Source organism: Eubalaena glacialis, chromosome 11 (genome assembly GCF_028564815.1).
Source record: "Eubalaena glacialis isolate mEubGla1 chromosome 11, mEubGla1.1.hap2.+ XY, whole genome shotgun sequence".
NCBI lineage: Eukaryota > Metazoa > Chordata > Mammalia > Artiodactyla > Balaenidae > Eubalaena > Eubalaena glacialis.
The window spans coordinates 25756924-25901102 of record NC_083726.1 but is presented as its reverse complement, the minus strand read 5'-3'; the positions used below and the strand labels follow the sequence as shown (position 1 = coordinate 25901102).

The following is a 144179-nucleotide window of genomic DNA, read 5'->3' as shown; positions in this document are numbered from 1 at the left end:
GATGAAGAGTGGCCCCCGCTCGCCGCAACTGGAGAAAGCCCTCGCACAGAAACGAAGATCCAACACAGCCAAAAATAAATATAAATAAATAAATAAATTTATAAAAAAATAAAAAATAACGACAGGTTTGCTTTAAAAAAAAAAAAAAGAATAGGCATAAATAATCCCTCCTCCCAAATTAAAGCGAGATAAGAAGGATAATCGAAATCTTGTGAGACAGAGTTTATCAGAGAGATGAGATAGAGAGAGGTGATGTTAGGACCAAACAGATGTAATCCCTGTTGTCACTGACCCTGTGGTCCTCTGGCCAGGGCTGGGTCTCTTAGAGCTGTGGTTTCCACATCTGAGCATCAGCTACAGCTGAGGCATTGACAGGTTCTAAGTCAGAATCTTTGCGGGGAGGGGACTTGAGATTCTATCTTTTAAAAAAGTTTTTCAACTCAGTCAGGTTAAGAGCTGTTGCCTTGAAGTTTTCTTTTTCTTTTTTTTTTTTTTTTAAACATCTTTATTGAAGTATAATTGCTTTACAATGGTGTGTTAGTTTCTGCTTTATAACAAAGTGAATCAGTTATACATATACATATGTTCCCATATCTCTTCCCTCTTGCATCTCCCTCCCTCCCACCCTCCCTATCCCACCCCTCTAGGTGGTCACAAAGCACAGAGCTGATCTCCCTGTGCTATGCGGCTGCTTCCCACTAGCTATCTATTTTACATTTGGTAGTGTATATATGTCCATGACACTCTCTCACCCTGTCACATCTCACCCCTCCCCCTCCCCATATCCTCAAGTCCATTCTCTAGTAGGTCTGTGTCTTTAGTCCCGTCTTGCCACTAGGTTCTTCATGACCTTTTTTTTTTTCCCCTTAGATTCCATATATATGTGTTAGCATACTGTATTTCTTTTTCTCTTTCTGACTTACTTCACTCTGTATGACAGACTCTAACTCCATCCACCTCATTACAAATACCTCCATTTCATTTCTTTTTATGGCTGAGTAATATTCCATTGTATATATGTGCCACATCTTCTTTATCCATTCATCCGATGATGGACACCTAGGTTGCTTCCATGTCCTGGCTATTGTAAACAGAGCTGCAATGAACATTTTGGTACATGACTCTTTCTGAATTATGGTTTTCTCAGGGTATATGCCCAGTAGTGGGATTGCTGGGTCGTATGGTAGTTCTATTTTTAGTTTTTTAAGGAACCTCCATACTGTTCTCCATAGTGGCTGTATCAATTTACATTCCCACCAACAGTGCAAGAGTGTTCCCTTTTCTCCACACCCTCTCCAGCATTTATTGTTTCTAGATTTTTTGATGATGGCCATTCTGACCGGTGTGAGATGATACCTCATTGTAGTTTTGATTTGCATTTCTCTAATGATTAATGATGTTGAGCATTCTTTCATGTGTCTGTTGGCAATCTGTATATCTTCTTTGGAGAAATGTCTATTTAGGTCTTCTGCCCATTTTTGGATTGGGTTGTTTGTTTTTTTGTTATTGAGCTGCATGAGCTGCTTGTAAATCTTGGAGATTAATCCTTTGTCAGTTGCTTCATTTGCAAATATTTTCTCCGATTCTGAGGGTTGTCTTTTGGTCTTGTTTATGGTTTCCTTTGCTGTGCAAAAGCTTTTAAGTTTCATTAGGTCCCATTTGTTTATTTGTGTTTTTATTTCCATTTCTCTAGGAGCTGGGTCAAAAAGGATCTTGCTGTGATTTATGTCATAGAGTGTTCTGCCTATGTTTTCCTCTAAGAGTTTGATAGTGTCTGGCCTTACACTTAGGTCTTTAATCCATTTTGAGTTTATTTTTGTGTATGGTGTCAGGGAATGTTCTAATTTCATACTTTAACATGTACCTGTCCAATTTTCCCAGCACCACTTATTGAAGAGGCTGTCTTTTCTCCACTGTATATGCTTGCCTCCTTTATCAATGCCTTGAAGCTTTATCGTTTTAAATTGTGATCATGGACTCTGGCCATCGACCTAGTGAGAGCTTCTTAAAATTATATAGTCTCCAAAGTAAGGATGTTGGAAAAAAATATTAGAAATATTTGTATATTTGTATTTTTAAAATCTCATTTAAAAGGTACATCTTTCATGCTTTATGAAATACATGATACATGAGTACCTGTTGTATGATATAATTTATAAATAAATATGCATAGAGTGGGACTAGTGCTCAAAATGTTTTACTGATAGGGTTGAGCAGTCAAAACAAAATTTGGGAACCACTGCCTTAAAAGGCTGGGAAAATTAAAACTTATCCTTAAGGGACAGGTATGTATTCAAAATGAACATTTGGCCTTCAGAAGCAGATATAATGGACACTACATTTCTAGAGTCACTGTATCATAGAGAATGACTGACCCAGACAGGACAAGGGTAAAATGCCAGGAAAAGGAGAAACCTGGGCAGGAATTGGGGTTCTGACCACTGATAGTTCAAGAGGCAACATGGTGTAGCAAACAGGTAATAGGTTTAGGAGTCAGCAGATCTGACCTAAACTTTGGGCTCTGCCACCTCACAGCTGTGTTACCCCATCTCTCAGTCTCAGTTTCCCCATCTGTAAAACAGGGATAGAAATACTTAACTTGCAGAGATGCTTTGAGGATTAAATGAGATAATGTATATTTTAACAGAGTTCAGCACATAGTAGGTACTCTATAAAATGAGAGCTGTTGTTATTAAGAGCTATTGTTAGTAATCGTACCATTTATAGAGGCAGTGTAAGGTAGTGGCTGATAGTATGGGGTCTGAAGTCAATTTGCCAGAGTTGGAATCCTGGCATTGCCACTCACTAACTGTTAAGTCGGACCAGGTGATGGTAATACTACTACTACTACTACTACTACTAACAGTAATACTACCTATCTCCTGGGGTTGTTATGAAGTTTTAAAGAGATTATTTAATGTAGAGCATTGTAGGATGATTTCTGCCTCAGATTAATATATGCTTGCTATTAACTGCTATCATTATCATTATCATCATTGTTGCATCAGTTTTTTTTAAGTGAGGAGGTAAATAGTAATTGAACAATTGTAACCATGTGGTTTCAATTCTGTAATTAATAACCAAGTAAAATGACCAGTAAATCTGCTGGTATCTTTCTCAAATGTTTGTGTACATTAAAATCATCTGTGGGGCTCATGAAGGAAAAAGCTAAGTCCCACTTCAAACTTCAGAATTTTTACAGTGGCGCCCAGGAAGCTGTATTTAACACAAGACACACAGGTGGTTCTGATACATTAGAAAGTTTGAGAACAAGAGATTATAGTGTCCTTCTCTTAATTTTTTAAATTCTCCACAATTCAGTTTTTCCCAAGCGCCAAGAAGGTCATTCAGATAGTGTTAAATTAGAAATACCTCTGTGATTCAATTGACCATCTGATTTGATTATTACTTGATGCCTAAATAAATTGTATTCTGGATTTAGACTATTAGGCCACTGGTTGGGAGTTTTGAAATGCTTACCTTTCATTTGGAGGTTACACTTTGCTTTTTATTTTCACTTACCACCATCTTACTATATACTGTTCAAGATAAATTAACGTATTCATAGTCAAGAGTGGAAGGGAATTTAGAGATGAACTAATTCAATGTCCAGATTTGATTAAGAGGCTATGTCTAGTTGAAATAGCCTGTGTTCCCCTGTGTTGAAATAATCAATATGCTAAAATACCGAATACCTATGCTGATGCTTTAAAGTACTTTAAAGTTTAAAGTATGTCACAGAAAACTTTTGACTTGCGTTTATCTACTTGGAGTAACTCTCATCTACAGTGGAAGACAAAGCTAACAAGGTATCAGTTGTCTTAAAGTTCTGTTGTTACTATCTTATATAATGTCTTTCCCCTTTATAAAATTATAAAATATAGTAAGCATACAAAAAAGATATATAAAATAATATGACAAATAATAAATGACCACTACCTAGCTTAAAAGAATCTTAGCATTTAACCACATTTCTTTCAGATCTTTTTGTTTCTTTTTTTGGGATAAGAGTACCAAAAAGTAATATATACTGGTTGAGATACGGTGTGTTCCCCTCCTCTGTCCTTCTCCTGTGATAACCACTATCCTGAAGTTGGTGTTTATCATCCCATGCCTGTTTTTGTTTTTGTCTTATTTTTGCCTGTTTTATACTCTTTTTATTTTGAGTTATGCATCCATAAACAATAGGTAGGGTTGTTTGCACGATTTTAAACTTTATATGAATGGTATACTGTACCTATAGTCTGCAAATTATTATTATTTTTTTGCTTAACATAATAGATTTATATGTGTTGACAGATGTTGCTCTCATACATTTATTTAAACTGCTGTACAGTGTGCCATTGTTTAACTATACCATAGTTTATTTACCTATTCTTCTTTTGGTGGATGTTTAGGTTTTTTACTTGATGTGTTTCCTTATGCACATGTGTGAGAGCTTTTCTGTGGTATAAACCAACAAGTGGGATGTACATTTAACTTAAATATTGCCAAATTGCTCTGTTATGCAAATTATAGTGCATTAGAGTTCCTATTTTTTCCACCCCTTCAATATCGCTGGGTATTATCAGACTTCTTAATTTATGTCAATCTGATGGCATCTCATTCATTGCTTACATTTACATTTCTCTGATTACTAGTGAGATTGAATATCTCTTTAGATGTTTACTGATCATTTTTCTAAATCCTATATATTTTTTCTAAACAGTGTCAAAGTTTTGTTTTTCATATTTAAATTTTTAAACTTCCTGGAGCTGATTTGTGTGTGTGTGTGTGTGTGTGTATAGTGTGAGTTATTTTTTCTACATATAAAACTATTTATTCATGTCTGAATGTTAAAACATAGATTTTTTTACAGTGCAAGTAGAGTTGTATCTTTCCAGGTTTTTTTTCCCTCTTTACATTTTAATGATTCTGAAATTCTCAACTGCCAACAGAGCTATGCATCAAAAGACATTTTACGTAGTTACCATTTTATAGGTACATGGAAACTTAGCCCTGTATAGAAATTTCTATCATCTGATTGTCACATTGGTTGTTATTTGCATAGTATCATAAATATTTAAATTTACGTCCCTCAGTGTCACTTAAAATAATTTCAAAAAGATTACACTTTAATGTAGCATTGTAAAGTTACTGTATATTCAAAAGGGCATGAAAAAAATTCTGTGGGATATAAATTTTTTTATGAGGGAACAAAAGTTTGTCATTCTAAGACTGGCTTGCTGTCTGTATTTTCTTGATTAGCAAAAGCCACATGCTTGGTTCCAAGAAGGGGAGCCGCACACAAATACTGTTTAATTTTCTTACTGTGACGTGTGTCACAGGCCTGACAATGCAGTTAAAGGCAGTGGAAATTGCCAAGTATAGGAGAGATTGGTTTGACTGATTCACACATGAAAGATTCAGGCACTAAATATAAGTCAAAATTTTCTAGATAATAGTCAAGGAAAGCTGTCTGATTTTTACAGTCATATGTAATTCAACTAAGAAAATAGAAATAAATGCAGAGTACAGAATATATCCTGGCATTCTTTATTTTTTTTTTAAATTTAATTTTATTTTTTTTTTATACAGCAGGTTCTTATTAGTTATCCGTTTTATATATATTAGTGTATATATGTCAATCCCAATCTCCCAATTCATCACACCCCCCCCCCCGCTGCTTTCCCCCCTTGGTGTCCATATGTTTGTTCTCTACGTCTATGTCTCAACTTCTGCCCTGCAAACCAGTTCATCTGTACCATTTTTCTAGGTTCCACATATATGCGTTAATGTACGATATTTTTCTCTTTCTGACTTACTTCACTCTGTATGATAGTCTCTAGATCCATCCACGTCTCTACAAATGACCCAATTTCCTTCCTTTTTATGGCTTGGATTGACATATATACACTAATATGTACAAAATAGATAACTAATAAGAACCTGCTGTATACAAAAATTAAAAAAAAAGAGTGGATTGGTTGTGTCAAGGTCACGTTCTTTTAGGGGATGGCACGCGTCTGTCAGGCAGATTACCTCACTTGTGTTGATTGGGTAGTTCCTGACTTACTGGCTTAAGATTCTATTTCTGTTACCGAACGCAAGTTCCTGTGACTGACGCACAGTAAGGCCAGACAAAGCGAAACATCGAAGTTTGGAGCAGAGAAAGGTTTGTTGCAGGGCCATGCAAGGAGAACAGGTGGCTTGTGCCCAAAAAAACCCCCTAACTCCTTGAAGGGTTTCAGCAAAACATTTTTAAAGTCCAGGTGAGGGGAGGGAAATCCCAGGGTATGTGCTCAGCTTTGGGTAGTATAGTCATTTTCACAATGTTGATTCTTCCCATCGAAGAACATGGTATATCTCTCCATCTGTTTGTATCATCTTTAATTTCTTTCATCAGTGTCTTATAGTTTTCTGCATACAGGTCTTTTGTCTCCTTAGGTAGGTTTATTCCTCGGTATTTTATTCTTTTTGTTGCAATGGTAAATGGGAGTGTTTCCTTAATTTCTCTTTCAGATTTTTCATCATTAGTGTATAGGAATGCAAGAGATTTCTGTGCATTAATTTTGTATCCTGCTACTTTACCAAATTCATTGATTAGTTCTAGTAGTTTTCTGGTAGCATCTTTAGGATTCTCTATGTATAATATCATGTCATCTGCAAACAGTGACAGCTTTACTTCTTCTTTTCCGATTTGGATTCCTTTTATTTCTTTTTCTCCTCTGATTGCTGTGGCTAAAACTTGCAAAACTATGTTGAATAATAGTGGTGAGAGGGGACAACCTTGTCTTGTTCCTGATCTTAGAGGAAATGGTTTCAGTTTTTCACCATTGAGAATGATGTTGGCTGTGGGTTTGTCATATACGGCCTTTATTATGCTGAGGTAAGTTCCCTCTATGCCTATTTTCTGGAGGGTTTTTATCATAAAATTGGTGTTGAATTTTGTCAAAAGCTTTTTCTTCATCTATTGAGATTATCATATGGTTTTTCTCCTTCAATTTGTTAATATGATTTATCACATTGATTGATTTGCATATATTGAAGAATCCTTGCATTCCTGGGATAAATCCCATTTGATCATGGTGTATGGTCCTTTTAATGTGTTGTTGGATTCTGTTTGCTAGTATTTTGTTGAGGATTTTTGCATCTATGTTCATCAGTGATATTGTCCTGTAGTTTTCTTTCTTTGTGACATCTTTGTCTGGTTTTGGTATCAGGGTGATGGTGGCCTCGTAGAATGAGTTTGGGAGTGTTCCTCCCTCTGCTATATTTTGGAAGAGTTTGAGAAGGATAGGTGTTAGCTCCTCTCTAAATGTTTGATAGAATTTGCCTGTGAAGCCGACTGGTCCTGGGCTTTTGTTTGTTGGAAGATTTTTCATCGCAGTCTCAATTTTACGGCTTGTGATTGGTCTGTTTATATTTTCTATTTCTTCCTGGTTCAGTCTTGGAAGGTTGTGCTTTTCTAAGAATTTGTCCATTTATTCCACATTGTCCATTTTATTGGCATAGAGTTGCTTGTAGTAATCTCTCATGATCCTTTGTATTTCTGCAGTCAGTTGTTACTTCTCCTTTTTCATTTCTAATTCTATTGATTTGAGTCTTCTCCCTTTTTTTCTTGATGAGTCTGGCTAATGGTTTATCAATTTTGTTTATCTTATCAAAGAACCAGCTTTTAGTTTTATTGATCTTTGCTATTGTTTTCTTTGTTTCTGTTACATTTATTTCTGCTCTGATCTTTATGATTTCTTTCCTTCTGCTAACTTTGGGTTTTGTTTGTTCTTCTTTCTCTAGTTCCTTTAGGTGTAAGGTTAGATTGTTTATTTGAGATTTTTCTTGTTTCTTGAGGTAAGCTTGTATTGCTATAAACCTCCCTCTTAGAACTGCTTTTGCTGCATCCCATAGGTTTTGGATCATCGTATTTTCATTGTCATTTGTCTCTAGGTATTTTTTTATTTCCTCTTTGATTTCTTCAGTGATCTCTTGGTTATTTAGTAACGTATTGCTTAGCCTCCATGTGTTTGTGTTTTTTACGTTTTTTTCCCTGTAATTGATTTCTAATCTCATAACATTGTGGTCAGAAAAGATGCTTGATATGATTTCAATTTCCTTAAATTTACTGAGGCTTGATTTGTGACCCAAGATGTGATCTATCCTGGAGAATGTTCCGTGCGCACTTGAGAAGAAAGTGTAATCTGCTGTTTTTGGATGGAATGTCCTATAAATATCAATTAAATCTATCTGGTCTATTGTGTCATTTAAAGCTGTGTTTCCTTATTAATTTTCTGTTTGGATGATCTGTCCATTGGTGTAAGTGAGGTGTTAAAGTCCCCCACTATTATTGTGTTACTGTCGATTTCCTCTTTTATAGCTGTTAGCAGTTGCCTTATGTATTGAGGTGCTCCTACGTTGGGTGCATATATATTTGTAATTGTTATATCTTCTTCTTGGATTGATCCCTTGATCGTTATGTAGTGTCCTTCCTTGTCTCTTGTAGCATTCTTTATTTTAAAGTCCATTTTATCTGATATGAGTATTGCTACTCCAGCTTTTTTGATTTCCATTTGCATGGAATATCCTTTTCCATCCCTTCACTTTCAGTCTGTATGTGTCCCTAGGTCTGAAGTGGGTCTCTTGTAGACAGCATATATATGGGTTTTGTTTTTGTATCCATTCATCAAGCCTGTGTCTTTTGGTTGGAGCATTTAATCCATTCATGTTTAAGGTAATTATCGATATGTATGTTCCTATTACCATTTTCTTAATTGTTTTGGGTTTGTTTTTGTAGGTCCTTTTCTTCTGTGTTTCCCACTTAGAGAAGTTCCTTTAGCATTTGTTGTAGGGCTGGTTTGGTGGTGCTGACTTCTCTTAGCTTTTGCTTGTCTGTAAAGCTTTTGATTTCTCCATCGAATCTGAATGAGATCCTTGCCGGGTAGCGTAATCTTGGTTGTAGGTTCTTCCCTTTCATGACTTTAAATATGTCATGCCACTCCCTTCTGGCTTGTAGAGTTTCTGCTGAGAAATCAGCCATTAACCTTATGGGAGTTCCCTTGTATGTTATTTGTCATTTTTCCCTTGCTGCTTTCAATAATTTTTCTTTGTCTTTAATTTTTTCCAATTTGATTACTATGTGTCTCGGCATGTTTCTCCTTGGGTTTATCCTGTATGGGACTCTCTGCGCTTCCTGGATTTGGGTGGCTATTTCCTTTCCCATGTTAGGGAAGTTTTTGACTATAATCTCTTCAAATACCGTCTCGGGTCCTTTCTCTCTCTCTCTTCTCCTTCTGGGACCCCTATAATGCGAATGTTGTTGCATTTAATGTTGTCCCAGAGGTCTCTTAGGCTGTCTTCATTTCTTTTCATTCTTTTTTTCTTTATTCTGTTCCGCAGCAGCGAATTCCACCATTCTGTCTTCCAGGTCACTTATCCGTTCTTCTGCCTCAGTTGTTCTGCTATTGATCCCTTCTAGTGTATTTTTCATTTCAGTTATTGTATTGTTCATTTCTATTTGTTTGTTCTTTAATTCTTCTAGGTCTTTGTTAAACGTTTCTTGCATCTTCTCGATCTTTGCCTGCGTTCTTTTTCCGAGGTCCTGGATCATCTTCACTATCATTATTCTGAATTCTTTTTCTGGAAGGTTGCCTATCTCCACTTCATTTAGTTGTTTTTCTGTGGTTTTATCTTGTTCCTTCATCTGGTACATAGCCCTCTGCCTTTTCTTCTTGTCTATCTTTCTGTGAATGTGGTTTTTGTTCCACAGGCTGCGGGATTGTAGTTCTTCTTGCTTCTGCTGTCTGCCCTCTCCATCCTGGCATTCTTTAATTACTATGCTTTGAAATTATCTTGTTAATCCTAAAAGTGGTAAAGGGAATCAGCAAGTGTTAGGCCAAATGGAGGTCAGTGTTTGATGTCACATATCATGCTGTCTATAAGAAGTGATTTGGAAGTTTATAAATTAAAAAAGTCTCAAACTATGTAATATTGTATAATAAAGTAGAATAATTATATGGATAAATATATACTATTTGTCAATGAGTAAAACATTTTTGTGTACTTTTAGTATACTGTTCTATTTTCATGCTCTTTTAAATACACAACTTTTCAATGCTACATTAAAGTGTAATCTTGAAATTATTTTAAGTGACATTGAGGGATCCAAATTTAAATTTAAATATTTATGATAGTATGCAAGTAACTGAAAAAAAACGGCATTATATTGATGTTCTGTCTGAGAATTGATGGCATTTTAGAATCAAAGAATTTGGAATGTCTCTTTTCCAGGTATGGATCAAGACTCCTCTGTGTGTTACCTCTTTTTCTTGGGAAGATCTGTTGTATTCTAGTTAAGCAAGATTAATCACATAGTCCAAGCCAGGACCAAGAGAACTATAGGGAGGGGATATAGGCACTATCTTTATCTTAGAAGAGAGGCGGGACTCTAAAAAGAACTGGATTGAAATTGGTGAAGTCAACTTGGACTGTTATGCCCGAGCTCTGGTGTTATTTGGGAAAGGAATGACCCAGGCTTTTGGAAGTGTATTGAAGTGATTATCCTTGAGATTCTCAGAGTAAGACCATACCTTTGTGGGTTTGGGGTGGTGGTTTCCATGATGCCAGTGGAAATTTGTCGTGTTGGAAACTCAGTCATCTTGAAAGAAACAGTTCCTGGGACTGGAAATAAAGCAGCACTTGGATGAGCCTTAGACAGGATGAGGGGAGAACTCTTCTCTCACTGGACCTCTTGGTGTTTTGACTGGGTTTTGCTGCATGGACATGCCAGCACACTACCAGTGGTGGGGGTGAGCCAATGTTTGCCACATGAATGCAGGTTAAAAACTAGGAGGCATGGATGTGCCTTGAGGTTTCCTCCTGTTGGCTGCTGGTCCTGTGGGCTCTGAAAGAAGCCACATCTTATAGCAGTCATAAATTACTTCCCATGGCAGTGATTCAAATATTGGTGTGCATATATATCTTCTGGGGAGCTTGTTATGAATGCAGGTATCTGAGAGCCACTTGCAGAAATTCTAATTAAGTGTGAAGTGGGGCCCTTAATCTTGTTTGTAACAAACACTTCAGATAATTCTAATGCATTTAGTTCAAAATTTAGCAGATAATCTTAGGGTCTCTTCCAGTTGGTTACTTTTGATTCTTTGTTGAAGTCTTCTTATAGGTGGTAGTCTGCTGTGATGAATTACTAGAAAGGCCTGTTGCATGCTTAAAAATGTACGGCCAGGAGGAGAATGATGCTGCATCCCCAAGGCCAGAGCAGTGGGAGCAGTGGTGGTGACGCAGCTGAAGAAAGCTATGCTTAATAGAGTAACTGTCTCATCAGGGGCATTGTGAGAGGCAGCAGCCTTAGTCAGGCCGCTGGGGAGGTGGCAATGTTGAAGTCTGCAAGGGTTTTCCAGGGGAAGAAATAAGAGGAAATAATTTGGAGTCAAGGATCTAGCTAATTTAGGATAAATTTAGGGCTCAAGATCACAGAGTGGTTTCCAAAAGAAGGGAAGACCACCTTTTCTCCCTCCCTATTCCACCCCCAGGTATATGTAGTCAGTAAAGACTGACTTCAGTTTCCCTCAAGGGTGACAAACAGGAAGAGAAGACAGAACCCGACACTGCTATTCTTGGGAACCATTCTCATCAGCTGGGCTTCCTTGGCAGCTCCCAATGGTACTGCTGCTCTTGGGGACTTTCTCCAGTCTCTGTGTTTGGTAACTACCCCCCGACCCCTTCCCACACATTCTCAAGCCACACAGTGACTGGAAACCTCAGTGTCGCCTCTAGATGGCGCCTGGGTCTCTATCAAAGCCCTCAGTGGTCTAGCTAGTTTGGGACTCCACTTCTAAGAAATTCCTTTTTTAAGGTTACACAAGAGAGGCAGCCCTGTGGGGTCTTAATCGATGTCCTGTGCTCTCTATCTTCTTCAGTGCCATGTGCAGGGCCAGGTTCCTTCTCTCTCCCCTGACTCAGGAAACATTTTTGAACTTTCCATTAGGTACCCTCTTCCTGGTGCTCCCCCTGCACTGCAGGGTGTTGATGGTAGAGTCTATCACTTTCTCCTGCCAGACCCATTCTCAGGAGTCTTGTGGTCTTGGCAAGAGCCCTAATTACCTCTTTCTGTGTTGCCCCAAGTAGAGTACAGGAGGACCACAGAGGCAGACTGGGAGCAGGTACTGCTGTAGAAATGGATCACAGAGAACCCTAAGGTAGATTTGCAAACTAAACCTTGAAAATCACCCCCAGGAAGCACCAATAATATCAATTTCCAGCCAAGAATAAGGGAAAAAAAGTTCTTCTCTGTCAACCCCAAAGAAAGGCCATTTTGACCTTTTGTCCTCAATAGCCTTTGCCTGAAATAAGAAATGTTCACATGGAATAGCTGCCATTAATATGGGTGACCTAAAGGTTAATATAGCCCAGGGAATGCTTTTCATTGTTCTGTATTGTTTGTTTCCCTTTTGTGAAATTCTGTGGCCAGGGAACTGCATAGTTCCAGTATGTGGTCCAGTAGCATATTACTAATTGCATTCTTCAAAATACAGATTTATGTTGGTTTGTTTGGCCATACCAGGAGAGAAACCAGTGTAGGGGGTTATAAAGCGTCAAGGTTATAAACTTCATGGGGCTTTCAGGCAAATGAGGAATTTTTATTAATTCTTTGAATGCAAATGTCCAGTAAAGTCTCCACTTGTCACACCCCCTGCAGCGCTCCAGTTAGGAAAGGATTGCAACCTGCTCAGTTGGGGGCCAAGTGGAGGGAAAAAAAATCTGATTATTCAGGGGCTCTGCGTTGTCAAAGTGTATAGCTGAATAAAAAAGACCCTCCTTCTCCCCTGGCTCCTCTCCTAAAAAACCATGTATCAAACACAGATACAAAACAGAGGAATCCCTCTCATTTGTAGCCCCTGGCAGGACACATTTTAGAATGAAATCAGAAAGTACCTTGGCAGACACCCAAGATATCAGGTAAATTGTTAACTATCTGACTGTTCTTTTACAACACCAAAATTGAGTGTGATGTTAAAGCAAAACCTCTTTATTTTAAACTAGTTGTTCATAGTCCTATTTTAGATGCCCCTAAATAATCCTTCATAAGAACTTTAAAAAAGTGTGCTTTTCTTTTTTAGCTTTCGTACTATAGCAACAAAAGTCCAAACTCAGAATAACAAATCAACATGTATCAATCACCTTCATATTCTTGTCAAGGGCATATTGGGTTACCATGAAAAAGATCCTAAATCTATCTTCTTGTGACGAAGTCAGCATGGGATGAACTTTTCACACTTTAACATATTACCTGTAGCCAAGTGTTATTCCTGACCTGTGTTTTCATTTATAATGCATACAGTAGAGATTTGATGGTTAAAGAAGGAGGAGATTGCTTTATACCAGTAGTTCTCAAACTGTGAGCTGAGGACTCCTGAGATACTGGGGAATTAGAGACAGGGTTCTCTAATCAGCACGTGAAACAGCACTGTCTGTGGATCAATAAATAACAAGTCTTGCATATATATGTGCTTTATGAAGTCAGGTGCCATATTGGTTTTTACTCACTCTTGTATCTTTAGTGCCTCACTTGGTGCCTGGGATATATTATGCATTCCATACATAAATAAACAAATAAAGGAAATAATGAACATGTTTTTCCTAACATATGTGTCATAAAAATACAAATTTATCTTAAAAGCATTACTAAATTCATATTTTGCCATCATGATTTTTTTTATTGTAGTAAACTATTCACAACATAAATTTACCACTTTAACCATTTTTAAGTGGATAGTTCTGTGGCATTAGTCATCATGGTTTCTTAATAGATACTAAGAGCACAAATACTAAACCTAAAAGGGGTCCTTATACCTACAAATGTTGGAAACCACTAGTATTCAATTTTCCTGATGGGAAGTCATCCCGTCTTGACTGTTTCCAGTGTCATAGATCTCACATCTTCAAGGGGAGGCATGTTTCATGATTGGGCTGATAAAAGTGTTAAAAAGTCCTTATGTGTATTGAGTTGAAATCTGTCTCCCCATATTTTCCCATTGGTCTTACTGATTCTAGTTGGAAGAAACAGAATCAATACATTATGCTTTCTTCCAAGGAAAAGCCCTTATTAGTTGACAGCTTTTCATTTTTTTCTTTTAGAGCAACTTATTATCAAGTCGATTAAATCTAACCAAAATTCCTCCCATTGAAATTTAAAATTAAAGACTTAAAAAAAAATTTCTGCTTTCTGTCAATTCTGAGCTTTAAGAGAGATGAATAGTAATATAAAAAGCATACATAGGTTGGATAGGCTGGTCATGTCTTCCCCATACCCCAGAGACCAAGCCCCGGTGGGGCAGTTCAGGCCTTTGCTTGCACAGGGGAGGCCTTACCCAAGACAGAGCCTCACTCATTCCTCTTTTTGTTAGTACTGATGAAGCACATACTAGGCTATGCTTGACCTCTCCTGCTCTTCCCCACATCCAGCCCAGCACAGAAGAGACTTGACATTTCCCCCCCATAATCCTAAGTGTGCCAACTTTTAAAAAATCTTTGTACCCAAAGTTATCACTGTAATTTCTTTTCCCACATTTTCCCCCCATATCTTCTATTTTCCTTTTCATCAGATATTTGGGGTATATTTTTAAAAAATGTTCTTTCTTTCTCCTGTCTATGTTCTTCTCCTGTCATTCTGTTTTCTCTCCACTATTCTACCTTGTGTCCTATAGACCAGGGGTCCCCAACCCCTGGGCCATGGACTGGTACCAGTCCATGGCCTGTTAGGAACCGGGCTGCACAGCAGGAAGTGAGTGGTGGGCGAGCGAGCGAGCAAAGCTTCATCTGTATTTACAGCCGCTCCCCATCGCTCGCATTACTGCCTGAGCTCTGCCTCCTGTCAGATCAGCAGTGGCATTAGATTCTCATAGGAGTGCAAATCCTACTGTGAACTGTGCACGCAAGGGATCTAGGTTGTGCGCTCCTTATGAGAATGTAATGCCTGATGATCTGAGGTGGAGCTGAGGCAGTGATGCTAGCGCTGGGGAGTGGCTGCAAATACAGATTATCATTAGCAGAGAGGTTTGACTGCACAGAGACCATAATAAAATCAATTGCCTGCAGACTCATATCAAAACCCCATCAGTGAGTGGCAAGTGAAAACAAGCTCAGGGCTCCCACTGAGCTCAGGGCTCCCATGGTGAGTTGTATAATTATTTCATTATATATTACAATGTAATAATAACAGAAATAAAGTGCACAGTAAATGTAATGCACTTGAATCATCCCAAAACCATCTCCCCCCTGCCACCCCAGTCCGTGGAAAAATTGTCTTCCATGAAACTGGCAGCCCTGGGGCCAAAAAGGTTGAGGACCACTGCTGTAGACCACTAATTTCCTTCTGTGATTTGTTTGCCAACAATAATCTCTTCCTGAATTATTCATCTTAATTAAGAGTGAGTGTCAGTGTTAAACCAGACTCCTGGCTTCATGTTTTGATGAAGAATTATTATACTCAGAACACAGTGGGCCTAGTGCTAGGTCATACTCCAGTGAATGCCGAAGGAAGGTTGACTATTGAGCGAAAGACAAAATAACAAAATAAGCTAGTCGGAGCTGCCAGTCCATACTTGGCTGCCTCTTGTGTTTCCCTGATTACCAGAGCCAGAATTAGCTATGAGTGGGAGACCATGCTTTCTTTTTCCAACTCCCACCCCATGTTGACTCACATGGACATTTCAAAGGATCCCCAAGTCCAAAATAATTTGCAATGAATACAAATACTTCATTTCTAATTCTGGCCTTTAATGGAGGTCTGTAAAGGAATTTTGTACTTGATGGTTAAATAAAGTGTACGGGAACCAATATCTAAATTTAAGTTTTTGACTTCCTTCCAGAAGTCAGTTCCTGGACAAGATCTTGACAGTTTAGCTCCTCAGTAGTTATTTCTACAAGTGAGCCTTTGGCAAAACTTATTCATAACATGATATGGAATCAATAGAGGCTACCTTTACCTGGTTTTCTTTCCTCCCATCTCAAAAAAATCACTTATGCTCAATCAGAATTTATCAGTAGCCCTTTAATTCTTTTGGGTCTTATTCTAAATAATTACCTGAAAGAACTAGTGAAACCCAACTAGCTCTAGCTATGACTTCAGAGTTGAATTTAGCTAAACCAACCCAATTGTGCCATCAGTTCTACGGGCAATCTAGGCCTTCCATAGTAATAACTGACCCATCCCCTTTTCACTAGGACAGGAAGTAATCTTGTCTTTTCCTACCAACAAGGAAAATTTCTGATTGCTCTTTAACATAAAACAGGAATTGTGTTGGTCATTATCCCATGGTGATCGTCTGAATACATATCTAATGATAGGTTTCAGAGGATTCTAGGACTGGAAGAAAGCCCTCAGGTAATATGGTCCATTTCCACAACAGTCCTTTATGTCCATGTTAAAGAGTCTAAGTCCACTCTTGGTCATTTCCTCACCATGTTAAGTGGCATTTTCTCTACAAGAGTTGCTAGTGTCAATCTCCTCTCTTAGAAAAATAAAACTTTCCTCTTATTCTCTGAAAGCATTTGGAACGTGTCTACGGTACAATATGTAGGTTTCTTATCCTTTGCACATGGAGGGAACATTATTAACCTGCCATTAAATTAGCTTATCCTTCAAATGACAGTTTCTTCAAAAACAGACATCCTGGGGGGGAAAAGAAGAAGGAGGATGTACTGTTACAGATAAAAGGAGACTTGAGGGCCATGTCAGCCAACCGAAATCTGTGGGCCTGGTTGAGATCCTGATTTGAGCAAAACAATTGTAAAAAGATACTTTTGATACAACTGGGAAATTTGATCATGGAATGGGTACTAGACGATATTAAGAAATGATTGTTTTAAAAAAAAGAAATGATTGTTAGTTTTGTTAGATATGATCATTGTGTTGGGGTTATGTTTAAAAAAAAGTTATTTTCTGTTAGGGATACAAACTGAAGTATTTATAGGTGAAATGATAATATATTTTAGTTTTAAAACATTCCAGAAAAATAAGGTGAAATAAGATTGAATAAATGCTCATTATTGACACTGTGTACATGGAAATTCGTTAGATTACTTGCTTTAATTTTGTATATATTTGGAAATTTCCCCAAATACAAAGTTGTTTTTTAAGGAGGGAGAAAGAGCACTTCCTTTATTTTTCCCATAAATTTGTTATTGTTATTATTCTCATAGCAGAGAAGAAATATAATTTAACCTGGGGCTTGCCTGTATTATTTGTAATAATGATAAAATAATCCAAAACTTAATCACTAAGTTAAATAACTACAATGGTTAGTTATTTTTATTATTTTAGTGCTGACTACTATATTTCAGGTGCTTTATAAATATCTCATTTAATTAATAGCTCTGTAGAGTAGGTTAAGTTATTCTCCTTTTGCAGTTGAGGAAACTGAGGTTCAGAGAGCTTAAATAACTAGTGTAAAGTTAATAAAGCAGCAGATGATTGAGCCTAAGGTTTGGACCCAGACCAGTCTCATTCCAAAGCCCATGTTCTTTGCACTACCATCCTACTTCTCATTCTATTTTAGTTTGGGGCCTTACTGACTAGAGGCAGCCAAGTCAATAGGCTAATTAACAGTGATTCTCCTAAAACATAACCCAGACCATGTCATTCGTCAGCTGAAAACCTCCAAAAGACTTTCCATTACAGTAAGTCCCCTACCTGCAAACGAGTTCCGTTCCAAGAGCGCGCTCGTAGGTCCAATTTGTTCCTAAGTCCAACAAAGTTAGCCTAGGTACCCGACTAACACAATCGGCTATATAGTACTGTACTGTAATAGGTTTATAATACTTTTCACACAAATAGTACATAAAAAACAAACACAAAAAATAAAGAAAACATTTTTAATCTTACAGTACAGTACCTTGAAAAGTACAGTACAACAGCTGGCATACGGGGGCTGGCATCAAGTGAACAGGCAAGAAGAGTTCCTGACTGGAGGAGGGAGAGGAAGTGGGAGATGGTAGAGCTGAAGGATCGTCAGCAATAGGAGATGGAGGGCAAGCTGCAATTTCACTCACGCCTGACATTAATGGAACACACGTTCGCATCTTTGAAAGTTCACAACCTGAAGGTTCGTATGTAGGGGACTTACTGTAGTGAAATTCAAAACATTTACAGAATCTACAGGGTCCTTAATGATCTTCCCTCCCTGCCACCCATTCCACCTCATCTCTTTGCACTCTCCCCTTTGTTTACTCTGCTGCAGCCACACTGGCATCTTCAGTGCTTTCCTCTAAATGTACAGAGCACCCTCCTTAGGCTCTTCACTTGATGTTCCTTCTGTCTGGAATTCTCTTTCCATGGATATCACATGGTTCACTTTCTTCTCCCTCCCTTCATTTCCTTCAGTCTTTGCTCAGAGGTCTTCTTATCAGAGAGGGTTTCCCTGACCATCTAAATTGAATAGTACCCCCACTGAAGTTTTCTCTTTTCCTCCTTAAGCTTCTTCATTTTTCTTCATAGTGCTTATCCCTACCTGACATTATTATGTATGTATTTGTTTGTCAGTTTCCCCTTATTAGAATGTAAACCCAGTGGCAACAGGGACTTTGTCCATTTATTCACTGTTGTATCTCTTGCACCTAGAACAGTGCCTGGTACATGGTAGTTTCTCAATAATATTTGTTATGACTGAGTGACTCTGGGCCCCATCAACACTGTGATCTGAGTCACCAGTGATATACATCATGCCCAGTAACCAGGCAATGTGTAGGACTGAAATGGAATCACTGATAAAGACCAGCAGCACCCTCTGATATCCTCTTGTATGATGTGGACGTTGTGGAAAGGTTAGCATTCCAGAGCCATCATTTCCCAGCTGCCTGACAATGAGTAAATTTCTTAACTCTTTTTAGTCTTATTTCCCCATAGGTAAAATGAGATAATAATTATTAGATAATTACATGATTATTAGATACTCATGTAGAATACTGAGCAAGTTGTACAGTCCAAATCTTCTTTTTATGGTAAATCAGAGTTCCTCCTTCATCTCCAAAAACTTCCTTTCTTTCATAATTCCAGACAAATGATCAGGCAGCCAAGAGCTCTGAAAGGCCTTTGGCTAGAAACTGAGGATCTATTAAAGCCCATGTGCTCTCCCTCTTGTTTGAGCATGTAGATGACATGGAATAACCCCTCTGATTTATTGAATTAGCTTTTCCAGGGTTGTTTATGCTGCCAGATGATCACTTCCCATTTTGATAAAAATCACTTCATAGTGGGGATTAGATGGTGCAAAAATGACAGTGGTCTCTGCTGGATCTGTCACAATCTTTTTTTTTTTTTTAACCAAAAATCTCCAGAATGCCAAAAGTTTGCACAAAAACTTACTGTTGTTATAATTTTCCAGGACTTAATAAATTAGCCATTGTTATGAGATAATCTCAAAACATTAAAAGATCCTGGCTAGGAGGTAAAAAAATAATAATTAAAAAATGGAGCAAAAGTATGGATGCATTGGTAAAAAAATTTTTTCAAGTTTGAGTGGAAAGTAGTGTAACCATAAGAGTGTACATTAACGAAAGCAATAAGCTAAGTAACACACAAATGTTGTATTGTCTGGTTATTAATGCTTGAAGGTCATGTCTTAGTTTACAATGGCGGAGGGAATTTATTAAGGGAGGATTATTTCACAGGAATCTTTTTGTCCTACAAGTTATGTGCAGGTTAAGATAATCAACAGTTCTTTTTTATTTTTATTTTTCTATGAGTGGAACCATAAAGAAGAGAAGTCTCTGCAATATATACTTCTTGCTTGTTATATTATGGTGTTTGGTTCACAGGCCCTTGGGAAGAGAAGAGAAGTAAAAAGCAAAGAGAAGAGGAGAGGAGAATAGAAAACACTCTTTGAGCATAAAGCCGGGGGTTAGTGTTCTAGTCAGTTGGCCATAGTAAGGGAGACTGAGCCTTGTGCAGGTTTCTGGGATTTAATACCTAACAGAGCAGGAAGCAAATGAGCACTGAGCCATGTGGCACCTTTTTCCTGCCATCTCTAAATAAACATAGCACAAAGGTGGGTCTGGCACACGGAACTGGGTTTCCTAGTGACTTGATCTCTGTCTCGGCATTTGGTCTATGTTTACAGTCTAAGTAACAGATATGCGGTAATGAAGCAAAGGAGGGAAGTACAAAATAATGACGGTAACGTAGAGGTATTCTTTACTCGGAGCCTTTTGGAGGGTACAGGAGGGATGGAGGAGTCAGCTGTACTGCGTCTGTCTTTGGTCCATCTGTGGCCCAGGCTTTTGCTCCATTCAACAGTCCACAGTTACCCAGTATTGCACCATAGCTACTGGAGGGTAGTGATGGCTGTGAAAAGCATGTGATATAATGACGCTTTCAGAGAAATCTGTCGGGACTAGTGATGATAGCTGGGTGCCAAGAACTTTTTGGTACTGGGCATAAACAAGGTTCTCAGTAAATATTTGAAGTGAATTGACTCTGACACAGGCTCTAGTCATAGACTCCATTCCTTTACCAGTATAACCTAGGGTGTTGTAGATCTGTGTTGGGGGAACTAAGAAATACTCAAGGCTTGTTTTGCACATGCATCACTTTTTCATCTGGGGGTAGTATTAGGGCTGGTAGTCATGCAGGAAGGGCCAAGAACACACTCAAAGACATGAGCTGAAAGAGAGTCAGTGGGCCCATGTCCTGCCTCAGAGACCCAAATGATAAAGTCAAACGGCAGCTTTGAGTGTGTCTGTGGTGTGTTCCTTTAGCTTCCCCACTTTAATTATTTTTAGGGTCTTACACAAGTCTAATTCAAAAAAGGCTTTTTGGGAAGAGCTATGAGATACTATCTATGCAAGCAATATGTATATTCAGTGGAGAAACTGCTATGAACCACCCTTTGACAAAGGTATTGCAGTGTCCCTCTAAGAAGTGTAACCAACTCCTGAGGCAACAAGGGGCATCAGCGTGTATAAGAGCTTTGCCACTGGGGCGAGCCATGGCTGAAGGGAGCAGCAGGGAGCCTGAGACTAAAGAGACTCTGGTCCCCACCAGGCAAAAGTAATTCAGTCTGGGTATCACAAACTCTCAAGTAAATCAAATAATGAAATAGCCTGAGAGCAGGGACCAAAGTTAAAGCTGTTTTTTGAAGATGCCTGAATTAATGTGAGCACAGGAAGCTCTGAGTGGCTCTGTCATCAGGTGGGCAGCATAGTTACTCTTTGCCTTATTTGCAGGGCAAAGAATGAAGGAAGAGGCAGAGACCACAAAATGATTTTGTGGCAAGTAGATATAACTAGAACCCAGGAGTGGTGAAATCTGAGAGAGTTTCACATGTTATTGGAAATTTCCCAGTGAGCACCACAGCCAGATGAAGTACTGTTGAGTTTAGGGAAATAAATTTTTACTATATGGCAGTGACCAAGCAGTTAGCAGTTTCCAGCTTTGCCAAATTCAATCCTTTGTTAACAGTGTGAACCAGAATTAAAGCAGAATACAGCCAGCCCTCCCTATCTGCGGTTTCTGCAACCACAGATTCAACCAAGCAAGGATGAAAAATATTTGAAAAATAAATTCCAGAAAGTTTCAAAAAGCAAAACTTGAATTCGCCGTAAACTGGCAACTGTCTACATAGCATTTACATTGTATTTACAACTACTTACATAGCATTTACATTGTATTAGGTATATAAGTAATCTAGAGATGATTTAAAGTATACAGGAGGATGGGAGGATGTCTGTAGGTTTTATGCAACTACCACACCATTTTATGTAAGGGGCTTGAGCATCTGTGGATTTCGGTGTCTGTGGGGGGGTCCTGGAACCAGTGCCCCACATGTACCAGGGAATAACTATTTGTTTCCATATTGTCTTTTGTGATTTGAAAGCTGATGTCATTATTTCCTAATTTCGTTTTATGATTTTCTCCATACCTCACTAGGACCAGTCAGCAAAAGAATATTTAGCTAACAGACAACAGGAAAATACCATGCATAGCAACTGAAGATGTATGAGTTATAGATAAACATCATGGTCCCTTAAAATCAACAAGGAAAATCCTAGCATCTATTCAATAATGACTTCTCATTTTAGACTATAGCTCATTTCAAGTAATCCTTGTGTTCCAGGAAACAACACCTGTTCTGATGGAAGCCCTGGCATGAGAATGTAGGATAAATTCTCCAAGCCAAACTACTATATAATACCAACAATAATATTTCATTATGTGAGGTATTTGTTGGTGCCTTTTAGGATTCTTGGAAAATGGTGCAGATTAAGCCATGTAGTAGACAGAATGGCTGCTTTTCAGGATCATTACTTGCTCACACCCTCTCCCCACCTCAACCCCCTGCTAAGAGTCCCTAGAGGGGCCAAGTGGGACTTTAAGTAGGAAAAGCATTTGTACAAGGTGGAAAGATGTCAAGCCTGAGATGAGGAGGACTGGAGAAGAAAGAATAGAGCCTATGCTGGCACGGTGAGGGCTATCGCCATGTTCTGAACTCCGTGAATTTTCAGTGTGCGGTGAGCAGTCTGGGAGAACAGACAGGGCTGGGATGGGGGAAGGAGAGCAGCAGGGACTGGGGGAATAAGTCTGAACAGCAGCCTGGAAGTGTGAACCTCGCCTAACCACCATTCTACTCTCTATTTTTACGAGTTTGGCTTTTTTTTGATTACACAGGTAAGTGATATAAAATATTTGTCTTCATCTGGCTTATCTCACTAAGCCTAAAGCTCTCAAGGTCCATCTATGTTGTGCAAATGGCAGGATTTCCTTCTTTCTCATGGCTGAATAATATTCCACAATATATAATAAAATATTATGTATATATGTGTATGCATACATACCACATCTTCTTTCTTTATCCATTCATTCACTGACAGACACTTAGGTTGTTTCTGCATCTTGGCTACTGTGAATACTGCTATAGTAAACATGGGAGTGCAGATATCTTTTTCACATCCTGTTTTCATTTCCTAGGACTTTCTGAAGGCCTCGCATGTTTCCTCTTGTCCTCTTGAGCCTCTGCCATTGCCTTTGCCTTTGCCTGGCTGGCCTGATGGAGGACGAGAGACGTATAGAGTAGAGCTACCTGTCTGACCCATAGACCTGCAGATAGAAGCAGAGATGCCTAGATTAAACTCCAGACAATCTACAGATGTGAGCAAAAATAAATTGTTGTTTTTTGCCACTGAGTGTTGGGAATGGTTACATGGCAACATCTATTTACCTATGACTCCCAAATATAAATCTTTAGGCTTTGACGTCTCTTTTTTTGTGCTCCAGACTTGTATATCCAGCTGACTACTTGACATCTCCACTGATGTCTAGTGGGTATCTCAAACCAAAAAAATCCAAGATGGACTCTTTATTTTCAACACTAAATCTGCCTTTTGCCATCTCAGTACATACCATCATCCTTCCAGTTGTTCAAGCCAAAAATCTAGGAGTCATTCCTGAGTCTCCTTTTCTTCACTTTCCACATTTAATCCATTAGCAAGCCCTGTGGGGTTTCCTGCAGAATACTGCATATAAATACAGCCACTTTTCTCATCTTCATCAACATACCATTGCCTGTTCAGAAAATTTCCACAACCTTTTTTTTTTTTTTTTTTTTTTTTTTTATTACATTCATGGTAGAGTTTTTATTTATTTATTTATTTGGCTGTGTTGGGTCTTTGTTTCTGTGCTAGGGCTTCCTCTAGTTGCGGCAAGCGGGGGCCACTCTTCATCGCGGTGCGCGGGCCTCTCACTATCGTGGCCTCTCTTGTTGCGAAGCACAGGCTCCAGACACGCAGGCTCAGCAGTTGTGGCTCACGGGCCCTGTTGCTCCGCGGCATGTGGGATCCTCCCAGACCAGGGCCCGAACCCGCATGCCCTGCATTAGCAGGCAGACTCTCAACCACCGCGCCACCAGGGAAGCCCTCCACAACCTTTTAATTGGCCTTTCTGCCTTCACTTGTATCCTTTCTTTAATCTATTCCCCACATATCAGCCAGAGGGATCTTTTAAAAGAATAAATCAGATCCTGCCTCTTCCCTCCAATTGCTACTCATCATTATCTAGAATAAAATCCAAACTGTTGCAAGGCTCTCATGCTCTGGCCCCTGCCTGCCTCTTCGGACCTCATTTTATACAACTCTCTGGCCTGACTGGCTGTTTGAACTTTGAACACTCCCGACTTGCTCTGCCCTGGGGGACACTGTACTGGCTATTTCCTTTAATAAGAATGCCTTCTCCGCTCTATTTATGTGGCTGCCACCTCCTCACTGTATAGTTACCAGCTTAAATATTACCTCCTCAGAGAGGCCTTCCATGACCACATTTTTTAGGTAGTGACCCACCCCCACCATCATATCTGCTGGGTGGAATGCATACTGTGTTGTGCTGCCCTATCTCCCTTCCATGGCAGCAGGCAGTCTTCAGCTGTCAGCCCCTTTAGGGACTGCTTCAGCTGCAGAGAGCAAGGTCATAACCCTTCCTAGGGTAGCCTACATCCAGAGAGGTGTCTAAAGGTCTGGTCACCTCAGCCCCACTCGGGACAACCCCAAAGGGTCATTCCACTCCAGCTCTCCTTGTAGCATGGGCTGGGGCTATCGTTGGGCCTGCTTTGCAGTGCAGCTTCTTCTTCTGCCTGCTTCTGGTTCCTTTTCCTCCCTTCCACAGAGGTTGATCCCTCCTTAGTAAAATTCTTAAAATTCCACCTCAGTGTTCATTTCTCAACACCAGGAAAGTGTCATTTCCTTCACAGTGTTTAAAACTATTTGAAATTGTTTCACTGATTCTTTGTAAGTTTATTGTTTGTTTCTCCCACTAGAATGTAAGTTACATGCACACAGGGACCTGTCTGATTTCTTCACTATTGTACCTCCAGTGCCCTGAAGCTTAGAATATCCTCATCTTCATCATCATTGTAAACACCTACTATTTATTATATGCCAGGTGCTGTTCTAAATACTTTATCTATGTGAATTCACTTCATCCTTATAACAGCCCTGTGAGGTTGGTACTATTACTTCCCCCATTTTACAGATTGGGAATATAAAATACAGAAGGGTTAGCTGGCTCACCCAGGGCCACACAGCTGGTAAGTGACAGAACCAGTATTTGAATCCAGGAAATCAGAGTTTAGATTCTGTGTACTTAATCACTCCAATAAGCTGTTTCTTTTTGTAGCTGCTGTTCAATAAATGTTGAATGATTGAATAAATAAAGAAAAGGGAATAGTTGAATATGCTTTGGGGGATATCACCTATTTATTCATTTGACAAATATTTTCTGAGTACCTGCTATCTGCCAGGCACTTTGGTATGCATAGGGGATAAAATATGAACAAAACAGATATGATCTCTGCCCTCAAAGAGCTTGTACAACCTAATGGAAGAAAATAGACAAAGTATGAAAATGAGTAATTATATTATTATGATGTGTTATTTTCCATCCTTCTAAGGTGGTGGTCTAGAAGTAGTATCACTATCATTGCTATCCAAGATGTTTGGTTTCATTTTTAGGCAATCAGAGTACCACCCATACCAGTTCCATAGGGTATACTGTTAGGTAATGGGGCCATGATGGCACCATTCCCTACCCTCAGTGATCTGTTTTTAAAAAAAGATTGTAGGGAAGTCATCATTTCCCAGGCTTAATAGGGAGAAGAGGATGGAGTTGCTGAAGCTCCTACTGATGATGGTGCCTAGCTGCAGGAAGAGTTACCAGTTCATTGTCTCAGGACTCAGTTCCTGAGTTCTTCCAGCAAATGGTGCAGAGGGCCAGAAGGAAGAGAGAGATTCAGGGAGAGTCAGCGTAGTTGGCTGCCTCTGCAGACTGAGAAAGCACATGTTAAAGAAGAAGGACTACAGTATAATGACTAAGAACACAGACTCTGGGGCTCAAAACTGGGCTTGTACTCTTGCTCTATCACTTACTGCCTGTGATACAAGGGCCTAGTTGCTCACTTGGGCTTCCTCTTCCTCAGGTGTAACATGGGAATAATAATAGCACCTGCCTCAGAGGTTAGCATCAAGTTGTTGTGAAGATAATGCATATAAAGCAGATCTCAATGACAACAGTATCTGGATTTCAGGGGAGTCAGGACATTAGAGCCATCCCAGTCATTATAAACTACAATGTAGAGTCTATCCCCTTTGCCTAGTGAAATTCAAAAGCAGAGAAGTTGCTGTTAGACACAAGCCAAATCACCTTCTCTTTAATGTCTCCAAAAATCTCATTCAGGGCTTCCTCAGCGTACATTTTTGTGGTTCATTAATAGCACTTATCCCGGTGTGACATACTGTTGCTTGTTTTGTATTATCTTCTCAATCAGATTTCTATTTGCTAGTGTTTGAATTGCATTATTTTCTCCCCCTTCCACCTCTCAATTATTAGAATAAGGGCATGTGTACTCTATGTTGGAGGAAATATATACTGAATCTGTGGCTCTGTTAAGAAATGGTTTCTGGGAATTCCCTGAAGGTCCAGTGGTTAAGACTCAGCGCTTTCACTGCCCTGGCCTGGGTTCGATCCCTGGCTGGGGAACTAAGATCCTGCAAGCCACGCAGTGTGGCCAAAAAAAAAAAAAAAAAAAAGTTTCTCTTTGCAGAGTGTAATAATTATCCCTGCTCTGTTATCAAGGTCAGTGTTTTTGACTCCTAGTAGCACTAGCCTAAGTTTGTATCAGTTGAAGCTCCTTGGGGACACTTCTTAATGATGGGATAATTTTTTTTTTCTTTGCCTTAAGAAAAATTGGAGCAACTTCTCATATTTTTCTATTATTTTTCCTCCCTTTCTTTATAGAGGAAGAAATAGCAAAGAGGAGGTAAGCAGGAAGTGAGTCTCCTAAAAAGAATTCCCCAGTGGTCAAGTGGTTAGGACTCCAGGCTTTCGCTGCAGAGGGCCCGGGTTCAATCCCTAGTTGGGGAACTAACATCCCACAAGCCCCGCGGTGCGCACCACCCCCCGCCCCCCCGCCGTCACTGCCCCGCGAAAGAATCACAAGTGAGAATGAAATTTGCAGGAGAAATTCAAACAAGGGTGATTTGGAGGATGCAGTTGGACCTAGAAAAGGACACAGGAGCATTTGATTTTCAGGACCCTGAAAGGAGTGAAGACTTCTTAGAACAGCCATAAGTAGTCATAGATGTAGATTTCTGAAGCTTAAGGAATAAACTTCTGCAAAAATTTCCAGATCACAAACGATGTCTCTGCTCTGGAATAGCAATCCTTGAAGTTGAAAATCTTCGAACCTCTGAAAAGTCATTGCTCAAAACCTGAGGATAATTCACCAAATCCCAGACTGACCTCCCTATAGAATCAGCTTGTGGTTCACGATTAAAAAAAAGGCAGGGAGAGAATTTGTAGAGTTAATTACTAGACCTCGGTCTATTAAATGTACAAAGCATACAAGGATGGTGCTGAAGCTTTGACGTAAGTGGAGGAACTTGAATTCTTTTGCAGCTGGAATGTGCTGGAACTTCCCAATGGCTTGAAAGAATGCTTAGAATTTCTTTTTTTATTATGATCACTGTTATTTCTCACAGAGGCAAGTGAATCTTCCCGAGCTCTCGTGACTGGAGTAGATGAGCCCCCAGCAGGTTTGTGGGGAGCAAAGCTGGCCAGTGCACCACAGCTTGGGCACATGGGATCCCTGTGATTCTTGTGCATGAGTGTCAGACAGAGCTGTTGTAAATCTTTAAAGCCAACAGGAAAATTAATGAGCACCGCACAGAGCAGGACCTTGTCAGCTCCATAATGGGTGGTGGGAGGAAGAATTCTGCTGCTTCCCCCCAGGCATTTAGTGTAACTCAGAAACGCCTGCTTTGTGTTCATTAGCCAATTTTAACAGCTTTCCACTCTGAAGAATTTAGTCATCTGCTGCTTTCAGTTCATGTGGGGGAAAACAGTGTTCAGTGCAATCAAGAGGATAGGGTCCATTGCATTGAATTTTCCCTTTAGGGATGAAAAAAGAATATTTCTCTTAAATCATTTAGGGCATTGAGTGCTCCATAAATAATTCCTACAGTGTGGATATAGAGCAGGGATTATTATATCTATCTTCTGAATGGCCTCCCCTACTAAAATGTAAGCTCTATGAGAGTAGGAATTTTATTTTGTTCACCACTGTATCCCCAAGACCCAGAACAATGCCCACTGCATAGGAGGGTCATAAGAAATATCTGTCTTCAAAATGTTGTTCTGAGGACTAATTGAGATGAGGATCGTGATGGTGTTTGGCACTCTGAAAATGCTGGTTCTACCCCTACCTTCCATAAATCATGTTGTTTTAGTAAGAATTTACATAATGGACGACCTACTCAATGGGAGAGTAAGCTAGGCTAGCATCTATTTACTGCCGTAAAAATAGATTTTAAAGAACTCTTCAGGTTGCAGGGTACTTATTGTTCTGTTTTTATACAGGTGTTATTTTTATTTTCTACTTAAAAAATGAAAACACATTTCATAAAGATATTGAATCAGAGTCCTGAAAAAGCAACCGTGGCCTATATGAGACTTTAAAACATCACTTCTCAAATAGCTTTTACCTAATCCAAGTAGGATAACATTTGGGGGCAAGTGAAAACTTAGAGGAATCTTTCTTAAAGTTAGCCTTCTTTCCTGAGACATTTGGTGAGACTTGTAAAATTCTGGAGGATGCAAATTAAGTATACTTGTAAATACTGCATTAAAAACAATGTATTCACTGTGTTTTTGCTTCAAACTGCTTAGTGCAACATTTATCAAAGGCAGAGAACACACTGATAAAAATATCCAGTTGTGTATTCTCAATTGTTATAAAAAGCTCTCAAGGCTGCTGAAGGTCACTTCTGGGCAAGTGTCCCTGTGTAAGAGGTTGGAGCATGTATTTGTGTATAATGAGTATTACTGAGGTTAGGGAATTCTATTCGCTGTGATGCAAGTTGTGTACATTTCCTTGGTTTTTCTCCCCATACGTATCAAGGAAAATGTTATCCTAGATTTTACTTCTCATTTACAGGAATGGGAAAGCAAAATGTGAAGTCTGTGTGGATTAGTATTTTATTTGTGGCTTGAATCCTTATTTCTGAGAGAGGGTAAGTTAGATGGTCCCCAGGGCTTTCCTTTCCCAATGTCACTGCTTTTTACATTTCTCCTTACTTCTTAAGCTTCTGAGTGGGGTACAATTGAGTGTGTGAGTAGGACTGGCATTGCCTAAAGGGTAATTAGGAAGCTGCCTAAGCGTCCTGATTTATGAGGCATTGAAAGGCACAGCTGACCAAAAATATCTCCTCCACTGGCCTGCCATCAGTGCCTGAAATTCCCATGATAAGAATCACCCATTAAAAGTTTTCTGCAGACATGCATGGTTTATTTGAGTTAATAAAACATTGTGTTTGGGAAAAAGGAAAGTGGGAAAATAGGAAAGTATCTCATTAGAATGACTTATTTTATCTTATCAATCTACCAATCTCTTGGTCAAGAGTAGCATCTTGACAAGTAAATATACTGTTTAAGGCTGGAGGGAATGTTGGGAGTTCAGAGTTTTGTGTAGCATCTTCATGTAGACTCTGAGCAGTATGAAGCCAATAGGCACTTGGGAGGGGATTGCCCAAAATGGACCAAGGAGCTAAGATATCAAAGACAAATTTAGGCATTTTGTAATTCCGTTTCAGGCCAGGTTAAGAAGTAGGGTATATAATAGTTGGAGGAATCTCCTTTCAATTCCCTTTTTCCACCATTTTAGTTCTTGGGTAACCATAACAGGACTAATGATTTGGTTATTCATAAAATAATATGTGTGATGAAGGCCAAGTAGATTTATGACCAGAGGGAGATACATTTGTAGAAGCAGAACTAATGATAATTCTGACTTTGTTGAGACTATTCTGTAAAAGTGTCTAGAGCAGTGTTTCTCAAGTCTTTTCTATAGACCACCTGTATCTGAGTCACCACTGGTGCTTATTAAATTGTCCCTCCCGGGTCCCCACCCAGACCTTCTGAAACAGATGTTGTAAGATAGGGGCCTGGGACTCTGCACTTTAACAAACATGTCTGTTGATTTTTATGGACATTATTTGAGAATCATTGGTTTGGAGGCTTCAGTAGATCATAGGGGTTAAAAGTATGGGCTCTAAAGCTAGGTAAATCAGGGTTCAGATCTCAGCTTTGCTGCTTACTTGTTGGTGACCTTGGACAAGTAACCCTCTGGCCCTCAGTTTCTGTCTAATAACAGTACCAACTTCACAAGATTGTTAAGTGAGGTCTGAGGAGATAAGTTGTATAAAATTTAGCACAACATCTGGCACTTAATAAGGGCAAAAGTGATAATCATTATTAAGATGAGTCTTAGGCAATGCTTACTGGTATTAAATATTTTGATGACTATGTACCTTGTAAAAGGTAAATTTAAAATTCTATTTCAATATATGGTAAAACCAATTGGTTTCCTAATTTCCTAATTACTATCACCTAAGGTTTCTCTGTTGCTTTTTCTTTTTTAGCTTTTCTGACTCCTCAAACATAACTGATAGCAAAAGAGTTGGATGGAAAAATTTTGTAATAAATATTTGCAATGATCTCATATAAATCATGATATCTATGTGAAGTATCTATGAACATACTTCAGTCAACCAATGGAAGAATTGGTTGACTGAGTATGCTCTACTTTAAAATATTTTGCATATTCTTACTAGAACAGATCACCTGGCTCCTGTTCCAGCTGTTGCTTTCCTTTATTCTCTTATATCTTTACCCCTTCTTTCTTGCCTCTTGCTCTCTCTCCTTGGTTGACAAGTGCCTACATTCTCTATTTTTTTCTGTTTCCTTGTGTCTTTCTGGTGTAATTCCTTCTCATTTATCTTGCAAGCAGAATTGCTCTACACAGCAAAATTTAGAGCTGAGAGAACTGATTGAAATGCTGTTGAATTGTATAGTAGCTTATTCAAGGACATTACTGATAAATGCAAAAGTGGACCTTATGCCTAAATAGATCTCAGAAAATCAGATCAAGAGGAAAAGAGCAAAGATAAAAATGGACTCTTATTATTTCATCTTAGTATAAATTATGGTAAACAGTTTTACTCTAATGGCAATGTAATAATGAGAAAGATAGTAGAAACTTATGTAATCGCAAGGTGGAATAATGGGATACATTATAATCTGGAGTATAGAGAAGGAAAACTGGGAGAAATGCTGACCTTCAGTGTTCTTCCCTCAACTATGATCTAAAAGAAACAGCCATGTGGAGTCTAAAATATGACACAAATGAACTTATCTATGAAACAGAAACAGACTCACAGACACAGAGAACAGACTTGTGGTTGCCAAGGAGGAGGGGGGCGGGGGAGGGTCGGATTGGGAGTATGGGACTGGCAGATGCAAACTATTATATATAGAATGGATAAACAACAAGGTCTTATTGTATAGCACAGGGAACTATATTCAATATCCTCTAATAAACCATAGGGGAAAAGAATATGAAAAAGAATGTATATATATGTATAACTGAGTCACTTTGCTGTACATCAGAAACTAACACAACATTGTAAATCAACTATACTTCAATAAATAAATAAATAATAAATAAATAAATGAAATGGCCAATGGAGAAAATGGTGCAGTTGGCATCATCTCACATGAATTCCTTTCTGAATGCTAGGATCCCCTTTTAGTGGTTGAAATATGGACTCTGGGAATTAGAATGCTTGGGTTCAAACCCTGGTGTCACAATTATTAGCTGAGTGTCCTTGGACAATTTAGTCTCTCTGTGCCTCAGTTTCCTTATCTGGGAAATGGAGGTAATAATAGCATGTCCTTTACGTGTGCTTAGGAGGATCAAATAAGAATAACACATGTAAAACATTTAGAAAAGTGCCTTCTTAATTATTGATTGCTACTGATATATTATCGTTCTTATTTTTTATTCACCAAGTTGGAAATCCTTGATGGTACCCTGGCTGAGGAGGGGGTGTCCAGGGAGTCTCTGGGTGGACCATGTTGTTCACACTGTGAAAATTTGCTGACAGTGGTTATTTTTCTTTCTGGGAAGCAAGTTTCCCTGCCTGGCTGCCATTCCCCTCTATTCAGATAAGTGCACTATGATTTGATCATCCCCAGTAAATCTTGGAGAGCTTTGGATTTCTAAATTGACTCATTATTAATGATCACACTTTGGAACACAGCCACCCACCTGTGACTACATAGTAAGAAACTAGAGATGTGTTTAGCATTTACTAAAACTCTCTCTTAACAGAACATGCTTCTCAATTCTGGAACTATCTACTTGGCCCAGTGCATATTTCTTTCTCTCTCACTAGTATTCTGCTTTTTTGGGTCATTCACCCTATGTGAGTTGACTAATAATAAAGCTGAGAATTTGTCATTTAAAATATTGCAGGTCTCAAACACAGTCAGTAATGCTCAAAAAGTAGAGAAATGTTTAAATCCCTTTGGCGCAAGTGTAGGAAAGCAGGAACAAGGGCATCATTTTTCAAAAAGTATTCTCAGACAAATCATTCTCTGAGAGACTTTTTAAAAAAATCCGTCATGCAAGGCACACACCCTTGTGCTTCTATTCCATTTTTATCATACCAATCTCCCTTGCAAACTTGAGGTTGTTCATAAATATTTTCCTTCCAAACTGTGGGAAATAAATCGTGAGTAATTTGGCTCTTTGATAAAGTTATGTTAGGGGACTGCTTCTCATTGAAACAATGAACACAAAGGCAATTCAGTCCTGGGGCCTCTGACAAAACTCTCAACAGCCAAGGCTGTGTTCGCGCTCCTTGTTCTCAGGCATTCCAGAGGAGTGGCAAAGGGACAGCCAGCACAAGGAATTTTCAAGGTTTTTTTTTCCCACCCTTCAGAGTTGATAAGTCTCTAATCATTTAGAAAGGGACTTGTTCTGCAAGAACCCAAAGTATCCCAAAGAACTATGTTTACCCGTAACAGGCCTTGCTCTCTGTTTAATACAGCCAGATGCACACTGCTTTTTGGACTCGCCATCATATCCCTACAGATTTGACCTCACTATTAAAAGATTATCCTGTGATTGAGAATTTCCATTGCATCAAATACCAAATATTAGTAACATTCCTCTATGGGGAAATTGATGTAATAAGAAGGCATAGACTGGGTTGACCTCAGACAAATTATACACATAGGTATGTGGAGATTATGCAACTAATCTGCTGGCTAATAAAGCCCAACAGTACAGAGAATAAAGCTTTGGGGGCAGAGACTTTCCCACTAGCTCGTGAAGGAAGTATTCATGTTCATCTGAAGCCATAGATGGAAGTTTTATGTGATTCTGTTGCCTTGGTACTGTGATGGTTATTTTGAAAGATGCCAAGGGTGAGAAAGTATACAGAAGTGTGGCAGAATGATGGAATGATGGAACGGGAGTGGGGTCACGGGGCGGCTTGCTCACATTTCATTTTGTTGTTTACTTTTACAAAGAGGAACATGAGGTTTCTTCTATTTTTCTTTTTCTTTCCTTTCTTTTTTTACTTTGGAAGCCAATAATGCTCATAGGAAATTAAAACTGCAGTGAAAGGGCTGCAAATGATTTGAGAATCAAAACATTAAAAAATGATTATAACAGTGACCTATGTTTTGGAATGTTGCCAGAAAAGGTGTTGAAAGACCACCTAGTGAAGATTCTAATCAAAAAGACTGGAAGACCATATAGGGCCCCAGCAATTTGGTAAACTAGCTAAATTAAACTTTCAGTTATGATTTTGCTTGAACATACTTTAAAAACAGTTGATTAAATTTTAAGTGTTTAAAAAATAAATTACAAAAGCAGTACGTGACCAATGAAAGAAAGTCAAGCAATGCAGACATATGCAAAATAAAAGGTGAGAATTCTCTTTCCCCTGCAGGGGTAAATACTACTATAATCTATCTGTCAGAACTTTTGAGATGCTATATATATTATAAATGTGTTTCGGGGGTGGGAGCTAATACTATAAGTATTGTTCTGTCATTTTCTTTCACTGAATAATATATTGTGGGCATCTTTCTACTCTTTTAAAAAATAGATATTATTTATATTCTTCTTTTTAATGTGTAATAGCTATTTTATATAAAGTGAAATGGAAAAGAAGGCAACCTGGCAATTTTGAAACTTAAGAAAATCCTATATCTGACATATTTAAAATATTTTTCTTGGTATGATGTACTTACCACCATGTTTTATAAGTTGCTTGTAAATGATATCTACTAGGTAGCATTCCATCTATCAGGATAAGATAGGAATAGGTAAGAAACTAAGAGATATGCTACAGGTTATAAAAGCAGACTTCATAAGAGTATGTATAGTATAATTCCAATTCTGTAAGAGGTATGTATATGCATAGAAAGTAGTCTAGCAGCATCTACACTAAACTGCTAACAGCTATTATCATGATTGTTGGAATATAGGCATTTTTTTTTTCTCATTATGGTTTTCTGTATTTTCAACAGTGAACTTTTATTACTTTTTAAATTAGTTAAAAAGTAAATGTAATATAAAAAAATGCAATGCATCTGATGAAAAAGTTCACGTCCAACAGCCACAGAAAGTAAACCCATCTGAATTAGCTTCCACTCCATCCCCAAACCCCAGAATATAAGAGTAGAAATACCAGGTCCTTATTTGATTTTCTTAATTTAAGGAATTATATTTGAGTTCCCTCATTAAGAGAAGGTAATCTTTAGCATCAGTGAGTTGATCAGGAAATGAGGCAAAAATCAGGAGATCATATTCCTTTATTACATATATGAAATATAAAAAATTAACAGAGCAATATATATATATTTTTTGCAAGTCCACAGGACCTCAGGAAAAATATGTTCTGTATGTGAAGTTAATCTTATGGCACTGTGGTTCACGTTTTATATATTCAAGTACAGAAGAAACGATATGTATAGTGGTTATGCATGAGTACAGAAGAGAAATAATAATGAAAAACTGTAATTTGGTGAACTATCACATACATTGAGTCAAAAAATGAGTGAATAGAATGACCATATACTGCTAATAAAGACAAGGAGGAAACTGTTTCCATATTCAGGTTTAAATACTAAACACAAAAATAAAACAAATTGTGTCTACAATAATTTGTGAAGTGTATACAAGTGCATTGCAAATAAATGGGCTTTTTAAAATTTAAAGTCCATTTCCTCTTTATCCAAGCATTTTCTACACTTATGACTCCTTTCTCTTATTTTAGAGTCTCTTCTTGTTCAGTTTTTTTAAAAGTTTCATCATGGCCGGTATCTGTGGAATCTAACCTCTATCCCAAAGCTGAGACTTCATGCAAACATATTCTCCTTTCAGGTTGCATCTTCACATAGTTACTCTCAAGTGTTCAAGTTTAAAGAGTACAACTTCCATTTTGTGGTCACTTTTTTTCCACGCGTGGTGATAGTGCTTCTGTTTCAGCAGGTTTTCTTACATGCCCTTTTCTTTTTTTTTTTTCTGTCAACGGCAGTCTCCAAACTTTCACAACACAAGTGGTAGGTAGTAAAGTGCTTTATACAATGAAATACTATATACATGTGGAGAGGTTCCATTTAACACCCCACAGACCAAAGTTCACACACATCACGCAAGAGAAGGCTCTTTTAAAGAAACACCTTTTCTGATACTAGGGTTGGGGATTCCTTAAAATCTCATTAATTACTTCAAGTAGCACAAATGTAAGTAACATATCTGAAGATGGGAAGAGTCCTTGTTAGATGCATTACCCTTAATGGATTACTGCTAAATATCTTACTGCTATTAAAATATTCTTAATAGTTATGAATTTCAGAATCAGTCCCATAGAAAATAGGTATCGGTATTGGATTTTTTCATTCCACTTTATGAAACAAACTGTATTTAAACATGGGCCCAAAAGAGATAGGGTAGACAAGGGCCATGCATTGGAACATTTCTATATATTTTGGCACTAAAAAAAAATTCCAGTTTCATCTTTGAGGTCTCCTTTCCATTATGTTTGTGTTTTGTACATAGAGAATTGCCATTATGTGCTATACACCTTTTCTGCTACTTGCACTCTCTTTTCAAAATATCCATGACTTTTCTTCCAAGAGATGGTTTCCAGTGCTGGACAAAACTTTTCATATTCACGACTAGTTTGCCTGTTCTTACATCCTCATGTCCTGCTACAAGGTACTCCAAACCTGAAAGAGAACAAAATTAGGGACTATGTAGTATCATAGTTTATTGAAGGGAGAGATGTGACTTTAGCAGTTTTATATATACATGGTTCACGGTTTTATAAATTCATAGTTGAAATAGGGAGTCATAGGCAATAATGGCTGACACTTAGTAAATATTTATTATGCGCTAAATGCTTTAAATGTATTATCTCATTTAATCTTGAAAATAACCCTATGAAGTAGGTATTACCTTTCTTCTTTCCTTGTTTTACAAATGAGGAAACGAGGCTTGACAAGATTGAGAAACAGTGTTTCCCAGTAAGCAGTGCACCCTGACTCAAGCTCAGGCCTGTCTGATTGTTGAACTTTTACTCTTTCCCTCTATGGTGAAGAAGTGAGGATTCTGTGGGTACTTAACATGCTGCTACAGTTCAATATTTCTTGGAGACTCACTATGTATGGTAGTGTATATTAAGGAGGATTTTATAAAAGTGAAACAATCATTTGGGAAAACGTATTGGAAGAGAGCTATGGATTATACAAAATAACACGTCTCCTATATAAAGTCGATGTGTTTTTGGAATATAGAATGTTTGTCATACTTAAAAAAAAGATGAGACTTGACTAGTGCTGACTTTATAATTCAAAATTCTTTTCAGGCTTCAAGTAAAAATTTTGGCTAACAAACATAAAAATCCAAAAGGACAATCTCATTATCTATATATACATTAATAAAAAGAAATGTGATAATCTCCCTCAGTACATGTCTGTAGTAATATCAATATTAGTATTTTGAAACAATTTTCTTTAATATTATAGGGTAGAGCAAATAAGTAATTACATTTATAAAATAAAACTTTCCTATATAAGATAAAGAGACTTATATACTTTAAAACTCAAGTTAAGGGAAAACATGAGATGTTAAAATTCAATTGAAAATATCAATTTAAACTCATGGTTTAATATATACAGTCTTGTTCATTCACTAAAATGGCTTTAAAAATGTCATTCCAGTGGTAATGAACACCTGTAACAAACATAATGTCTCTAATAACAGGTCTCACTAAAGACAAAACTAAACTAAACAAGGCTTCTTGAAGAAATGCTTTTTTTAGGTCCAGGGCAGGAAGATACAAGGTAAGCATGGGATTTCTTATTGTGCTAAAAAAAGCAAGGAAGCTTTCAAAGGTTAATGGGAATCATTTTAAAAGGATACAGGAACCAGCAAGGGAGGGTTACAACTCGCCAAAGTTGTGATAATTTGAGCACCAAGAATGTAATAATTGTGTGTGTGTTAACATACTGAATCAACAAAAATCCATAATTCCAAAGTGATACTCAAAAAAGAGAAAGCCAGAGAAAAATTAACTTGTCCTCTTGAGACAGTTGTTAAAACCATTCCTTACTTTGGAAATTGGAAATTAAAGGAAAGAATTTAGCATTTATCCTGCTTTTATAATAGGAACTATATTTCATGGTAACCTAATAGCCCAGCTTGGGAGAGAAAGTCCTCTTACAGAATAATGTTAATTGATAAATGAAGGGAATTAGGTGAAATTAGAAAAACATCATTTCTCAAATTCTAATGAAATTATTCATTGAGGAAGGGATTGCCAATTGGTGATAAAATCATTAAATTGAATAGTTAATGGGGAACTGGATATTTGCTTAGTGACTAAGTAACTCATACTCATTGTTTTCTAGTCTCAAAAGGGAACCCATTGGAGAGATCAGACTGTAATCACTCCAACCCCAGAGTCAAGTTTAGCAACCCTGACGGTGGGTCATCCAGGTACTATATATCTTGTGATGTGATTTAACATGACGCACACAACAATATCTATGATGAATTCTAGACAAAATGTTTATCTTGAGTCTATCAAGCTTTTCTTTATGATTACAAGAAATACAGGAAGTAGAGAGACAAGCTAAATGACACCACAAAGAACCAACCAGACAAATACAGAAGGCAGGATAATCTACAGGACACCTGGCCTGGTTTCTTCAACAATAATAATTTCTTCAATACTAAAAAGAAACTCTGCATGAATAAAAGATACTTGAGGGACTTAAAAACTAGATACAATGTGTGATTCTGGATTGAATACTGGCAAGGACAAACCACGTCTAAAGAACATTTTGGGATCAATTGGGAAATTGGAATATGATCTGAGTATATGAAAATTAAAACTGAAGGTAAAGATAATAACTGAATAAAGTAGGTTGCAGAATGAAGCATATACTTATGATTTCATTTTTGTTAAAATATATACATATATATATAAGATGGATTATAAGGTATTTAAATTCTTTAAAGGGTAACCTTAGCTTCTTCATGAAAAAGAATCCCAATATTTAATTAACAGTTAAAACATAATCGTCTTGATATTGTTTGTATCATCTCTAAAATAATAAAATCCTCATTTAAAAATATGATAAACAGGGCTTCCCTGGTGGCGCAGTGGTTGAGAATCTGCCTGCCAATGCAGGGAACACGGGTTCGAGCCCTGGTCTGGGAAGATCTCACATGCCGCGGAGCAACTAGGCCTGTGAGCCACAACTACTGAGCCTGCGTGTCTGGAGCCTGTGCTCCGCAACAAGAGAGGCCGCGACAGTGAGAGGCCCGCGCACCGCGATGAAGAGTGGCCCCCACTTGCCGCAACTGGAGAAAGCCCTCGCACAGAAACGAAGACCCAACACAGCCATAAATAAATAAATAAATAAATTAAAAAAAAAAAAAAAAAGAATTAAAAAAAAATACGATAAACAATTTTTAGGAAACTTTCAGTGTTAAGTCTAGTATTTTATTTTATTTTTTAATTAAAAAAAATTTTTTTTTTATAAGGAAGTTTTTTAAATTATTATTTATTTATTTATTTTTGGCTGTGTTGGGTCTTCGTTTCTGTGCGAGGGCTTTCTCTAGTTGCGGCAAGCGGGGGCCACTCTTCATTGCGGTGTGCGGGCCTCTCACTATCGCGGCCTCTCTTGTTGCGGAGCGCAGGCTCAGTAATTGTGGCCCACGGGCCTAGTTGCTCCGCGGCATGTGAGATCTTCCCAGACCAGGGCTCGAACCCGTGTCCCCTGCCTTGGCAGGCAGATTCCCAACCACTGCGCCACCAGGGAAGCCCTAAGTCTAGTATTTTAAATGAATTTACTTTGAAACTATAAATAGAACAAATATTATAGGAGTTTGCCATTACTTTGAAGTATAAATATAAATTACACTAATAAAAATGATGCTGAATAAATCCATAAATTATGGAACAGCATCATGCCAAAAGTTAGCAAGGAAAACAATGTTACCTGTTGTATCACTTATTAGCATTTACATTTTATTTTCCTATCTCTATGCTTTTGACATCTACCTTGCTATAAGTTTTTATTTATTTATTTATTTTTATTTTTTGGCTGCGTTGGGTGTTTGTTGCTGTGTGCGGGCTTTCTCTAGTTGCGGTGAGCGGGGCCTACTCTTTGTTGTGGTGCGCAGGCTCTAGGCACGCGGGCTGCAGTAGTTGTGCCATGCAGGCTCAGTAGTTGTGGCTCACGGGCTCTAGAGCGCAGGCTCAGTAGTTGTGGCACATGGGCTTAGTTGCTCTGTGGTATGTGGGATCTTCCCGGCCCAGGGCTCTAACCTGTGTCCCCTGCATTGGCAAGCGGATTCTTAACCACTGAGCCACCAGGGAAGTCCCAACCTTGCTATAAGTTTGAGGGCGCGAAGTTTACTTTGTATCCATAGAGAAAGAAAATATAATACTTTAGTGCTAGTCTTGGTATTCTAAAATATATGATTGATGAATGAGTAAATGTATGTATGAATGTAGGAATGAATGAATTTGCAGGGATGCCAATTAGATTACTTCTTTTCAAAAGTAGCAAAGGAAATGTTGGTGTGTAAAGTTTCAGAGTTTTCTTATCAGCTTTCTTTGGCCTTAGCTATTGAACTTGTAAAATGGAAAAACAAAGTGAAATGAAAGAGTGTCTGGTTTTGCTTTGGCAGGTTCTAGTCTTTTCATCAAAGTGAATAAACATGTTTTCAAGAATTCTTTGAATAATTGTGCTTATGTTTTCAATTGTGATGAACTCAGTTGATTCTTTTACTCTATTTGGCAGAAATCTGATTAGGAAGTATAGTTCACTTCCTGGAGGGTGGCTCAGATTGTCAAAGCTTTTGTTTATAATGTCTTACTAAAAAACTGAGTGGATTTCTTTCTTTCTTTCTTTTTTTTTTTTTTTTTTTGGCCAAGATAGTAGAAAGTGCTTATAGAAAGAGCCCCGGGAAACAGAACTTAAATTGATGACTCCTAGTCTCCGGTATTCAAAATCCAAGATTCTGATTAATTCATTTGTTCTTTGTAAACATATTTATTTTAAAATGTCTTTAAAATTTTCCTTATTAAAATTTAGATTAATTTAAATAAAATATGAAGAGGTATAAAAGGGTGTGAGAGATTAGTCAATAGTCAAAAGTCAAGAGTTTTATATCACTGTGTAGATCGTTTAGGTTGCCGGGAGTATTTTATTGATAGTTTTTCTCTCTCTTTCTCTTTCTCTCACTCAGTTATCTATTTCTCTCAAATTTATTAACCAAAGACCATAAATGACTTCTTAACATAACTGTGGTTTCCTGGACTTAAATTTGAAAAGAATTAGATCCAGAACACAAATTACGCACCTGTTTCAGCAGTGCCATTAAGACACAGCTGGCAACTTCGTAAACAGGGAAATACAGAAGATTAAAAAATATATTATTTGTTTTACTAGAACTTACTCTGTGGGTACTTTGTTACTATTATTTGGGTACTAATGGTAGGCCCTGGAGATAGTATGGTCAAAAATCTAAATCCCATCCTCAAATTTAATGAGGGAGACAGAAATAAGCAGCTTATGACACAGTATGAGGAGTGTACTTGTAGAGTGAACAGGTATGAATCCCAGGCTTACTTGCTTGCCTCTATGTCTGCCACAATGTTTTAAAGTGCAAATTTCCCTCCACTGCAAGTTTCTCTAAGATTCTGTAGTTTTGTTGTTGTTTGTTTATTTTTGCTGTTTCTAATTTGAAACCAAAATGATCATTTAATGAAAAAGAAGATGATGAGAACTTGAGAGTTGTTTTCTATCCAGGAGAAACAGATGCTTCTCATGCAACAGTAAAAATGAATTCGATATTATTTGCACAGATGGAATTTTGCATTTGAACTTCCTTTTGGGAGCAAGCTCTAACCAGGGCATCATAATAGGACCTAGCTTTCCAATACAGTATTATTGGCAGATAAATTCATGAAAGTGCTTTCCTTGCTACTGACACCTGGAACCAATCTGAGACTTCTCTTTCAGGACAGAAAATATTATATTGCTGGATTTTAAAATATTTTACTTTTATAGAGCATGTGAAAGAGAAAAAATTTTTGATGTCAGTTCAAAGAATTCCATTTGGATTTTTCCTAGATCAGATGGTGAAAAGGAGAGATACTCTTGCTGAGTTTATTTAGGTTGTGGTTCAGAGAATGTAGGACAAGCAGCAAATCAGCAGAAACACGGTAGGTAACAAGCTAGAAGAGACTAATGCTCACCAGGGTTGAGGATTGGACAAGTGCAGCCTCTGTTAGTCCATGATTCTGGATATAATGTTCGTTTTCCTCGCAAAATTTTCAATTTGGTGGATTTTAAGACTTTTTTAATCTTCACATTGACCTCAGCATGAGATCCTTTATCATGAGCTGATAAAATCTTTATTTTTAGCACTGTAACAACACAATTCCAAAAGTCAAAATGCATAGAATTTCATACTATCCTTTGAACTTTGAATGACTTAAATATGCATTTCAGAGTATAATGGAAAAGTGAACCAATGATGATAATGTGGAAATTTGCTTTAAAAATCATTAGGGATTAAGAGGTACAAACTACTATGTATAAAATAGATAAGCTACAAGAATGTATTGTATTGTACAACACAGGGAATATAGCCAATATTTTATAATAATTGTAAATGGAATATAACCTTTAAAAATTGTGAATTGTTAGTTGTACACCTGAAACATATAATATTGTACATTAACTGTATACACCTCAATAAAAAGAAAGAAAATCATTAGGCTCATTGATTTTGCACTGACTTCATCTCATTTATCTATATTAACTATCCTCTTCTTTCTTAACATTTTTCAATTGCTACTTCTGTCCATATCACTATGCTAAGAGAATATCAGCCATTTGCCTACTGCAAATAAATCTTAAACACATTCAGCTATCAAATCTAAATAGAAAAAAGATGCACAGGAAGTAGAATTGTTATCTTGGTTTTTATTTAGATTCTGACTATATTATACTCTTATAGCTAGCTTTGTGTAATGTTATGACAAAAAGCAAAATATTACTGCCAGGACATATTTTATGTATTCTAAAGAGATTAAATAATATTATTGATTACTTAATTTTCTTCCCTGGTGTAAAATGCAAGCTGACTGGGATTAGGAAGCTGTCCTACGTGATGGCAGAGCTCCAGTTTTCGATATGACTCCTGATTCTATTATGTTCTTCCATCTATGAAATGGATGTGGATAGGGATCAAGTAATGGGATAAATTGGGGTGGGGAAAAACATAGACCTAAGGAACACTGAATGCAATGTTCTGTATTATTAGGAGAGTTCTTACTGGCTCACCTATATCTTGGAAGATGATGGAAGATTGTGTGTAATAAAAGAACCCTATCTTGGCTGGTACCATATCCTGAGAATATGGCTGTCAGATGGCCATGTTTTCTTTATAGATTCACCAAATTCACCAAGTTATAGATTCACCAAATTTTAGACGTCTAAGGGCTCTTAAGAGCTCATCTAGTCTTGTTTTATGTATGAGGAAGCAAGTTTTAAGTAATTAAGTAAACTGCTCAAACGTGTATGACTGATTGATTAGAGGTAGACTTTGGACTAGAACCCTGGTAAGATAAATGCATGAAGGGTACATATTGTAGTAGCCCCTCGCACATGGCCAATGCTCAATAAATGTTCACTATTATTTTTCTACTAGACTGTAAGCTCAAAGAGAGCAGGAACCTTATCGACTCACTATTATAACCCAATAAATATTTGCTAAAAGAATAAACAAAATGAATCGAGTATTTTTTCTATTAAGTCAGAGAATGGGGAGGGGGAGACCATTTTCCCCAAGTCTATAGTTACATTGCACTTAATAAGACCAAGATACTTTATGACATCATTAAAAGCATTCAAGTTCTCTTAAGCAGAAAATAATACAGTTGTATTAAAAGATACGAATGTGGTTATTTGTAAATTCAGTCATAGAGCTATTGAATCTATGTGATAATGAAAACCAGTTGATATTTCTATTGAACTGAATGACTTTGGACTAAATTGTCATGTTTTTTTGCTTTTAATAGTAAATACCTTTCCCTCTAAACTGACTTTTCTTTACTGGGCACTATGCATTTCAAAAGTTTGCTTCTATTATTTAACTAAGTTGGCAGGTGAAAGGAGGGAAATATGCACATAATTTTAGATAAGATTTTTGAGGTTTTTAACATTTATGTTTTTATCTTTTATGAGATTAAATACAATGTTATCAAGAACCTAAACGTTTTGTTTCAGAAATCATGACTTAAAACTTTCTGTTCATTGTAATGCATAAATAATAAATAATGCTGTATACATTATGGAATAATAAAAAGATTCAGACACTAGTCAATGACATGTTGGCAAGATAAGGCATCTTTAATATACTTAATAATAAACATAAAGCCATTTGGAATTTGAAGATAGTAACAGTCTTTACTTAGGGCAATGGCATTTTCCTTTGTCCATACACTGTATTTTCCTGGCATTTGAAAGGTAGAGGAGTCTAGAGTATACAGAGAGGGCAGGGAAGAGACTCAGGCAGAGAGCTCGTCTCAAGGCCTCCCCACTATATTTCCCCTTCCTCCTCCCTAACACTGACTGAGCATCTAGTATGTGCAAGGTAATGTGCTGTGTGCTTTTCAAAAATCTCATTTCATGGGGAAGGTGGCGTCATCCCTATTTTACAGATGAGGAAGTCTGGAGACGTTAAGTTACCCACCCAATAAACCACAAATAAAACCCATGTAGGTCTGAGCCCAAAGCCTGAGCTTTTAATCACTGTGAAATATACTGCTTTAAACTGATTTCTGCCTAGTAGTACTACAGGATAAACTGGCTGAGAAATCATTTAAGTGGCTAGAGGCTTCCCTTTTAGATTACTAATACAAGAAGCATTTATAAGAAAGGATTACGTGTCATGATTTTTTTCTTTTTCTTGTTTGCCTCTTTTCCACATAGCAGGATAACCCTGCTTTTGCTCTAAAAGCCTCCTGCTCTCACCATTACATTCAACACCATCTCTATTAGGAAAATCTAGGTCAAGGCCAGACTACTATGTTTACTATTATTATATAAGACTAGTGCTTTGATTTACTGTGAATGTCATAAACCAGGCCACCCATTTCCTTAAAAACTCTTCGTACTTAGTTTGAATAGATCCTTAGAAGCATTCAAGCACTTCAAACTCACCGTATGAATATTTCATTCCACAGAATGCCTTGGAGTTTCTTAACACCTGTTCCTTACACTCACATTTACCTACAGAAAGTAAATGAAAATGGTGTTAGTTATTTAGAAAAAAAGTTAAAAAAAAACAAAACTAAAAACAATCGCAAGTAAATCCAAGTGGCATAACTCTTTAAGGCTTGAGTGATTCATACGATATAATCCATAAGAAACCATGAAAAGTCACTCAAAAGAAATAGAGTCATTTTTTGAATTAGTTATCATCCAATAAAGTATTGACCTAAGAGAAATATAGAAATGTAGAAACAATGATATATTTTAATGCTTGTAATTGATGTTATGATAAATATAGTCTGGATTAATATTCCATGCTAATGGAATGGAACAACTGAATGGTTAACCTATAGGAAAGACAACTGTTTTCTTACAATTAATGTTCACCACAATAAAAATCAAATCAAATCAAATCATTGAGAAATCCTTTGAAGGTAATGCTATCCAATTTTTAAAATATTTATTAAGCACCTGTCATGTGCAGGACATGATGCTATATACTTCAGAGTATATAAAGATGAGCAAGATACAATTCTTGCCTTAAGGCTTATAATTCAGTAAGGTGAATAAAGCAAGTGTGTAAACAGTAATAAGTGTTCTAGGTCAGGTACAATATGCTTGGATGGGAAGGCCACATGTTTGGGAAGATGGAAAAGGCTTCATGGCTGAAGAACGATTTGAAGTGGACTTTGAAGAATAACTAGGTTATTTTCTCCCAACAGTTAAAATTGTGTATTACAATTATTATGTATGAAAGATTTGCCAGAAGAAATCTTTGGAAGACTTTCAAAATGCCTTTGTACATAGTCTATAATAGCATTCTTATACTTATTTACGTACCTGTTTCCTCTCTAGACTGTGATCCTTGAGGACGATGGTTATGTCTTATTATTCATCTTTATATTCTTAAAGCCCAGAATGGATAGGATTTTCATTCTTTTTTTTTTTTTGGCCATGCCGCTCAGCTTGTGGGATTTTAGTTCCCCGACCAGGGATCAAACGCGGGCCCTCGGCAGTGAGAGCAGAGTCCTAACCACTGGGGAATTCCCCAGGATTTTCATTCTTACTGATTTCACAATTAGATATAATTCTACCTCTTCCCTAACCCCTCCCCTCCTACCCTCACACATTGCATTTTATAGGCACTGAGTGGCATAACAGCAGGTAACATTTACTGAGGAGCACTTACTACATGCCAGACACTATTTTAAGTCTTTTACATTTATTTACTCATCTAAGATTCTAACAAATAGAAATTTGACAGGAATACAGAGATAAAAGGATGAGCAAAGAAATGTAAGAGAGAAAGGGGAGAGAGTGTTCATGGAAGAACCAGTTGTTCTGTTTATCCTGGGTACAGATTGAGTTGAGAATAATAGAAGGTATCATGGAGGACCTTGATTGATACGCAGTTAGGGCCTGAATTTAATTTGTTAGATAAAGGGGAATTTTCAAAGCTATCAGCTTAAAGAAGTTACATGAATTTAAAAAAATATATATGAAAATTAATCTGGCATTACTGTATCAAAACTATTGGAATGGAGAAAAAATGAAGGCAGGGACCAGTTAGAAACTAGTGAAATTGGTAACACACAACAGTAACTAAATTGAGTACCAACTATAAGCCATAAAGTTTATAAGGAATTTTATCCATATGATCTTATTTAATATTTACAATAAGGTTATGAGAGAGGTACTATTAACAAATGAAAAAAGGAAGGCTCAGAGAGGTTAATTAGCTTGTTCAAGGCAGCGTATAGCTAACAAGTAGAAAAGCCAGATTTTAAGCCTGGGTTGGCGAGAATCTGAAGCCCCCGATCTTTCCATTGTACTGTCTTTCTAAGGCAGATGGGATGTGGGTCTGAGAGGTGGCCATGGGTGTAGATAGGAAGAAATATCAAGGGATGCTGCAGAGTTAGGGTCTACAGGTGTACAAATCCTGTCACTGGATTGGATGAGGACAAGCATCCAATTTTATGAGGAAACATAAAAATGTACTTGAAATTTTCAGCCAAGGTGACAGAGAGGATTGTAGTTTCACTAACAGAAATAGGGAAGTTAGGAGAAGGAGAGCATTTTAGGAGTGTATTAAGTTTTTTTTTTTTGTAGTAATCAATAGTCTAATTTAATTATTGAAAGTTTATTGAGTAGCTCATAGAAAGGAGAAAAAGCTGAAGAACCAGAACTCTGAAAGAACAAGAAACAAGAGAGCTCCAGAGATCTATTGGGCAGTCTCTTTATGGCTTTGCCATTGGAATCATGAACTCTAATCATTTTCAGAATTTGTCACTTTCAGCTCAAGATTTAAATTCTAGGGACAAAACATCTGATTGGCCTCTCTAAGACTGTATTAAATGGTGGAAGAGTGGTTCCCCAAAGAAAAACTGGGTTGAGCTACCACAGAAATAGCAAGAAAGAAGGGGAAATGGATCTGGTCAGGCAAAAAAACAACAGAGGTCTAGTACGAGGAGAATATAATGAATTAGAGATGCTGAAGACATACAAGTGAAAATGAGAGTGTGATTCTGGTGAGATTGGGTAGGTAGATATGGAAAATGGAAAATACTGACATATTGGCTCTAGCTAAAGTTTCTTGAGAAACCAGAATGAGATCTGCAAGTAGAAAATCACAGTGGAATTAAATAGTGGGAAAGATAAATCAAAGATGCTTAAAATGAGCTGTTGTGATTTGTTAAATAATATTGCTTATCATCTAAACAAAGCAGAGGATTGCTCATTCAGAAATTGTAGCAACCTGAGTGGACAGCTCACGGCCTTTGATGATTCCACCAAAGCAAGAGAGTATGGTAACTACCATGCATATCTTACTCCTCAACATAATGCTCTTCTCTTTAGTCCTTGAGCCTATAAGAACATGAGTAGGGAGGGACAATATTGGGGTGGGGGAGTGGGAGGTACAAACTATTGGGTATAAAATAGGCTCAAGGATGTATTGTACAACATGGGGAATATAGTGAATATTTATAGTGAATATAGTAATAACTGTAAATGGAAAGTAACCTTTAAAAATTGTATAAAAAGAAAAAAGAAAAAAAATTTAGTAAAAAGAACATGAATAAGTGTTACTTGAAGACCTTTCCTTGGCTGCTTTCCAGTACTCCCTTTTCATATGTTAAGAAATCAGACATTAAAATTTGCTTTTGAATAAATCTTTTTTTGATTAGGCTTCAGCCCAGATGTGTTTTCTTAAAAGAAATTTGGAAGAAGAGGAAAACCTATTTAGTTATACTGGGTTGTTAGAACGTTTTAAAAAAAAAGTATTGTTTACAGTTATCTGGTACTAGTTAAAGCCAGTTTTGTTGGACAGGCAGTGAAATTTTACATCTGATGCTCTCTACCCCACAAGAAGTGGTAGAAATTAAGAGTATCTTGGTATAGTGCATTATATTCCTAGTTATGGAAACTTATGGCAGGTAAATAGGTAGGTAGGCAAATAGATTTGAAAATGAACCACAGTGCTTAGAAAACTGATTATCACTTTTCTGTTGAAAAAGGTGCCCAGGGGCACTATGTTATACCCATTGGGAATATTGCTGTAGCAGGAGAATGAACAGTCTCTTCCTCAATCCGGAGCTCATCCAGATGAATTTCAGAGACTCTCTGGGGACATCAGAGACCTAACAGCTGTTGTGGACGTGAGAGTCTGGAGTTAGTCTGATGCCAGCACCGTTATGTGCTTCATTAGTGTGCTGCCAGCTCCCTCCCTAGTAACATGATGATTGGCTTAACGTCTTATGGCACTAGAACCTTGATTTTTACAGATTTGGCTTGGCAGACAAAGTTGGAGAATTCTGAAAACCACTGTGTTAGAAAAAGAGAAGATATCTTTCAAAAGTGGTTATTAAAGTTAACATCATAGAATTCAGACTACGTAGCATTAAGGCACAAAATTAATGGGAAAGATTTTTCCTTTTCAAATGCTAAAAAAGATAAATATGACAATTTCATATTACCTTATCTTTCCCACCTTCTTTCCTGTTGTGAATTAAAATGAAACCAATTAGGAAAATGATCATAAGATTATGTTAAGTGAAAAAAAACCCATGATATGGAATTGCAGATACCAAGTGTTTCTATAATTTGAGTTCTTGATTCTTGAAAGGTCCATAAATTCTCTATGAGAATGTATTGAAACTGTGGTTTCTTACTTTGCTTCAGCCATACTGGCCTCCTTGCTGTTTCCTAAATAAGCCAGGCCTAGTCTCACCTCAGGGTTTCTGTACTTGCTGTATCTTCTGCCTAAACTCTCTTTCCTCTGTTATCTGTATAGCTCACTCCCTTACCTTCTTCAGGTTTTTTTCTCAAAAGTCCTTTCATAGGACTTTTCTGATCACCCCATTTAAAAGTATGTCCCTCTCAAGTATTTCTTATCCCACATCCCTGCTTTATTTCTCTATTATATTAAACATCATTAAATATTTTACTTGTTTATTAGCTGTCTTCCTCTGCATGAATGTGAACTCCTTGGACACTGAGATTTTTGTCTGTTCAATTACTAGATTTACAGCACTGGCACATAGTATGAGTATTCAATAAATATTTGTTAAATGAATGAGTCTATAAAGAACTCCTACAAATTAGTAAGAAAACTACAAATAGGAAATTCACAGGAAGAGAAACCTGAAAGTCCAAGAAACCATGAAAAATTACTAATCAGGAAAATGCAATTAAAATGGCAAGATCCCATTTCACATCCATCAGATTGGCAAAAATTTAGAGGTTTGATAACATCAGTTTTAGAAGTCCAAAAAATATTGAATGAGTCAAACTGTGCCTGAGTTAACGAGTTAGAATACTGCTTGGCCCCTTGTATGTGCTATATAGACATTTGTTAAATAAGTACAAAGTACTTATTTGTGAGGATGTGGAACAACAGGGTGCCATACTTTGCTGGTGGAATGCAAATTTATGCAACCACTTGAGAGAGCTATTTGGCAATAAATGGTGCATTTGACAATAAGCACACTGTGACCCAACAGTATCTAGATTGTACCCCAGGACAAGGGTCCACAAACATTTTCTATAATGGAACAGATAATAAATATTTTAGGCTTTGTGGCCATGGGGAAAAATTAAAGATTTTATGTAGGTACTTATATAACCATTTAAAGTAACCATTTAAACCTTAGAGCAGGCAGGTTAGCCTGTAGAAAAGTAGATGGCAGGCCACATTTGGCCTGAGGGCTGTAGTTTGCCAGCCCCTGATCTAGTGAAACTCCTTCTCAAGTACACAATATAACACATATAAGAGAACATTCATGGTAGCATTATATATAATAGTGGAAAATTGGAAATTGGAAATAACCTAAATGGCAAACAACGGGAGAATACAGAGTGTTGTATTCATATAATAGAATGGATAAATCTAAAAAAAGTACACATTTAACTAAAAAAAAAAAAATTTAAAGGGTAGGTAAGTTATCATGTACATGAGATTTTTAAAACATTACATAAATATATAAATATATTAATTATATACTATTTAATATACATATAGTAAAATAGTAAAAATGTGAAAGTGGATGATGAACACCAAAATTCAGGTTAGTGGTTATTCTGTGGAGTAAGGAAGGCTAGTCAATTTGTAGATTGGTACATCAGGGGCTTCAAATGCATCTGTATAATTTAAATGAAAATATGAGGCAACTATGGCAAAATTAAGATTTGATAACACTAGAAGGTGTTCATATGGGTGTTCATATCACATTTTTGGTGTTTGTCATGTTTAATAATAACAAATATTTTAATATGTTATTTTAAGTTTTATTTGGATGATTTGGTGAGCACTTTACAACCAAATGCTGACAACAAGATTTCTTGTCCACATTTGTATTTGTGATATGATTTAAGTTGATGCTAAATAGAACCACTTGAGTTTCTATGAGAAAAGAATAGAGATAGGATGAACACAGAAATTATGTGTTCACGCCAGTATCACAGCATGCTCCTCAAATGACAGAACAGGTAAACATCATAGGAAAATTAAATCAGAATAAAGAGTAGTATAGACTTGATAAACTCAAGGAATCATATTTATGTAGTAAACAGTGTTTTGGCATCAGTAAAAATCATTTTTCATATTCAATTAATGTTAATTTGAATTTTATTAGTTTTATTTGGCTTATATTTAGTTTGTAAAATTATTTTTGTTTTATAGTTGGATAAAAGCTTTAAACATAAGGAGTTCACAGCTAGCTTTTGCTTTGTACATACTGAGTTACACTAGGTCTGTAAGAATGTTTTTCCTTTAAATGAATCTGTACATTTCCATTGAGTTAGCTCTCAACTGTGTAAAACAGTATGTTTTAGAGAGAGGAAGGGACTTCCCTGGCGGTCCAGTGGTTAAGATTTCGCCTTCCAATGCAGGGGGCGCAGGTTTGATCCCTGGTCAGGGAGCTAAGATCCCACATGCGTTGCGGCCAAAAAACCAAAACATAAAACCGAAGCAATATTGTAACAAATTCAATAAAGACTTTAAAAATGGTCCACAGCAAAAAAAAAAAAAAAAAAAATCTTAGAGAGAGGGAGACACACCAAAGTATTAACAGTGGGATAGTGAGATTTGGGGTTTTTTTTTTACTGTGATATTCTGCATTTTCCAAATTTTCTGTACTAATTACATGTTATTCTAACAATCAGAAAATAAACAAAAGCTTGTTAAATACCATTTAGCTATGTTTAAGAGTTTTATACTTATGGGGATCACTACTTTGTTAACCTTAGAACTAGAGTTTCCCTTATTAGATCCAAAATCTGTTCTCTGGTTTGTCATGAATCACTGTTACTCAAGACCAGACCTGGAAATATGACTAGACCCAGTAATATCTATTATCTCACCTGAATGTCGAAGTGCAGAAAATCCTTGCTCATCCTCCCACTCCCAGGTTGGTTCACTCTTATTGTGCATGGAATGGAAGTTAGGAATTTCATGATGCCAGTCTATGTCTGTGCTGCTAATAAAATAGAAAATGACGAAGAACTTATTAAGGAATTTCTTAGAACTTAAATGAAATGAATATATTTCTAGAGATTTAAACCTTATTAGCTACCTTCCCATCCTTTCACTTTTCAGAAATAAATAGTGTTGTAAAGGGCTTATTGTTAAAAAGAATAATTTATTTTGCAAAATGAACAAGGCCATCTCTAGAATCTTGCAAGAGCAAATTACTTGACTCTGCAATTTGACAAAAATTTTTTAAAGAGATGTGCAAATACATCTTTTCTCCACTAGCGGCATGCAACGTTTTCCAAATCACTACCAGATCTTCAAAAGAATCTGAAAGACACAGAGATGAGAGCAAGAGCCATGCACATTCACCTGCTGATGCAGTCTCCTGTGAGAGGGTCGCAGCTCCCTGCGCAGTCACAAGGCCTGCAGCCATAGTCTCCGAAGCCCCAGTATCCCACCATACACCTGTCGCAATGTGGCCCTGCCACCCCAGGCTTGCAAGGGCAGTCACCGTTGCTGGGGTCACAGAAGGTCACTGAGCTGAAAGGAAGGACAGCTGATCCAACTGGATGACAGGAACACACTACAACATAGAGGACACACAAGGGCCAATGAGTGACCAGATTATCTGTGGAGATTAGGCCCAGCCATCCCAAACTGGCTTCCCTTCACCACACAGCATATCTCTGAGGCTCCTCCTTTACCCACTTGGTGTATGCTCAATGAATGAAAGCTAATTAAATGAAAGATAAGAAGATGTCATCAGAAAAGCACATCTGCTGCTAAAACACCTAATTTATCCTAAAATTAAAGGCATTAAATATGAATGGCTTTTGTTTGGGGTGATGAGAATGAATCAGCAAAGAAAACAAAGAAGGAGCAGTTAGTGAGAAAGGAAAAAAATCATGAGCTCATGGTGTCCTGGAAGCCAAACAAAGTTTCAAGGAGGTGGACGACATCAGCTGTGTTAAATGCTGACAGGTCCAAGAAGATGAGGACCAGGAATGGATCATTGTACTTGGCAGCATGAAGACCACCGGTGTCCTTGACAGGAACAGTTTCAGTGTAACAGTGAGTGGCGAACCTCACTGAAGAAAACTCAGGAGAGAATGGGAATAGAGTAATCTGAGCATGAGAACAGACAGCTCTGTTGTGAGCTTTTCTATAAGGGCACAGAAATGTGGTGGTAGCTAATACCGAATGGATATATGAACTGAAGTGAAGGTTTGAGTTTTTGTCTGTTTTGATTGTTTTAAGATGGGGGAAATTACAGCATATTTGCTGTTGATGGAAATGATCCAGTAGAAAGGGAAAAATTGACGAGTAGAAGAGAGATGGGAGAATTTTTAAAGGAATACTTGAGAGAGGAAAAAAAGGATGGGATTTGGTGTAGAAGAGGAGGTGTTGGACTTGGGTAGGAGCATGATTAGTTCATAGTAATAGGATAGAAGGCAGAGCATATGGATACAAATGCAGGGAAGTGAATAAATGCAGTGGTGGGAGCTGGTGGGATTTTTCTTCTGATTGCTTGTATTTTCTTTTCTTTTTTGGCTGCGCTGGGTCTTCATTGCTGTGCCTGGGCTTTCTCTAGTTGCAGCAAGCGGGGGCTACTCTTCGTTGCGGTGTGTGGGCTTCTCATTGCAGTGGCTTCTTGTTGCGGAGCACAGGCTCTAGTAGTTGCGGCACGTGGGCTCAGTAGTTGCAGCGTGAGGGCTCTAGAGCATGCGGGCTTCAGTAGTTGTGGCGCGTGGGCTCAATAGTTGCGGTGCACGGGCTCAGTAGTTGTGGCGCATGGGCTTAGTTGCCCCGCAGCAATGTGGGATCTTCCCGGACCAGGGATTGAACACGTGTCCCCTGCATTGGCAGGCAGATTCTTAACCACTGGACCACCAGGGAAGTCCCCTGATTGCTTGTATTTTCTTGATGAAATAGAAAGCAAGGTCATCAGGTGAGAGAGATGATGAAGAATGGGAGTGGGAGAGTGAATGAGACACTTAGGAAGTGAAGTATAATTGCCAGCAGCATAAAGGCCACCTTTTGAGGTTAGTAGTCATCAATTTATAGTGACCCCAGATAAAATGATAGGTTGTTTCTCCACCGCTATACAACTGGGAGAGTTCAGGTTTGGTATAGGAAGAAAGCTTAATTTGATTTGTTGAACGTTTGTGTCCCCCCCTTCAAATTTTTATGTTGAAGCCTAATCCCCAATGGGATGGTATTTAGAGGTGGGGGGGCCTTTAGGAGGTTTGGATACAATTTGGGGGAGATGAGATTGGTGCCCTTATAAGGGGATGAAAAATGCAGAGCTCTCTTCTTTGTGAAGGATGTGAGGCAACAACAGAGGTTTGCAGTCTGCAACCCAGAAGAGAGCTCTCACCAGAACTGGACCATGCTGGCACCATATTGCGGACTTCAACCTCCAGTTATTTCTCCAACTGTGGGAAATGAACGTTTATCTTTTAAGCCATCTAGTCTATGGTATTTTGTTATAGCAGCCTGTATGGGCTAAGACAGCTCCTCAGACTAGAATCTATAATCAGCCACTTCTGCAAGTCCTTTCTATTAATCAAAGGTCCTTCCTCTCAGCCCTCTCCCAACTCCTGCGATTGCCTACTGCTCCCAACACCTTCTTTGTTCATGGGCTAGCAAAAGTAGCTGAACAAAGTAAAAAAAAAAAGTGCTTGTTGGGTTTATCACAAATTTGTGTACCCTAACCTCAGTAGGGCCCCCTAACTGATGCTCATTAGCCCTATTTATTCAATTGTCCCTGCCTATTTTTTTTAAATAAAATTCCTCACAGTGGGTGTCCCAAAATTTCTCCAGGCTTTTTAATTCACCCTAACCACTTGGTCTGAAGATTCTGATCCACTGATAAGGTCCTCAGGTAATCTTTTCTCCACCTCAAAATCTCTTTATCTTCAACTTTCCACGCTTTTCTCTAAGAATCAAATGAGAAAGCTGGAAGAGATCTTGCTTTATGGCCTTGTCTTTCACAAGCTCTGTGATTTTGGGCAAAAAATTTAACTTTTGTGAATGTCGGTTTCTTCATTTGGGTATCTACATTACACGGAGATTTGATGAGGATGAAACTATTTTAAATGAAATTACTTCAGCAAGGTGCATAGCACAGAGTCTGACACCTGCCGGGCCGGCTCTTCCTTCTGAATCTTCTCAATTAACTTTCTAGATCCCACTCCCTCCTTTATCCCCTTGGAAACTTACTCTATTGATTACTTTCTTTGTCATTAAAAGCTCTGTTTGGCTTCAATCTGGCTTCACATCAACTACTAACTGTGTGACTTTTGGCAAGATACCTAGCCTCTCGTTTTCTCAGTTTTCTCTTCTAAAAAATGGAAAAGAGAACAATATCTACCCTCATACAGTTGTAAGGGTGAAAGGAGATCATGTATATAAAGCACTTAGTATAGTGTGTAGCATATGGTTAGTTAATAGTGAATTAAATAACTAATGACTTCATTAGATAATTCTTGTAGAAGTGTAGAGTCTGTGCCTGTATAAGTTATGGTGACTCACGGATATGAGTCAAGGAGCTCATATCCGTGTGGGGGAAACAGAGGAATAAACAAAACATTTCAATAATCTGTGATTAGCACTCTAATAGAGCTCTATAAGAGCACAGAGGAGGGGTGCACAGGCTGAGGGTCTCACATAGGATCCACAAAGGAGGGGTCATTTAGACATCTGAGTTGATCCTAAAAGATGAGTAGGAGTTTGCAAGGTGAAAAGGAGGGGAAGATAGGCAGTTGCTTATTTCAGCCTGTCTTTAGATTCTCTCCCCATTGCGTTTCTTTTAAATAATTAAAAAAATTTTTTAATTGTGGTAAAAAACACATACCATAAAATTTACCATCTTAACCATTTTTAAGTGTATGGTTCATCCTCATTGCATTTTATGTTTCTGCATTATATGTGGAAGCTCTTCCTGCTTCCTGAAAACGTGAAACTCTTTCATGCCTCAGTGCCCCTGGCTGTGCCTGCATTGCCTTTACCTTTACCCTTCCTTGTCCCACGCCTTCCAGACAATTAACCACCCTCTCTTCTATGCTGCCTCTGTTCTTTGTATATATTTCTATTTTGTGTGTATCACAGTGCATTATTATTTATGTGCCTGTCTCCCTTATTACTGGACTCTGAACTCATTGACAGAAGGATCTTTATCTTCTTATTTTTGCTTTCTATGCCCCAGAACAGAGTCTGGTACATAGTAGATGCCCAAATAAGAATTTACGGAATTGACCTGAAGGACCTTCCAGGCTGTAGGAGTCATATGTGAAAGGGCCTATTTAGGGACTGTGAGAAGGTTAGTGTGTCTAGAGTGTACGTTGAGTGGAAAGCAGTTGGAGCTGATGAGGCTGAAGAAAAAGCTATAGAGTTATGTTTGGAGCCAGATTGAGGCAGGGCCTAACCCAAGAAGTTGAATTTTGTCTTATGGGTATAAAGAATCATAGGAAGTAAAATGTTAAAAAAGCAGAATTATGACATGGTTATAATTTAATTTTGACAGTTACTTTGGCGTCATTGTGTGAAATAGACTGCAGTAGGGAGAGACTGATGGCAGAGAAACCAAAGAAATGAGAGAGAACAAGGAACTCGACTAAGAGAGCAGATGAAGGAATGGGAGAAAAGGTTGGATGTGACAAACCTTTTTTTTCTTAATAGTGAATTGATAGGGTTCAGAGGCCATCTGGATGAGGAGGAAGAATGCATTGTTGAGGGACAAACAGAAACTGCGGAAGATTTTAAGGTTTCTAGTTTATGAAAGTGAATGACTAGAGCAGGTTGGGATAGGTGAATCCATGTCGGGGTGGAGATAGGGAAGGGAGGGAGAAGAGGGTGAGTTCAGGGTTAGACATGTTAAGTTTGAGATGTCTGAAGGATGCACTAATAAGTTATAATACGCAAGTGGAAATAATAATCTGACGTGTAGGAGAAGGATGGGGTCACAAATACAGCGTTGAGAGTTGTCAGCAGATGGGAATTGAAACTAGGAGGGCTGGATGAGATTTCCCAGGGATAGTATATAGGGTGAGAAGGCAACCAAGGGTGGAACACTGGTCCAGGCAGTTAGAAGAGCAGTAACTTGTAAAGCAGATAAGGACCAGATAGAGAGTGAAAAGAATCAAGTAGGTGTTGCTGTGGAAACCAAAGGATGAGAAAGTTTCAAGTGATTAACAATGTAAGACAACACAGAATGAGTAAGTCACATAAGATTTATAATAGGACAGTAATGCTGTCAAACAGGAGGATGTTGGTGACTTGTGAGAACAGAAGCTGAAGAAATGCAGGTATTGATGGTGTAGTACTCTGTTTAGATCTCTTTAATTTTGTTAAGCCTATAATCATTAGAGCAGTGGTTCTCAAACCAGCAGAAATGTGAGAAGTCTGCAAAAGTTCTTTACATCTTACATATGTGAAACACACCCTTCCTCTCCACCCTTATGCTCTCCTTGGTTGAGAACCACTACAGTAAGGGCATGGAATATTGCCTTTTTTTTTTTTTTAAGCAAAAGGTATAAATTATCTTCTTGGGAATATTCATTTATTTGCTTACTCAACCAACATGTGTTAGTTAATAATTCTAATGTTTACGAAGCATTTGTAGTTTACAAAACACAACTGCCCCTTAATCAAACATTTAAGATCCTTCATACTATGGCCCTAGCCCACTTTTCCAGTCTTACTTTTCATTACTCTCTTGCCTATAGCCCTTATTCTAATCGAATGGGATGAATTCTTGCAGATAGACTTTATTCTAACTAGATAAAACCCCAATCTTTCCTGTTCTGTACCTTTATTAATTTCAATAGGGAAATCTTTTCTCCTATATCTATCTTTCAAAATTCTACACGTCCTTTAAGATCTATTCAAGTGTCACCCCTAAAGTTGTCGCTGGAAGGGTGTGGTCAAAGCGAGTCAACCATTTGGAGTAGTGGAAGTGCTCAAGGTAGCAGCTCTGTTTGCACCTTTCTTGTAAAGACAGAACTTCAAAACTGATATTCAGTGATATTCAGAAAAGAGATGCAGCACCCTTCCCTCTGCTACCCTCTCCCACCTCACCAGGTATGAAGCCCAAAGCAGCCATTCCAGTTACCCATCTAATGGGCAAGTTTACCTTCTTTTAGAAGTCATTCCTTATTTCAGCACAGTTGAATATGATTTCATCCTTTCTTTGAAACCCTCTAGTGCTTTAAAAATAACATTTCTTCTTATAGCTCTGGTCACTTCTACTTTGCATTTCAGACAGTCAGATGTTTACTTTTCTCTGTCAAACCGGTATGTAAATTCCTTGAAGGTGAGCATGGGTCTCACCTATCCCCTGAAGGGTTTAGTGGAGGTAGACTTGGGTTCAACTCCTAGCTAAATTTTTACCTTTATGAGCCCCGCATTTCTATTTTACCAGGTGGTACTGAGAGTTAAATGAGACATAATGTATGTCCCTAGCACTTAACAGGCAATTAGCAAATAGCAAATTATGGCTGCTCAAAAAAAGACTGTTTTTGTTTGTTTTTATTCTTATTCCTCTTCTGTGAAGTCTGTCTTCTTGCTCTTTCCCTATTTTCTTTTGGATTACTGTTCTAAAACAGACTGTTTAATTGAATTAAAAGGCAGTGATTAAAAAAAAGTACTTACAAAGGGCAGAGGAGGAAAACACCATAATAGATTTTGTTTGAAAGGATAACAATGTGTGTGTTTGTTTAAGGCAGCATTTATTTATCTGTTCACTTACTCAACAGACATTTAATGAGCATCTACTATGTGCTAAATACTGAACAAACTCCTAGGGATAAAACAGTCTTGGCCCTTAAAGAGATTCATAATTTAGAAGAATAATTATTACAAGATTAAAAAAAACTTACCTAATGCAAGAGAGAAGTAAACATTTTGCTTCTAAAACACTGAATTTCTCAGGAGACCAGTTTTATTTTAATTCATACAGTTACAGTGATCGCTATTTCCACATTAAATCCCCTGATTTTTTTCTTTTGGTTGGGCCTCATTATGAAAACATTAGGCATTTTCTCTTAAGATAGCAAAGCACTTTTGATTTTTCATTTGTTTTTAATTAAATAATTTGGAGGTATTATATAATATGTAACATGAGTGTATCAAAATGCTATGACTTTAAATTAAATCCCATAATCCAGTATAAACATTTCATCATTTTGAGGTGACTAAACCAATAGTTACTATATCACTCAGTTAAGTCAACTTGGTTCTTGACAGCAGACAGGGAGCCAGAAGAAAGACAATGTAGGACTCTCATCTACTATTATATGGTATTCCACCACCACCACCACCATTATCTTTTACTCTAATAGAAGATCCAATCCTTTCTAGGATTTGACCTCTCTGTACTGCCATGTATTTTATTTTATTTATTTATTTTTAAAATAAATTTATTTATTTTATTTTTGGCTGCGTTGGGTCTTCATTGCTGCGAGCAGGCTTTCTCTAGCTGCGGTGAGCAGGGGCCACTCTTCGTTGCGGTGTGCGGGCTTCTCATTGAGGTGGCTTCTCTTGTTGCGGAGCATGGGCTCTAGGTGCACAGGCTTCAGTAGTTGTAGCTCGCGGGTTCTAGAGCGCAGGCTCAGTAGTTGTGGCGCACGGGCTTAGTTGCTCTGCGGCATGTGGGATCTTCCTGGACCAGGGCTCGAACCCGTTTCCCCTGTGTTGGCAGGTGGATTCTCAACCACTGCGTTACAAGGGAAGCCCTGCCATATATTTTAAAACCTACACACATTTCAGGAATGGCCAGAGAAGAATGTGATTCTATCACATGTGCTAGTTGATTTCTGTCAATGTGACTTTTCACATAATTACAAGATAAAAATACCATTTGGAAACTATGCAGAACTAGCTTCAGGCAGAAGGCCCTGACACCTTTCATGGCATACTTTTTCGGACTGCACACGGAGGCTTGCCTTGCATACCTATCTCTTGAAGTTTGTATAGCAGGCAATATCTGACACACATAATCTACATTTCTTATTTTCTTCCAAAATGGAAATATATTTTCTTCTTGCTTGGGGGGAAAAAAAAGGTTCTTCTTAGATTCTGGTTCAGGTTCTGATCCTCCAACATATACTTCTTACCAGTTGTTGATTCTAAAATACAACCCAAGCACTTACTTTTTATGCATTCATTATGATGAATGTCAAATTAGAACCCAACTGCAGTGACATAAATCCTTGACTTCAGCTCTGTCTTCTTGTTAGACATAAAACCCAGTAGTAAAGATTGAACTAACATCATATACTATTATTCTAAACTTAATTATTTGTTTCATTACCACTTTTGGTGTATTCAGCTGTGGTAAATTGTTCTTGACAGCCAAAAATTGCCTGGTAACCAGATATGTTTAGAAACTATGTGGCCTACCTAGGTAGCAAATCATTACTGGAGTAATTATTACCACTACCCCTCAAAAGAAAATTTGCCCTAGACTGCTCTCACATAATCATATTGGCAAAGCAAAATTATTAAAAATGTCATTTTAATTCCTCACTATTGTCACAAGATTTCTTTAATAATGAAAACACCTTATTTTAAACAGTATGTTCTGTACTGGTATGTCCTGTTATAAGAAAACATGACATAGTAATACAAAACTTCCAGAACAGATGAGATAGAGGAAATGGGTACTTTACAAAAGATTTCACAACAATTTTCCTTCAAATAATGAATTTAGATAATTGCTAAATGTTGTACAAATTTTACAGATATATATTTGTAATTACATCTATTTTGTGAAGTATTGTACCTCCATAGAGCATGCACAGAAAAGAGGACATGAGCTGCTTTTCTCCTAGGAAACATAACTATTAATGAAATAATGGATGAACACGTTTTTAAATAACCTTGTGTATCTGTAAGGCTCTAAACTAATAATTGTTTCAATCGCAAAGGCTGACAATAAATACAGCTGTCTGGAAAGTACCTGTAATATCTCAGGAAGACATAAAATAAAACAAAGGCAATGTAATAGTGTTGGTAAGGGCACAAACTTAGGAGTCAGACTAGAAGAGTTCAATTCTGGTTATGAGGCTTACTCCTTATATGACTGTGAAATTAACCCCCTCAAGTCTCAGTTTTCTCATTCATGAAGGAAGAGTAAAAATACCTAGGCTATAGAATTGTTTGTGTGAGGACTAAATGAGATAGTGTATATGTGTAGCAATGTTTCAGGCATTTAGTGGTACCATATGCTTAGATAATAACTATTATTGTTATACTGGATGAAACATATTGGTTTTAAAATGTCCATCATTCATTCATTCATTCATTATACCTTTACCAAAGAGTTCTTGAGCTTTAGTGTTAACATGAATTATGCTAGGGGCTGAAGATACAAAGACAAATACAGTCATATCTCTTCAGAGAGGGAAGAGAGATATGCAAATAAATAATTACAGGGCAGTAAATGTCAAAACAGAGGTAGACCAGGGTGCATGGAAACACAGAGGAAAGAATAATAACTGCCTCATTATAGATATGGGTTGTTTTTTAAGGAAATTAATGATCTAACTGGCTTTCAAAATAGGCTGAAATTCCTTGCTTTGCAGCTGTGAGGAACTGGTGGCAAACAGCTCTCTTGACTAATCTAAATCCTATAGAATTAGGTTACTCTCTTGTTACATGTTCCTTTCTCTGCTTAAAAAAAAAATTAATCGGCTATTACTCTCATTTTTTGGATCACAGTATGTTGAGAAAAAGTAGGGTATTATCTATGATCCTGCTGCTTATAGGGATATACCCTGCCATGGAATGTAGGACAAAAGTCACAGCTGTCAATCTACATGAACATAATAAGCATGTAAACATGGGTACAAAATGGCCAGGAACATAATGGAAGAGTTATGGCTTCCTTTGTTTTGATGGGGTTGCTGAAGCCTTTGGTGGTAGAGTCGCAGGAGACCACTGCTGCCTTTTCATCTTTATTCCCACCTTCACTTGAGCTCTATGAGTCTGCACATCTTTCACTCAGAGAGTGATCCACAGTGCCAAGTGTGCAGCAGAAACGGCCTGCTGAGTTTAGCGTCTCACCTTTTTTAAATTGCCAGAACTCATTAGTATTACCTGATGGCTCTAGCTTTTGCCATTTTATTAGTAAAAGCTATACTTGGAGCAAAATACCCTGAAAGTATTTGCTCCTGATTTAGCTTTTCTAAAAACAGAACTCAAAGTTCAAGGCCCTCAGCTGGGAAAGAAGCTGCTCGTCAAGCCCTTTCACCACTGCTCAGCGGCCACTCCTTCAGCTGCGCCTCCCAGCCTCCCAACATTGTTTTCTCCTGCAAAGGCCAAGGCCCTACAGAATTTCTGATGGAGAATTTTTCATATCAAAGCCATTTTGAAAGCTGTCCAGCTTCCTGCCGAGGTTCTTAGAAGGAACAGAAGATGACTTTGAGGTGTAGCTCCAAATAGAAGGAGACAGTATGAACTGTCATTACTATATTAAGTGTGAAGTTAAATGTTAGATAAAATGAAGTCTTCTACCTTTTTTTGGCATTATTTACTCCTTCTACTATCAACTGTTTTTTTTTTTTTGCTAGTGGATGGATAGCTACAAATAATAAAGAAAAAACTGTAAATGAACTTTACTCAAAGACAATATGGTTTACCCCTTTACTCTCCTAAGGAGCATCTTTCTATTCATCCTTTAAATGTTATATACATTGTATTCAAAGATAGCTAGTTCCACAATATTCACGGTATATGTTAATTTCAAAAAAAAAAAAAAAAATTACACTAGAATAAATTTAATAAGAAAATAATCTAAATTAGGATTTGCCTATCAGTTACTGAAATGCAATGTCTCCTGAACTGTACATCCCACACAAAAGAAAGAGATCCATTTATGCATGAGATCTATTCATTCTTGCCTCTATTGAATGCTTTTTAAAAATAAATATGAGGTATTTAAGTGTATTTCCTATCTGTCTTCTATAAGCTTTTAAATGGGTAATACAAATAAATACAAAAGTCATGCCCTTTAAAAATTTTTTTTAAATTCAATTGTTTGAATGTATTCCCACTGAATTTTTATTTTATTTATTTACTTATTTTTGGCCACAACACGCAGCATGCAGAATCTTAGTTCCCCTACCAGGGATCAAACCGTGCCCTCTGCAGTGGAAGCACACAGTCTTAAGCACTGGACCACCAGGGACATCCCAATGCCCTTTATTTTTAATGCTTTACTATGTGACCACTGCTCAGACCCTCAATTTGATTTCTGTATTATTCCTTTCCTGTTTACTGGTTGTAACTGAGCCAGTTCCTATTTATTTCTGAGTATATCTAAGAGATCTTAGCAAGCTAAATAGCCGATTTTATATTCCTGGGTTGCTACTTTAGTTAAAATTGAAGAAAGTACTTTTGAGTGTACAGACAAATTTTACTATGGGAAAACTTTTTAGTATAATTTTGGACAATGTATTTTGCTTTGGAGAATTTGGTTTGATCATACAACATTATCTTTTTGTTGAAGACAGCCTTCTATATTCCCAGGCCACTCAGGTACCACTCAGGTGCCTAGTTCCTAGCTAGGCATCTAGTGAGAAACTGGGGTCATCTCTAACTCCTTTTTCCTTTGGAGAAAAAATCCCTATTGACTCCATTTATCTCCATGGAACTGATGGGTTAGCCGCTGCTAGATTCTGTCATGGTACCCTTTTCTTCTTAATACTTAATGCAGTTTTTAATTTACGTATTTACTTGGGTAAATTTATTTATAGTTTGTTCCCATGGCGTTAGGGACTGTTTTGTTGTATATACCGTGAATAGGATAGGGCTGCCACATGATAGGCACTGAGTAAATCTGTGTTGAGTTTTTTAAAAATGGATTAATTATAGCCAGTTAATAGATATTTCTTAATGACTGATGGTCTTCTGGCCTCCAATGTAATTTTGTTATGATTTTTCGCCTCATTGCTCTCTCTATAGTACATTGTGAAGGCTTAGAAGGTAGGGGCCATGTCTTTTCATCTCTGTATCCCCAAAACCTAGGACCATGACTGACCCATTTTCAGAACTTAATCTCTGTTGAATGAATGTGCCTCTCAATGAGCAACAACCAGGAAATGATTTTATGTTTTGATGAACCTCCTAAAAGGCTCATACTATTTCTTTTACAGGTTTTTAGTATCTTAGCATCATAGCATTGCAACACTAAGATATTAGAAACAGAAGAAACACAGCAAATTCATAAAAAACTGAAATGGTCAAACAGAACAGAATATTCTGAATTTTCCCAGTGCAAGACTGTTCCCTGCATGAGTGCAAGACTGTTTCCTACATTTAATGCTACACTTAGTCAAGTATTATTATTTATTATTTGTAAGAAAAGTTCTTTATTCTAACTCTGTGGGAGACATTCCCTACCCATAAATGCCTCTCACTGGCAGCAAAACATTTTTTTTCACATTAATCAATCTGAAATTCCTTTCCTCACTTTCATCCAATTATATCTAATTATGACTCTTTGTTCTAGGAAAGTTAAATTATTCTTTGCCCCTCCCTATGTCCCCTTATACCTTTCAAGTATATGTAAAAAGTTGTTGTATTCTCCCTGAGCAGTTTACTAGTTGATCTGAGAATATTTATCTTCTTTCATATTTATTCATTAGTATCTCTCTTTTCCTGATTGTTTTGTTGGTCTATTTGAAGCACTCTCCATTTACCTCCACCTTTCTAAGACTAAGATTCCTTAAGATAAATACAGTTCTTAAGATCCAAGAATACAAGTGTGTGTGTGTGTGTGTGTGTGTGTGTGTGTGTGTGTGTGTGTGTATATATATATATATATATATTTATGTATATATATATAAAATTTCCAATTATTTCTGCCTTTGTTTACTCATTTTGTTTTCATCAGTTAGGTCACAGTATGGAATCAAGTTCTTCGGATCTTTATAGGTCTTTGGATCAAAGTCTTTGGGGTCTTTGGATGCAGTTTTTAATTTACATATTTACTTGGGTAAATTTATTTATAGTTTGTTCCCATGGGGTTAGGGACTGTTTTGTTGTATATATACCGTGAATAGGATAGGGCTGCCACATGATAGGCACTGAGTAAATCTGTGTTGAGTTTTTTAAAAATGGATTAATTATAGCCAGTTAATAGGTATTTCTTAATGACTGATGGTCTTCTGGCCTCAGTCAAATCTGGGTTCAAATCTCTGCCTCTGACCAGCTGTGTGAACTTGGACAAATTATGTAGTCAATTTAAGCCTTGGTGTCCTCATTTATAAAATACAAAAGATACCACCTAACTCGTAAAGATTGCTAAATGAGATAACTTATGTAAATTGCCCAGCACAGTGTCTGACCTATAATAGCCACTCAACAAATGCTAGTTCTCTTCTGTATACCCCATCTAGTTTTGTCTAGGGTTTCTGAGAGTTTAGATATTTTATAATTATTTGCTTGATTATTTAATGCTTCTTCTCATCAAATGCAGAATAGCATATTATTGATTTATTCAGTGAACTGTTCTGGAGACATTTTAGAGAATTCCATGACCTCTCCCACTTCTCTTCCCAAATTTGACTGACTTTTATTATTCATCAGTTCATAAAATGTCTCCTTTTTGCGGTGAATTTTAATGTTACTTAATCTTTTTAAAGGATAGTCCTAGTATGATTATTACATTATGATAATATGTATTTTACCTAGCTCTTTCACTACTTAACCTTCTGGTTTTACATCCTAGATTTTTTTAAAACCGAGATTAAAGTTTCCCAACTCTTATTGCCAAGTCACTGTTCTATTTAAAGTTTGCTTTTCAAAAACAGTTACTTCATATTGGTTCTATGCTGGAATCATTCACAGTTGCTTCCAAAATAAAACAAAGATGTCTATGTTGTTTATATGACATAAGATGAATTCATGTGGATTTGCTAAAACTACAATTTGAAAGAAAAAGCCCACTGAGCTACTACTGGAAGAAATGTCAATGACCCTTGGGGAACAATTCTTTTCTGAGATGGACTGGAATACAGGCACAAGAATGAAAAATGGAATGTGATATTGTGATAAGATATTCTGGATTTGATTAATTTAACAATTTTACTTCAAAGACAATTTGAAGGTAAAGAATAACCATGCTAAAGGTAGAATGAAATAATTGTTAAATAGAGGTACAAGCAGAGAGAGACAGTGATTCTTCTTGGGACCATGTTGAGAATGTGATATCTGAGTAGACTGTGAAGGATGGAAAGATGGTCTGCGGCAAGATAGTCACCCACTCAAGGCACTTGTATTTCCATCAGTTGAACAGTTTTCATCTAAGCCAGAAAGAAGAAAGAAGAAATAAAAAGCAAGAAGGAACACAAGAGAGATTTGAATGGACGACAGAACTCTTTCTTTACAGAGATAGCTTGCTACTTAGGGTAATGGTAACCAAGTAACCAGACAGTATCTTGGTAAACATTTGGTTTAGGTTTTAGGGCAGAGGGACTAAGTTTATTTTTATTCACTCTCTGCTAAAAGGCAGTTGACTACATTTATTTTGTCCCACCAGGGAAGAAGGAAGGGCATGTCAGTTCTTCAAGAGGTTGTTTACTCTGACAGAGAATGAATGATACTTTCTTTTCCATTTGCTGATTTTTCTTTAGATGTAGAAAGAGACTATGCAATAGTTAAAAATATGTCTTGACATAAAAGTCAATTCATTTGTTGTAAAGTAACTAACTGGCTATTTCCCAAAAAGAGAACTAATTCTGTTCTACAAAGCATTTCTTCAAACATCTGTTTCAATCCACATGTCCCACTAAAGGAAGGGAAATTTTCTATAGAAAAATGTCATGGACTAGCTGTCAATATTCCATACCCAATCAATTTCCCACCCGTTGAACATTTAACATATCCTTTGGTGTTAAAAGAATAGGGAAGCGGGGGAGGATGGGACTTCATGAAGTACTGGATTCAATATTTATTTAAATACCAACATAACATACTTATACTAGTTTAATGCTATGTTCTGGAATATAAACGTGGAAGTAAAAGTAAATTGTCAATGTAGTGATAAGCTAATTTTATTATAAATTCCAATCTCATTATAATAATTCACTTTAAAGTATGAGGTATTTATGGTAAATAAATCTGTATACTATGAATAAGGGAGTCCTCTGAATGGAATTGCTTGGTATTTATTTTGAAACTGTTACATGAAAAACAGACATCCTAGAATTCTTCCAGAAATTTTCTTGGAGAAAAGCAGAGGTTCTGAGTTAGACAGTCTTATGTGGGAGAAGATAATTGAATGAATGCTTACCAGCATTTATATCTATCACTGAGTCAGGAAAAACATGTCTAGCCAGAGTTTTAGTAATCCTTTAGGATTTTCCACCAGAGATATGGCTAATTCAGGGAGTGGATTAAGTTATAGATGATAATTAGCTCAAAATCTTTGATCCAAGGATGAAAGTGAACAGAGTTCACACTAGAAACAGGAATAGTATGTGTAGTGGTTCTCACATGCTAGCCTGGAGACCAAAAGGCTGAGTCAGAATCACCAATGATGCTTTTTAAAATAAAATACATATTTCTGTCTCCATCCCTGTTGGAGATTCTGATTCAGCAGATCTAGGGCAGGGCTCTGAGATTTCATATTTCAGCAAGTTTTTCCAAGCGATTCTGATCCACATACAGGTTTGGGAACGAGTGACTAGATAGCGACAGTGCTTGAGATCAGATAAGGGGGCTGTGAAAGTGCAAGCCAGACTTTGTTCAAAGGAGAGAAACCATCCCACTTTTGGTTTAGAGTCTGAGTTCCTGATATTAAAAAAATACATATGGTAGCTTGAAATAGGCCATGGTGGGAATATTTATTTATTTATAATATTTATTATTTATTTATTTATTTGGCTGTGCCGGGTCTTGGTTGCGGCACGTGGGACCTTCATTGCCGCGTGTGGGGTCTTTGTTGCGGCATTCAGGATCTTTTAGTTGTGGCAGGTGGGATCTTTAGTTGTAGCATGCGAACTCTTAGTTGTGGCATGCATGTAGGACCTAGTTCCCTGACTAGGGATCGAACCTGGGTCCCCTGCATTGGGAGTGCGGAGTCTTAACCCTGGACCACCAGGGAAGTCCCCATGGTAGGAATATTTAAACCATAGAAATTGACCAGTGCTACAAATCAGGGCTTTCTCCCCCCTAGAAAGCAAGCATGCCACGTCCAGTAGGATTATTCTATTTTTAATATGCTTGCCATAGGAAAATCTACTTAGGTTATAGGCTACTAAAGGCACATAAGTGACTTAAAAGATTTCAAGTGAGCTACTCTAGAAGAAGCTTCTTTTATTTATTTATTTAATTTATTTTTTTATACAGCAGGTTCTTATTAGTTATCCATTTTATACATATTAGTGTATATATGTCAATCCCAATCTCCCAGTTCATCCCACACACACACACACACACACACCCGCCACTTTCCCCCCTTGGTGTCCATACGTTTGTTCTCTACATCTGTGTAGAAGAGACTTCTCTTTTAGAACAAAGAGACAGTATTCCTCCAAGTGTCTCAGTACACAGTGATAGTTATATTTCTCATGTTCCTTAACAACCAGTTTGCGCCTCCATTCTGCTCTCAGCCCTAGATTCAGCTGCAGAGATTCACGTTGTCTCTTGTGTTTATAGACGTTAAATGCACTGTCCTTAAAAAAAATTTTTTTTTCTGAGTTGTAGAAATAAATTCAGTTTCAATGATCTCCACTAGTCTTAAAAAAAAAACAAACAACATCTCTAAAATCCTCAGAAGTAATTTCTTGACTATGAAAATGTGTAGTTGATTGTTTGGGACCACAGTTGACTCTAGTTAAGGTTAAAATAAAGAGGAAGTGAGAACAGAGATGATTTAATTTCTCACAGGAATAAATCTATTGGCTAGTAGATTTGGTTCAGGGCCCTGTTTATTCAGCTTTGGTGAACATATGGCCATTAACTAAAAGTGTACACATAAGGACCATAGTATTTAGCATGATGTTTGTCAGGAGGAAAAAAATAGCCTAGAACATCCATGGGGCCAATAAGTCCTTGGCTTATTTGGCAGGGAACTAGCTACCTAACTGTAAATAGAGTCCCAAGAATAATGTCACCAATATTTGTTGAATGAATTAATGTGGCCAGGTAAGTATTCTATTAAACGTATAGTATATAGATTCTGTGAGGAAGAATAAACATCAATTCATTCCCTTTTCTAGATTATCTCATTAAAGGCAACAAAGGCAATCATAGATTAGAAAGTAGGACAAACTTTGTATTTCAGCACTTTAAAAGGAAAAAATAAAAACAGCCACCAAGGAAGTATCGAAGGCATCTTTTTAAGGAAGCCTCCCCTTAATTGCCCTCACACCACCCCCAAACTCTCCTTGAGGCACTTCGTGTATCACTTTCATTGCATTTTCCTCATATAATGGGGTACATTAATACTTTTGTGCTTTTGTGAAAGTTAAGTGATTTACTAAATATACAGCCCTTTGAACAGTGAACAGAAAAGAGTAGGCACTCAATAAATGTCAGCTATTACTATTATATCATTACCATCACCACACTGAAATGATTGAAATGATCTGTTACTATAAATTTCTCCCCATCTAGAATGTAAGATCCTTTAGGGAAGACCTTTTCATCTTTACAGATCTAGTGCTTACTGCAGTGCCTGCCATAGAGGAGATGTTTTTCCAATAAGTGTTCCTTTGGCTAAATTGAGCTATGATTTATAAACTTCTAGTAAACTTTGACCTGCTGTTTCAGGTTTTCAATAGTTCCAACTCCTGAGAAGACATAAACTAGGAAATAAGGGTGAGAAGGGTTTTGATACATCGTCACTGATAATCCAATAGACGGTAATTGTCCAGGCCTATTTAATATTATGTTTGTGATTATTTCACTGATAGAAATATAAAGTTTATTATTTCCTTGATATACAGTTGTAGACTCTAGCACTTGGAAATGAGGAACAAACATACAGAAGGAATCTTCTAGGGTATGTCTTTGTAAGTGACTCTTCACATAGATATGGCCACAAGACAATAGCAATATTTCCCGTGCATTCTGTAGAATGCTGGTCCTAAAAGATGCTCTGTTAAGAAAAGCATTCTCTGATTAAATTTGGGAGACAGACTTCAGAGCTCTATAGGAGGTTTATCATGAACACTAGCATATTAAAAGCTCTGAGAAATCCCGAAGAATAGAAACCTTTGACTAATTCACCACTTCCTGAATTTGAAGGCTGTAGAAAAATTTCCCCATATCTAGTTCCTATTAACATCTTATGGAGTTAGTGTTCCATGGATCAAACTTTGGAAAATGCTATATCATAGAAACACATTTATCCAGATTTCCATTTTTTTCCTCAATAAATCTCTATGTAATTCATTAAAAAAATCTAAGTCTATGTGCATACAAACAGAGATGCAAACTCTGGTTAATTTGGATGCTAAGGGAATAGTGGGATATTCTGTCTGACTAACTAATTTTTTAAAATTAACTGTAGAGTAAATGCTAACTGCATTTAACCCTTGATGAAAAGTACTCTGCAGCATTCTCAAACTTTAATATAACACAACCACCTGAGAATTTTGGTAAAGCACATGTTTGATTCAGTAGGTCTGGGGTGGGATCAGAGGTTCTGCAACTTCTAATCAGCAACTGGATGATGCCAGTGCAGCTGGTCTTTGGACCACACACTGAGTATCAGGTTACTTTTCTGCTTTGGTAAGCAGAGTAGTGTAAATATAATAAAATTGTTACTTTGAATAACATTGTGCGTGTTGTTGATGGAGCCACACACTGAGATAGTTTAAATTTTTAGAGATATCCACTTGTTTTCTTGATACTACCTTTCTCATAAAAGTAAAGTGGGACCCAATGGGCAGAAAAGTTTTAGCTCTAGCGATATTTCTATCAGCACTTAGCATGAAATGTGATGTACTGTAGGTACTTAATAACTGTTAAGTACATTAACCTATTTGTCATAAACTTTATTATCAGCCTTGGTAACTCTAAAGGTGATATAGAGACACATCTGCTAAGGAGGGAGTTAATGATAAGAAAATATTACTAAATAAAAATGAAAATGTTGCCAAACATTGCCAATCAAACAGTATAGTATGGAAAATACTTGAAAGAGAAAAAAATTGAATATGCTAATAAGTGGTGGAATTTACCCCTGGCTCAGAAAAGGGAAGGGAAGAACCAGAATAATGTTCTGGAAGAAGGTGCCAGTAAGAAAACCCATGCTAGGGAAGTGGACACAGGCATCTCTGCCCCAAACATATGCTGGAATAGTCATAAAGTGAATGGAGATACGCCTTCCTCAGTCAGCCTACCCAGGATCAAGGGTATGTCTAGAAAAGGAAAAAAGGAAATACAGATCTTCCATACTAATCCATCCGCCTCCTACAAATTATGCTAAAAGGACTAAATTGGTACCAGTTATTTTCATAATCCCCCTACTTGGTGCAAGTATTGTGTAAATGTTTTTAACTAGGAGTGATTAGCAATATGAATTATTGGTAGTAGTTTCTAGCTTGAAGTCTTTCAGTACCCCAGATGCAGGGGAATTCTATGATAATTTAAGGGGTTGAGAAACTAATCCAGACAAGTATGTTACAATTGTCTTATAATGTTTTCTTCCTTCCTTCCTCCCTCCATTTCTTTCTTTCTTTCTTTCTTTCTTTCTTTCTTTCTTTCTTTCTTTCTTTCTTTCTTTCTTTCTTTCTTTCTTTCTTTCTTTCTCTCTTTCTCTCTTTCTCTCTTTCTCTCTTTCTCTCTTTCTCTCTCTCTCTCTCTTTCCTTTCTTTCTTTCTTTCTTTCTTTCTTTCCTTCTTTCTTTCTTTCTTTCCTTCTTTCTTTTAAATATATTAATGTGCTCTTCATGGAGTTTTCATTAAAATAGCTTTGATACCTTTGGTCTTCTGACATTTGGATATTGCCTATAAATATCAATTGGTAGGGTCCAGGTAATTATACTAAAGGTACCTATTGACTGATTATCATCTACTTGTAGATAGTTCAATCCACGCCATCTCACTGACTGAGGCATCCAAGATGAGGGCACATCCATCCAACCACCCATCTTCTCTATTTCTCTCATCCTCATACTCCTTTATTGTCCTCCCCCTCTTTTTTTGCCTCTATAACCATTCTGAATTTTTTTCAGTTCTTTGAACATGCTATAGTCTTTCTTCTTTCTGTTCCTTTTTAGCACTGGTTGTTCTCTCTGCTGGGAATATTCCTACCCATGTTATGTTGATTCCTATTAAACTTCAGGTCTCCTTAAGTCAAAAAATTAACTCTTGTTCATTGCCCCTCCTATGAGCTGCCCTGTACACTCTATAAACAATACTGGTCATACTTGTGTGATCTAACACACACACGTATATACCACTAGTTGCCTATACACACACACACACACACACACATATATATATACATTTATATGCACATACACACACACACACACACACACGCACGCACAAGCTCTTTAAAAAGACTGTGTCTCTCTTGCTCACTGTTGTAATTCCCAAGAATTAGCACACAGTAGTGTTCAATAAGAATTTGTTGAATGAAAGAATAAGTTTAAAATGTCCTAATTTTGCTCAAGTCTCTTGACTTTGGAAATCAAACACTATAATATGGAAAATATTGTCTCTATTGACATTTTCACAGGCTAAAAAATAATAAAAAGTTATGTGTTCTGTTAGTTTTAGCTACCTTCTCAAATTTTGCTTATGTTTTTATAGAACTGTAGTTTGGGGACCAAAAACCTATAAAGCCTTTTCAGCACAAGTCCCTAGAAGAGCTATATAAGTAGTGGGGTAACTTTTAAAATAATCTCCTCTTTCATGTTCTTTTTATAAAACTCTGAAGCCATGAGCCCTCTAGGATTTAAATAGTTAGAGCTGGCAATCTTCTTACATTTTGTGAGAATATGAGCAGTAGCTTGAACGTAGAACAGTAACAAAACAAAACAAAACAAAACACAAGGTATTTATCTTGGCTCCAAGTCTGCCAATAAACCTTTCTATTTCTCTTTTTATTGGTAAGACACAGACATTTTTTTAAAAAGTCACTGTTTTAATCTTTTGTACATTTACTCATCTTACAATTTTGTAAAGCTGCAGAATTTAAAATCTGATTAGTAAAGTAAAATGCAGTGAATAATATGCAATGCTTTCAAATTAATCTGAACATTATACCAGTAAAATATATTGGAAATATATGAAACTTTCCTAATTAAATCACTACAATGGCTCCCAGTACCCTAGGGAATAAATACTAAAATTTTTAGGATAGCATACAAGACTCTCTAAAATCTAGCCCTAATCAATGTTTCAAAGTTTTCTATCACTATTCTTATAGATCTTCTACTTGTTACTGTAATGAAAGTGACCAGCCATTTGCTATACCAGAACACAGGAGATACTTGAATGTTAGTTAGATATTAGAAACTGGGTTTGTTTTAACCAATGTAAGTAAAATTGGGGGGGCCTTCAACTAGACCAGTGTTTCTCAAACTTTAGCTTGCATCAGAAACACCTGGAGGGCTGGGAAAACTCAGATTTCTGGGCTCCACCCAAAGAATTTTTGATTCAGTTGATCTGGGCTGGAGTCTGAGAATTTGCATTTCTAACACATTTCCCACGTGATGCTGTTGCTGATGGCCCTGTAACCACACTTTGAGAATCACTGGTTTGCTTGTTAACTTCAACTAAAGTTAAAAAAACCAGAAAACCCCACAAACTTCCAGTTACAAGATAAATAAGATTTGGCGTTGTAATGTACAACATGATAACTATAGTTAATACCATACTGTATACGTGAAAATTGCTAAGAGAGTAGATCATAAAAGTTCTCATCACAAGGAAAAAAACTGTAACTATGTGAGGTGATGAATGTTAACTAAACTTACTGTGGTGATCATTTCACAATTATACACATACTAAATGATTATGTTGTACACCTTAAACTTATACAGTGCTATATGCCAATTATTTCTCAATAAAACTGGGGGAAAATAAAAAAAAATACTGCATCTTGTCACTCCTCATTCCAAATCTCTGGCACCTTGGCTTCTTCTTAACTTGTTTTGGTGATAAAAGCACTTATCACCATCTATATATTTTTTCTATATATTTCACTTATTACTTATATTTATTGTGTGTCTTCTTTGCTAGAATATAAGCTCCTTGAGTGCAGGGGTCTTTGTTTTGTTCCTGAACACATCCTAAGCCCTTGGCACATAGTAGGCACTCAATGTATATCCATTGAATGAACGAATGAATGAATGAAGGAATGACTGCGTTAGGTACATTGTACAACATACTGTTTCAAGTCAGTGCTATATAACAGTATCTTTTTGAAAATGTTGCCTGTTGCTATACAAGACAGTTACAAGTATCTAAGTTACTCAATGACAAATTAATTTCCTTTCCTGTTTTATCTGCTTGTTAGTCCACACATTCTTATTTTTAGACATTTCTACTAGTGGTCTGAGGATGTGGAATACACACATACACATATCTATTTAAATATATCCTGTACAATCGGTGTTAGGGCTGAATATATTCTAGATTGAAACAATTTCATAAGCAGACCCTTCAGTCAGCACATGGAGTTAAGGAAACTACATTTTAGTCCCTAAGGTACTGTGGATTTTAAAGAAGTAATTATCTTTGACATAAGGTATTTTTAGTCAATAAAGAGTAGAAACTCTATAGTATTATTTCCCACTGTCTATCTTATAGGACAACAGTTATTATAATACTAGTTTTCATTTCTTGGGGGCTTACTATATGACAGGCAATGCGCTAAACACTCCACATACTTTAGCTTATGTAGTTCTCATTACAACCCTGTTGGGAGAAGGAAATCAAAGTCCAAAGAGCTTCAACAGCTGGCATAGGATTACACAGCCGTAAGGGGCAGGGAAAGCTTCTACTCTAGATCTGTTTGAAACCTATTAAGATGAAAGTCTGAGTACAACAAGGAGCAGGAGTAAAACAGAATTCTTGGAGAAATATTATGACATAAATCCAAATTTGGGGCTCAAGGTTGAAAGGGAGCTGTTCCACATTCTATCTTCCACAGTCTAAGAGAGAAAGCTTGTAACAAGTAAGACCACTCATATTTCATGTAGATATCTCCTGCCTGAGGTTAAAACTGTATTTTCAAGAGCAATAGAATTTTTCCTTTAAATTAAAAACAAACCCAAGATTTTAAATGATTGTTTCCCATTGTATTGCTCCTTTCCTGTCACTGTTTTTGATCTAGAACATGGAGTCCTTGGCGGAGAAAGGAAGGGCATGATCATTCATCTCCATTAACAGTCTTGAGTGGTTTCTGTTATCTAATAATTTCTGAGTTGACAGACGTGGAAATGCTCATGGAGTTAAATGACTATTCATCCACACTGGACTTTTACTTAAGCTCTGCATATATCTTTCACAGTCAGGTTTCAGGTCATGTCTCATTAATTGAGCAGATCTTTGAAGATTCTACTCTTTTTTCAAATAAACCTCTTCTTGGAGTTATGCCAATGAAAAAGCAGAACCATTCTGTAACAGTTTAGTATTTGGGGGGAGAGTAGGGAATTATTATGTTCTAAATTCATTTATGATACATTGCTACATTAGAGCAGAGTCAACCAAATTGCATTCACAATGAAACCAAAACCTGTCATTTTTCATGTGTTCAAATTCACTGCAGAGATGAACACTAGAATGACCCAAGTGCAGATAACCACTCTTTCTTTCGTCTATTTGAGTCCATTATTGTCTATGTCTTACTCATATGTTTGGTCTTAAGATGATCTTAAATATATCTCCCTCTTCATCATTCTTTTTTCTCTTTTATTAGTCATCTTGTTTTCCAAAATGTGGTGCTGTAGGAAACAATTTTACTTCATGGAGAGTGAGAAAGGACATTGTTTTTATGAATATTGTACTGTTTCTACCTAACAGATTGAAAATTCTTACCCCTTATCAATGAAGTTAACTGATGTGTGTGAGTGGATTGTCTGAGAATTTCATGACCTCTCTCCCGTGCGTGAGCAAATGAAGGATGGAGAGTCATCCCTTTTGTACAAATCAACCTTTTTTTTTTCCCCAGTAACCATTAATTCACTTACATTTGCAAGCATCTGGGGCAGAGAAAGGTCTTCGGAGGTCCCGGTAGAAGCCTGGCTTACATCGTTGGCAATGCTGACCTTCTGTGTTGTGCTGACAGTCATTGCAGATGCCACCACTACGATTCCCTGATGCCTCCCACACATTAATGTCAAAGTGACAGGCATCAGCATGTCCATTGCACTTGCAGGCTGGGAAAAAGAAGCATGGGAGGAAAACAAAGAATTAAAAATAAAATGACAGGTTCTCTAATATTCAGGCAGTTAAAAGTAGGGTAAGCTGATTCCTAATTTTTAAAAATTCAGTTTTTTCACACTCAGAGATATAGAGAACAGACTTGTGGTTGCCAAGGGGGAGGGGAGATGGGGGAGGGATGGAGTGGCAGTTCGGGGTTAGCAGATGCAAACAATTATATATAGAATGGATAAACAACAAGGTCTTACTGTACAGCACAGGGAACTATATTCAATATCCTGTGATAAACCATAATGGAAAATAATATTTTTAAAAGAATGTATATATATGTACATACATCTATATGTATGTATAACTGAATCACTTTGCTGTACAGCAGAAATTAACACAACATTGTAAATCAACTATAGTTCCATTAAAGAAAATTTAGTTTTTTGAATAGTATGCATTTTCACAGTACAAGATTCAAAACAGTATAAAAACGTTTATACATTAAGAACTCTTTCATCCTGTTTCCTCTGGCCTTCAGTAGCTGCTTTCCTTTCTTCCTTCCTTCCTTCTCTTTCTCCCTTCCTTCCCTCCCTCCTTCCTCCGAGCCTAGAAGGAACCTTCTGGTGGGCAGAGGTTAGTAACTTGGCAGATAGATTGATTTACCTTTCATGAAGTACTATTCCTCAGCTATTGCTGTACTGGTGAGTATGAGGTAGTCTCCTATAGAAGCCTTAATTTTCTTATAGAAGAGGCTTGCAGAGTTTCTTATATAACAATTTCTCAAAGGCATTTCTAAGATTATCAGTCAATAGCGCCAAGTGACAAGTCTCTGTGTTCTATATGTATTTAGATATGCAGCTGGTTTCGGTGGAAAGGGCCAGAATGGCACTCTAGGAATTTAGGAGAAATTCTTTAGATTCTCTTGATGAGTGATTTGAATAAGGATCCAGACTTTTTTCTGGAGGTCAACTGCATTTGAAAATGTTTGTGCTATTGTTTTTCATTGTTTCCTTGATGTGTTATGATATTTTGACCAGACTCATAGTCTTTAAAAAGCATATTGTAAGATAATTTAAGATTTATGCTTAGAGGAAATCCTTTACATCTCCTAGAAACTAAAATAAATCAGTTATGATTCCAAATTATGTAAGGGAAGAGACTTCTCACAATTTTACCCACTGTACTTGCCTTTAAATCCCAGTAAAACTGAAATCTGTGAGTGTAAAGGTTGTTACGGGCATGTGTATTTCTCTGTGCATGTGTATTTCTATTTCATGTATATTTCATTTTGAATTGCAAAGAAAAAAAATGATTCATGTTCCCATATTTTTTACCCTTCTATCTAATCTCCAACCTCAAACCCAAAGTTAGCCATGGCAATGTTAGTCTCATTCTTGATGAACTGGCTTAGTTTTAAATCTAATTTGTCACTACAAGTATCATAAGTGAAAAGAAAGGCATTATGGTATTACAGAAAAAAAGCATTTAATTTGGAGTCTGAAGACTAGGGATCAAGTCCTGACTCTATCATTTACTAACTTTGGCAAGTTACTTAATCTTATTGAGCCTCAGTTTCCTGATCTCTAAAATGGGATTAATACCACCTACTTTATAGGGTTGTTTTGGGAACTGAATTCAAGATAGCTATTTTCATGATTATAATTCAATATCTCAGCTATGATGGTAACTGCACATTCTAATCCTCAGTTGCTCTTGCGTCTAGCCATGTTTTATTATGTCAAAGTCTCAGGGAGGGTGCTTAGGTCCCACATAGTGTCCCAGCAAATGGGCAACACATTCTTGGCAAAATAGTATATCGGTGATTTTGCAAGCAGTAATTGTTTCCAAATGGCTGAAGTTACAGTGGGCAGTGATATGGTCTATGTTTGATATGGGCTACTACTTTATATTGTGTTTCTAGAGACAACAAGGAGTCCATAGATGTTTACTTTACAAAGAAGGCTTTGAGTCTGTGTGTTTGGTACTTACTTCTGCACTCTTTTGGAGACCCTGTTTTGCCATCAGCTGCCTCCCAGGGATGGTCATTGTATAAAGGTGCACAATGTTGGCAGTGGGTGCCTGCTGTGTTGTGCTTACACATACACTTTCCATGGACCTGCAAACAAAAATAAGTAAGCGCTATGAGCACAAACAATGCTAGGAAAGAACACTCTTCCCACAACCTCATCTCATTGGTTGGCTTTAGCCATATGACATTCATTCATTTTTGCGAAGAAGTTGGTCATCAAGATGAAAGATCCTTTCTTTAGTTTGTCTTGTTGTTAATTCATATCCTTGGCTGTAGGATATGTGACCCTAATGAGCAATTCTGAGATACTGGCTAGGCATTTACTTAAATTTTTTTTGTTTTGTTTTTTGTTGCTTTTTGTATTTTGTTTTTGTTTTTAAAATTATTTATTTATTTTTGGCTGCATTGGGTCTTCGTTGCGGTGCACGGGCTTCTCATTGCAGTGGCTTCTCGTTGCGGAGCACGGGCTCTAGGCGCACGGGCTTCAGTAGTTGTGGCTCACGGGCTCAGTAGTTGTGGCTCGCGGGCTCTAGAGCGCAGGCTCAGTAGTTGTGGTGCACAGGCTTAGTTGCTCTGCGGCATGCGGGATCCTCCCAGACCAGGGATAGAACCCGTGTCCCCTGCATTGGCAGGTGGATTCTTAACCACTGCACCACCAGGGAAGTCCCCACACTTTCACAGATTTCCCCTAGCCTCCTAGCACCACAGCTTGGTTAATTTTGTTTCCTCTTCCTGGAAAGTCTCTTCCCTTCTGCCTGTCAGAAATACTGCCCAACTTCAAGAACCATCTCAAAACCCAATCCCTCTCATAAAGTCCTAAATAATTTCTAAAAATTAATATTTGGGATCATCTGGAATACTTCCTAATAACTAAGTATTGCCCTGAATTCCAGTAGCAAAATGCATTTATTGACACATGATGTCATGACTGTACAAATGAACGTTTTGTAAAGCAGTTCAGAATGGGATTCCCAAATTTGGATCTATGAGGTATTGTTGTTGTTTTCTTGAGAAACAGTATAAGAGGTAAATCAGCATAAAGGTAATAAATTATATCAACCAGTCAACAATTATTTAATGAATATCTACAAGAGAGAGTTGCTATGTTAGGCAATGTTTGGTACACAAAGCATTACAAAACATGATTTCTGTCTTTAAGCAAAGTATAATGTAGCTGGAGAAAAAAAATTTACATAGAAAAAAATTACAGATAAACAAGACAATAAATAAATACCTAAGAAACAAAATGATGTTGGAATTCAAAAGATGCAGAAATCACCATAGATTAGCAGTTGTTTATGAGAGGGACTGGGTTTTGAGATGGTTCTTGAAGTTGGGCAGTATTTCTGACAGGAAGAAGGGAAGAGACTTTCCAGGAAGAGGAAACAAAATTAACCAAGCTGTGGTGCCAGGAGGCTAGAGAAAATCTGTGAACAAAGTTTATTTTAATACATCCAAAATATTCTGACTGTGATGATAAAGGAACTACGAAAAACAACATGTACTTAGAGTGGCCAGAAACAAAATGAATCTTAGAGTTCAACAAATGTGGAAATAACCAAAACCAGTACATTGATGTACTACTGCTGGACGTAATTTAACACTTGAGTAAGTTGTGTTATCTTATCTAGGATCCCCTTTCTCTTTTCATTCCCTTGGTATATATGTCTTTGGTTCTACTGGTAGAGGCACTCTGAAAATAGCATATGCATTATCCAAGTGTGTTACATGACTGCTGTAGACCTTTATGCACACATAAAGTTCAAGTGCAGGATTTATTCAGGGCTTGGAGGAGCACAGGCTACTTGTAAATGAATCACATGAGGCCTAAGAGTTATAATCTGGGAAATTTCATAAATAATAATTTTGGTGGCCATCTTGCTAAATTTAATTTCTATGTATTGTAAAGTAAGGTTTTTGTGCTTAATGAAAACTAATTATAGCTGTCCTTTTCATTCTTAGGGATTAGCCAGGATATAGATTTTTTAAATGGTAGAATTGACTCAGAGTACAATGCTGTTGCAAAAACTTTTGTTGATTTTCTTTATAGAAACCCAGCTAATATTATAGATTCAACTTATTGGTTTTGCTCTTGGAATGCCCAAGTGTAAGGTGAGTTATAGTTACCTATTTTCTTGGGCTTCTCTTTGTGACTATGCCTGCTAGGAGCTGTTTATACATAAAGTCCCATGGAGTTGTAATAGTTTACTATACATCACTATTCACATGTCCAGGCAAGAGCTAAAGACAAATTTGCACTCAAATTTGGAGATCTGCAGGAATTCAATTTCTACTGCTCTGTAAGAATGAGGTCTTTTCATCCTAGCTCCTGGATATCTAATTTTTCATATATTCTGGTAGAAATGCTCCAGTCCAACTGCTTTTTATTAAATATTTTAAATTCAACATTCTTTATCATAATGAAAAAAATAGAAATTCTATCAAATAACTTCTGCATGGTAAGATTCTTTTTTAATTGAAATATAGTTGATTTACAATGTTGTGTTAATTTCTACTGTACAGCAAAGTGATTCAGTTATGTGCATATATATATATATTCTTTTTCATATTTTCCATTATGGTTTATCACAGGATATTGAATATAGTTCACTGTGCTATACAGTAAGACCTTGTTTATCCATTCTATATCTAATAGTTTGCATCTGCTAACCCCAAACTCCAACTTCTTCCCTCTTCAACCCCCCTCCCCCTTGCTAATCACAAGTCTGTTCTCTATGTCTGTGAGTCTGTTTCTGTTTCGCAGATAAGTTCATTTGTGTCATATTCTAGATTTGCATGGTAAGATTCTTTAAAGGCTCTCAGTAAAAGATGGATGATTCTTGTTTACTTATACTAGATCCTGATTTCAAACAAAATGGAGTCTTTTGAAAAAATGAATAAGAAAAATCTTCCAAAGTTGAAGAATTTAGTGAAGCGAAGGCATACTTATGTAGCTGGCACAAGTTAGTAGCATAATGAAGATTAGTAGAAAAAGCAGTTTTGTAACTGTCTAAATTCTATAATAACCTGTGAAAAAATAAAAAACAAACCACTACATACAAAACACCCAGGATACAAATATTTGATAGAATTAGAGTCAAAATTCCTAGAATAAACCATCCCTAATTCATCATTGCTGTTAAGGAGATTATATGGAATACTATCTGAGGAGGGCATTTGAAACAATGTTAAGAAGTCCAAAGTAAATATAATAGAGACCAAGGTCAATAATTGCTATCTGTATAAAACTCTAAGTGCGGTCCCTGAGGTTGTGTCTTGAAGAGTACATAGGATTTTCCTTAGGGAGCAAAGACAAGAAGATAACCCCAAAGGAATATTCTGAATAGTCAGTAAGTAAACCAGAGGACATGTGTTGAATAAGTAGGTTCTATCTAGACCACGGAATACATTAAATAGCTTAAGAATGATGAATTTATCCTGTAATACTGAAGATCCATTGAAGATTTTTGAGTAAGGAAGTGATTGAAAGTTATATTAAATATACTTTATTTTCTTCTCTTTTAAAAGATTTCCTTTTATCTCCTATCTTGTCTGTTATGTTGTTTCTTCCCCCTCCTTTATTATTTCTTTTCCAAAATTTTTTACCCCAGCTTATACCTTCCAACAGCCAATGGCAGTCAAATGTATTTTCTGATAATGTTTAGAATTTTAAAAGGTTGTTAATTTTTATTTTATTGCTTTTTTGTATCCTTCCTACTTTTAAAACAACCACTTATTGAATACTATATAAACATAGATGCTGCAAATTATTGCTACTTTTCTTTAGAGGAACTAAACTATCATTATAAGTCAGTTTATCTGGTTTGGTCTTGGAATGCCCAAGGCCTATATGTAATTTCACCTAACTCATAGGTTAGTCCTGGCCCACAAATTCCAGGCCTCAGGAGGCCACAGACATTTAGGGAAACCTCATCAAACATTCACATGTATCACAAGATAATGTGGACAGGTCAGTTCCCTCTGGAGTAAGGATTTCAGAGCATTCCCTCATTCCTGCATGCCAAGGATTGGGATGAACCTCCCAGGGTCTGAAAGATGCAAGCCCAGCAAATATTTCTGCACACAGAAAAATTCAAGGAGCTGTCATTTTGAGAATTACCAAAAATAGCTGTAAATCATTACCTAGACCATTTGAAACAAGAAATCTTTCCTCAGCAATACAACTGTTACAGTTCAAGCTTGAAAGATCACCCACTATTTGATGCTCGTGAAAAATGTGCAAGTAAAACTAGGTCTTCATTGAAAAAAAAAACAAAACAGAAAAAGGAAAATTTAGTAACAAGTTAAACATAGCTCTTATTTGGTACACAAACATAAGCTAGATAAAGAGCAGGAAAATGGGATTATGTATTTAAGGCTTAGTTGAAGAAGAGTGGTGTCTGGCTTTATAATTGGAAAATGAGAAATCTATTTCAACAAAAAAATCTACAACTCCTAATTATCTAAGAGGTATACCTTGGCATTTTGGATATTCTATGAATTTCATAAACTCCTCTGCTATACTGAGAGTATGTTTCTCTGTTGATGTCAAAAGTTTTCCTACCTATATCTGAAACCAAGCAAGACCCTGTGGGACTCCTGGGCATGAAAGCCTTTCTGTGTCCCCCGTTTATTGTTTGCAGGGAATAGCCTTCAGCCTCCATGACCTTTCCTGAGTTCCAAAGGGCAGGTCCAAACAGTTGCTAATCAAGGAATGGAGGGTATGCAAAGATAAGGGAGGAGCAGCCAAGAAACAGTAGTGCAGCCTTGGGGCAGGGTCCTGCTTCTGCCTCAAGGGACACACATAACAATACCTTTAAGCTCTTTACAGAACTAAAATTCCCAACAAATGGAAGATGTTAGCATTCTTCATTCCAGAGAAGCTTATCAAGAGACTACCTGGGCCAGATTAAAGGAACCAGAGAAGCTCATTAGGAGACCACCTGTGGTCAGATTAAAGGAGTGCAGGCTCTGCACACACCCTGACCCTTATCAACAATTCCGCCCTTGAACCATTGCTATAAAACTCCTCACCAAATCCTCCCAGGTTGGGACACACACTTTTGAGAGGCACGAGCCCACTGTGTCCCTCTTTGCCTGGCAAAGCAATAAAGCTGTTCTTTTCTACTTCACCCAAAACTCTGTCTCCAAGATTTGATTCAGCACCAGTGCACAGAGGCCAAGTTTTCAGCCTCATGTCTAATAGTATTTATTTGTTACTAATATTAACCTACTTGCAAGTCATTTTTAGCATATTTGTCTTACAGGGAGGGAATCATACAAACTTTGAACCAGTAATTTAAGGAATTACTGGAACAGCTTGCTCATTAATACCTGTGCACTTTGACAAATATTATATATTAGAGGCAAATAGACATAGAAGAGAAAATACCACTCCTTCATATGTAAGGCTATATAAGTAAGAATCTAGGTGGGGGCAAAATGAGGAAACGATTCTTTCAAATCCGTCATTGGAAGATACACATCTTGCTTAGAAAAGCTGCTTTTTTAAAAATTATTTTTAAAAATTTATTTTTGTCTCTGTTGGGTCTTCGTTGCTGCGTGCGAGCTTTCTCTAGTTGTGGCGAGCAGGGGCTACTTTTTGTTGAGGTGTGAAGACTTCTCATTGCGGTGGCTTCTCTTGTTGCGGAGCACGGGCTCTAGGCACGCGGGCTTCAGTAGTTGTGGCTCGCGGGTTCTAGAGCGCTGGCTCAGTAGTTGTGGCACACAGGCTTAGTTGTTCTGCAGTATGTGGGATCTTCCCGGACCAGGGCTCGAACCTGTGTCCCCTACATTGGCAGGCAGATTCTTAACCACTGTGCCATCAGGGAAGCCCAAAAAGCTGCTTTTTAATTGTTCTCTTTGGGGCAGAAGGCCTTCTAGTAGTCAACAAACATAGAGTTGAGGAAATTGGCCATGGCAGGAGGTTGTGAGAATCTGGTTGTTTGCCATGTCAAGCATATGGGTTGGACAATCACTTATCAAGATGTTGTAGAATATTTAAACATTAGATGGAAGATTGGCTTTGACGACTTGTAAGGTCCTTCTAGTCTTAAGGTTCTATGATTCTAAGCCCTGCTACTCTGTATTGTGAATACTGCCTGGTTGTAGGCAACTACCCATAATCCTTTCTGAGCTACCAGATAAGACTTAAATGTCATATGGCTGGGTCCTGTTGGCATCTCTCCAATGCAGCATGTTTCTAAATGATGTGAAAGTCAAACAAGGGAGAGCTAGGAGAATATCTCTTCTTTTTTGCAGGCACTACCTGATGTGGCACAAATGAAAAATAAATGTTAATAGTCTCTGAAGATTGATTTGCATTTGTCAATAATGACTATACCTAAACTAAATTGTATTCTTTCTGATTTTTCTTCTACTGTTTTCCTCCTTCTGAACTGCATTTTCCCCATTGCTTGTGACTAAAGTAATTGTAGACTGTCATTCTAGCACCTGCCTTCCAAATAAAGGTATATTTCATCATCTAGTGATGCTCACCAGACATTCACCATAATGGAATTACCAAAGTGAATAATCAATCTGGTTAAAGCTTTGAAGGACTCAAATTAACTGAATTGCTTTGTGAATGTCTGATAAAATTTACTTCCCAACTGCTTTCCAAGAAAGAAAGGACCAACTATTGTTCATGTCCTACTAAACTTTATAATGAAAGTTAGTGGAAAAAAAGATTTTACAGCTAAATATTCAGAAATTCCTGAATTTCATCAATTGACTAATTTCCTTGAGCTCTTGTATCATTATTGTTTACATATACATGATTTAATTTTCATTCTTTGAATTCCAATGGGAAATGAATATTCTTTCATACCATCATTGGAACTTTAAAAAATGTTTGTGAAAAAAGGATACAAACAGTGCCTATTCTATGAACCTAAGAAAAATGCCCACTTACAGGCAGCTGTGGCAATTCATGGACCTCCATTTAGCTATGACAAATGATTTAGAAAGTGGAACAATGCTTTGTAGCACCTTAAGACAAAATGTAAAGGCAAAAAACTGATTTAATTTCTAAAGAGATAGTATGTCCCTTTTAGAGAAAAGGATTAACTTCTAAAAGAATGAACTTCTTATGCATGAAAAGAGATGAATTCTAATAATGGGCTAGCCTGTTAGAACCTGCTCCTCTTAAGCAGGGAAAAACAGGCACAACAATGCTACAGCATAAACCTTTGAATAGAAAGCATTGTGAGGAAAACATGTCTTTTCATTAACAAATAAAATATTCCTCTACCCCTATTAAAGGTTTGCATGTTTTAATTTCACAGAAGAAGTGGGAGTTCTATGGTGAATATGAAGCATAATAATTGAGTTTGGTAAAAGGGGGCTTGAAACATACTGTCAGAATGGGATAAAATAGGCTGAAGCCCGAGTATTCCAAACCCTTGCCTAATAATATATATAGCTAGAATGTAAGAAGTTGAAAAGCTCTACAATCTATTCCTTGGTCTATACTTTAACACTAGAGAAAACGGGTCTTGTAAGAAAGCGTGGGCAAAAAAATAAAGAGGTATAGAGCAGAAACAATTATGAGTAAAGAATGAAAATCAGCCACGAGAGGCTTCCCCGTCAGCCTGTTGCCTGAAATTCTTCCTATTGGGACTCATTCCTTTAGCTTCTGAATGGTGCTTTAGGTTCAAGAGCTCCCTACAAAAATGTACTTAAGCTCAGGAGGCGTAAATCCTTAAATTATTAGCAACAAACATATCAGCAGGGATTATAACCATCTGTTTTCAATCCTAAAACTGTACTCAGAGTTGCTTAAAGGAGGAAGTAGTTTCCTGGTGGAAGGAAAGGGAATGTCTGAAGGGGAGAGGGAAGGAGCCAAAGACAAACTGTGCCTACTTCACTATTTTGCCAAGAACCTTGCTCTGGCTGACAAACCTGGAAAAAAAATCAAAAACAAAAAACATGCATGGAGCCAATACAAATTTCATAGGAAAACTGCATGTAAGTACACTGTATGGTAATCGTGTTTATATACCTCTCTCCACTAGATTGTAAACTCTTGCAGGGAAGAAACTGTGGCTTAAATTTCTTTGAATCCCCAGTACCTGGCATATAATAGGTTTTCAATCAATATGTGTTAATTTTTTTTTTTTTTTTATTCAGCCAATGTATATTCAAAGGAGCATTGAGAACCTTAGTTATTGAGTTTAGTTCCACTTTAAAAACGTCCCAAGAAAGCAGGGTGCTAATTATTCGTTTGAAGTGGGAATAGGATACTTTTGTTTGTCACAGAGCAGGATTTTGGGCAGAGTAGGATTGAAAGACATTCAGCTTTGTCCAGAGTGCTTCTGGTCAAGGAATATTGGTAAATATGATGTTACATAGGGTGGTCGTCTATAGTTGCTATGGGAGAACTACTGTAGGCCCAGGGAACATGGATTAGTCAGGGAGGGAAATGGGAACAATAAAGATGAAGAAGAAGATGATGATGATGATGATAAATAATAACAATAGTAGTAGTAGTTAATATTGATTAGCACTTACTATGTACCAGGCACTGTTCTAGGCATTGTATAAATATTAATTCATTGGATTTACACAAGAATAAGGTAGGTATAATTATTACTTCCATTTCATAAATGAGGAAACTGAAGCCCAAAGAGTTTAAGTAATTTGCCCAAGGTCACAAAGCCAGTAAGTGGTGGAGCTATTTGAATTCTAGCAGTCTGACTCCAGAGCCACCAACTTAACCCTTAAACTATACTATTCTAAAGACCCTGGGGAGTAGGATTTTTGAGGGATCTACTTTGGCCAGATCTCTTCAGTGTATTACTTAAATAATATTGGTATGTTTCAAACCAGTTTGTCCTTGAAGAGCTCCTTGGGACAAAGGCTGGTTTGGACTCAAAGTGAGCCATTTCAAGGGTATTAAGTTCTTGAATGGATTATTTGTCCTATTCCTCTGGGAGAAACCTAGCAGTTTTCAAGATGGGTGAATATAGGAAGATTGGCCCCCATTTCCCATACCTGGCATGAATAAGTTCAGGGCATGTACTGGTAGAGAATACTTTTAGATTCTCATTGGTTTAGTGTAAAATCTGTCTGTACACTGAAAATTCTGATGCCTCCTAGGGGTATTTCTGGGCCACTGCAAGTGTTGACAACTCTTAACTTATCAGAAACTCCCCTGAATAAATTTGCAAATGGAGATAACAGGAATGTAAATGAATTCTAATTAAAGATTTGCTCTTTGTGAATAGCCTCCCTTTTGTTATGGGCTCTCCCTATTAGATATGATTTGGTAGGGATAGATAGTAATATTATGTAGTGTGATGGCTTTTAAACAGTTAGTTTTAATTTATAAAGAATGGTAAGTGAGAACACTGTGCATAGCCTAATGATTCAGGTCAATTTTTAGATTCAGGTTGCTGGCTTATTTCCATTTTTTCACGTACAAAACTTTGTATGCCCCAAAGCTTTTATTTATTTATCTAAATGGCAGTTTTTATGTGCCACTGTGCGTGCTATTTATCATATGAAATCAGGAGTTGAAGTAGTATTCAGAAGCATGAATCCACACACACAAAATTTCCAAATGCTACTAAATCTGTGTACTCCAAATTGTGGACATTAATTTTAAGATTTCGTAAAGATGTGTTTCAGCAGACCTCTGTTTTGTAGTATTACAGCTAGAACTAAGAACTAAAATCAAGTTTTGTGGTTTATCTTTCAACATACATCATGGCACTTTCTGTGAAATTAGATGATTGGTCAAAACCAAAAACAAAACAAAGCAAAAACAAACTTTCCAAACCAACTTCCCTGCAGAAAGGAAGGCAGAAACTACTCCAGGACAGAGAAGAGCATTTTGGGCTTTCCAAATAAATTTCAAAACACTTTTGAGTTAAAAAATATTGTTAATAACGTAACCTTATTTAAAAGCCACATGAAAGAAGGTTTTAAAATATTCCCATTGTTTTAAAATATACTATTAGCTCAACAATGGTTTTAAAGTGAGCACTTTAGTTTAAATTTTGGGTTCTTCAGTAAATTTTAGGTAGGATTCTCTCTTACCCTTCAGAGTGATGATTTCCTAGAATAAAGAAAATCTCTCTCTCTTTGTGAGTCCAGGTATAGGGACTACTTTTATTTATAACAATGGGCTTAAAAGTTTCAAATGTAGCAAGTTTTGGGAAACCACATTATCAACATTATCAGAATACTTTTCTTTGCATATTTCCCTAATTAAATAATGTTCTTTTTGTTTGGTAAAATTCAGATAAACTTTGAAATGCTGCCCACCCCCCCAACCCCACGCCAAAAAAAAAAAAAAAGACTAAGTGTTCTGGCTAGCATACTTTTGTGGGTTATCTCTGCCTTTTTTTTTTTTTTTTTGGTAACTGAAGCATAGTTGATTTACAATGTTGTGTTAGTTTCAGGTGTACAGCAAAGTGATTCAGTTTTTTGTTTGTTTGTTTGTTTTTTTAACATCTTTATTGGAGTATAATTGCCTTACAATGGTGTGTTAGTTTCTGCTTTATAACAAAGTGAATCAGCTATACATATACATATATCCCCGTATCCCCTCCCGCTTGTGCCTCCCTCCCACCCTCCCTATCCCACCCCTCTAGGTGGTCACAAAGCACGGAGCTGATCTTCCTGTGCTATGCGGCTGCTTCCCACTAGCTATCTGTTTTACATTTGGTAGTGTATATATGTCCATGCCACTCTCTCACTTTGTCCCAGCTTACCCTTCCCCCTCCCCGTGTCCTCAAGTCCATTCTCTATGTCTGCGTCTTTATTCCTGTCCTGTCCCTAGGTTCTTCAGAACCTTTTTTTTTTTTTTTTAGATTCCATATATATGTGTTAGCATACGGTATTTGCTTTTCTCTTTCTGACTTACTGCACTCTGTATGACAGACTCTAGGTCCATCCACCTCACTACAAATAACTCAATTTTGTTTCTTTTTATGGCTAAGTAATATTCCATTGTATATATGTGCCACATCTTCTTCATCCATTCATCTGTCGATGGACACTTAGGTTGCTTCCATGTCCTGGCTATTGTAAATAGAGCTGCAATGAACATTGTGGTACATGACTCTTTTTGAATTATGGTTTTCTCAGGGTATATGCCCAGTAGTGGGATCGCTGGGTCGTATGGTAGTTCTATTTTTAGTTTTTTAAGGAACCTCCATACTGTTCTCATAGTGGCGGTATCAATTTACATTCCCACCAACAGTGCAAGAGGGTTCCCTTTTCTCCACACCCTCTTCAGCATTTATTATTTGTAGACTTTTTAATGATGGCCATTCTGACTGGTGTGAGGTGATACTTCCTTGTAGTTTTGATTTGCATTTCTCTAATGATTAGTGATGCTGAGCATCTTTTCACATGCCTGTTGGCCACCTGTATGTCTTCTTTGGAGAATGTCTACTTAGGTCTTCTGCCCATCTCTGCATTTTATTATCACTGAACCATTTTACAACTCTGTAAGTTGTAGAAAATTAATAATAATTCAAATAACTCTTGTCCATAGAAATGCAAATCAGTTGTGTCTGACAATGCAATTGATCATTGCCCTTCATATTGACCTATTTTGCACCTCTGTATATTTCTTCATTTGCCAGTGTATGTGTGGTTCTTCGAATTTTCCTTTGAAGCAGTTATAAGGTCTTACTGGTCCCTCATTAATTACTGAGTTAAGTAAAATTGTTGACACATGTTTATTTTATATCTGTGTGACAGTCATGGCTTTACTCTTTAAAAATGTATCCTTGGGACTTCCCTGGTGGCACAGTGGTTAAGAATCCGCCTGCCAATGCAGGGGATACGGGTTCGAGCCCTGGTCTGGGAAGATCCCACATGCCACGGAGCAACTAAGCCCGTGTGCCACAACTACTGAGCCTGTGCTCTAGAGCCCGTGAGCCACAACTACTGAGCCCGTGTGCCACAACTACTGAGCCCACGTGCCACAACTACTGAAGCCAACGTTCCTAGAGCCGGTGCTCTGCAACAAGAGAAGCCGCCGCAATGAGAAGCCCACACACCGCAATGAAGAGTAGCCCCCGCTCGCTGCAACTAGAGAAAGCCCACATGGCAACGAAGACCCAACGCAGCCAAAAATAAATAAATAAAATAAATAAATTTATTAAAAACAAAACAAAAAAAAGAATCCGCCTGCCAATGCAGGGGACACGGGTTCAAGTCCTGGTCTGGGAAGATCCCACATGCTGCAGAACAACTAAGCCCGTGCGCCACAACTACTGAGCCTGTGCTCTATAGCCCGCGAGCCACAACTACTGAGCCCATGGGCCACAACTACTTAGCCCACATGCCACAACTACTGAAGCCCGCATGCCTAGAGCCTGTGCTCCGCAGCAAGAGAAGCCACCGCAATGAGAAGCCCGCGCACCACAACGAAGAGTAGCCCCTGCTCGCTGCAACTAGAGAAAGCCTGCATGCAGCAATTAAGACCCAACACAGCCAAAAATAAATAAATAAATTTAAATAAATAAGTTAAAAAAAAAATGTATCCTTTAACACTGCCATTTCTTATCCTCCACATGTTACCTAAAGTTCTTCTGTCTAGACTACTTGAGGATATACTTCTAAAAGTGGAATTTCAACACGCTTTATATAGCTAAATGGGTTTTGAATGTCTCGTATTTTTACAAGATTAATTCTACTAGCTTCTTTTTTTCAGTTTCCTCAGGCACTTTATCTTTCCTGTGGGGACTGTAATAAATATTTCTGCCATAAAAGTGAAAATAGCATTAAACTAAAAATTGTGATGCTCAGGAAGCTTATGAAGATTACATTTAGATAAGATCATACTATTACCAATTTAAGTGATTTTTTTCTATCATTACTTCCTTACATAGAACTATTTCTTATTTGCTTTTTGTTTCCAATGGGTTTTAAGAATTATTTCTGACTACTGGGCTTTTAAAAATGATGTCTGTCCAACAGGTATATTTATTTGGATAAATCCTACAAATGAATAGTTAGGTTACATGCATAATTTGGTTTCAGATTTGCATGTGTACAATGGCAATAAAGTAAGGTACTCTGATTTTAAGACATTTATTTCAGTGTATCTAAGGAATTGCCTCATAATATCAAATTAGCTCCTTTTCTCCTCTGTAACAGCTACAATTTCTTCAAGATATAGAACAAGAGAAGATTGACAAATATCATTAGAGTCTTGCTGCAGTTCTTTTTTATAGGCAGACTTTGACTTTCCTAGAATACTATATAAGAAACTATCTTAGTATACAGCTAAGGCATCTGAAATTTCTTTCAAGCCCGATTACTACCTGCGTTACTGTGTTGAGTCACTGGGACAGTTGCTATAATACATAGCCATGTGACCCACTCCATCTCTGCTCTTCGTTTGATCTCAGTTAAGTCTTGTTTTCATAAGTTCACTTTGCACTTGTCTTTTTATATTTAAACTTTTCCAAGGTCACAACACAAATCAGTGGCAAAACAGGGAACAGAACTCCCGAGAGAGCCCTAAAACATTAGAGGCTTCCATCTTAGAACAGTGATGTCATCAGGAAGACTTTTTTTTTTTCCTTCCCACAAACACCTAAAATAACTTCTTATGATAAAATCTCTGGAGGGAAAAAGAGATCATATCAATTTCAATTTTTTAGTATCTATTTAATTTGAATAATTTTAGAAAGAAATAGCAAAAGTAGAATTAACAATATATAACTTCTCCTATGCTGTTAAAACTATCAGACAAGAACCTGAGAAACTAAGTGAAGGGAAAAACTAGAACTCATTTTGTAAGCAACTTATCTGTCAAGCAGCATTTGATGCAAGAAAGAAGGAAGGTCTTGTGGGGTTTTGTTCAATGTCTTTGAGGATTTAGATGGGTTTTTATAATTAGTTGGGGACCAGGTAAATTCTATTAGAAATGCTGTGGGGGATTATTAAGTACTTTTCACCCCATTGACATTCACTTGCTCAATGTATTCACATAGCTTTTGGTTATTTTAAAGGAAAATTCCTTGTCACCGACTATTTTGCATTCTTATACAAAGTTTTTTCTTTCTTTCTTTTTTTTTTAAAAATTCATTCTAGTCCACATTTCCCACTGTTTTCCTTTTTTCTTGACAGTTCTGTTTAACTGTCACTCAGTATTCTATACAGTGCAGAGGGTGTTACAAAAGTTGACTTAAGATAAATGAGCCCCTGATTATAGTACAAGAAGCCAGTTGCTAGGGCATGTTTTCTTCCATAGTCTTTTGTTGTTGAATTAATTCATTCAGGTGCTTCTTTTCATATTGGAAAATTGCTTGTTTCCAGGTGAATCTTGTAAAACATAGTCTTCATTATTGAGTATGCTCATATGAAAGATTAAGGTGGAAGTACTGATATTAAAAACTTATGCTTGTTTGGCAACTCTATCAGAAAGCAGTCATTACCACATCTGTGATCATTTGAATATGTCCAGAAACAACAACCACAGCTACTGAAAGAATTGGTTTTCTTCAATACCCATCCATCCAAAGCTACTGCTTTTTAAAACAGTCGGCTTAATGACTGGGACTTGAAAAGAAATATATTCATTTTGTAAAGTTCCTTTGTAACCAGCCATGGGTTGGTTGGTTTGTTTTTTAGCTTTTGATTTTTTCTTATTGAGATTATATTCACATAGCATAAAATTCATCATTTTAACAATTTTAAAGCATGCAATTCAGTGGGTTTTAGAATATCCAAAAAATTGTGCAATCATTGCCATCATCTAATTCCAGAGAATTTCCATCACCCCAAAAAGAAAACTTGTGCCCATTAAGCAGTCACTCCCCATTCCTCCCTGAGCTCCAGCTCCTGGCAACCACTAACCTATTTTGTCTTTATGGATTTGCTTTTTCTGGACATTTCATAGAAAAGGAATAATACAATATGTGGCCTTTTGTGTCTGGCTTCTCTCACTTAGCATACTGTTTTCAAGGTTCATTTACGTTGTAGCATGTATCAGTACTGCATTCCTTTTTATGGTTGGATAATACTCCATTGTATGGATATACCGCATTTTGTTTATTCATTCATCAGTTGATGGACACTGGGTTGTTTCCACTTTTTGGCTCCTATGAATAATGCTGCTATGAACATTCATGTAAAAGGTTTTGTGTAGACATATGTTTTCAATTCACTTGGGCAGATACTGAGGAGTAGAATAGCTGGATCATATAATAACTCTATGTTAAACTTTTTGAGGACCTACCAGACAGCATCAGCACCATTTTACATTCCTGCCAGCAACGTATGAGGGTTCCAATTTCTCTACATCCTCATTAACACTTGTTATTATCTGTCTTTTTGGTTATAGTCATTCTAGTAGATGTGAAGCAGTATCTCATTGTGGTTTTGATTTGCATTTCCCTAATGCCTAAGAATGTCAAGCATCTTTTCATGGGCTTATTGGACATTTGCATGTCTTCTTTGGAAAAATACCTATTTAAACCTTTGCCCATTTTTAAATTGGGTTCTTTTCTTAGCATTATGGGGATAAATGTGACATAAAGAGAATAAATTTTGGAATTAGATACATGGGGTTTCCAATCCCTGCTCTCAATAATCTTGGGTAAATTCCTTAATAACAAGACATAGTTTCCTACCTATAAAATAAGGATAATAGTACTGGCTCCATGTATTTGAGGATTAAAAGAGAAAATGTATGTAGATGTGTGACACAATCAAGAACAGTCATTATTATTGATATTTTTAACGTTATTATCTGAAATGGATCTCTTATTTTTTCAATGCCATTGATTAATTCATTCATATATTGACTGGGGATTTTTTGAACCCACTATATGTTAGACATTGTGACTATCCCAGTATCTGCCATTAAAAAATCAGATAGTTTAGCAGGTAGGGAAAGCTGGATATGTAAGCAAATAATACAGTGAAGTAAATATTTTAATCGTGGTAAGTACAGCGGACTCTTGGAGGTCTGAGGGATGATTGGGGCTTTGTGTCAAGACCACTAATAACCTACTTGTTTGATAAAATAGGCTGTAATTCTTTGCTTTGCATGTTAGTGAAGTTAGGTGCCAAAGTGTAATTCCCTTTTTATTACCTATGAGAATTGAATTAAATTACAAATGAGAATTAGAAGATAAATATACTACAATTATGATCTTTAGCCTCTATTCAGCATATGGAAATACTACAATTCCATGTTTCCTTTAATTTTAATGCGTACTAGGGGCTTATCTGGGAAACAATGAAACCATTGCCCTTCAGGAATTCTGAGAGCTGACTGAGCCAGCTAAGTTACATGCCTGGTACTGGTGCCCTTAGAGATGCAAAAATTGAAGGACAAAGACACTTGATCAGTGTTTACTTTTACAAATTTCATAATTGTTCGTATATATAACATATTTAATAGTAGGAAAAAGTAATCATTTTTCCATTTCCATATACAATATATTGTAGTTTTTGAAACCATAATTTTCTCTGCTTTTTCTATCTAAAGAGCTCGAGAGAGTTAAAAAAGTATCAGAATTCCATATGATTAAAAAAATCTCATTAAGAATTAACAAATACCATACTACTTCTGTATCCCCACACATGTACTATTTTATTCCATTAAATATTTACATTGCTAAGATGACTCTAGCTCCAATTATAGTATTAAGGTTTTGAATGCCAAGATTAAGAGACCTTGTCTTCCTCACTATTTGAAATGGCTGTGAGGTTTCTCCATCTTGTGGAATAATTATTATATATATCTATATACTTGTCTGTATGTGTGTGTGTGTGTGTGTATATTTTAACCTTATGTGTCTGGTAACTAATATTCCCCTCATAAGAGGGAACAGGACTTAAATTACAACTTATCTTCTACTGAATGTAATTGTTTAAAGACAAATTGAAGTACATTTCCAGCTCTTACAAAATTGGCAAGACACAAATGAAATACCACAGAGATATGAGACCTGGGGTTGTGAACCAGAAGTCAGATATCTGTAACCTCAGCTTTTCTCTTTCCATGTAGCTTCACCCTCCACTCACTCCATTATCTTAGCAATTAAACAGGGAGACTAGGCTTTCCAGATCCAGAGATCTGACTCTAGGCTCCCAGCTATCCACAGGATGGACCCCCAAATGCTACTGGTCTGAAAAGGAAATATGCATAAGAAAATCTGCAAAGTGAGATATGCCTTGAATATCTGAGGAGTATTTTACAGTAGGAAAAATGTCAAATTTAAGTTGCTGTTTCCCAATTTATAGAACTAGCAGCTTAAACCTGTTAAAGAAACTCATTTTTGTATCCTCACAGTGCTCAAATTTTGACCTAAAAATACACGTGATTCACTTTCTGTAAAGCATGTTCATGAAAAGTTGAATGTACAAATATACTATTTGGAGAATAAACCTTACTTTCCTATTGGCTTATATTTTACTTTCAGAGGTGTCAGCTCTCACACTAACATTTTAGCTTTCTGGTATTTTTATCCTTCAACCTTTCTGTGAAGTAGTCAAAAGCCTATAAACAAATACTTAAATGTTCTGGGGGAACCCTTGAAAGGAACCCCACAGGGAATTCCTTTCCTGAGTGCAAAAATTATTTTGTAACGCCTCTAGGTTTAAAGTCTTCTGGTTTCCTAATCATCAAATAAAAAGAGTAATCTCAGGCAACTTTTGCCATTAAAAGAGAGTGTGTCTTACTGTTTAGAGGGAAAATAAGGCTGGATTCATTTGCAGTCTTATAGTCAAAACACTAACAATTTGCAGCCATGAACATGTTTTACTGACTTGCCCTGCTACTAGGAAACACAAGGTAGTAAATGAAATACAAAGAACACTCTGTACACCTTCTATGTAGTTATTCACTGCCAAGGGACTACTGGCAAAGTTATACTATACTAACATAGGACTATTGAAAGAAGAACTCTAAGACCTTGAAATGAATTGAGATAGTCTCACACTAACTGTATCAAGCTGACAGTTTCTATTTTGTTAATATTAGGAATACAACATTGCACGCCCCTTGGTGATAGGATTACCCATTCCTCCTGGTCTAATGTGACAAGTGAACTGCTTGGGATTGCTGCTGCCTTTCATTAGCAGTGAAAATGATTTATGGCTAGAGATGGAAGTAAAGAATGGTAGATCCAGAAATCCCTCTTCCTAATAAAACCAAAGATACTGATCAAAGATGATTCATATCCCCCAAAAGATAGTCCCTTCTGAATTATTTTCTTTGTAGATTTTCCAAACTTATTGGTTTTACTCTTTCTTTCTTCCCTTTGGGCCATTTCAGTAATGAATAGAAGAGAAGATAGAATCAATGATAATTTCTGGTTCAACAGAAATTAGATGACTTGGATAGATTACCTATTCCTATAAAAATAGTCTTTTTAATGAGAGTTTTTTTCTTGGTACCATATTGGTGGTGGAGGTAGGGTATGGTAGTAAGAACTCTGAATGTGAGAACTTGCTCTCTATCACTGTGACTACAAGCAGGTAAATTAATCTCTCTGTACCTCAGTTCCCCTTATCTGCAGAATAGAAACAAAAATGCTTATCTTCTAGGATTGTAGTAAGGATCAAGTGAAATAATGCATGGGAAAGGGCTTTATAAAATATAAAACAAGGAAACTTTGGTTGTGGGAATAGTGTTTGCTCTCTCGTGTCCTCAGTTCCCTCTTTGCTCAGTTTATTTTTTATTTATTTATTTATTTTTTGGCTGGGCCGCACAGACCCATGCCCTCGGCAGTGAAAGCTAACCACTGGACCACCAGGGAATTCCCTTTGCTCAGTTTAGATTCCATGATCCATGATGATAATCAATTGCTTGAGCCCACCCCTACCTCACTTGCCCTCCTGTGCTTTCTCCCCTCTTTTTTACTCTGTTCTTGGCATAATATCAAGTATAGATTAAGTACAGATTAAGTTTTTAGCAACACAACAACAACAACAAAAAGAGAATGGGTGGTGAATTTAACCTGAGCTCTACTTTTTATTAACTTTTGGGAAATCAGTTAGCATTCCCAAGCCTCAGGCCTCAGTTCCTCATCCATGAAAGAAAGTGATGATGATACTTCATGCAGTTGTTGTGAAGATTAAATTCAATAACATTTGTAACATGACAGCACAAGACCTGGCACACCATAAGCATTTAATAAATTGTAACTATTATCAGCAGTATTTATAATCCATGATAATTATTTTTTCTCTGCTGAGAAGACCTGACACTAATTTATAGATGTTCATTTCCAAATATACATGCATGTTTGCTATATGAAAATATTTTAAAGTTCTGATTTAATATTCTCATTTAATAACTTTATTGATTGTTTTTAAACCCTCTGCTCTTTTGCTTAATACCTTGAAGAGCCAAGAGCTTTCTAATTATTATTATACATTTGGCTTATTCACAGTACAATAAAGAATTTTTAAAAAGAAAACTATGGTCTTAAATCTGTCCTGAATTTATAAAACCTGACATATAAGATGTGCAAATATAAATACATGAATAAATGTATTCAGATTCAGATTAGAAAAATTTTTGTAATGAAACTATATGAATGATTCTGAAACTTGCCTTACACAGCTAGGTAGCTAAGTAATATTTTCCTCAAACCCTACATTATGGTTCCATAGGTTTCGATGTTTTCTTTTAGATTTAGAACACATTAGTCAAAATGTTGACACTCTTTTATAATGCGTTTCTGGTTACAAAAGAAAAATCCACCTTAACCTTAGTGTAACTCAAGACATTTAAACAATTCTCCACGGCATTCTATGGCCTCTTGTTATCCAATGAATGATATTTTAGTAAAACAATGAAATGTTCCATGTTCCTTCTTATTACCATCCATCATCCAACAGCTGTAAAATCACCAGCTGCTGGGAAAAAGAGAACTACATCAGTTCTCCCCGGCTGCAAGGAGAAAAAGCTTAAGATCTCCTCTTCACATAATTTCTGGGATCCCAGCAGGCTGGAATCAAAGTACAGTTTTCCTTGACACAAAACCTCTAGCCTTGTAAACATGTCAAAAAGCACATACACTATGATTTATTCCTGTCGCTACTGGGGAGAAAGTGTCTGTGAGAAACGTGGTAGAAAAGGCTGAGATAATACAAGATAACAACAGCAATGTAGATAGAGGCTACCATATGCCAGGCACTGGCTATCATATTTTTAAGCCTCACAATAACTATATAAGGTAGACATTGTTCTCAATTTCTTAGGGAACTGAGGTTCAGTGAGACATTAATTTAGTAAATGCTGTGGTGAGTCAAATCCAGATCTATTTGACTCCAATGCTAGGGTCTTAAACACTGTGCTGTTCTGCCTTCCAGTGACATGAACAGATAAGGAAAAATTGAACTGGTGAAGGCTAAATGGAATGGATTGGGAAGAAGGGGAAACATGGAAAAGGTGGTACTACTTTAAAAGACACAGGAGGAGTGTTTAAAGGTAAATGAGGCTGCGAACTGGTACCCCACTTCATGCCTTTTCCTACCCCCCTCTTCCAAAGAAGGAAAATGGCCCTAAAATCTTATATAGCTTAAGAAACAGACTAAGTATCATTTCCATTAACTTCCCTAGTTCTCCATCATCAGCCATCAAAAATTCTAGCCCGTAAAACCAGATTTCATTAACTAATTACTCATCCTCACAACATTGGCTGCAGGGGATTTGGCATAGTCTATAAAGCAGCAGCTCTCAAACTTTAGCAAGCACTGGAATCACCTGAGGGCTTGTTAAACACAGATTCCTGAGCCCCATTTTTAGAATTTCTGATTCAGTAGGACTGGATACCTATTTGCAATTATAACAAGTTCTCAGGTAATCCTGATGCTGCTGGTGCAGAGACCACACTTTGAGAATGACTGATATAAAGAAAAACTGTGCTAAAGAAAGTCAGATTTATACACACATACTTATGACAAGCTGACTAGTAAAAGAATACTCTCTTAAGAGGCTACCTTCTGTTCTGCAGGCACAATTTATGAATCTGGTTATTTACAGCTGTATATGTGTAATGAATGGTGTTCACAGATACACAAATGTGGGAGGACAATTGACCTTATGACCATGCTCTTAATAAAGCAAAAGACTATGCTTTTAATGTGCAATTTGCTCAGCTAAGCAATCATAGGGATAAGAATATGACATTCAAAACAGGCAACTATGTCCAAATTTAATACCAACTCTTTATAATCCAAAAAAAAATATACATGAAAATAAAATGCACCTAAGCTTAGGGATGGGAAAAATCTGAAACCAGAACCATTCACATTTCCAGTCATAAGCCTCTGCTGGTCCAATTGCTTATGGCTTTTTTTTTTTTTTTTTAAAGAGAGTAGAGACAGCAGAATTCTTCTGGAACCAGATCCCTGCAAGCCATCATGGCCTTGGCCACTTACCTGTTTCTCACCCCTTACCTGGCCCTAGCTCCACGTGTGACTTGGTCTTGTCTGGTTTTGGTACATGCTATAGTTACAGCACTGGGGGCTACCACCATTGCTGCAGAAGTTGAAATCAGTATGAAAGCTGGGGAGTAGGATGTGACAAGATGAGTATTATTTTAAGAAGAAATGGCTTCCAATTTCAAAGGAGCCTGAGATGAGTAAGGAAATGAGGTTTCCATCCCATAGGGTCTTCTAGGATGGAGACTTCTCATTCTAACATCCTTTTGAAATGGAAAAACACTTACTATACAATCCCCTTTACTTGGTTATCCAGATCCTCTTTTTAGGTTGATAGTTATCTATTTGGGTGGCGGGGGGCAGGGTCTACAGTAACTTTAGTGTAACAGAGAAACCAAGCTGCAATAAGTCTACATGATTAGAGCAGATGAAGGTTACCTTTCCAAAGGGTAAAGCCTAAGCCTAGCTGGCAGCACACAAAGATGAACACCAAAGCTCAGGGAATTCTCTTTTCTGGTACAACACTGCATTGGCCTACTCATGATATGAAATGAGTGACTGCACAACCACGCTGAATGAAAGTATGAGGTCCGACTGGCCAGAGGCAACATCCCGACAGGAGATAATCACTGAAGAGGTTGCTGAAATAAAGTGCAGTTACCTACTCTCCACTACTCCTGCTGAGAGAGGTGAGGGTATGGGATGAGCAGGAAATGATGTTCTTCATTCTTCAAGTAAGTAAATCCTGATAGGATGGGGTTGATGGTCAATCAAGTAGTAGAACAGGATGAAAATCTAGGCTAGTTCTAGATCTTTCTAAGGAAAAGAACAGCAGTGATAAGGGAAAAGAGAGGAACATTAAAAATGCCTGCAAGGGGCTTCCCTGGTGGCGCAGTGGTTGAGAATCTGCCTGCCAATGCAGGGGACACGGGTTCGAGCCCTGGTCTGGGAAGATCCCACATGCCGCGGAGCAACTAGGCCCGTGAGCCACAACTACTGAGCCTGCGCATCTGGAGCCTGTGCTCCGCAACAAGAGAGGCCGCGACAGTGAGAGGCCCGCGCACCGCGATGAAGAGTGGCCCCCGCTTGCCGCAACTAGAGAAAGCCCTCGCGCAGAAACGAGGACCCAACACGGCCAAAAATAAATAAATAAATAAATAAATTTTTAAAAAATGCCTGCAAGTATTAAAAAGGAGAGCCTTCTTTCTTTTCACTTATATAAGACAGGAGACGGCATCTTTTCTTTTTCTTGTTGCAGTGGCAGCAGACTTGCTGGTTTTCACAGAACACGATATCTGTAATATGGTCTGTTGACAAGGCTCCTCAACCACTGGAGAACAAACAGGCTGACCGTTAATGTCAGAGCTAGGTCTTCTCACGAAGCCTCGGACAGGGGCTATTTCACATGCTGGATCCACAGAGGAACCCCCGACACTGCAGGACGCTTCAGTTAAAGCTTCTGAAATATTATAATGGAGTGATTGGCAGGTTTGGGGGGGCTCTGACTTCCTTGCACATGTAAATTCTTACAGAAAAGCTGGAAATATAAGGATGGGGAAGATTTAGTTTAGAGCCACAAAGTTCCAGACACCAGCCACGGATGTTTCTGCCCCATTTCACTACATGTTCTTTTCTGAGAAACACATTGCTGAGTGTTAAGCACTGTGGTTGAAAAAAATGATTCACCCTCCCTCATCCTCCGTGTGAATCTCACAACTGCAGAGGCTGAAGACAGGAAGGTTGTCTCTGTTACCTCTCATCAGGGAACTCACTTGGTGACCTGGTGGATGTCATGAGCAAGGTAGCCCAGTTGTCTGTGTCCCCTGCCACAGAGATGTGGCTGACCTTTGTCATATAGATGGAGAATTCCTTGGTCAGCCACTCCACCTGTTCAGGCATTAGCCCTGTGAAATAAAACATGCCAATTTGGTCAGCGATGTGCTGCCCACTGTGGGAGAAGCCCTCTTTCTTGAGGCTGGAGACAAGCTGAATCCGAATCTAATGACACAGTCGGCCATGCCTTTCACTTCTTGCAACCGTTGTTTTTGCAAATCCAGGCTGGTCACAATGGTTAAGGCAGTCAGGGCTCCATTGAGAATACATGGGATGGATCAAGATCCTCAAATGTGACTCCACCCTTTTGGCTTCATCAGCATCTTTGTAGGACCACAGTGAAGGCTCCCACATGCTCACCATGTAAGCCCATGTTCTTGGCATAGGATCGGCAGAGACAAACATTAATGCCCTCTTGAATGAAGTGGTGCACAGCCCAGACATCCATGTTACCATCACCACTGTCCAAGCCTTGGTAGGCTGGCAGAAGATTGTAGAGAACAGTTGTATTTTAAGACTTTTGCCATCAGCAGACCAGGTCAGAGAGGTGTACTGGGGTGGCTCTGCTTTGCTGCTGGTACTGATAACTTCTTGCTTCAGTTCATTTACGATGACCTTGCCCTCCAAGTCCCAGAGCTGGGTGTTGGGGCCCATGGTGGCACAGAGCCAGCAGTGGTTGAGGCTGAAGCACAGGGAATTGATGATGTCCCCACCATCTGGCATATAAAGGTGCTTGCTTTTATTGAGGTGCCACAGCATGGCCTGGCCATCGTTGCCTTCAGAAGCACAGAAGGATCCATCTGGAGAGACAGTCACAGTGTTCAGGTGACCCGGGGGGCTGATATGGTTGGACTTCAGTTTGCAGTATTCCAGGTTCCATACCTTGACCAGCTTGTCCCGGGCACAGGAGATGATGATGGGATTGCTGCTATTGGGTGAGAAGCAGATGCAAGATACCCACTCCCAGTGGCTCTCACCCTGAACAGTGTATTTGCATACACCCAGAGTATATAATAAAAACTTCCAGAATTTTCTCTTCAGCCTAAGAAAGTGTTGCTAACTCTTTGAAAGTTTACATTCGAGGATTTACTTAAAAAAAAAAAAAAAAAGAAACCACTGCTTTTTTTTTTTTTTTAATTGAGAAGATGGTGAGTTCCATATTTTAAATTTATTTATTTATTTATTTATTTATTTATTCTTGGCTGTGTTGGGTCTTCGTTTCTGTGAGGGCTTTCTCTAGTTGCGGCAAGCGGGGGCCACTCCTCATTGCGGTGTGCGGGTCTCTCACTATCGCGGCCTCTCCCGTTGCGGAGCACAGGCTCCAGACACGCAGGCTCAGCAGTTGTGGCTCACGGGCCCAGTTGCTCCGCAGCATGCGGGATCCTCCCAGACCAGGGCTCGAACCCGTGTCCCCTGCATTAGCAGGCAGACTCTCAACCACTGCGCCACCAGGGAAGCCCTGCTTTTTTTTTTTTGGCCATGTGGCATGCACGATCTTATTTCCCCGACCAGGGATCGAAACCATGCCCCCTGCAGTGGAAGCGTGGAGTCTTAACCACTGGACCACCAGGGAAGTCTCAAAACTGTTGCTTTTAAATGCATACTCATGAATGCTTTATAAGGCTCTTGAGAACTCTGGTAATTTAGTTTGGTTGACCAGAGCCATTCAGGTTGTCTCATAGGTCATGAGACAAATCAAATATGGCTTATTCTGGGCCATGTTTCGGGGGCCTCTAAGCTTGTATCTGTCCTTTTGCTCAGGACTCTACCCTGAAATAATCCTATAAGGCTTGGATTACAAAGATAGCTGAGGAAACAAAAGGCCAGTGTCGTGGTCCGTTTGGGCTGCTAGAACAAAGTACCATAGACTGGGTGGATGATAAATAACAGAAATTTATTGCTCACAGTTTTGGAGGCTAGAAGTCTGAGATCAGGGTGTCAGCATGGTCAGGTACTGGTAAAAGCGTTCTTCCAGGTTGTAGAGTGCAGACTTCTCACTGTGTCCTCACATGGCAGAAACAGAGTTAGCTAGCTGTCTGGCCTCTTCTTTTAAGAGCACTAATCCCATTCATGAGGGCTCCACTCTCATGACCTAATTACTTCCCAAAGGCTCCACCTCCATATACCATCACATTGGGATTAGGGTCTCAACATACAAATTTGGGGGTGGGGACACAAACATTCAGTACATTGCAGCCTGCAGGCTCTCCTTCGCTAATGCACTTAAATATAATGGCAGAAATTTATTAGCATCTTACCTCATGCAAATTTTCTTGTTTTCAGTCTAGTTGGTTGACATGTATCTAGAATATCTAGGTTATTTTCTATTTGAATAATACCTGAACCCAATTAACTTAGGTATAACAAATTATTCCATCCTTTATTTGAAACAATATTGGTTCAAAAATCCATTAATGAGTAGAAACTAGTAGATGTTTGTTGAATGAGTATTGCACTTCCTTCAACTTGGAAGCCCCAGCTTCACTTCTAGAAGTAATAGCATTGTTTCTATTTTTGTAACTTCCTGGCTACTGTCCTAGGCATTTCAGTTACCCCAATGCTATTCTGCACCCCAGCAACTCAGCCCAGCTAATACAGACTATCCTGCTGGCTAACTGGTTCATGGTCCCTCACGGCCCTATCTATATCAGGGCTGGGAGAAAGAAGACAAATGTGTAAGTCTACTCTTCAGGTAATGAAGTAAGGATATTGTGAGGCCTTTTAAGTTTTGTTTATTTATTTTTGGTTTGGTTTGATTAGAAGTATCAGAGCAAAATATAAAGTGAAAGAATTAGAGTGCTCTCCTACTTGCCTAATCCTCATTCATAGCTCTGGATGCATCCCAACAAGGTACTTGCTGTGTGAGCCACTTTGTATCTTTTTTGGAAGAAGATGAGGTGAGGACAGTGACAGTAATTTTCATCATCTCCCTATTCCTATGTTGCTATCATTCAACCAAACACCTACTGAACACCTTCTTCTGGCTCAGGTAATACACTCGGTCCTGAGGATATGAAGATCACACAGTCCCTGTCCTCAGGAAGTTCGTGATCTCCTGGGAGATGCAAACAAGTAAAAGTTCAGAGGAAAGCGCGGTGAGAAGTGTGAGCCTAGAGGGAAGAGCATTTAAGTCTGCCTTAGGGTGAGAGGCTACTCTTTACAGAGGAAAATTATTGTTCATTCTACTGGCTGGCCAGCAGAAGATACTGGGCATTAAATTGAAGTTCTTATTTTTTCCACTCTAAAATCTACTTAACAATGGTACCCATTTACTGTCAAAGCTGGTTTCTATGTGATAATGCCACAAATATGATTATGCCAACCTCTCCTACTGCTCACCTTACACTTTATATCTGGAAGTCATGGTACTAAAAACTGGCATGGATGTTTTCCAAGGAATCTGGTTATCACACTTGACTATTTATAATTCTAAAATGGAAGATTAAAAAACAAGTTAATAGGCACTTTATAGGATGGGCATGGAGTCGGAGGAGTGAATCAGCAGAGGAAGAAAGAAGAACCACGTAAGCACAGACTCACTCTAAGGGAACTTAGACTACCAAATGATTTTTTTTCATAAGTGAGGACTTGTTTTACATACCACGTGGAATGCTCCAGGGGCCTTGACAGGTCTGAAGCCATCAACAGGTATACACTGATCAGCGTGGCCATTACAGAAGCAGCTGCCCTTGACAATGAAATCATAGATTGCATAGTGCGTAAAATGTTGAGGCTTTGCATTCAGGTTGTTTCGCTGACAGGGACAAGACTGTCGTTTAAGCAGCTGCACACGGAGGTTGGTGATCTTTAGCTGCTCCTGCAGTTTGGCACTGTAAGGGTTCTCCACATCATACGGTGGTGACAAAGCTCTGAAAATAACCTGTAAAGAAAAAGAAAATGCTGTGCATATATAGGACTGTGTGCAAACCCTGAACTATTTGCCCCGTGTAGTCCTGGTTTGATTTATACCTTTTATCATCTGCAAGTGATAAGATAACAAGAGGTTTTCAGACCTTGATCACACCTGGGGAAGAGCTGCCCTGTTATTCCAAGGAACAGATGTGCTGCCTGTTTGGATGCAGAAGAAGTATAAATTGAGAAATCAGCAGAAATCTGACTCTTGGGATGAAGGCAGCCATACAAAGATCTTGGGGGAAGAGCATTCTGGGCAGAAGGAACAGCCAGTTTAAAAGCCTTGAAGTGGAATCAAGCTTGGCTTATCCAAGGAAGAACAAGACCAGTGTGACTAGAGTTCAGGGGACAAGGGGACAGTGGAGAGGACAGAGGCCACGTATGACAGATCATGAATAGAGAGCCCTTTAAAGGCCGTGGTAGAGTTATCCTAACTAGTGGGAAGCCACTGGCAGGTAATAGGCTGAGAAGTGATGTGATCTGATTTGCATTTTTAAAAAAGGTAACTCTCTCTTGCTTCTGCGAGGAGAATGGATTATAAAGGGTAAAGAATAGAAGCAGGAAGACCAGTTAGGAACTGACTGCAAAATAAAGATCCAGGCACTTATATTTCTAAATGCAGTATGACCCTTTCAAAGACTCATCAGTTAATAATTGGGACCACTTTCGCTATGAGTATTTTTGGTTCTCCTTTTCTGGATCTGCCTTGCAACTTGTGGCATATATTTGGAATATTTTTACTGGAAGTAAATATACAACCCTTTGAGGGTGGATTTGATTTCTAAAATTAGCCAGAAGTCACTTGAATCCAATGCAGTGAGTAATGTACCTGATCAAGTTAGTTAACAGCACTTTTGGTTAAATGCAAGGTGTAACTAAGTAATGAGACTTTTTATTGTGCAGGTTATAGACAGACTCTATAGGCAACTTAAGGCTTTAGTTCTGAGGAGGAAACCAGAGGGAGGAAGGCTCAGAAGGGACAGACTTTGGACATGTCTGTGAGTCTATACATTATACAGGGGCAATAAAATGGGCCTTGGGGTGGGGTGGTGCAAATTCTCTAGTGGACCTGTTACTTTGGAGGAGTAGAGGTTAGTGGAAAGGGAAATCACTGCCCATGGAAACCAATGAATATAAATATAATGTAACATGAAGCATTATTATAAGGAGGGCAACACTAAGTTATACCTCATTATGCAGTTAAAAAAAAAACCTCAATCAATCTTGTTGATTTATATAGTAAGAAACACAAAGCTCCTCTGAAAAATTCTTAAGCACCTCTTGGCTTTTAAAAAATATGTCAAAAAAACCCTATTTACAAAAAAACAGAAATATTTTGATAACCACATACAGTCATCCCTTGGTATCCGTGGGGGATCGGTTCCAGGCCCCCCTGGATACCAAATTTTGCGAATGCTCAAGTCCCTTAGTTGGCCCTCCATATCTGCAGATGTGGAGCCTGTGGATACAGAGGGCTGACTGTAGTATGAAAGTAAAGTAATTATTGAAAAGTAAGCTTTGGATAAACTCCCATTCAGAGAGAATGTATCTAAAAGTAACTTTCCAGAAAAAAAATTTTTTTCTTTAAGGAATACTTTGGATAGAAAAATTTCATTTTACAAATTGCTTTTGCACGGAAAGTATGAAAAGGCAAGAATCTACTCTGTAGGATCACATCTCCAGGTCTATTGGTACAGAACTGTCCTCAATGAAATATAAGGGAAGGTGATAATCAGCACTAGGCCTCCTGTAGCCAATTCTCCATCCAGCAGCCAGAGTGATTCTCTATTAACAGAAATTGGACCATGTCCTTGCTTAGATCTACACGCACCTAAAGACCTCCCGTTTCTCTCAGAATAAAATACAAAGTCCTTAAAATGGCCCTGCTTTATTTTTTTTCTTAGTGCTATTACCACCTGCACATTTTAGTTGTAGTTGCTTAATGTTTTACTGTCTTCCCCGTCTAGAATGAAAACTTGTTTGTTTGTTTTTTTTTTTGGCCACGTGGCATGCGGAATCTTAGTTCCCAGACCAGGGATAGAACTGGTGCCCCCTGCAGTGGAAGTACAGTTTTAACCACTTCACCACCAGGGAAGTCCCTAGAATGTAAACTTCTTGAGCGGAGTCACTGGTGTATCCCAGGACAGTGCCTGGTACAGAATAGGTATTCAATAAATTTTTGGTAAATGAATTGATTAATTATAACATTGTTCTTGGCATTCAAATAATAGGTGAGAATTTCAAATAACTTCCTTTTACAGGGTCCTAAACAGATTCACATACTGAATTCATGTCATAGCACCAGAAGGGGACAGGTAAGAAGTTGTATTAAAGCAATAGTTACAAATAATGAATTATTAACCAGTATCTGCATATGTAGCTAATTTTGAACTTGTAAAACTTAAAAAAGTTGTATCTTAAACAATATTCTGCACCATTTATTCACATGGAAAGTGGTAGAAAGCAACATATTATGGAATAAAATTTTCCAACAAACAATATGTCACCTATTCGAAAGTCAATATAGAATTAATGTCTTTTTCTTTTAACAACAGCCTAAATCAGAACATGATTTCATATTTTGAATCATTAAAAAAATTTTTTAAAAAGCATTGAATCCATTGTGAGCTTTACATGGGGTTTATTTTCCATATGACTCTCAAACACTGGCATTATGTGAGAAATTTGTGAAGAACTCTTGCTCTAAATAAGATCAGTGATGTGGCTACCTTCCAATTTATCAACCACAGTGGTGCAAGGACATGGAAAAAGGTAACCAGTGCTAACTAAATAAGTATTCCACTGAAAAGTCTATTGCATACTACACTGTCACCCACCCATCCTTTTCCTGACCATTGGTGGCAACTGTTTGCTCTCTCTGCTCCTGGCACATATTTACCCTTGACATTTACCCTAGTTCCCTCTCTCTCCCTCCCCGTGAGAATTGTTCAGCACATGCAAGACTACAGGAAGATCTGTCAAGGTTTGTAGGAACTTAGAAGCTCTTTTGCTTCCTGGACCCAGACTGTGGAAGCTGAATGGCGGCTCTGTGCTTGGTGTGCATGACACCACAGTTGGCACGCTGATATCAGCAGGGAACGGACATCATGACCCCTGAGGCTGTGTGCTGGAAAGGAGACAGCGGAGTGCCACAGACACAAAAGTGGACGGGAATTTAAACCATGAAATCTTTTTTCCAGAAAGGAGACGCCTTTATCTGATACCCTGGGAAATGGATCTACCCTGTGTCAGGAAACAAAGAGTGTGCCAATCCAGATGCTTCAAACTTCTGGCAGGTCGCCTTTTGGGTCCCACCCAGTTTTTCTTCAAATATCCCCAGAAGAAGCCTGTATGGCACTACTTAAATGAAGGAAGAAAAAGTGTAGAAGCCCTCCATATAATATCAGCCTCTTCTGTTTTTGTCCCCATCAGGAACTGGATGTACCTATGGGCCCATCACTGTTCCTCTGCCTGTGATTGCTTCTGAAGATGCACTCCTAACAAGACATAGTTAAAAAGCCAGAGGGGGATTAGGATCAAGCCCACTTTGATGTTTCCAGCTTGTTAGTGCCATTGGCCAGTATTTCATGATCTTATTTTTTTAACTAAGAAATTTGATTATGTTTTAGTGATTAATACTATGCTCATTACAGAAAAATCTGTCACTCAAAATGTAGAAGACATTAGACAACTACAATTCAATCCATCCTAAAGGCAACCAGGGATACCAGCTTGATAATATTTTTCCATCTAAACTTCTATATGTATACATATAGAATATAATGTAAACAACTGTGTTTCAACTTAGCAATACCTTGTAAATATTCTTCCAAATCATTAAAAATAACTCTACATCAGTAGTTCTCAAAGTGTGGCCCCCAGACTAATATCATCAGTATCAACCTGGGAACTTGTTAGAAATGTAAATTCTTGGGCCCTACACCAGACTGACAAATCAAAAATTCTGGAGATGGGGCCCAGAAATCTGTGCTTCAACAAGCCTTTCAAGTGATTCTGATGCACAATAAATTTTGAGAAACACTGCTACATAATTTAAAACCTGGTTAGAATTCCATTGTGTGGATATGACATAATTTATTCAGCCAGACTGCTACTGTTAGTCATCTAAGTTGTTTCCAACTTTTCAGTATAACATTACAATGTACAATCTTGTAGCTAGAATATGGAAGTTTATAATAATATCCTGACACATTTCCAAATGAGAAAATCAAGAGTTAAAGGAATGCATAGTTTTAAAAGCTATCTGAGGGACGTCCCTGGCGGTCCAGTGGTTAAGGCTTCACCTTCCAATGCAGGGGGTGCGGGTTCGATCCCTGGTGGGGGAGCTAAGATCCCACATGCCTCATGGCCAAAAAACCAAAACATAAAACAGAAGCTATATTGTGACAAATTCAATAAAGACTTTAAAAAAAAAAAAGCTATCTGAGTTTCTTGAATGAATCATGGACCCTTTCCTACATACTCTGTGGAATCTTCACATTTCTCTGGTCTTGCCTCACTTCTCTAATCCTGGAATCCCTCAAACTTTGCCTAAGGATCTGGATTCTTGGCTCAGGTTCTGCCATTTCTTATGCCCCACTAAAACAAAGAGATCTTTAAGAAGTTCTGAACAGGTTAGAATCACCTATATGTTCTTTCTTTTCTAGAATACTTACAAAAAATTCTCAATAATACTGAAAATTAGTAAAAATTGTATTCTATATGTGTTATTTATACTCTGAGATAGAAATTTCAACAGAGTATTAACACAGTGTGAACAGAATAAGAAGTAGAGTATTTGGTACGTAATAATCAAGGAATTCTTTCAGTATTGAACTCATACCTGACATATTGCTTTGTACCTAAAATTTTATTGCCTGTGTTGAGTCATAATAATTTGAGAAACTTAGTTATCACATTAAAAAAAACTTTTCAGCTGCTAGCTTGAGGAATATTTCAGGTCCAAGTTGATTACCCATCCCATGGACTCCCCTGGCACTTGCTCTTTCCATGACAGCATTTTTACACTAGTACATTGTTGTTGCCTATTTACTTGTCCGTATCTCACATTAGACTCTGCTCAGTGGGCAGGCATCTTGTTTGTCTGGTTAACAGCTGTGTCCCCCAGCATGTCCCACAGTCTTTGGCATATTGTAGCATTTCATAATTATGTTGAATGAATAAATGAATGAATGATTTCTCCAAATAGCATTTTTTAAAAGGAGAAGCCAAACAGGGAATAGGGTTTAGAAAAATAAAAAAAAGCAAGATGGTCTTACCACCAGTTCTGCACTCTTGATGAGGAGTATGTGAACACACACGTTTGTATAAATACCTATGTAAAAATAGGTAATACATTTCAAATGGCTTTATGGATTCTTTCTCTTCAGTAGCATACAAGATCTTTCATGTTCTTCAGAAAACAAATCAGGCAGGCATGAGCAAGCACCCAAACACATACAAATACTAGATATTTCCCATGGTTTCTGGTCTAGTTTTCTTAGTTACCAAAAATAGAAGCTTCAGGATCATAACTGCAACGGTTATTTAATGGTTTTTGAAACCCTAGACATCTTCATATTCTCAAAACAGCAGCTTTTGGTTTCAGTGATTTTCTCTATTTTTCTATTTCATTTTTGCTTTTATCTTTATTACTTTCTTCTGCTTCCTTTGGGTTTAATTTTCTTTTCTTTTACTAGTTTCTTAAAATGGAACTGTAGATCATTGATTTGAGACCTTCTTTTCCCCTAAGTGCTTCTTTAGCTGCAGCTCATAAATTTTTCTATGTTGTGTTTTCATTTTTAATTCAGTTCAAATGCTTTCTAATTTTCCTTTTGATGTCTTCTTTGACCCATGGGTTATTCAAAAATATGTTATTTAATTTCCAAATACTTGGGGATTTCCCAGATACCTTCCTATTATTGATTTCTAAGTAATTCCTTTGTGGTCAGGGAATATACTTTGTATGATTTGAATCCTTTTACATTTATTGGTACTTGTTTTATGGCCCAGAATATGGTCTATCTTGATAAATGCTCCCGTGCCCTTGAAAAGATTGTATATACTACTGTTGCTGGTGAAGTGTTATATAAATGTTAATTAGATCAAGTTGGTTGACAGTGTTATTCAAATCATCTATATCCTCACTGATTTTCTCTACTTGTTCTGTCGATTTCAGAGAGAAAGTTGTTGAAATCTCCAACTATAATTATCAATTTATCTATTCCTTCTTGCAGTTCTTGCTTCATGCACTTTGAAGCTTTGTTATTAGGTGCATAAACATGTAAGGTTGTTATATTCTCTTGATTAATTGGCTCTTGATCAGTATGAAATGTCCCTCTTTATCCCTGGTAATATTCTCTTATCTGAAATCTACTTGGTCTGATAATAATATAGCCACTATCAAAAGCTTTTGATTAGTGTTAGCATGGTATATCTTTTTCCATTCTTCTCCTTTTAACTTACTTATGTCTTAATATTTAAAGTGGATTTCTTATAAGCAGCATAATTGTGTCTTTTAAAAATTTTTATTCAATTTGCTAATCTCTGCCTTTAATTGGAGTGTTTAGACCTTTTAAATTTAATGTGATTGCTGATATGGTTGTGTTTAATCTACCATCTTGCTTTTTGCTTTGTATTCTGTCCCCTTCTTTTTCTCTCTTCTGTTGGATTGAACATTTTAGGGTCGTTTTTACTTCTGTTTTTGTTTATTAGTTATAACTCTTTTATAAAAAATAGTGATTCCTTTAGGATTTATGGTATACATCTTTAACTTAGCACAGTCTATCTTTAAATAATGTTTACCACTTCACATATACTTTAAGACACTTACAGCAGTGTACTCCCATTTCCTCCCTTCAACCTGTGTTGTTTTCATGCATTTGACTTCTATATATAAAGTCCATAACACATTGTTAATATTTTTTCTCTAAAAAGTCAATTATCTTTTAAAGAGATTTTAAAAATAAGAAAACAATTATTTTACATGTAACCACCTATTTTCCCTTTTTGATGATCTTCATGCCTTTGCACAGATCTAGATATCCATCTGGTATCATTTTTCTTCTGCCTGAAGGACTTTTTTTAACATTTCCAGTAGTGCAGCTCTGCTGGTATTTTTTTTTTTTTTTTTTTTTTTTTGCTTTTTTATGCCTGAAAAATTCTTTATTTCTTCATTTTAAAAAATATTTATTTATTTATTTATTTTTGGCTGCATTGTGTCTTCATTGCTGCTGCACACAGGCTTTCTCTAGTCGCGGTGAGCGGGGGGCTACTCTCTGTTGCGGTGCGCGGGCTTCTCATTGCAGTGGCTTCTCTTGTTGTGGAGCACAGGCTCTAGGCACACGGGCTTCAGTAGTGGCGGTGTGTGGGCTCAGTAGTTGTGGCGCATGGCCTTAGTTGCTCCACGGCATGTGGGATCTTCCCAGACCAGGACTCGAACCCCTGTCCCTTGCATTGGCAAGCAGATTCTCAACCACTGTGCCACCAGGGAAGTCCCTTCTTCTTCATTTTTGAAAGCTATTTTTGCCAGGTATAGAAGTCTAGGTTAACAATTTTCTTTGCTTTCAGGATTCTGACCCCACTGTCTTTTGGCTTGCATTGTTTTTGTACAAAAGCTGCCATTCTTGTATTTGTTCTTTTGTACGTAATGTGTTATTGTTTCCCCCCTCTTGCTGCTTCAAGGTTTTCTCTTTATTATTGGTTGTTAAACTATTTGATTATGATGTGCCTTGGGGTATTTTTCTTCCTGTTTCATGTGTTTAAGGTTTGTTGTACTTCTTGGATCTGTGGATTTATAGTTACAGTCAAATTTAGAAAAATTTCAGCCATTATTTCTTAAATTTTCTGTTCCCCTCCTCTCTCTTCTCTCCTTCATGGACTCCAACTACACATATATTAGATTGCTTTAAGTTGTTCCACAGTTCACTGATTTATTTATTTAAATTGCTGATTTATTTATTTATTTTTCTGCATTTTTTTCTCCCTGTGTTTCATATTGGATCATATTTCTATTGCTATATATTGAACTTCACAAATCTTCGCTTCTGTAGTGTCTGACCTACTAATCCCATTCTGTATTTTTTTTTTTTTTTTTTTGGCTGTGCCACGCAGCTTGTGGGATCTTAGTTCCCTGACCAGGGATCAAACCCGGGCCACCACCAGGGGAGCCTGTGAATTTTACCTTGTTGATTGCTGGGATATTTTTGTATTCTTGAGCTCTTTTCTGGGGTGCAGTTACTTGGAAATAGCTCGCTCCTTTTGAGGCTTGCTTTTAAGTTTTGTTAAGTGGGGCCGATGCATTCCTTAGTATTGGTCTGGCTCTGCACTTTTACTCAGGCAGTACCCTTCTAATTACTCTACTGATGCATTACAAGGTTGAATTATAAGGTTTTCCACTCTGGCTGACTAGTCCTGGTCCTATATGACCTCTGAGGATTTTCCCCCTCTGTCCTTTAGGGTGGTTCTTTCTCTGGCCTCAGGTAGTTTTCTTAAACACATGTGTTGATCAGTACTCCGTTGCAGACTTGAGGGGGACCATCTGTAGATCTCTGGAAGCCTCTTCCAGTGCAGCTGTTTCTTCTCTGGTACTCTGCCCTGCAAACTCTAGCCACCTTGGCCTTCCCAGACTCTCAGCTCTTTAATTCAGGAAATCCATTAGGCTCCTCCTAGGTTCCTCCTCCCTGTACTCCAGCCTGGAAACTCCAGGCAATAAGCTGGGGCAATCATAGGGTTCACCTCATTTGCTTTTTCTCTCTCAGGATCACTGTCCTCTGCTGCCTGATGTGCAACACCTGAAAACATGTATCATATATTTTGTCCATTTTTTTTTTAAAGTTGTTTCAGGCAGTAGGGTTAGTCTGGTTCTCGTTATTGCATCTTGGCTGAGAGCTGAAGTCTAAAGAACCAAGAGAGCTTAATTGTATAAAATACAATTTATAAAACTGTAATTGGACTAAGCCCTTATTTTTGTATAAAAATATCATAGAAATGACATATTGAAATTTTCATAATAAAGCTAGAAGTGTGGTTCCATTCAGCAGATAAAAAGGCATGAAGAACAAATGAGTTTTCTTATGGGGCTTATCAAACTAAGAAATAGGAAAAATAATTGAAAACATAAGCATTTAAACTTTATAAGTTTATTCGATAATTCAATTTTGGTAATTTGTATATTTTAATAGACAGGTAAACCTTCACTATAACTTTCTTTATAATTTATGATATTATAATCTTCTACTTTATATTTTTATGTTTATGCTATGCTGCGATGCATCTTTGTATTCCCATGTACTACTGTCTGATAGATTCTCAACAATACATATTGAAAGACTGAGTCAATATAGAATCATGTTAAGACAGATTTATTTTTATTTTCTGATACAAGAATAATAATATGGGAATACCCTTGCAGTCTGGTGGTTAGGAATCTGCGCTTCCACTGCAGAGGGCACGGGTTTGATCCCTGGTCAGGGAACTAATATCCCACATGCCGCATGGCGTGGCCACCCCCAAAATAATAATAATATAAATATAATAAAATTTTAATTATATAATGTGAATTTTATTCATAAGAGAATATACTAGGCATATAGTACTTCACAAGAAACTTTATCATCTCAAAAGTATCTTAGTTGTTTGCTAATCTTATACCACTTAAAAGTTTTACTTAAAAATTTTACTTTATTGAAAAAAATGGATTTACTATTAGTCAATATTAAAATACTTTTTGAGTGCTAAATTTGAATAATGTATTTTCAGTAATAAATTTACACCAACTGCCAGGATGACAACCCATTTAGAGAGGAATCCCTGGTACTTTTGCCTAATATAATCTACAGTAATAACTAACTCTATATTAGAAAAATAATCACACTTCTTCCCTACTCTACTTAAGCCTGGCTAGAATAACATCTGTATTAAGAAATATTTCCTTTACAGATACCTTTTTTCTTCTTGATTTCATTTTTAAAAAATATGTAAAACATTTTTGCTTCCATAGGCAAAACTATAATAGAGTCTATCTAGAAAAGTCTCATATTATTGATGTCCTCTCCCTCCTCTGAAGGCAGTGCATTTTATTTGTTCTTAGTTTTCCTTCCAGTGTTTCTTTTGCAAATATATATACATGTTTTATTCCCTTTTAAAAATTATGTTAAATATAAAAATATATTTACCTCTTTTTCAATGGAAAAAGAAAAAAAAAGAAATATTTCCAATTACATTATAAAGCCATCATTTGTTTTATGTGGTTGTTTACTAGCTGTTTACAAATAGCATCTGATAAATTCATTTGAATCTCATAACTACTACACATTGACAACTGTTCTGTTTATTGTTAGGTTGATGACACACCTAAGACCTAAACATAGAAACTGATATATTTGTCTTCATTTCTACTGTTTATCAAGCTATCTCAAAACTGCAAATTCCCATACTTAAAAAGTTCCTAAAATTTAGTGGGATTCACACACTCTAGTTTTATATTGTCACCACACAAAAAGGATGGCTTTATGTCACTTGACTTCTGAAGTTAGTTGCTGGCACCATTTAAGTTGAAGTTTTAGGAATTTGAGACGAAAAGCTCAAAGAGCACAGATTCTTTGAGTACATGTACCCTAATATGTTTTTGAAACCAGCTTTCTGCTTTCCTGGGTAGGTAACCTTTGGGAAAGTATGTGAAGTTTCAGGCTTTTTAAGGGTTGCCGTGAGTGGAGAGTTCCGGTTTCATGGAGAGAGAAGGCTGCACGGGGAAAAGATAGCATAATTAACAGGTGGGCGTCTGTGGCGGAGCAGCTGGTTGGTTTAATTTTAGAACATTTGTCCTTGTCTGTGCCACTTTAAGTGGAGCACCTACTTGTCTTAGAGAAGTGTGTCTGTCTTTGGGCAGTGCCAAAATCCTTTTGCTTACACCTTAGAGCATTAAGCACCCTTTTTCATCAGATAGCCCACCTTTTAAAGTGGGAGAGTCTTATCTACTCAACTAGTTCTTCTAAGATAGGACAATATAAGCTAATAAAGCTCTCAATGGAGCAAGCTGAGGAATGCAGTGCACTCAAGTGACTTACTTGTACTATAATAACCTCGATTTGTAAGTACACAAAAGCCTCTTTGCATGTTTCAAGGGCATATTTACAGTTTTAAAATGATGAAAAGGCAGCTTCTTAAGTATCTTCAGGGAGAAGGGAAATGACAGAACTGCAAGGAGGAACGAGAAACAAGACAGAAGACCAAAATAAAAATAAAGATTGGGGCTAAAAATAAATTTTAAAACATTTTTCAATACATTTGGAATCCTAGCTTTTCTTTTGCCCTCAGTACTTGGAGTCATAGGATTTGAGTGTCAAAAGAGCCCTTAGCAACTGATGATCTAGTCCGACTAGTGGAAACTGAGGCGCAGAGTGCTTAAAGTGATTTGCCAAAGGTCAATCCATAGGCTTGTGACAGAGGTAAGACTAGCACCCAGTTTCCTGACCTCCAATCTAATGACTTTTCCATTATATCCCACTTTATACTTGTTTGGCAGCTAGCCATTCCTGAATTAAAGTTAAATTTAAAGTGGAGGATTAAGGAAAATATTATATATGATTTATCCCACTTCCACTTGTCATCTTAATAATGGATGGGACTAACTGTGCCTGCCACCTTTATTTTATTAATGGATGTGAATAACTGTACCCTTCATAAAAGTAACGATACGTACTTGTTTGGCTCACAGGGATACAGTGAAGATTTTTAAAAAGATATCAGATATAGAAACACCTTGAAAAATTACTGCTCTTTATAAATAAAATTGATTGGTGAATAGCTTTTTATTACGGACCTGCCTTGTTTTTGCCAGTCTCTCTTCTTTGGGACTGAGCCCTATCAGTAAATGCAGCCCAGTGGCTAGGATTCATTGACGGGCCCTTCAGATGTGGATTGTATGTCAACCTGAGTAACTTCTCAGCATTTACCTTCTGTTTCCTAGAACCAAGTTTGGCCTACAGTCTGGAATACCCTCTGCTTCATCTTGGATCATTGATACCTTCTGTTTGCCTCACCAGTGCTGGAAATTGCATGCATGATCTCTCTGCTTTCACTGCCTGTCCTTTCCAATTCTTGCTCCCTCTCTTTGTACTCAACTTTATATACTCCAGTCATACTGAACTCTTTTCTGTTCCTAGAAAGCTCCATGGTCTCTCTCCCTTCCCTTCCCAGCCTTTGCCCATAAAATTCTACTGCCTGGAATACTTTTCACACCTCTTTGCCATTGTCACCCACTGCTTGACCCCCTTACTTGGCCAACTCATTACCTATCTTTTAGGTGTCATCTTAGATGTCACTTTCTTCACCATTCCTCTCCACTGCAAGCCTAGACAAGATGTTCTTCCAATGTGCTACTTCAAGCACCTGTTATTTCTTTCAGACTTAAAACTTAACCATGTCTATTTTAATTGCTTATATTCCTCTCTAGACTGTGAGCCCCATGAGTGCAGAGGGCCTTGTTTGCTTGCCTACTAGTGTATAGAGAATGCTTGGCACATAGAAGAGTTAACACTTATTTGTGGAAAGATGATACTCATGCTTGATAAGGATTTACATGTCACAAACTGCGTTCACCTTTATTTATCTCATTTCATCCTTACAGTAAACCTATGGTGTGGTTATTATTCATTTCCATTTTTCAGCTATAGAAACCCTGAGAAGGTGTTAGTTGACATGTCCAAACTCACCTACCTAGTAAGTGACAGAGCTAGTACTTGAACCCAGGTTGTTGGAGTCCAAGTTCAGTGTTATTACCATTACATCACAACTAATTTTGTTTGGTTATAGAATAATTAAAAGTCTAAAGCAGGTGATCAGGGGATAGAAATAATTGGAGCTTCTCTTCAGGAGAATAAATCTGGCAAAGAGAAAAGCTTGAACCATGGTGGAGGCAGTGGGGGGAAGGGTGGGGCAGAACACCCATAGGTGAGAGGCAAAAAAAATGAATATTAGAACAAAAACTAAGAACTAAAGGCTAAGTTTTAGGGGCCACTCATAGTTAGAGGTCAGAAGAAAGGAGATGAGCCAGAAATAATACAAAAGAAGGATCAGTGAGCAATGTAGGAGAATAATGAAAATTCATTTTCCTAAAAGCCAAAGGAAGTGAGAATGCAAAGAAAGAAAATGTAGTTATTAATGGCAAATTCAATTCAGGAGGCAAGAAAGAAGATTGAGAAAAAAAATGGGGGAGGGGTTGGCTGGCTCACAGAAGACTTTTGAGAGCCTAGATGGAATAAGGAACGGTTTGTAAAGGTTTCAAGAAAGAATAAGGGACAAAGTAAAGGAAGCAAAAAAGAAGCGACTGAAGAATTTTGGCAGTTTGTTTATTCATTCATCCATTGATAGACACTTGGGTTGTTTACAGATTTTGGCTATTATGAATAAAAGTGCTAAGGACATTCACATAGAAGTCATGGGGAGAACCTAAGTTATTTTTCATGGGTACTTAGAGGAATTTCTAGGTGGTTTGATAAGAGCGTGTTTAACTTTATTGGGAATTGCAAGTCTGTTTTCTAAGGTAATTGTACTATTTTGCATTTCTCCTAGCAATGTATGATGAAAGTTTTAGTTGCTACACATTCTCACCAGCACTTGGTATTGTCAGTCTTCTTAATTTTAGCCTTGATAGTGAATGTGAACAGTCTCTCATTGTGGTTTTAATGTGCATTTCCCTGTTGACTAATGGTGTTGAGCATCTTTTGATGTGTTTATTTGATATACATCTTCTTTGGTAAAGTATCTGTTCAAATCTTTTGCCATTTTTATTCTTGCTGTTTTTCTTCTTGTTGAGTTATGAGTTCTTTATAAGTTCTGATATGTAAATATATATTCAGATATATGATTGGCAAATACTTTCTTCCAGTCTGTGGTCTTTTTCATTTTCTTAATAGTGTCTTAAAAGCAAAAGTTTTTAATTTTTATGAAATTCAATTATAAATATTTTCCTTTTATGATTTGTGCTTTTTGTGTCCCAGCTAAGAAATTTTTGCCTAACTCAAGGTCATAAATATTTTCTCCTATGTTTTCTTCTAGAAGTTTTATAGTTTTAGCTCTTACATTTAGATATACAGTCCATTTCAAGTTAATTTTTCTATATGGTGTGAACTAAGTGCTGAGAACTAAGTTCTTTCTTTTCTTTTTGTTTCTTTCTTCTTCTTCTTTTTTTTTTTTTTTTTTTTGCATGTGGATATCCAATTATTCCAGCACTGTTTGTTGAAAAGACTACCTTTTCTTCACTGAATCACCTTGACAGCTTTGTTTGGTATAGTTTTCTTCATGTTTCTTTTGCTTGAAGTTTATTGATCTTATTAGATCTGTGGATTTATAGTTTCCATCAAGTTTAGAAAAGATTTGCCTGTTATTCCTTAAAAAAAATTTTTTTTGTCCTCTGCTTCTCCTTTTAGATTCCAACTACATGAATGTCAGATCACTCAATATTGTCCCCACAGTTCACTAATACTCTTTTCATTTAATTCTCTTTTCTCTATGTGCTTCATTAATTTATAGTTTCCATTGCTATGTTGTCGGGTTCACCAGTCTTTTCTTCTGCACTATCTAATCTGCTGTTAATCCCTTGCAGTATATTTTCATTTCAGATATTGCATTTTTCATCTTTAGAAGCTCCATTTGGATCTTTTTTTTATATCTACTATTTCTGTCTTCAAAGTGTTTGTGTTTTCTTCAACATATGGAGTATATTTATAATAGCTGCTTTAATTGCCTTTGTTTGCTCATTCTATCAGCTGTGTCATTTCTGGGTATGTTTCTATTAATTGACTTTTCTTCTGGTCAGGAGTCATATTCTCATGGTTGTTAATTTTTTTTTAATCTTTTATGTTATTTTATTTTAAATTTTTATTGGAGTATAGTTGATTTACAGTGTTGTGTTAGTTTCTGGTGTACAGAAAAGTGAATCAGTTATACACATACATATATCCAATCTTTTTTAGATTCTTTTCCCATTTGGTCATTACAGAGTATTGAGAAGAGTTCCCTGTGCTATACAGTAGGTCCTTATTAGTTACATATTTTGTATATAGTAGTGTGTCATGGTTGTTAATTTTGATTAAACATTAGACATTTGTAAATATTATGTTGTTGGTTGCTGGATTTTGATGCATCTCTCTAAGCAGGGTTAGACCTGTTCTGCAGTTAATTTACTTGGGGTCAAATCGTTTTGAGCGTTGTTTTTAATTTTCGTTAGGGCGAATCCAGTCTAGTCTTTATTCTAGAGCTAATTTAACCCCACTAGTAAGGCCATCTGAGGACCCTTCTGAGAACCCTTCCCAGTGCCTGTGAATTATGAGGTCTTTCCACTTTGGGTGGTAGGAACATGAACTATTCTCAGCCTTCTGGGAATACTAGGAATTGTTCAGCTAGCCTCTGCATTCTATCAGTTCTTTTCCCACTCTCATAGAGTTTTAGTTCACACATAAGCAGCTCAGGATTCAGCCAAAGATTTGAGGGGACCTTTGGACAGATCTTTGGACTTCTCTCTTTCTGCAGCTTCCTCTTTTCCAGTATTCTTCCCCACAAATTCTAGCTGCCTTGGCCTCCTTGAGCACTGATCTCCTCAAGTCAGTGAGATCACTGGACTCTGGGTTCCCCTTCCTATGCCATGCCTTAGAAATGCCCCATCAATAAGCTGGACAGTCACAGGGCTTGTCATATTTGTTTCCCCTCTCAGAGATCAGTCTTGTGTTGCCTGTTGGCCAGTCTGAAATAATTGTATCACATTATTTTTTTCCTGGTTTTCTAGTTTTTTAATGTGGAAAGGTAATTCCTACAGCAGTTAATCCTTCACAAGCAGAAGCAGAAATCCCATTTCAAATTGCTAACTTTTAAGATGTTGCAACTTCTTGAGCATCAGAAACGAGGCAAAAGGGAAAACCCAACTGATTTTAAGGAGATCACTTTGAATACTGAAATGTAATTATTCTTTCGTTCTTATTCCTTCCCTATCCATCTCCCCTTCCTCCCTAAAGGGTAGAGGATTCTACCTGAGATCTTTCCCTTGAGCAAATGAAACTTGCAAATGAAATTGCTTTCTATAATTTGTTGTATTTGGAGGTGTACTCAGTATTTAAGGAGCAGAAACCATAGTGTTGCAGATATCCCCTTTTTTTTTTTTCAAAGTAGATGATATTACAATAGCTCTGGGTAGCTATTTCACTTACTGAATTAAAAGTTCCTAGGGTTTCACTTTGGCCTGCTGTCATTCAACACGATCAGAACAAAGCTCTTTACCCTCTTCTATGCCTCAGTTGCTTAACTGTAATATCAAGGTACTTTAATGCAGAATGTAAAATTGTGCACATGGAAAAGTGAATTTTCCTGCAGCACAGCAATTGAGATATTCCTTTAAATGAAGTGCACTAAAAGAGTCATCCTTGGATCTCCAGTTTACTTACAAAACCTACCCACATTGAAAAAAGATAAACCATGAACACTCAGTTGTTAACACCAGAAGAATTCTCTAAGTCTACTATATCTACATTTCTATAAATACATAGTTCTTTTCTTTTATCCTCCTCTTTAAGAGTAAGACAACTCTCAAACACTAACAAGACTGAATGCCAGTAAAATTGTCCATTGTGGCAAAAATTTTCAGCCATTTTTCATGTTAAAGGCTTTAAAATTTTTATTCCCCTCTGTTTATCCCCTCAATTAATCTTCCTTATAAAAATGCATATATACATATAAGTTAAAAACAAACACTTTCCCTAACTATGTACCATAGAAAACCACAGATGGCAATGAGTTTGACTTTATTTTATTTTATTATTTTTTAATATAAATTTATTTATCTGTCTGCGTTGGGTCTTTGTTGCTGCACACAGGCTTTCCTCTGGTTGCGGCATGCAGGGGCTACTCTTCGTTGCAGTGCATGGGCTTCTCATTGCGGTGGCTTCTCTTGTTGCAGAGCACAGGCTCTAGGCACGCAGGCTTCAGTAGTTGTGGCACCTGGGCTCAGCAGTTGTGGCTCACAGGCTCTAGAGTGCAGGTTCAGTAGTTGTGGCGCACGGGCTTAGTTGCTCCACAGCATGTGGGATCTTCCTGGACCAGGGCTCGAACCCGTGTCCCCTGCATTGGCAGGCGGATTCTTAACCACTGTGCCACCAGGGAAGTCCCAATTAGTTTGACTTTAAAACTAGCTTTCTTATTGAACATTTGTGTGCCTATTGGAGGATTTCCATAATGCAAACCTCCGCTAGAATGTGCTTTCAACTTTTCATTCAAGAGACTTAATAAGGAGCAACCAAAATGTACTGCTTAAGGTTTAAAAAATATATCAAACTTTAAACACTGTTACCCTGGAGGGGAGATCCTGGCTACCAAACAAATAGACTTCAAAGGGACCTCCTGACTTTCTCTAAACCACAGACAAATATTTGCTATTACTATGGTAGTAGGTAGCATAGGGCCACTTTGTCCTTCACTTGTAGGAGACCTTGAAGATAGGTGTTGATCGCCACCATGAAAAGTTTTCCCAGTAGAGATAAATCTCATATACCTTTTCCCATTAAGTTCTAGTCTGACATACAAGGATTAATTGCAAGAGATTAATTAAAGAAGAGAGCTGAAAGCTAATTAGAAGGAGAAACTTGCAGAAATAAAAGCCAATAAACTGGCTTAAAAGATAAAAAGTAGGTATTATTTTCTCTACTTTGACCTCCATGTAATGAAGTACAATCAGTTCAACTGAAAGACTGGTATCCCTAATTTATATGTTTGTAGAGATAGAAAACAAGGGACTTCCCTGGTGGCGCAGTGGTTAAGAATCCGCCTGCCAATGCAGGGGACATGGGTTCAAGCCCTGGTCCAGGAAGATCCCACATGCCGCAGAGCAACTAAGCCCGTGCGCCACAAATACTGAGCCTGTGCTCTAGAGCCCACGAGCCACAACTACTGAGCCCGCACGCCTAGAGCCCGTGCTCCACAACAAAAGAAGCCACTGCAATCAGAAGCCTGCGCACTGCAAGGAAGAGTAGCCCCCACTCGCCACAACTAGAGAAAGTCCGCACACAGCAACGAAGACCCAACGTAGCCAAAAATAAATAAATAAAAAATTTTTTAAAAGATAGAAAACAATAAATACTATAAAATTAGTCTGTTTCCTTCCTCTCCAGAGTCGAGATTTATAGAGAAGAACTGGAAGTACAGAATTTTCAGGATGTTTAAGCCATTGAGCTTACAGAGCATGAAAGCCCATAATAGAAATCCTGACCTCCAAAGAGAAACAAATTAAATCTCATTTCAGTTTCTAAAAATGTTTTTTTCTCATACTTTAGATAAGAAAAAGACATTTCCAACCTGGATAGATTGCAAGCTTGGCTAATATAAATCCTAATTGTGTCTCTTATCAGCAGTGTCATTTCTGAGTGATGACAGAGCAGTGATTAAAGATAAAACTCCAGGTCTATGTGACATTAAGCCTTTTAATAAAAGAAGCATTTATTTATTCATTCAACCATCATTTATTGAGGAGATACTTTGTATCAGGCACTGTGCTAGGTACTCTGGATACAAAACTGAATAAGAAAGATCAGTCATGCGTAGGATTTCAGTTGTTCCCTAATTCTTGAAAATTGAGCGAGCTCTGTTAAAAGTGGTGTAAGAAAACAGCTCAAAATATTATTTTTTTAAATCAGAAGAGTACATAAGGCCATTTAACCAGACTTCTCAATGCTGGAAGTTCCTCTAGAATGGCTGATCCCCATCTGTTCTCTATTAGATCCCACACCCTCATCAGGCAGCATATTTCATTTTTTGATGATTCTAATTATCAAAAAGTTCCTCTGTGTTAAGCTAGATCTGTCCTCTGCAACTTCTAATACTGATCTTGAAGCTACATAAAATAAGTCTATTTTACCTTCAACAGCAAGTCCTTCAAATATTTAAGGGCAGCCACCAACTTCACTTTCATTTTCCAGGTAAAATATCTACAGTGTCTCGTATCATGTAGTTTTTAGACCATTTACCACTCTGGCTAGGTAGCAAATGACCTCTGTTTTTTTTTTTTTTTGACCTCTGTTTTATTTATATATGTAAGCTACCGATGACACTATTTTCCTCACATTTCCCCCTCTAAGATGTCAAACAAATTCTAAACTCTACTGCTGAACACTTCTTTCCAATTCTTTTTCAATCCAAATGCATTTCAAAGGTTCTTCTGTAACCTAAGAAATATTCAGATTTTAAAACACCTATAGTATTTCAATACAGCTATTTGGGAAGAAATGGAGTAGATGAGTAGGGACAGTGGTATGAAAGTAAAAAAAAAAAAAAAATGAATTCACCATGAGAATATTATTTATGTAGCCTCCTGAGCACTCACCTACAATCACGGTAAAACAGGGAGGCAAGATTGCCGTTCCAGTGTCATTATTTTGGGAGGTGGGGAAGGGAAGGAAGGAGTCACTTCTATATCTGAATAGAATGTCGTAATATTATCTGCGTATTTCCATAGTATCTGTCATTGTATTATTTAGTTCATGAGAAAATAATATTTCTGGTTACACACCAACTAAACTGATAGGCAAACTGGCAGGTAAGGCTGACGTAACAAAGGGGGGTTGGGGGTGGCCACAGCAGTCTAAATATTCAGTAGGTACATATGAACAGAATTGGTTCCCCCTGTCCCCATAAGCAGCTGAAGGGATGAAGGTGACTGGTTGAAACTGACCAGGAGATTAAAATGGCCTCTGAGGATGAAAGTACCAGGGGCCAGCTCCACAAGTAACATATCCTTCTGGTTACACTTACGGCACCTGCTAGAACATCCAGAAGTAGCTAAATGCTTTCTCAGGTGGGCTTTTTAAAAAGGAGAACTAAAAAGGAACAGCAATAATACATCACTGAACTCTTGGCCCATGAATTTCCACGTGCGCCTGGTGCATATTTTATAAAGTTCTTGGAAAACAGGTGTTTCCCACCTGTTCTGGTTACAGTATTTCAAATTGATAATCTTTTATACATGTTATAACTCCCTGACTAACTTGAACAGGCCTTCAAGAGAGACTTTTTCAAGCATATTGTTTTAAAAGACCATTAATTTTAACAACAAACCTACCATACAAAGTCATGAAGAGTATCTATTCTTAACAAAAGAATAAAGACAAGTCCAAATAGGGAATCCAGACCAGGGTCAGGAACTGAACTTTGCTCACTCACTCTGAGTTCCCTACAGAGCAACCTCTTACTAGAATCACTTGGAAATTCCTCCTTGAGTCTGAAATACCAGCAAGGTGTAGGTGGATACATTTTTTTTCAGTTTTGATAAGAAGTTTTACTTTAAGCTCATACTTATCTCTTAACATAACTTTGCCATCTAAAAATATCTTTTAAAACTTAGTTCTTTATCTTGTACTTGACATTCATAATATAGTTTTAAAAGAATTTGTAGAGTCACAATAGATATGTAGAACTAACTATGGAATGAAGAGACATGAACTGTTCTTTGTACATCTGATTTGTTCATTTTTCTCTAAATCTAACTCCTTCTAGTCTATTTTTGCCTGTTTGTGAAGATGACTGGGCTACTGCTTTAATAAAAAGTATATAATTCTTTATATTCACTCTATCTACTATGAAATGACCAAGACTGATGTGTTCTCTAATTAAATATCTGTCCAAAAGCACTAAGCAAAAATGTAGACCCTTGATGCCCTTGAAAAACATTGACAGTTAACCAATGTTAGTACAGGATGTCCCTAACTTACAAGTGGTTTGTGTTCCAAAAATTTATTTGTAAGTCAGTTGCCTGGGCTTTAGAATGCATTTTATGTCTATTTTTGTTTACTACTGTATCCCCAGAGCCTGAGATAGTGCTAGACACATAGTGGGCATCCAAATATTTGCTGATTGACTGGATGAAGTGACCTAAAAGTGCACTTCACTAATAATGTAATTGAACTATATTATTATTAATAATAATTAGCATTTATAGAGTACTTAGCCATTTATAAAACACATTTATATGTGCCTTATTTTGTCCTTTCTCACATTGATTCAATTTACTAATGAAGAGTTTAAGACCCCTAAATTAAAGAGAGAGCCATTTAAGCTACTTGAGAGGATTGGGTGTGAGATGAGGAACTTGAATTAAAGTGGTAACAGTGGAGGTGAGAACCAATTAGAGATAGAACCACCAGAAACCTGGTGATGGACCTGATATGGGCCTCCAACTCCTACACTTGTGCTACCACATTGCATCTAGAAATATAAGCTATAGATAAAATATCATCTATTCATACAAAATAGAGACTCAGAGAGAGTAGGGACTCATTTCTTTTTCTCCTGTCACCCTTTTCTTTAGCAGTTAAGTGACTTCCTTATGTTCAGTGGTTAAGAAGGACCCATTCACCTTGCAAGAAATGAGATCTCCCCAAAAAGATTACACCAAAATTGAGGGCTCCTGCCTAGCTAGCAGGAAGACTGATGTGACTAGTTAAGCAGTATCCAGCCCAAGACCCCTGCTATTGGAGTAGTTTGGATATAAAGAATTTTCTTAAGTCATTTACTCATTCTATGGCATAATCCATGTATTCAGAGGTGGATGAGACATTAAGGGGTCCTGAGACAAATCTTCAATCTGTACACAAATCCTCTCTGTAACATCTCTCATAGAGGCTCACTCAGCCTTTGCTGAAATATTTCATGGGATGAGAAACTCAATGGATCTCACTTTGTCTTTTGGATACATCTGTTTTTTTAAAAAGTCTTTCTTTGGTCAAACTCTTGCTTTCTGAAAGCATCAGAGTCCATTTAATCCCCCTTCAAACATCTGAAGAATGCTAGCAATTCCTGAACATCCATAAATCCTCTCTCATAGGCGAAATATCCCAAGTTAATTGTTCATGATATAATGAGGTTTCTAATTGATCTCACCAATTCTGCTCAGCTTTCTCTAAATAGGAATATCTTGACCTGAACATAATATTCTAGCTATGCTTTGACTAGAGAACACAACAAAAGGACTATTCTCGTTTGTTTGGAGCATTATTTTTCTATTAATGCAGCCTAAGACTGCATTAGCTTTTTTGGCAGTCATGATGTATTGTTGACTCACATTGAGATTACAGTCAAACGAAACCCTCAGGTCTTTTTCACATGAATGGCTGATAAGTCACACCTCTTTGGTGGTATTACAGCTGATTTTTGAAAAGAGGAATTTATCACTATTAAGTTTAATCTCATAAGTTTTGCTCAAGAATCCTTCACACCGTTCCCTGAGTTGTCTTTCTTAAACAGTTCTGATTATGTTATCCTTACCCAGAAGAGCTACTGATTGATCTCCACTACCCACAGGATCAAGTCCAAAATACTTTGCACACTAGACCCTGTATAATCTGAACTGAGCCTTCAGGGTAAGCCTCATCTTCCCTCATCCCTCTCTCTTCTCCATTCCCCACCATTCCATACTCTCCAACCATTCTGAGCATTGACCTTCTTCACACATGTGCACTTTTCCATGGAATTTCCTTCTCCACCTTTCAATTATTTTTTTATACTTTAAGAGACAGCAATTTAAAAGTCCCAATCAGACTGTGAACTCCCTGAAGGCAGGAATATACTACAGTGAAGTTCAGATAATAAGAAAGAGACATAACTTACAAGTTTTATATTTTTAAGTTTTTTTTGTTTGATTTTTCAAAGAAAAGAATATTTAAACCTCTTTCTTCAAAGCTAGTTTCTCCTCCCAACTCTAGAAATGCAGGTGAGTGGGGTTTGGCTTACTTGAAATAATATTTCTTAGGGATAGGGAGTAACAACTTTGGCAGTTTATCTGAGTGAACCAGATAGCTACACAGGTTTGTCCAGAGGCCGTGTCATAAGGTGATTGTCTTCCAGAATCACAAAAAAACCCACCTTTGCACCCAACACAGCATTGTGAAAAGCAGCCCAGCTGGAAGCACTGCAGGAGCAGAAGCATGAGGCCCTCTATTCAATCATTTCCAATGATATCAATGAAAAACTAAACAAAATCCCCCAGTTAACCTTTACATGCACCTTCTGCTGTTTTCCAACAGGTGTTGATAGATTTGTACCTTTCCATCTAAACTGCAACCCTTTGTACCAGGCCTTTGCAGATTAGAAACAGAGCCTGTGGTTTGGGTTTGCAAAGGGATGGAGGCTACGACATTGTTCTTGTTGAGAAATTGTACTAATTAACTATCTGCCTTAGGATCTGTCATCCTAAATGGCTAACTTAACAGACATTTAGCAAGTCATCTCTCAAACATACTGTTTAGTGTGCCTGCAGACCAGGTACTCTGCCATAAAGATGCTTTAAACAACAAAAGGTAACAAATAGTTATTATAGATAATATTAACAATAATAATGCCTCAGAGTTCATATATTTGATAAACAGCTATTTAGCAGGCAACATGTTAGATGCAAGGGTAGTGTTTCTCGAAGTGTGGTCTGGACTACCTTAAGGAGCTCACAGAACAATGTGATAAACGCCATGACAGAGGTGAGCGTGTGGTAAGGGTGAACAGGTGTAAGGCACATACATAGTGCACCTAACCCAGAATTTTGGAAAGAGGTGAAGTTTAAGGAAAGTCCTTAAGGATGAATAGGAATTATCTATCCTTTCATCCATCCATCCAAAAATATTTGAGTGACAACTTAGCTAAGTGGATGAGAGGTAGGACTTGGGGAGAGGAGCAGAACAGAGGAGCATCTCAGGAAAAGAAAGCATGTGTGCAAGGGTCAGAGGATGAGAAAGAGCATGGCACCTTGGGGTAATACAAGTAGTTCAATAGGTAGAGCTGGAGGCTGGGGTGTAAGAGGCAGTGATGAGGATGAGGCAGCGGGTATTCAGAAAGGGCCTAGCATGCCCCATTAAACAACGTGGACTACGTTATGAGGAAACTGGAGAGTCAGTGAAGGGTTTTAAGCAGAGAAGTGACATTTTAGATTTCATAAAGATCCTTCAGAGTGTGGTATAGAGAACAGATTGGGAAGCAAGCAAGACAGAATAGAGAGAACGTTCAGGAGAACGTTGCAATAATACATAGAAATGATTTGCACCACCATTTGTAGCTGTGGGGATGGAGAGAAGCATATGTACTCAAGAGACACTGCAGTAGCAGAATGGGACAGGCCCTGGTGAATGACTGAGGCTGGGTGAAGGAGAGAAAAGAATCAAGAATGAATCTCAGTTTTCGCCTTGATGGGTCTTTCTGGGTTAGACAGTAATGCTATTTGTTTAGGTTTTTATTTTCTCAGTGAGGTAAGAGACAAACTCTTTGGCTGAGAGCAAGCAATGGGTGTGAGAAGGGGTCTTAGGGAGAGGAGAAGACACTTTGAAAGAGTCATTGCAGGAGTGAAAGGGAGCTGAGGGAAAAAGGATTTCCAGGGAAGTTTGAGGGCCAAATTCAGGCTGGAAAACATAAATTTGTAGAGGTATCTCTCAGCACAATTGTGTTATTATTTTTCCCATTAGAGTTCAGCTATTTAGCTGAAGGAGCAAGAAGGCAAACAGTAGAATTGATCTAGAATGGGGATGTGATGGACAGACAAGGGGGCAATGGAGTTGAGAGAACTGACAGAAGATTCCAGAGAGAAAATCATGGGAGCAGGCTAGGTATCATGTCCATTTTTGCAGACAAATAGATATTTGGGGGCCAGAGAAGAGATAAAAGAAGTGGTCTAATGTGACATAACTAAATTATTAAAGAGAAGAAATAAAAATTAGAAAGAAAAATGGCCAAAAGTAACAAACAGGATTGATAGAGCATGTGGGCAGGAAGGGAGTCAGGGGTTTGGGGAGCAGGAGTTGACAATTACCTTTCTGTTGTTGCAAACTATACCTCTTCACTACGTCCCCTGCCCCAGACAGGATTCCCCAGTGGGCCTATATTCTTCTGAACTTTGGTAATCATCAGAGAGACAGCTATTGTTACAACAGGGTGAGTGTAGTGTCCTACCCCTTTGGGTGTGTTGGGATGGTGAACATGGGTTGTTGGAGAGTGAGGTGCCTAGTTCTTCTGACAGAGAAGTGGTTGATGTGGCCTCCATTTACTTTTGCTTTTTATTTGGAGGTGGGAGTGGAGTCAGAGAACCTTATTCATAGGGACACAGGATATGAGAAAAATGTAGGCATCAATTACAAAAGGAACTGATGGAAAGCCTCAAAGACCTCAGCAAGGTCAGGTTGGCTGAAATAAAAAGAAACACAAATTCTTAATGGAGATTAAACAGTATAAGGGAGTGATTAAATTTTCTCTCTTTGATTTAATTTTAAGACACTGAAACCTTTTTCAGTAGCTGCCGAAAGATAGTGTTAGCACAAATGATGTCACGCAGAAAGCATCTGAATGTTTTTCATACTTTTTTTGTTTTGTTTTAGGAACTGTGATTATGAAGTGTAAAGTAACATCGGCAAACATAGCTGATGCCTTGAAAGACTTCTGCTCCTGTCAGTTACAGGAAAGTTAGGAAGACAAGTGAAATATGACATAGAAAGAGGGTTGGTGTTTTGTTTTTGTTTGTTTGTTAACAAGACAAACTATCCAGGAAAAGAGCTTGTTTCTTAGAGATGATAAAGTGAGATGTATACAAAATGCCCAACATAATAGAAACTGGCACATTATACTGGGATCTCTAAATGATGCTTTTCTCTTCTCCTCCTTAATAGAACAACTAAACATTAATACATAAGCATTAATAAAAACATTAATATTTTTCAAGATTGTGAAAATGTAAATACTTCTACGTAAATGGGATTAATTGCACAGCACCCTTGCCTTAGGTAGATGTTCTCCATCACATTTTGCAAATTAAATTTCACAGCCCACTAAGCAGAAAAAATGTGTACAATGCTATATTTTAATTTCATTTCCAATACTGTAATAGCTCAAGGGCATTTAAAAAATGCCTTTTTAAAAAAATCATTCCAAAAAATTGCTCCTATAGCTGGAATTTTGGGTCAAAAAAAGATTAAAAGTTGGATGAGTCAAGATAAAATGGAATGTGAGGCCCTTAAAATCTGAAAGCACCTAAAATCAACATTTCTCTTTCAGCATGATATTTTCAAGGGTTATCATTCTCCTTCAATACTGTTCCCTCTCCCTTTTCTATCATCATTCATTACCTGATCAGTGCTTTCCCTTCTCCCTATTTGTTTCGGTTCATCTTTTGAAAACCTGAAGTTGCAGTTCTCATGCCTTGCCTCTGACTTTTCATTTTAGAATTTGTACCCTCTGTTTCGACTGTAGCAAGTCAATGTTATTCGAATTCATGTTGTTGCTTAATTAAGCAACCATTGAACCCGCAGATTGGTAAGACTGGTTCTTGTATAAGCCTGGGCAGTTCCAAGCGTTTTTGGTAATGGCAGCGTCAGTGGACTAACTTTGATCCTCTCCTGGGTTCAATTCTTGGACTTTCCTCTTTTCTATCCACACCCACTCCCTTGATGATCTCATCCAGTTTCATGGCTTTAAATATCATCTCTGCACTGATGACTCCCAAGTTTATATATTTAGTCCAGACCTCTCCTCTGAACTTTAAACTCACAGATCCAACTGCCTACTCGGTATTTCCACTTGGATGTCTCACAGGCAACTCATGCCTAACGTGTCCACATATAAGCTCCTGGCATTCCTCTCCAAATCTGTTCCCTCTAGAGTCTTCTTCATCTCAGTAATTGGCTATCCCATTCTTCCAGGTGCTCAGGCTAAAAACATACTTACTTCTCTCTTTCTCTCATACCCTGCATCCAACCTGTCAGCAAATGCTGTTGGCTTTTATCCATAAAACTGATCCAGAACTCAACAGCTTTTTACCATTTCCACTGCTACCTTCTGTCCATGCACCATCAGATCTAGCCTGAATTATTGCAACAGCATTCTAGCTGGTCTCCCTGCTTCCCCCTTTGGTCTTTCCTTAACACACAAACCAGAGAAATCCTATTAAAAATAAATTGATCATATTGCCCCTCTGCTCAAGACTCCAGTGGCTTCCAATATCATTCAGAGTAAAACTCAATGACTGTCTAATAACTTATTGTCCAAACTGGGATCTCTTTGAGAGTGAAAGGGGATGCTACAAATAATTAACAGGATTTAAGTGATCTAGGTGTAAATCTGGGCCATCCTGGGCACCTACTTATGAGGCTCCACATAATCTCCCACACCTCCCCATTATCCCTCTGACCTCTGACCTCACCTGTTATACTACCTCAACCCCTCTGCTTCAGCACCAGCCTCTTCACTGTCCTATCAGTAGGAGGCAGACTTCCTCAGGGCCTTTGCTCTTCCCCTAGACATGCCCATGACTCATTTCTGCTTCCCTTCAGGTCCTTATTTAAAAGTCACAGTGAGGCTTTCCCTGGGAGCTCTGTCTAAACATTTAAAACTGCCTTTCTACTCCCTAGCCCCCTTCCCTGCTTTTTTTTTTCTTTCTTAATTTACACTTATTATTGATACTATCTAACATTCCATATATTTTACTTACTTAACTTGTTTAGCACCTTACATTTAGAATGTAAACTCAGGGGCAGCAGTTTTTGACTTTTTGCTGTGTGTCCCCAACTCCTAAAATAGTTGGCACATAGGAGACACTATGTAAACATTTGTAAGAAGAATGAACGAATCATGACTAGTTTGAAAGGATACTTAGGAGTTGTGTTAATTCAATTCAGCACCAGCCTCCTCACTGTCCTGAAGTATTCTCCAAATGTACTCTGGACATTTATGCCTTGTGGGGATCTGTGCTAGGTGCAGAGGTTGGGGGTCTGGGAGCCACAGAGTGAATACAATGAGAGAGGAGACAAAGTTCCTCAAGAAGTGAACACTGTAGGAATAGAAGAGATGGTGGACATGATATTATAGTTACATGTGAGTGACCGGAGTGCATGGGAGTGCAGACGAGAGAGAGATTACATTCAGTGACTTTTCAGACAATTCTGATTACTGATCAGAAGCAGCAACTTCCATATTCTCTGGCATGATTCATTTTCCTCATCTTCCAGAGCCTCCAACCTCTAATACTCCCAGTCTGGTTTGTGTTCTCCACTCCTTGGTAGGAAGTTACCTTGTACGCCCAGATATACCTGACCTCCAGGTATCTGTTCCTCACTGTTTGGCCTTAATTTTTCAATATGAATCATCAGTTACTAACTCAGCATTTTGCAATCTGATCTCTCAAAGTTTCCAGAAAATTACAACCAAATACTGGCAAAGTTAAACCATCAAATAGAACAAATACGAAGCAAGCAGATGCTAAACAGATTTTTTTAATAGCTAGAAAGAAGGTATTTGGTGGGGGTGGGGTATTCACCCATTGAAATCAATAAATCACAGTTTATTGATTTAATCCCTGGGTTTGTTCAAATTTTTAATGTAGCTCCTTTGAATAATTTTACTTGATAACCATCCTGTGGGTTTTCCTTAAACTAAAGCCATTTTTTTTAATGTGCTGTTGTAAGTCTCTAGCCCCACCCCTACAGGAAGGGAGTAGCCCCAGGGTGTGGATAATTGAAACACTCTAAACAAATATATACAACATTTTATTTTCAAAAAAGTTCAACAAAATTATAGCTGAGAATATGCTTCAAAGCATAACATTAATAACTTAGAAGAATTACTTAAAGCGGTTACCAACTAGATAAAAAGTATTTCCCTTCCACCCAACAAACAAATCAATCAAATAAAAAGTATGCTAAATGGTACTGAAGGACTGTAATACTCATTCCCATATAGTTTATTTTAAATGATCTTGGGTAACATTAAGTGCAAAGAATCTTTACTTGTTATTTTTCTATCTAATGTAAAAAAAATTAACTTTATTATGCAAAGTTCACATACCCATATTACAAATTATCAATTAAACTGTAAGTTTTACAGTTTAATAATTACCAGAGCAATTTAGTTTTAGTTTTGTTTTGTTTTTAATTTTGGAGTTATAATAAAACCTAATCATATAAATAATTTTAAGGCAAGCTAATCATCCCAGCTCTGGCACAAGTTAGCTCATTACTTACTTACTCTGACCAAGTTACTCTGACTCACTAAGTCTCAGGTACTTTGTCTGTAAAATGCGGTCAATACTGGTACCCAACTAACAGGGTTCTTGTGAAAATAAGGGATGCAGAGGACTCTACAGAATGCCTGGCAGATAGGAAAGCTTCAGTAGATAAGAGCTGCCACTGTGACTCATGACTGATGCTGCTGAAAAAATAGGCATAAGCACATTTCAATGACTGAAGAAAACAAGTAGCTAACCAAAGAGTAGTGTTTAGAAAGCATTTCTACTCATGTATTACCTTGTTTTATCTTTTCAGTTTAAAGATCCTAAATATTGTTTAGGACATTATACATATAAATACCTGTAAAAACCTGATTAATTTATCATTTTCTGCACATTTGTGCCATACGGACTTTATCACAAGGTACTGAAATATAATCCTTTTCAATGGCCTAAAGAGACAAACAAATACTCAGATCTTGCAAAGCATATTATTTTCACAACATACTTGGGGAATTAATCATGCACTACCTCATATTATTTAATCAATCAGTCCATAAATTATCACATTTAATCTCTTACCCACTGGACTGTAAGGATTACGAAGGAAAGGAATGTATATAGTTTTTGTATCTTTCACACTACACAGCTTGGTACAAAGGAATTTCAAACTAGTATAGTGGAAACAGCACTGGGCTAGAAGTCAGGAAATACGAACTTCAGCTGAGTAATTGTAGACAAGTCACTTAACTCTCTTCAGGCTTCAGATTACTCATCAGTCATGTGCTTTTCCATCAATGACATTCAGGTTCCTTTTCAAATGCTCTCATTTTAAGAAACACTAGCAAGAGGGATTTTTACCAATGTTTGTCATTTTAATACACAACTTCATTTCTCCATATCAACAGGTTGAAAGAAATGGGACCCTTAAGTATAGATTTTGTTCACTCATGAAAACTTGCCAGGAACTCAGAGTTCTTGTCACTGTCTGTTCCATCAAACACAAATCCTTCAACCTGTTTTAAAAACAGCAAGCCCTCCCCTGCCAGCATTCCCCATCCCCTACCCTGTTTTATTTTCTCCTTACTACTTATCACACTCTGGCATACTGTATATTTTACTTAGTTATTTGTTCTCTATCTCCCCCTTCCCCACCCCCATTCCCAGTACCATGCCAAGCACCACGTCTGCCTGTGCCTTTTGAAAAAAAAAAATGGAGGTATATTTGAAAATTAAGAATTGTATGTATTTAAGGTGTACAATTTGATGATTTGATATACATAAATATTGTGAAATAATCACCACATTCAGGCTAACATTTCCATCACCTCAGATAGTCACCACTTTTCGGTATGTGTGGTGAGAACACTCAAGATCCACCCTCCTAGCAAATTTCAAGTACACAATATTGTTAACTATAGTCATACTGCTGTACATTAGATCTCCAGAACTTGTTCATCTTGCATAACTGAAACTTCCCCTTGAACAACATCTCCCCCCATCTGTGCCTTTTACCAGGATTTTGGGAGCACTTAATACCTCCACCCCAGCACTTCCCAAGTTGTGCTCTGAGGATCTCTAGAGTTCTGAAAGATAGTAATTGGAGTTCTGCAAAAAGAGGGTTGCATGGGCAAATAAGTTTGGGAATGTCCCATCCTATACTTCCCACTTGGAGACAGAGGACACATAATGAGAATATTTATATACTTATAAATGTCTAATTTTGTTAAACCCAGTCAGTGTTTCCCAATCTGGTTTGGCCATGGAAACTTGTATTCCCAGAACACCACTGACATCTCAGAGGACATTCCTACTCAGGAGAAAGCCATCTGGCAAATTCTTTCTTACCTTCATGTCACATCCAAATGAATAGCAAATGTGAGAGAGTGAGCGAGGAGAAAGGCAGATAGCTCTTTGCTAGCAATTCTTAGAGGTAATGGAGAGAGAACATTGTTTTATGAAACAAATACTATACTTAAAGTCAGAAGCCTTGTGATTTAGTCCTAGCGCTGTCACATAACTAACTAACTGTATGTCGTTGGGCAAATCGCCCTACCTCTGAGCCTCAATCTCCTCTCCTGTAAAGGAGACACATTTTAGGATAACCATATCCTATTCTTTGAAACTGCTGACCAGTTTAGAAAGTTTCTGTGTAGTAGATTTGACTTGGATTTAAAAAGTATTTAAATTTAAAAATTATTCTTGGATTTAAAAAGTATTCTTCTGGGTGGATTTTTCAGGCCTATATTTTTAAAGTCCTCTTTCAGATGACTGGTGCCTTCCACTCTGAAGATGGGCGTATCTGATTTCTTAGACATGAAACTACAGGACTCTCTAGGGCCCTAAAAGCTCAAAGAAATATTTTAGAATGAACAATGGAAACAAATTAAGTCTGGGATATATTTATGTTAGTCTGAGTAGTAGGATGATACCTAGAGAAAGCCTGAGAAGTCTTATATAGAATGGAGGAAGATACAGGTCTATAGTATTATAAATAAGGAGTAAATGAAATTTGAGACTACTTATTTGATGCTAGATTAATTGGCTTATTTTCTGATCACTCAATTTTCAAAGAAAGTGATTGAGGATACAGGGTTGTACTGAAAAATTAATTTGTAGCTCAGCACTAATTTATATTCCAAAGCAACATGCAAGAGGTAGATAATATTCATTTCCTAGGGGGCTTCCTCTGGTCCTTACCTTTGAGGAAGACTCTCTTCTACTCTCTAACTCAGGAGGGAAAGATTCGTTCCCAAACCTGTCTCTGAAGGGAAGAAGTTCTATGATGGTTTAATGTACACTTGCAAATAATGCTCTAGAGAGAACTAGGCGGCACTTGATGTTTTTCTTGCCATTGAAATATGTCTGCTGAAATAACAACTACAGTAAAAAAAATTTTTTTTTTACTGGATATAAAAGGTGACTGCACATTGAAAGATCTATCTAATGCAAATTTTAGTCTCTGCTTGAAATTTGATGTAAGCATTGATGACAATAAGTAGTTTGGCTTTAAAGAAGACAAGATTTTGCTCTGCTATAGGTTAAATAAATGTTCCTTTAGTCATCTCTAAGTAATTGCTGGGCCATTGTAATACCTTCAATATGATATTTGCTAAGCAAGCATGCCTGCCATCTGGTTACTGAAACTCTATTTTTGCTACTTCATAGGTACACATGGCCCAGTAGCACTGAGATGTAGGGAACTGATAGGAGCCTGTGAATCAATTCCAAAGCAATTTGAGAGTTCAAGCCATTCATTTGTTTGCAACACAAAGTGTTCTCCACAGAAGAAAACAATGAGTCTAACTTATCTGTCTCTTTCCTGTCCTGGTATCTTTAAAAATGTCCATCATGACAGGGTGCATGCAGGTTTACAATATTAAGCCAACTTTAGAGAAGAATGGAAAGAAGACTAAGAATGGAAAATAGTCTGTGTGCTGCTTGTACCACATCCTGCTTGGCTCTGGTGCCAGCAGCTCTGTTCCTGGTCTGAGGAGTGTACACAGAAGAAGAAGTAGCTGGGTAACAACGGCAAAAGTCCATATGGGTCTATGGTAGGAGGGAGAAGAAGTTTCCAAACCAGTCCTTCCATCAAGTCCCTGGCAAGCACCCCTGTCCCCCAAACCAAAGACAGAATTAGCAGCACTGAGTACAATGCCTGACACACATAGTAGGGGCTCAATGAATGTTTACTAAATATAATCATCTGGGAAGTCTGTGAATAGTAATATAAATGACTGCTAGAAGAATGATTATCTTAGTCTCTGTAGCCATTGTAATACATGCATTGGATATTTGCTTAACACCTGGTCCAGGCTTTCTCAACTTTGACACTATTGACATTTTGAGCTAATAATTCTTTGTTGGGAACAGTAGTGGGAGGGATGCTGTCTTGCCCACTGTAGGAGGCTTAGTGGCATCTCTGGCCTCCATCCACTAGATGCCAACAGTGTCCCTCTCCCCAGCAAAAATGTCCCCCTCGTGATGGGGGGTAACAAAATCACTCCTTGTTGAGAACCACTTATCTACTCTGTGTGTTTGTGTCATGTACTAGAATTAGAAATACTATACTCTCTCTTCTCTTTTTTTCTGCATTGATATTTCTTGATCTACACGTTGAAGGTATTTTATTCTTTTAATCTGCTTTCTCTCAATTGCCTCTAAATTCCATGTTTTCACATATCTCAGTGGGGGAGGGCTTTCTAGGTACATCTGTACAAGTTAAAAAAGACATGTTTCCCCCTTAGGAGAGGGGAAATATGAAACAAAGAGTAAACATTCCATACAGAAATTGGACTAGTAGCTAAGGAGGCTGTTTTGCAGAATGATATTGAGATGGTCTTGCGCCCAGGATAGACCCAAGACCCTAAGCTGCAACTGATGTGTATGTGTGTCCAAAAAGAATTTCTGCATCTTAAAAGAAACTACCTTCATTTGTTTGCTATGCACTCTTGCAATCTTAACAGTAAAACTCCTGTTATATAAAAGTATCCTTCTGACAAACATATTTTTTTCTCCCTTGGCTTTGTTTTTATTTACTTCCTATTTACGGTAAAAGTTTCAGGAAGATACCAGCATGGGCTCCAGGAATAGGCTGTCTCAGTAACTCTTGCCTCTTCAGAAGCACAGTAAGCAGTCCTGCTAACTGAAGAAATCAGTAGCCTTTTAAACCTCTAAGGTAAAATGATAATGTTGCATATTTACTCTTTCTTAAAATGAAAAAAATTAAAATCTTAGAAATCTGACTTAAACCTAGCCAGTGGGCAACCTGCTTGAAAATGACTACACATCCATGTCTAAGGGTGAGAAATAATTTATGACAAATAAAGCTCATGAAAAATTCTAATTTCATTCATGTTGCTACAAGTATACCTTCATGCTTTAAAAAAAATGTGGGCTGGTAACATTTTTCTACCTTACTTACAGTGTAGAGTTAAACATGTGCCCTTACCTCTCCTCCAGTGCACGGGAAAGGATTGGAGTATCTAGAAGTGCAAATAGCTCCCTTCTTGACAACATCATCTTCCAGGCCAAATGTAGCCGAGCAGTTAGTTGCAAAGTACTTGTAAGGCTTCCACGTCTTCCCAAAGTCCTGGGACCGGTCCAGCACCATGGCTGCCGGCCTGGGGGACTTGAACACCATAATCAGATGAGTGAAGTAGAATTCAGCTTCCAGGTCTAACTGGATCTTTTCTCTGTGCACATCCTCAGCAGACTGCCACCACGTGCGAGGAAACCTGAAGGATGAGTCTGCCATGGCAGCTGGCAGGTGAGCCAGGTGAGGCTGGGCAGCATTGCATTTGTCACATTTGGGCTGCTGACAAGTCAGATCAGTGTTCTCACTATAGAAGCAGTACAGTTCAGTGGCGTTCTGACCACAGGTGGTGTCTGCCCAGAGTTTTCTTCCTAAAGCCAAATTTCCCATGCGAGGGTTACAGGCTTTTTCACAGCGGGAACTCACTCCAGCCACTCCACTCAGTCCTAGAGATGGGACAGCATATGTTATTCAAGACAAACCCATCTGGAAACCTCTTTTGGCCACCTAGTCATCTTCAACAGTCGAGTTATCCCCATATTGCCCCAAGGCTTTCAGTAAAGAGGAAATGCTACCAAATTTGAGCATGAATACTGTTCTGCATTTATACTATTTGCATATGCAAGTGTGTGAATGTGCATGTGTGTGTGTGAGTGTGTGCCTGCGTGCTCGTTTCATGTAAAATTCACATAGAAGAAAATAAAATCACTTTGGATAAAGGGCGAGAGGAAGGAAAGTGGAAACATTGGGTAAAGATAATGGGCCTAAAGATAATGGGACTGCTTTCTAACAGTCTCTATTTTTGAAATACACTCATTTGCTTTTGAAGTCATGACATAAATAATACCAAAAACCAACAATGTTTTTAAGATCACTCAATTTAGTCTTTCAAATATAATTTGAGTCTTTAGCATTATCTAACATGTTTATGAGAATGCATTAAGGAGGAAATGTAGAATTCTACTATATTTTTAAGACGAAAACATGAAAGGACCAATTCCCTAAGAAAATCAATATGAGATATTGGTATACAATGGGATCTCATTTAGGGAGACAAAGCTAGAGACCATTGGAGCCAAGATGTGCAATATCTATTTTTAATATTAAGTAAATGTAACTAAGAAAAAACCCTCTAAACTGCCAAATGACAGAAAAGCTTATTTGACACGCTCTCTGACTCTTGAGTGCTTCTACCTATGACAGGTTCTATAGTAGTTACCTGTTGGCTTAACAGGAGAATGTTTACAGTCTGGCAGCCACTAACAGGACCTTTAAACATAATCTGTGAACTAAAACACCCTCCTAAAGAAACATGCGCTTCCACCCAAACAAAGGTCCAACAGACTTTAATGTTTCAAAATTACTTAGAATGATAAACATTATACACCTACTAACATCCTGACTACATAATATAATCCTTAATTTGGGCTTGTCATTTTAATTATGAATACCTGAAGCAAAATTATCTATTTTAAAAGTTAAAACAGAGAGGGAAAAAAAGGAAAAAGAAGTCAAACCCCAAATTCCGGCTAATTGAACGTTTCTGCTTCTTAAGAGAGAGCATCTCTGAATTGTTATCACTATACTGTTGGAGAAGCCAAATGACAGCTTAGACTAAAAGAGAGACATTTCACACACTCACTGACTGTCACGAGCCTCACGAGCCTTATGGTTCTTTGCAACCATAAGAAAGGGCTTCCTTAGGCATATTTTTTAAATGTCAAATTCAAGTGTGTGTTATGCCTGGACTCTGTTTGCCACTTTTCTGATTAGCTGGGGCAACAGTTGCTTGTGGCCAGGATCACCCAAACACACAGTGTGCTATGACTCACCTGTAAAGCATTTCAGGGAAAATCATATACTGCCCGTACAAGTATTTTTGACTTGAAACACTTGCCTTGTGATATTTATTTACAACTTCTTGATTGCTTGCATGTTTTTGCCATAACACGGTTTGAAAAGGGAAAGGTTTATTAAAGTTCACTTTGTGGTTGGGGGAGCATGCACAAGTGCATGCAGGGGTGCATAAGTAGCAAGAATTAAAGTAAAAGCTTAGACCTTTAACGGCTCCTCGGGAAAAGTACTGAATAATTTTAGATGCGCCCCCTCCAAACTAGGAAGAAATCCAGAAAAGACTGGAGCCAGATAAGTAATCGGTGGACACAATACTTAGAGATCCCTAAAGAAGTGACCATCCAAGTATAGCAAGGATGCTCCTAAGAGTCCGACGCGTTTGGGATGCAGACTCTAAAGCCTGGCTTTTACTTCATGCTAGCGTCTCTGGGGGCTGAGTGGATGAAACCGAAGGGAAGGGAGAAGTGTGCCAATGCTCTCTCTCCACCAGTCCGTCCCTCCAGCCCACACTCCCCTTTCTAGAGCAAGCGAGATGCGTTTGAGAGACCAAGTGGCCAAAGAGTCCCTCACTTTCTTTCCCCCTTACACCCTGAACCGCACTTACGCCTAACTGGAAACCAGGTGACCTGCGAGAGGAGGGAGAGGAGCAAAAGGGGTTCCCGAATTTCGAAACGGCAAGCTAGGAACGGGTGGCCAAGGGCAGCCCAAGGCAGCCGGGATGGGAGTGGGAGGGAGAGCGCATCTGACGACGCCTCTACCGGTCGTCCAGTTACCGAGACAGGAAGCAGACCCGCCTCCGACCTCCCGCGGAGCCTCGGCCAGGGTACCAATTCCCCAAGGGCGGCAAGCCGGCTCCGTGCAACCCAGGGCGATCACTACCTATCGTCCCAGCCCGGGGTCTCACTGAGTTCTAGCCACTGCCCAGGGAGAGGCCACTCACCCCGCCCCAGGTGTCCCTACCTGGCTCCCAGGTACGCAGCATGAGGTCGGGGACGACGGCGATCGCTCTCAACAAGAGAGCGGCCCCGGCCCACGCGCGCCCAGGGTCGCTGGGCCACCCCTCCCCATCATTCCTCAGGCCATGAAGTGCCGGGGGATGGCGAGCTTGGTCCTTTGTTCCCTCACAAAATGGAAAGGCAGTTTTTTACAAGTCCAAACCGAGAAAAAAACCAAGGTCGCGCTATCTCCGGCAGGGCGCACCCAGGATATCGGGTTATCCAAAGGCATGTGTATCGCAGTTGCAAAAAAAAAAAAAAAAAACTCAGTATTTTAAACTGCTGAGACCCGGGGAAAGGAGGCGGAACATGGCCACTCATTTCATCCTTGGGAGCTGAGCTCGGCGCTCTCAGCCTGCACTCGCCTGCACCCCCGAGTCCCGAGGTGGGGAACACAAGGGGCGAAGGAAGGGGGTTGGGGGCCCGGCAGCGTCACCACCCACCTGCGGCCACCGCGGAGCAGCCCCAGAGCAGCAGCAGCCGCGCGCAGCTCCCCATGGCCGGGAGGAGCCGGGAGGACCCGGGCCGGGCGGGTGCGGGAGGGAGTCGAGCCCTCGCGGCTGCGGGATGAAGCGCCAGCAGTCCTCGGGAGGAACCGGGGCTCTTTATTTCTTCCTCCTCCTGGGGCGCCAGGCTCGGTCAGTGGGCGCCGGCGGCGGGGAGCTGCGGGCTGGGGCCGCGCCGGGCGGTGGCGTGACCCTCGCGCACCGGCCTGGAGGGGCGCGGGCACCTCGGGGGCGGCGGGAGCCCCGGCACCATAGCCCGCCTGGCCGCGCTGCCCCGCGGAGCGGTCCTGCGGGCTCCTCCGCCGCTAGCCCGGGGCTCGGCGCCCGCAGCAACCGCTGAACTTTGCGAGACCTTTCACTTCCCGGCCGCCGCCGCCGCCACCGCCACCGCCTCCTGGGCGTCCTCCTCCGCTTTCACCACGTCCTCTTGCTGCTGCGTGTCGGTCCCGTCCTTCTCCATGGGCAGTTCCATGGGATGCATTTTTATTGCACCGACACCGCGGCGCTCCGGTGCCAGCCCTCCTCCCCTCGCACCTCCACCCCTTCCTCCTGCCCGCCCCCCGCGCTCGCTTGACAGCCTGGGCGCAGTAGCCCGCGCGGTCGGGTCGCCGCTGCCGCCTGGGGAGGGATCCTCTCGCCCGACCAGCCGCCCCCGCTGCCTCGCTGCCAGCTCCACCCGCCCGCCTCAGCCCCCGCGCGCGTCCGTCACCTCGCACCCCAGCTTCCCTCGTGCCCCTCCCGTCTCTTGCCCTGCATCTCCCTGTGTGACCCCCCCGGTGCCCTCCAGCACCCACAGGCCTCCTCTGGAAGCAGTCTCCCACCTTCTCCCGGAACATTCCAGAGAGCAGTTGACTCCCTCTTGATCAGGTCAGGGCATGCCAAGGGGCTTAAAAAACCGCGAAACAGGCTAGCTCCTACTTCCCACATCCCCCAACAAAAACAAGCCCTCCTCTTCTCCCGCCACCCCTTCTCCCAGAGTCTAACGACCCAGGGATGGAACCCCTCATCCAGTCCAGGGTCAAGGGCAAGGGAGAGCTCATTAACTGCTAAGTGGCATTCGCCGCTTCTCTGCTGACTTTCGGGGGGTGGGGGAGGGCATCTTGGCTAAACAATCAATGCTTACTTTATCCGAGGTGTATCCGTTTTGATGTAAAACGTGTTGCCTAATTCAAACTCAAGGTGCTAAAAGAAAAGGGTCACAGGATTAGCTAGTGCCCAGTTTAAGAACATCCTTGTCTAGGGGCAGGGGCACGACAAAGACGTCCTCTTTGGTCCTTCCAAGCACTCTCACTCCAGTTGTGCTGCGAAACAATAATGTTGAGTAATAACGTATGGGGAACAATTTAGTAGCGACGGCAAGCAGCTAATTGTGGATAGGATTGCTCAGGGCTGCTGCTTATGGAAGACGATTACACAGCCCTTGAGTCTGGGACTTTTGCAAGTTCTATGAAGATATAATTCTACGTATACATCCAGGGAAATTGGTTGAAGTTAAGTAGAAAGCAATTTTTTATTGCAGTGTTCATTTTGTGCCTTTAAATATTTTCCAGAAAATTATCTACTTTACAGATACCATTCAGTTGTGTGTGTTACTGATGACGACAATTCAGAGCTCTGGGGCATATGTAGATATTATTT

The 144179-nt window shown here is 38.0% G+C and overlaps 2 protein-coding genes across 3 annotated transcripts; both read right to left on the bottom strand.

Annotated features, from left to right (window-relative positions):
• Positions 1–34684: 34684 nt before the first annotated feature.
• Positions 34685–143059, bottom strand: NTN4 (netrin 4). Of its 2 annotated transcripts, none has more exons than XM_061205453.1 (10): positions 142479–143059; positions 139103–139632; positions 104839–105117; positions 77990–78116; positions 75817–76005; positions 52029–52242; positions 51548–51663; positions 44639–44707; positions 41665–41835; positions 34685–36115 (listed from the first exon to the last, which is right to left on the bottom strand). In XM_061205453.1, the coding sequence occupies exons 1-10, from the start codon at positions 142531–142533 to the stop codon at positions 35979–35981; spliced, it is 1887 nt and encodes a 628-aa protein (XP_061061436.1). In that variant the 5' UTR covers positions 142534–143059; the 3' UTR covers positions 34685–35978. The 2 variants fall into 2 exon arrangements, with proteins under 2 accessions (XP_061061436.1, XP_061061437.1); XM_061205454.1 differs by having other exon boundaries at positions 51548–51660.
• Positions 101403–104601, bottom strand: LOC133101293 (small ribosomal subunit protein RACK1-like). Its single transcript, XM_061205958.1, has 2 exons — positions 104582–104601; positions 101403–102279 (listed from the first exon to the last, which is right to left on the bottom strand). Exons 1-2 carry the CDS (start codon positions 104599–104601, stop codon positions 101403–101405), a joined length of 897 nt encoding a protein of 298 aa, XP_061061941.1.
• Positions 143060–144179: the final 1120 nt, after the last annotated feature.

Bases quoted from the DNA above. Each gene is read 5' to 3' on its own strand.
- LOC133101293 (XM_061205958.1), bottom strand. From the start codon at position 104,601: ATGACTTCCAGATATAAAGT. The intron at 102,280-104,581 runs GTAAGGTGAGCA...ACACTTTCTTAG, and splicing joins ATGACTTCCAGATATAAAGT to GCTGAAGAGAAAATTCTGGA.
- NTN4 (XM_061205453.1), bottom strand. From the start codon at position 142,533: ATGGGGAGCTGCGCGCGGCTGCTGCTGCTCTGGGGCTGCTCCGCGGTG. The intron at 78,117-104,838 runs GTATGTAAAACA...TTTTGTTTGCAG, and splicing joins CCCCTGGAGCATTCCACGTG to GTCCATGGAAAGTGTATGTG. The intron at 52,243-75,816 runs GTAAGTGAATTA...TCTATGTTGTAG, and splicing joins TGCCCCAGATGCTTGCAAAT to TGTGTTCCTGTCATCCAGTT.